Source organism: Eulemur rufifrons, chromosome 8 (genome assembly GCF_041146395.1).
Source record: "Eulemur rufifrons isolate Redbay chromosome 8, OSU_ERuf_1, whole genome shotgun sequence".
NCBI lineage: Eukaryota > Metazoa > Chordata > Mammalia > Primates > Lemuridae > Eulemur > Eulemur rufifrons.
The window spans coordinates 107221045-107365223 of NC_090990.1; the positions used below are offsets into that span (position 1 = coordinate 107221045).

General features: G+C 39.2%; 1 protein-coding gene across 3 annotated transcripts; it reads left to right on the forward strand.

Annotated features, from left to right (window-relative positions):
• Positions 1-33781: 33781 nt before the first annotated feature.
• Positions 33782-120605, forward strand: WARS2 (tryptophanyl tRNA synthetase 2, mitochondrial). 3 transcript variants are annotated; one of them, XM_069478897.1, is made up of 6 exons: positions 33782-33871; positions 78807-79064; positions 106339-106419; positions 109635-109720; positions 117254-117372; positions 118246-120605. In XM_069478897.1, the coding sequence occupies exons 1-6, from the start codon at positions 33782-33784 to the stop codon at positions 118692-118694; spliced, it is 1083 nt and encodes a 360-aa protein (XP_069334998.1). In that variant the 3' UTR covers positions 118695-120605. The 3 variants fall into 3 exon arrangements, with proteins under 3 accessions (XP_069334998.1, XP_069334999.1, XP_069335000.1); XM_069478898.1 differs by having other exon boundaries at positions 78807-78893; XM_069478899.1 differs by lacking the exon at positions 78807-79064.
• The last annotated feature ends 23574 nt before the right edge of the window (positions 120606-144179 follow it).

A 144179-nucleotide genomic window follows, 5' to 3' on the forward strand; every position in this document is an offset into this window, starting at 1 on the left:
GATGTAGTCCTATTTGATTATTATATTTTTGCTTTTCTTGCTCGTGTTTTGAGGTATTATTTTAAAAATCTTTGCCCAGCCCAATGTCATGAAATTTTCCCCTATGTTTTCTTCTAGTAGTTTCATATTATGGTTTCAGGTTTTATGTTTAATTCTTTAATCCATTTTGAATTTATTTTTGTATCTGGTGAGAGGTAGGGGTCTAGTCTCATTCTACTGCATATGGCTATCCAATTTTGCCATCACCACTTATTGAAGAGATTGTCTTTTTCCCCAATCTGTGTTCTGGACACCTTTGTCAAAAATCATCTGGCTATAGGTGCATAAACTCATTTCTGGGCTCTCTCTTCTGTTCCACTGGCCTTTGTGTCTGTTTTAATGCCAGTGTTGCGCTGTTTTGGTTACTATGGCTTTGTTATATATTTTGAAGTCTTTGTGTGATAGTTCCAGCTTTGTTGTTTTTACTCAGGATTGCCTTAGCTACTCAGGGTCTTTTGTGGTTCCAAATGAATTTTAGGATTATTCTTTCTATTTCTGTGTAGAATGTCATTGGTATTTTGATAGGTATTACATTGAATTTATAGATTGCTTTGGGTAGTATGGCCATTTTAACAATATTAATTCTTTCAATCCATGAACATGAGATATATTTCTATTTATTTGTGTTCTCTTCAATTCTTTCATGAATGTCTTATAGTTTTCAGTGTAGAGATTTTTCATCTCCTTTGTTAGGTTTATTCCTAGGTATCTTATTTTGGGGGGAGGCACGTAACTATTGTAAATGAAATTGTTTTCCTGATTTCTTTCTTAGTTACTTCACTATCAGTGTATAGAAATGCTACTGATTTTTGTGTGTTGATTTTGTATGCTGCAACTTTACTGAATTTGTTTACTAGTTCTAACATATTTTTGGTTGAGTCTTTAGGGTTTCCTATGTATAAGATCCTGTCAATTGCAAATAGAGACAATTTGACTCCCTCCTTTTCAATTTGGATGCCTTTTCTTTCTGTCTTTTGTCTAATTGCTCTGGCTAGGATTCCAGTACTATGTTGAATAGCAGTGGTAAAAGTGGGCATCCTTGTCACCTTATTCCTGATCTTAGTGGAAAAACTTTCAGCTTTTTCCCATTCACTGTGATGTTAGCTGTGGGTTCCTCATATATGGTCTTTATTGTGCTGAGGTACATTTCTTTTATACATAATTTATACAGAGTTTTTTTTATCATAAAGGATGTTGAATTTTGTCAAATGCTTTTTCTGCATCTGTTGAAATGACCGTATGGTTTTTGTCTTTCTGTTAATGTTGTGCATCATACTTATTGATTTGCATACATTTACCCATTCTTGCATCCCTATGATGAATTCCACTTGATCTTTTTAAGGTGCTGTAGAATTTAGTTTACTAGTATCTTTTTGAGAATTTTTGTATCTATGTTCATCAAGGATATAGGCTGGTAGTTTTCTTTTTTCTTTTTTTTTGTTGTGTCCTTGTCTGGTTTTGAAATCAGGGTAATGCTGGCCTCCTAAAATGAGTTTGGAAGTATTTCCTCCTTTTCAGTTTTCTGGATGAGTTTGAGGAAGACTGGTATTAGTTCTTCTTTAAATGTTTGGTAGAATTCATCAGTGAAGCTATCAGGTCCTGGACTTTTCTTTGATGGAAGACTCTTTAATACCGATTCAATTTCCTCACTTGTTATTGTTCTGTTCAGATTTTCTATTTTTTCATTATATAATCTGAATAGGTTGTATGTGTCCAGGAATTTGCCCATTTATTCTATGTTATGAAATTTCTTCATGTATAGTTGTTCATAATACTCTCTTATACTCTTTTGTTTTTCTGTAGTATGAATTATAATATCTCCTTTTTAATCTCTTGATTTTATTTATTTGAATTTTCTCTCTTTTTTTCTTAGCTAGTCTAGCCAAAGGTTTCTTAATTTTATCTTTTATAAAAAACAACTCTTCATTTTGGTAATTTTTTTAAGTCTCTGTTTCATTTATTTCTGCTCTGAGCTTCATTATTTCTTTCCTTCTAACACTTTTTGGTTTAGTTTGTTGTTGTTTTTCTAGTTCTTTGAGGTGTATCATTAGGTTGTTTATTAAAAAACTTTCTTCTTTTTTGATATAGGCGTTTATTGCTATAAACTTCCCTCTTAGAACTGCTTTTTCTGTGTCCCATAGGTTTTGGTATGATATATTTCCATTCTCATTTATCTCATTAAATTTTTAAATTTCTCTTTTAATTTCTTCATTGGCCCTTTGGTTATTTAGGGGTGTGTTGTTTAATTTCCATGTATTTATAAAGTTTCTGAAGTTTTTCTTGTTGTTGACTTAAAGTTTTTTATGAAAGCTACCTCTATTGCTGAAATTAAAGCAGGAAAAAAAATATTACTGAAAATCTCTAGCATTTTGTTTTCTTTTGAAACAATGGGAATTGGGGGTCACAGGAAGTTCCTTAAGAAGTTAACACTGCATTACAATAGAGCTGCCTGCGATTGGGAACTTTGACTACTGTAGCACATCATAGTTAGCAGCAGAAGATGTGATTCCTTAAAGAGAAACAGCGGGATAGGATTCAGGCTGCTTCTGGAAAGACATGAGTAATTTCCTTAAGACAGAGTCTGCGCCAACCCTGTGAGAAGCACGGCCCTTCACAGAAAAGATGGGAATCGCTGCTGAATTGAAAAGTTGCAAGTGACTTTCCAAGGTCACCGTGTTCATTCCCTTCAGGCAGAAACCCTTAGAACCCATAGTGCTTCAGTGATAAGGCAGCCTGTGGTAAAGACCCCCAAAGGGGGTGCATACATTCCAGAATCACTCGCTCCAGCAAGAACAACTTTTCCTTTCAAGAAATTCTTCTTGGGTTAGATATAATTCCTCATGCTATGGCCAGTTTGCTTTTGTTTTTGTTTTCTATGACCCCTTTTCCCCTGAGAGACAAACAAGCAGGTCAAGTAAGACTACGGAACCAAAAGAGCACAGCTTGCCCAGAGCTAGTGAACTCCAAACTAGAGAACTCATTTCGTACCACTCTTGTCCCCAGCTCTGAAGAACTGCAAATGCCTTTCTGGGCAGGTGGAAGGCACTGGCAGGAGCCAGCTGGTCTACCTGCTTGCAAGTAACTAAAATTCTTTAAAGCTCAAGGTACAACTCACCAGGAATCATTTGCCAGTGCCAAAAAAAAAAAGAAAGAAAAGAAAAGAAAGAAAAGAAAAGAAAAGAAATAAAGGGGAGGAGAGCATCAATTTAAAAGTCTAATAAAAATGTTGAGCTGCCTGGGTCTGAGGCTGGTGCTTGAGAGTGAGGGGGAGCAGCAGGTCTCTTTCATCCAGGTAATGATTGCATGAGCCCCGTAAGGAGATGGTTAAATCAAACACCAAGATGACTGCTCTTAAGAGGGGAAAAATATGTCAATCACACTTTGCCTTTGACACAAGGAAATTCCTTGAAACTGAGAATGGAGAGTGGAAGGGAGGGAGAATGTCTCCTGATGTGGGTGGCCAGGAAACCAGGGGCCAGAAAAGCATGAGAGGAGAGAGGGAGAAAGAGACAGACAAGGAAAAAAATACAAGATTGAATTCTAATCAAAATGCTATGAGGCGTTCACACCAGGCCTTGAGAGAATATTAACAAGGTTACCCTAGGGGGGGCCTTTAGCCCCAGGAATTATTAGTGAATATGGAATTATATTTGCACAAACACTACCAGATGCAAGGAGCTAAATGTCCTGCAGATGTGGAAGGAGCCAGCGTACGTTCCAAATCGGCGGCAGCTTTATTTGTTTTACCTTCTTCCAAGAGCCTGGGCAGCACGTTTTGGAGGGGTTACATTTCTGGGATGACCACCACACCATTAGGCCCCTGCTTCCCAACTGCTGCTTGCACCAGCCTCAAAACATCTCTGCCCAGGACCTTGTGGAGTGGCCCTGAGGTAGGTTTGACAAACCAGCTGACCTCTATCATCTCTTTCGTGGTAAGGGGATCGTGGTGCTCCTAAAAGGGATGTTCTGAAGGATGAAAGAATTCAGAGCCAGGTAAATCACAGCAATTTCAAAGATAGTTTTGAACTTAAACATATCCAGTCGGTGTTGGGGAAAGACTATAGCAAAACATAAAAGGTACGAAGAGTTTCTTTCTGATAAGAACCATAAGATCCTCACAAGTCAATTTAATTTAGATTCACCACTGCTGAGGGAGACACACCTCATCCCTGTGGTTGGACAAGATGCTGCTTTCAGGGCATCTCCTGAGTGCATGACCCCAAATCCCCACCACCATCCTGCTCACTTTGGGCAACAGCTGCCAGTATGGACAGAGAGAGCTGTTTGGCACATGGGTATGGTAGGTAGAGGCACCTGGCCATGAAGCTAATGGCATGAACCCCTTCCAAGTCCCTGGTAGGGGCTCTCTCAATGTGTGGGCATGACTGTATGTTTTTGTAAAGTTTACAAAATTAAAGTATTTAACACCAATTAGTTAATACTGCCCTGACTTCTCCTTTGTCATATTTCCCTTTGTGTAGGGTGGCATTGGAGTTGGGTTGAAGATACATTTAGCTTGAGTGGAGTAGAGTGTATAATGTGTTTCACATTACTTCTGTATAGAGTTGATTGCTAACCATTTGGTTGTATGAATGTATTCTAGAAACACTGCTATTATCAGCTGCTCACCCAGTGAGTTGGGTGACCAAGGTATATGGTGCTGGGATGTGAATGCATGGTATGACACCCAGCCCTGAAATTAGGAGGATAGTGGAGGAGGAACAAGATTTGAAATGTACAAAACCATAAGCTAGTCGTGGAAGAGTTATCTAAATCTTACAGCTCTTCTACATAAAACCTCAATACAGGTCTTCCCAAATTTGACAACAATCATAAAATTTTGCATGACATTGCAAGGAACAAGTTGTAGTGTTGAAAAATTTTTTCTGAATTATCAACAATAAAAACAAATTCTGATGAACCACACTAAAGGAAAGTTGAAATATGTTTCTATTCTTTTTATACAATATGGTTTTATAAAATTATTGTCATATGAAGAGGCAATCAGCATATACAGCATACACATATCTCTGTGTGTATATATGTGTATACACACATACACACACATATAAAATAGAAGTATTTCAGGCAGGTAGTAAATAAAAGCATCATGTTGTTTTTGTGATTTTTGTGGTATTTGTCAGATTTTTTTTTTAAATTAGTGATTCGTTATGATTTCTTACTCTAAAAAGTATTCACTTTGCTACCTAATTTTGTATTCAGAATTGTGTACTCTTTTTCTTAAAGAAGACCTCCAATATTGACAAGATGCAAACCCCCTGTAACCTGGATTTGCCCTTGGTGCCATGTGCCTACTAAGCGTTTTTCAGACTTTCATTTCAACCCATTAGCTTATAAGGTAGGCCTTGTTTATACCATTTTACAAATGAAAAGCCTGGGATTTTTTAGTCACATGGCTTCTGACTAGATTTGAATCTGAGGTCTGTCTTATGCCAAAGGAAATGAATTGGCCCAAGCCCTAATTGTATTCTTTGCCCCCAACAGAGGGCATGCTGATTCAGGACCTTTCTCTGCCTTAGCTAGTCTGACTCACATGGCTTCCACTGATACCATTCCCCCTACCACTCCATCCCATCTGCCCCCTCAACTACCTCATTATGAATAGATATGAAAGATCTCACCGTCAGAAAACTTTTCTTCATTTCCTCTCTATTACTCTGCAATATGCCCTTGCAGACCCCTCCAATAATTCCTCCTCCTTGTGATATTTACCATTTTTTTTTGTGGTGTTTACACTTCATAGGAAGAGACAGGACAAATATTTCAAAGTATCTGGGCTGAAGGATCTTTGAAATCTTTTTTTTTTTTTGTAATTGAAATTCAAAACACTCCCCCTCCAGGAAGCCCACCAGATGAATTCCAGGCAGTAAAATCCCCATGCTGTCCTTTCAGAGCCCCTTTGTAACTTACTATAGGCTATTCACAGCCACACTGGATGTGTTTGCTTATACAGCAGTCTCTTTCTTATTAGAAAACTCAAGAGCAGCAATGCCTTACAATCTTTCCTACTTAAACTTAAATGCATATTTGGATTCCAAAAACTTTGCGGTAACTCAACACAATTTTCAGGCTATACAATGTAAGGAGGTGAGGTCTGTGTTTTTCTTCAGTACACCTCAGTATCTATCATGTTGCTTTGAAAATGAAAAATAAACAAGTCCATTTTATGTAAAAACAAAAAAGCTAACTTCTGTGGTGGAACGAAAACTCGTCAAACTCATGGCCTGGTTCCCCCAAATTCTAATGTGTGGCTTTAAGCTCTTTCGGTTGTAGGACAGCAGCAAACAACATGGCTTCTATGTCTCTATCTGTAAAATAAGAGTTGTGTTATTTCTTTCCCATTTCCTTTACCGAAGTCTCATGGGAACAAGAGTTAGATGATTAATGACTAAAGCTCTTGCACAAACACAAAATGCTTAATAAAAATAATCCCTCATTGCCACAGTGATGGGCACCAATGACCTGATGCTAGACCTTGACTGAGATTGAAAGCAATTCAGATAAACTTTGGGCCCTGGCCATGAATCCAGGCTTCTTTTCCCCTTGTGAGGACAATCTGGGCTCATGTTCCTTGCTTGCTTCACTGACAGGCCCCCTGTTCATGGCCCTCCTGGGCTCCATCCCAACCCCTAAGTATATGAAATCTGGCTTACTGCTTGTGGGGGAGCAACACGTGGGAAATTGTAAAATGTCCTGCCATTGTAAGTTCAATATAATTTTATCCTCTCTTTTTCAGGGAGCATGCCTGCTCAGCCTATACCACAATACTATTAAGAAAACTATCTGAGATCAAAACTCAGCATTTCATCCAGCGTAGGTCCTTCCAAAGAGAAGCCTCTTGCAGAGCTCTGCAGAGTCTCCAAGTCAAACACGTTTCCTGTCATGACTGAAGAGCTGGGTCTACCTGACGAGCAAATGCGTCTCTAAAGGTTATTTTAAAGGAAACAAAGGATTCTGGAGTATTTTTAGTCCATTGTGCCTATTGAACATAATCTATTTCTGGTCTTCAGGGATAATACAGCCGTGTGAAATCACCCTGGACTTGAATCTGATTCTGAGTAAATTCAGAAAACTCAAGATTCATAATTACTCTACCAACTCTGATGCCTACTGAAATGTCTCATCCTCAAACAACTTTCTTTTTATTCCCTTCTCTTAGAGAATGAAAGGCTAAATAAGAGAGTTCCTGTTAGAGAGAAGAGGCTTCATTGTGTTTCATGGTAATAGAGGACAAAGGAATACAACGAGCTTGGGCTTTGGAATCAGACGGACCTAGGTTTGGATTCCCAATAGTACCAGTTACTAGCTGTGGAATTGTGAGCATGATATGTAATTTCCCGGAACCCATTTCCTTGCTATAAAGAGGGCCTGAAATTTTAAAGATAGAGAAATGGAAACAATATTTCCCACTGTTACACACTGAAAGAGCTAAAGCCATACATTAAAATTTAGGGGAACCAGGGCAGGAGTTTGATGAGTTTTTGTTCTACCACAGAAGCAATAGAGAATCTTGAATTAGATATTGTATATAAAGTGCCTGGCAGAGTACCTAACTTACAGTAGACAATCAATACGTAATAGCTATAATAATCATGATGAAAATAACAACGTATTCCTGGACCACCAATAAGTTTATTATAGCAAAACAAGAAATAGTTTTTGAGGATCTCTGTGCTGGGCACTATGGGAAAGGGAAATACAATGACTTATATAAAATGAAACCCACCTTCAAAGATCTGACTATCTGGTTTCACTTTTTAAAATGTTAGTAAAGGTCTTATCTTTACATATTCTTTGATTTTGACTAAAGTATATGCCAATCATATACAACAATTGTACAGTTTCTTTAATTATACAAGCTATAACTGCTATATCACAATATATGCATTCTCTAAAAACACTACCTACTATGAAATTGCATGTTAAAATAAAAGAGAACGGGGCTTTGTAACCAGAGCACTGATAAAGACAGTCATTATTATGTGGGAGATAAGTTGAACAGATCAGCTGGAGTTTGCCACAGGGATTTTAAAAATGCATAAAAAGTCGGCTTGATGGCACATGCCTATAATCCCAGCACTTTGGGAGGCCAAGGTAGGAGGATCGTTGAGGCCAGGCATTTGAGGTTGCAGTGAACTATGAAGACAACACTGTACTCTAGCCTGGGCAACAGAGCAAGACCCTATCTTTTAAAAAATGCACAAAACCAATAGTGTGGGACTTTTGCTTCTGGCCAAGATGGGGTAACAAGACTGGATTTACCCTCTCAGTGGATATACTATAGTTTACCAGTCTCCTAGGGAAGGGAGTTTGTTTTCATTTTTGTTTGTTTGTTTTTTTGCTATCATAAAAATTACCACACTGAATAATTTAAATTTATGTTGTTTTGTCTATGTGCCGGTATATCTCCAGAGCTGTGTGTCCACAAGTGTATGAGTTTGCTAGGGCTACCATAATAAAATACCACAGACTGGATGGCTTAAACAACAGAAATTTATTTTTTCATAGTTCTGAAGGATGGAGTCCAGGATCAAAGTGCCAGCAGGGCTGGTTTCTTCTAAGACTTCCCTCCTTGGCTTGCAGATGGCTGACTTCTCCCTGTGTCCTCACATGGTGTCTGTGTATTTATTGTCTGTGTCATAATCCTCTCTTTTTATAAGGACACCAGTATTATTGGATTAGGATCCATCCAAAGGATCTCATTTTACCTTAGTTACCGCTTTAAAGGCCCTATCTCCAAATACAATCATATTCTGAGGTACTAGGGGTAAGAATTTCAACATGTTATTTTTTCCCTCAAAACTTTTTTTATTTCAGCATATTATGGGGGTACAAATGTTTAGGTTACGTATATTGCCCTTGCTCCACCCAAGTCAGAGCTTCAAGTATGTCCATCCCCCAGACAGTGCGCACCGCACCCGTTAGGTATGAATATACCCATCCCTTCCTCCCGCCTGCCCGACCTCGATGAATGTTACTACTATAAGTGCACATAAGTGTTGATCAGTTAAAACCAATTTGATGATGAGTACATGTGGTGCCTGTTTTTCCACTGTTGTGATACTTCACTTAGTAGAATGGGCTCCAGCTCTATCAAGGATAATTCAAGAGGTGCTAGATCACCATTGTTTTTTGTGGCTGAGTAGAACTCCATGGTATACATATACCACATTTTATTAATCCACTCATGTATTGATGAGCACTTGGATTGTTTCGACATCTTTGCAATTGTAAATTGTGCTGCTATAAACATTCGAGTGCAGATGTCTTTTTTATAGAATCTCTTTTGTTCTTTTGGGTAGATGCCCAGTAATGGGACTGCTGGATCAAATGGTAGTTCTACTTACAGCTCTTTGAGGTATCCCCATATTACTTTCCACAAAGGTTGTACTAGTTTGCAGTCCCACCAGAAGTGTGTGAGTGTTCCTAACTCTCTGCATCCATGCCAACATTTATTGTTTTGGGACTTTTTGATAAAAGCCATTCTCACTGGAGTTAAGTGATATCTCATTGTGGTTTTGATTTGCATTTCCCTGATGATTAGAGATGTTAAACATTTTCTTATATGTTTGTTGGCCATTAGTTTGTCTTCTTTTGAAAAGTTTCTGTTCATGTCCTTTGCCCACTTTTTAATGGGGTTGTTTGAATTTTTCTTGCTGATTTTCCTGAGCTCTGTATAGATTCTAGTTATCAGCCCTTTATCTGATGTGTAGCATGTGGATATTTTCTCCCATCCTGTAGGTTGTCTGTCTGCTCTCGTGATAGTTTCCTTGGCTGTGCAGAAGCTTTTTAATTTGATCAGGTCCCATTTATTTATTTTTGTTCTTACTGTGATTGCCTTTGGGGTCTTCTTCATAAATTCTTGTCCTAGGCCAATGTCTATAAGAGTTTTTCCAACATTTTCTTCTAGAATTCTTATGATTTCATGCCATAGGTTTAAGTCTGCTATCCACTGTTAGTTGATTTTTTTTGAGAGGTGAGAGGTGCAGATCCTGTTTCAGTCTTCCACATATGGCTATCCAATTTTCCCAGCACCATTTATTAAATAAGGATTCTTTTCTCCAGTGTATGTCTTTGTCTGCTTTGTCAAAGATCAGACAGCTATATGAGGATGGTTTTATGACTGGATTCTCAGTTCTGTCCTATTGGTCTGGATTCTCAGTTCTGTTTTTGTGCCAGCACCATGTTGTTTTAGTTACTATAGCCTTGTAGTATAGCTTGATGTCTGGTAAATTGATGCCTCCCAATTTGTTCTTTTTGCTTAAGGTTGCTTTTGCTATACGGGGTCTTCTCTGGTTCCATACAAAGTATAGAATTATTTTTTTTAGATCTGTGAGAAATGATGTTGGTATTTTAATAGGGATTGCAATGAATATGTAGATCACTTTGGGTTGTATACACATTTTAACAATGGGTATGGTATGGTTTTCTACCTGTTTACATCCTCTGCTATTTCCTTCCTCAGTGTCTCATAATTTTCCCTATAGAGATCTTTCACCTCCTTAAATATATTCCTAGGTATTTTATTTTCTTTGTTGCTATTGTGAAGGGTATTGAGTCTTTGATATGGTTCTCAGTTTGTTGTTGGTGTATAGGATTGCTACTGATTTCTGTACTTTGCTTTTGTAACCTGAGACTTTGGTGAACTTGTTTATCAATTCCAGTAGTCTCATGGCAGAATCTTTGGGGTTTTCTAGATATAAGATCATATCATCAGCAAAGAGCAATAGTTTGACCTCTTTTGCCCCCATTTGGATGCCTTGATTTCCTTCTCTTGTTTGATTGCTCTGGCTAGGACTTCCAGCACTATGTTGAATAGAAGTGGTGATAAAAGGCAACCTTGTCTGGTTCCAGTTCTAAATAGGAATGCTTTCAATGTTTCCCCGTTCAGTATGATGTTGGCTGTGGGTTAAGCATATACGGTTTTTGTCATTTTTAGGTGGGTCCCTTCTATACCTATGAAGCATTCTTATCATAAAAGGGTGTTGAATTTTGTCGAATGCTTTTGCTGTGTTTATTGAGAGCATCATATGGTCTTTGTTTTTACTCTATTTATGTGTTGAATTACATTTTTAGATTTGTGTATGTTGAACCATCCCTGCATCTCTGGGATGAAGCCCAGTTCGTTGTGATGTATTATTTTTTTGATAAGTGCCTGAATTCAGTTTGCTAGGATTTTGTTGAAAAATTTTGCATCTATATTCATAAGGGACATTGGTCTGTGGGTTTTTTTTTTTTTTTTCCTGCATCCTTTCCTGGTTTTGGTATTAGGGTGATGTTGGCTTCATAAAGCATGTTGGGGAGGATTTCTTCCTTCTTGATGTTCTGGAATAATTTCTGCAGGATAAGCAACAGTTCTTCTTTGTAGGTCTGATAAAATTTGGGTTTGAAACCATCGGGTCCAGGTCTTTTCTTTTTAGGAAGCTCTTTTATTGCTGCTTCAATTTTGGTACTTGATATTGGTCTGTTCAAGAATTCTATTTCTTCCTGATTGAGCCTAGGGAGACTGTGTGTTTCTAAGAATTTGTCCATATCTTCCATGTTTTCTAGTTTATGTGCATAGAGGTTTTTATAGTATTCATAGATGATATTTTGTATTTCCATGGTGTCAGTTGTAATTACTCCTTTTTCATTCCTGATTGATCCTATTAGAGTCTTTTCTTTTCTGATTCTCGTTAAATCTAGCAAGAGGTGTATCAATTTTGTTTATTTTTTCAAAGAACCAACATTTTGTTTTATTAATCTTCCATATAGTTTTTTGTTATCAATTTCATTTAGTTCTGCTCTGATCTTTGTTATTTTTTTCTTCTGCTGGGTTTGGGGTTGGTTTCTTCACCCTTTTCTAGTTCTTTGAGATGATTCATTAAATTGTTGATTTGTGATCTTTCTGTCTTTTGGATGTAGGCATTTATGGATATAAATTTTCCTCTCAGGACTCCTTTAGCTGTGTCTCACAGATTTTGATAACTTTTGTCTCTTTTATCATCTAGTTCAAAGAATTTTTTGATTTCCATCTTAATTTCCTCCTTAACCCAATAACTGTTCAGTAGACAGTTGTTTAGTTTCCATGACTTTGTGTAGAGATGAGAGTTTCTGTTGGAGTTGATTTCTAATTTTATTTCACTGTGGTTTGAGAAGATGCATGGTATAATTTCTGTTTTTTAAAATTTGTTGAGACATGCTTTGTGGCCTAGGATATGGTCAATCTTAGAGAATGGCCCATGAACTGATAAGAAAAATGTATATTCAGTAGTTTCTGGATAGAATGTTCTGTAAATGTCAGTCAGCCTCATTTGTTCTAGAGTTCTGTTTAAGTCCATTGTTTCTTTCTTTATTTTCTGTTTGGAGGATCTGTCCTGTTCTGTCAGAGGGGTGTGAAAGTCCCCGGCTATTACAGTGCTGCGGTTTACCATTTTGTTCAGATCAAGTAGGATTTGCTTTATGAATCTGGGTGCACCTGAGTTAGTTGCATAAATATTTAGAATTGTTATGTCTTCTTGTTGAATTGTATCCTTCACCATTATATAGTGACCATCTTTGTTTTCATTACTTTTGTTGCTTTGAAGACTAAGTTATCTGAAATCAGAATTGCTATGCCAGCTTTCTTTTGGCTTCCATTTTCATGGAATATTGTTTTCCATCCCTTCACCTTGAGTCTGAATGCATCCTTGTGGGTTAGATGTATTTCCTGAAGACAGAAGATACTTGGCTTGTGTATAGTTATCCATTTGGCCAGCCTATGTCTCTTTAGCGAGCAGTTCAAGCCATTCACATTTATTGAAAGAATTGATAAGCGGGGTAGATTTCTGTTCATCCGGTTGAGTTGAACTTTGTGCTTTGTTTTCTCCCTTGAGCCATTGTGTTGTCTGGCATTTTATCTTTAGCTTTTGGATAATTTTACACTGGTGGGTGTTTATCACGTTGATCCATGTGTAACACTGTTCTGAGTACTTCCTGGAGGGCCGGTCTTGTCTTGATGAATTCCCTCAGTCTTTGCTTGTCTGAGAGGGTCTTTATTTCTCCTTCATATAGGAAACTTAGTTATGCAGGATACAAGATTCTAGGCTGGGGATTATTCTGTTTTAGAAAAGTGAGAATGGGGCCCCAGTCTCTTCTGGCTTGTAAGGTCTCAGTTGAGAAGTCTGCAGTTAGTCTGATGGGTTTTCTGTTGTAGCTTACCTGCTTTTTTCACCTTACAGCTTGTAGGAGGCCCTTTTCATATTCATTTTGGCCAGTCTGATGACTATGTGTTGTGGTGTCTTCCTATTTGCATTGAATCGCCCCAGAGTCCTTTGAGCTTCTTGTACCTGGATATCTAGATTTCTAGCAAGGTCAGAGAAATTTTCCTCCATTATATCCTCAAATAGTTTATCCAACTCTTGTGTATTTTTGTCTTCACCCTCAGGATGCCTATGATTCTCATGTTAGGCCTCTTCACATAATCCCACATTTCTTGTAGGCTTTGCTCTTTTCTCATATTTCTCTGCTCTATCTCTGTAACTGACTTGTTTAATTGAAAAGAGTTATCTTCAACGCTTAAGATTATTTCTTGTGTTTGATCTACCCTATTCTTGAGGTCTTCAACTGCGTTTTGTAATTCCTTATTTCCAGAAGTCCTGTTTGATTTTTCTTTAATATTTCAATTTCTTTATTTTTTATTTTATTTATTTTTCATTTTATTTTTTATTTCAGCTTATTAAGGGGGTACAAAAGTTCAGGTTATATATATGTTGCCCATGTACCGTCCATCCCCCTGAGTCAGAGCTTCAAGCGTGTCCATTCCCCAGACAGTGCGCATTGCACTCATCATGTAGTTATACCCCCATCCCCTCCCCCAACCCTCCATCCCCCCAAGTCAGCATATTCAAGCATGACCATTCCCCAGACGGTGCATAATGCACTCATCATGTACGTATACACCCATTCCCTCCCCCCACCCCACCCCCATCCGATACCCAATTGGTGTCATTCCCAAATGTGCATTTAGGTGATGATCAGGGAAACCAATTTGCTGGTGAGTACATGTGGTGCTTGTTTTTCCATTCTTGGGATACTTCACTTAATAGAATGGGTTCCAACTCTCTCCAGGAAAACAAAAGGGATTCTATATCACCGTTATTTCTTATAGCTGAGTAATATTCCATGGTATACATATACCACAATTTACTAATCCATTCATGAATTGATGGGCATTTGGGTTGTTTCCACATCTTTGCAATTGTGAATTGTGCTGCTATAAACATTCGGGTACAGGTGTCTTTGTCATAGAATGACTTTTGTTTCTTTGGGTATATGCCCAATAATGGGATTGTTGGATCCAATGGTAGGTCTACTTGAATCTGTTTAAGGAATCTCCATAATGCTTTCCACAGGGGTTGCACTAGTTTGCAGTCCCACCAGCAGTGTATGAGTGTTCCTGTCTCTCTGCATCCACGCCAACATGTGTTGTTTTGGGACTTTTTGATAAAGGCCATTCTCACTGGAGTTAAGTGATATCTCACTGTGGTTTTGATTTGCATTTCCCTGATGGTTAGGGATGTTGAGCATTTTTTCATATGTTTGTCAGCCATTCTTATAATTCATATATGCCAATAACAGTCAATCGGAGAACCAAATTAAGGACTCAGTACCATTCAAAATAGCAACAAAGAAAATAAAATACCTAGGAATATATTTAACTAAAGAGGTAAAGGATTTCTATAGGGAGAACTATAAAACACTGAGGAAGGAAATTGCAGAGCATGTAAATAGGTGGAAAACCATACTATGCTCGTGGACTGGAAGAATCAACATTGTTAAAATGTCTATACTACCCAAAGTGATCTACAGATTCAATGCAATCCCTATTAAATTACCAACATCATTTTTCACAGATATAGAAAAAATAATTATACACTTTGTATGGAATCAGAGAAGACCCCGTATAGCAAAAGCAATTTTAAGCAATAAAAACAAAATGAGAGGTATTAATTTGCCAGACTTCAAACTATACTACAAGGCTGTGGTTCTTAAAACTGCTTGATATTGGCACAAGTGCAGGGACATAGACCAGTGGAACAGAACAGAAAATCCAAATATAAAACCATCCTCATATAGCCATCTAATCTTTGACAAGCAGACAAAAACATACTCTGGGGACAAGAATCCTTATTCAATAAATGGTGCTGGGAAAATTGGATAGCCCCATGTAGAAGACTGAAACAGGACCCACAGCTTTCACCTCTCACAAAAATCGAATCATGGTGGATAACAGACTTAAACCTTAGGTGTGAAACGATTAGAATTCTAGAAGAAAATGTAGGAAAAACTCTTACAGACATTGGCCTAGGCAAAGAATTTATCAAGAAGACCCCTAAGGCAATTACAACAACAACAAAAATAAATGAATGGGACTTGATTAAATTAAAAAGCTTCTGCACAGTCAAGAGAATAAACAGACAACCTACAGAATGGGAAAAAATTTTCGCATACTACACATCAGATAAAGGACTGATAACAAGAATCTATTTAGAATTCAGGAAAATCAGCAAGAAAAAAATCAAACAACCCTATCAAAAAGTGGGCAAACGACATGTATATTTCAATTTCTTTAGTGAATTTTTCTTCCAAGTGCTGAATTTTTTTTTTTTTTTTTTTTGTGGTTTCTTTGTGTTGGGTATCCATTTTCTCTTGAAAATCATTGAGTTTTCTTACAATCCATGTTCAAAACTCTTCTTCTGTATTTTCATGTTCTGAATTTGGTTGATATCCATTGCTAGAGACCTGGTGTTCCCCTTCGGGGATCTCCTTTCAGTTTGAGTCTTCATACTTCTGGAGTTCTTTTGCTGATTCCTTCCCATCTGGAGCAACTGTTTCTTCTTACCTTTGGATTTTCATTTAGATAATGACACGCCCACTTTAGTCTCTGAGTCACTAGGTGGTGCTTGTGGGTGAGATTCAACCACACCCTGTGTTACGAATCAGTAAATGCAGTAAAAGGGGATGCAAATTGTCCTCCCTGTCAGTAGGAGGCACTTGCTGGTATGAGCTAGCTGCAATGCTGTTTTTGGGTCCTGTAACCAGTTCTCATTGCTCTGGAGAGGAACCCTAGTTCCTCAGGTGGTGGGTAGGGCCTTGGGACTTCCAGGTGTGTCCTATTCTCCACCTCTGCGGGGGCAAGTGTGGGAGTGAGGCTGGGCAGAGCTGGGTTGGGTGAACCTGCTCTCAATCTCCACAAATGCTGTTAGCAGGGATCAAAGGTTTGTTCTCTGCTTCTGGGCAATGCTCCCAGGGAGGGGCTGACATGGCCCCACTAAGCAAAAAAGTCTGTGTGTGGAGGTGGGGCTGTGTGAGACCTGCAGTCTGGCAGTCTGAAGCAGCCCTCACTCCTTTCCACCCTCCCTTATTCCGTGATTTCTCCTGGACCTCTGCTGGAAGGCAGCACCTCAAGCTAGTGGAGCTCCCCTGACTGATGAGAGCCAGGAAGTTAACTGCCCAGGATCACGGCCTGAGCTGGGAGTGTGGTCCTCCCAAGGGAGGAGGGTTGCCCCTTGAGCACGATGCAGCTAGGACCCACTCTGATCTGCCCCTGATGGCACATACACCTCAGTAGTCTAGTTCACAAATATCCTTTCTGTGCCTCCAGGCAATGTGATCGAGACCTGGTATAGCAGATCTGACCTGCAGACCTGGTATAGCAGATCTGACCTGCATGCCTGTGCCCTGGCCCCGGAGATCAATCCCTGACCCTGCCAGGGAGAAGAATGTTGGTCTCAAGTCACCCACAAGCTGGATCAATGTCTCTCTGTCTCAGGGTTTGCCCCACTCTGCTGCAGTCCACCAGGCAAGCAGCACCAGGGAGGGCTGGTGGGTAGGGAGCTCACAGTCTGAGTACCCCTCAGTCTAGTGCAGGGCCCCAAATGGAAAGGTCCTGTTCCCTGTGGATGCCTCCAGGTGGTGGCTAAATTGTCTCTCTCTGGCAGCTGTGGATAGGGGAGGAGAAAGGGAGACTGAAACAATATGGCGCCTACTGATCAGCTTGGCTCTGTGGGGTGGAATGTATCTTGAGGGAGCTAGGAGCCCAGTGCCCTGTATGCAGGAGGCTCACCACTCACTGGCAGTAGCCATCTCTGGGCTGGTGTCAGCAGGTCTCTTCAGCAGCTCAGGAGGCCACCAGCAGTCTGAGATGCAAGGGAGTGGAAATTTAACTGCCCCACCTACCCTTGTCACTGGTCTCCAAGCCTCTCAGGCTTTAGACCCTACTGCTACCTTTCAGCTTCTAGTTCTGCTCTGCAACCTCTTCCCATGGACTCTCCTATGGGTTCAGGCACCCTTCCTTCCAACCCTCATCCAATATATGTCTGTCTGCCTGTTTGTTTTTTTCACTTTCATCTAAAATTTTTCCGCTGGCTGGAGGTGTTTCTTGTCTGCCATCTTGCCTCTCTCCCAATATATTAGCTTGATGGGGAGACAATTCAGTCTGTACCAAAGAATAAATGTGGATACTGTCAAATTCCACTTCATTGGGTTTATACAAGTTTGTACCACCACCGGAAATCAAGCAATCAAGCACTTCTTTTTGATTTTCTGAAAGTACAGCTGAAAGAACTACTGCTAAGCAGCAGCCACACCAAAGGTTTTTCCTTTCATACTGGAGGGTATAATTTTATTTCTGCTATTTCAGCTCTCCTTAACTAGAAAATCATGTTTGAGTTTTACAAATTCCATATTATATTGACATAATTTTCCTTTTCACCAATTGCATATGAGATACTTAATGTTACAGAAACATGTTTTGTAGTAGACCAGACTGGACTTCAAGTTGCAATGACACAGATGTTTTCCCTTGAATCTGGATATTGTTTTACAAAGAATTCTTGCTCTGAATATCTCCCAGTGATGATTCTGAGAGTGGGGCACGTGGGTTTTCTAAACTAAAGAAAATGTGTAAACCTGGAGATGGATCCTAAAGTAGCCACACTTTCAAGTGTACCTGAGGAAAAGAGGAATTAAGCACACTCCATTCTGAAAGAACTTAAAATGAGAAATAGAGATTTCCTCTTTAGGGTTCAAGAAAGAAAAACTAAATGCAATATGACCATTGTCCCTTGCAATATAGGTGTATCCTGTAAAATAAGTTCTTATTCTGGGGATTATGACCTCCTGGGGAGGTGGGAACATTGCAAGAGGCTTACACCTATCTCTGGGCTCCTGCATCTTGATACCACTGGGTTACCATCTCCAGTGCTCACAGGTGAGTAGCCTTCAAGACCTACTCCTGTCCCCACCATCAGCCCACCCTTGGTCAACAGAGCTTTGTCTCTAACTGCTCCCTTCCATGCTCTTCTTTTGATGGATGGTCTCATTCTAGACTTTTATTTTACAAGTGGAATTTTGTTCCAAAAACAGTTACAAACAAGTGTTCTGAATCTCATTAATTTCTTTTCATTACAAAAGAAAACATCCTCACTATATCAAGTTTACATAGTATAGATTTCTATGAAAGGAAAAAGTAAAAGTCCTTCGGTGATCTCCAGAGGTAAATTATGATAGTGTATATACATTTTTATTTAAAAAAAAACAAAAAGTCACAGTGATGGGAGCAGTTGCTAAATATGCTGTTATACATTGTTGCTGAGAGTGTACATTGGTTAACATCTTTGCAGATACATTAAGGGATAATTATTAAGACATAAATTCATCTAATCTCAGCATTAGTCATTCTACTTTTAGAAATTTACTCTACATATATAAGATTTATTCTCTTGTGTGTACAAATATATGTTTACAAGAGTTCACTGAAGCATTGTTTGCAATAGTAACCATCTAAAAACAGCAGTCCCAATGTTTATCAAAAAGAGGTTGTATAAACAAAATATTACTCTTAATGGAATGCTATGAAGCTTTTGAATTTTTTTAAACAGAGGTATGTATGTTTATTGATATGTAGAGATGTGCAGGATATAATAAGGGAAAAAATCAAGTTGTAAAGCTTGTAGGAGAAGAAAGCACGTGGGCATTTGTGACATCTTTGTAATATGCATAGAATACTTCTGGAAAGGTACACAACAAATGGCTATCAGTGTTTCTCTTGGCAGTGGGATTCAGGAGTTGGGGTAGTATGTTGGAAAGTAGAAGTTTTCCTTTTTTTTTTTTTTATAATTTGATTTTTTTTAACCATGTGTATATATTCCTTTTAAAATTGAAAAAATATTTTAAATAAGCAATTTCCACTTTAGAGCTTGACTCCTACTTATAGTGCCCTCTTAAGTAGATCATTATGCATTAGTTTCCTACTATTCCCTAAAATTTTTTATCTGTATTCTTTCTTTTTAATAGTAATTCTACATAATGGAGAAAAGTAGTCTAGTTGAGTTTTGTCTATGTTATAGTAGGACTGCTAGGGAAAAGAAAGCATTTTGGGATTTGTTTTACATAATTCTTTGTTCTGTTATAATACCACACATAAACTCCCAGGCAACACATCAAGATATGCTTAAGTAAAAGGGAAAAGAACAAGAAATATGTAGTACAGAGCTTAGGACAGAGATATCTGTGCAGAATATCTGACTCCCCAAACACGATCCTAACATATCTAATTGTGTGTTATATGTTTACTGTCTAGATCCTGGAGACCAGGAAATAGTTTTCTCATACCAAAATTATATTACAATTGTAAAATGTGGATGCTTAGTTACTTTGTTACTGGGGAAGATTTGACCTGTATTTACTTGAGAAAGATAAAAAAATTTTTAGAACTTACTAGACTAAGGCTTTATGAAATAATATCTTACCATCCTACACAAATTGTTACAGTTACAGAGAGAGATAAACATAGGCTAACCGTCACAGCTGGCCATGGGGAAAATCAGACAGCAGTGGACTTCAGGACAACCAGCATCTCCTGAGAATTTACAGCTGGATCTCAGAGTTGCAACATATTCTTGTCGGCCACATCATTCCACAGTGCTGACACCTTCTAAAACACTGAATGGCATATGTAAATTAAAATAAAATGAATGTTTCATTTTAGAATATTTAGCAATATTTTGCAATTCCCCGGAAGCTCCTCGGACCATTGCAAAGCCAGGACTAGCAATCCCTGCCAGAGAAGACAAATAGCATCGACTGTTTCTAAGAAGTCAGGAGTGGTATGAAATGGTGCCAGAACATGCCACTGTCACTTGTTTGATTTGAATTTTTTTAAAAACCAAGAATTTATCTCTTCAAGTAAGTATCTGAACAGTGAAACCCTTCATCGTAGATGAAAGGAAAGGAAAGCCTGGGCACTTGCCCCACAGTCCTTGACCAATTCCAGTGATGGAAAACCATCTGCGTCCTGGCTAAGCCCAGCACAACTGAATGCTCTGTGCAACAAGTGACAGTTCTTCCCACCATTCCTCTGTCCCATCCAAACACGGATATTTGCTTCAGTCTGCCAGTGACTGAATGCATGGACAGTTTCTGTGGCAGTTGTGTGAAAACAAACCAGCATCTGCAACCCACTTTATAACTTTCAAAGTATTTTTCCCTCTGCTGTATCCTGCGCTCCTTTTTCAGACGCAACCACAAGTCAGAGGGTCATGAAAATGAAGTTTTTATGATGTATACAACCTGTCCTCCTCCTCCGTTTGTCAAATTAGGCTGAAAATGTCATTGGTGAATATTTATTTGAGAGTTGTGGGAACATTTCTATGTTGTCTTAGAAATAATCAATTAAAATGGAATTTAAATCATATTGCAGTTTTCCAAAATGAGAGTTGAACTTTAGATGTTTCAAAATTTGCCCAAACTAATACCTACACTGTTTTATTCTGTTCAATTCAATTAAGCAACCATTTATAGAACATTGGCTGTGTACAGGGCATAGGGGTGCCTGGAGAACACAAGCAGTCGGGAGACGGGATGGCAGGTGAGAGATCCTATGGAATATGGGAGCACAGGGCACTGAGGAGGGGCCACTTCCAGGTGCCAGAAGGGGCGCCACTTCCACCTTGGGAAGGTGGCTCACATCTTTGCAGTGTGTTAAGAAGAAAAATACTGTTTGGATTATAGAAAGTGGTGTGAAAGCATCCTGTTTGGAGAAAGCAAATGAAAACAAGCATATTTTCCCCCTTGGCTTTGTCCGTGTTCATCGTGTTTTCTTCCAAGTTCCTCCTCTTATCTCATCATGGGCTTGTGACTCCTCATGAGCTGCACAGGATGCTGGCTCTAAATAGAGTCCTGGGAACGGGTCTGAAAATGCCTGTGTCTGCCAGGGCGTGGGAGGCAGAGAGTGAAGGGCCCAGGCGGGGACACAGGCGCAGGGGAGAAGACACTCATGACACAGCTGGCTCTGGTTAGCAAAACAACTGAGGACGGGGTGGGCAAGGCCAAAAGGCCCAAATCTTGATAATGATCGGACCACTCTTGCTTTTGATGGGGCAATCCTCTGTTCACTTGTCACCCCTATTAAGCTGTAAGTGCGTGTAGTTCAGGACTGCTCTTTTATCCTCAGTGTCTACTACTGTGGTGCCTGACGCAGAGTAGCTCTCAGAAAGTATGTTTCTTTTTTTAAAATTAAAAACAAACCACTGGAAATCCCAAAATTAAAGAAATACACACCACACACACAATCCTATGGCTTTTTAAAAAATTACATAAAGATGTAAAAGTTCCCGTCTCATATCCTCCCTCACTTTTTCCTTTGCTAAGACAGATATATCAACATGTACAGTAAATGTTGGTTGAGTCAATTAAGAAATGAGGGAATAAACAAATCTAACAGAGTTGAAGAAGCCAAGGAAAAGAATGTCAGAAGTTAGGTCAACCACCAAAAGGCACGCACAGAATCCAGGAATGATGGCCAGATCTGGGTACTAACATAGCACACCAGCTCAGGCTCAGTTTTAAAATCCCTCCTTTGGGTGAGAAGCATTCTTGAGTAAACCTTTCTTGGAGCCTTATTGAAAATATGTGACTGCAGGGTGACAGATAGGGGCAAAACACATCCTTGTCTGTTGGAATCATATCCCTAGACGGGGCTCCCAGGTTCTGCATCTGGGGGCCTGAGCATCAGTCTGGAGTCGGGCACAAATTCCTGTCCCCTGGATTCAGGGTTTGCCATCCCCTAGCCATAGCCATAGCTGCTAGCTTGTAAGCTTCTGGAGACCAGGAATTATGTCCTTTACACTGTATTGTTACAAGCAGTAACTGGAGCAGTGTTCCACCAGGAAGTGTGTGTGGTGGGGGGGAGGGGGGCTCAATAGCTATTTATAAAATAACAAATTAATGAACTGTCTCTGCCTTACCTGCCCAGCATTTTCTCTTACAGTGCAGTGAATAGAACTTACTACTTTCCTATTGCTGCTCTAACAAATATGACAAACCTCATGGCTTAAAGCAATACAAATTTATTATGTTTTATTTCTGGGGGTAAGAAATCCTAAAATCAAGGTGTTGGCAGGGCTGTGTTCTATCTGGAGGTTCTAAGGGAGAATCTATCCTTTACATTTCTTCTGTATTCCTCGGCTCGTGGCCCCCTTCCACCTTCCAACCTCTGTTTCCATCACTGCATTTCCTTTCCTCTGACTCTGCTACCTTCCTCTGAGAAGAACCTCTGTAATTATACTGGGCCCATCAGCATAAACCGGGACAATCTTTCCATCTCAAGAGTCTTAACTTAATCACATCTGCAAAGTTCTCTTTGCCATGTTTTGGGGATTAAGATGTAGACATCTTTGGGTCCCATTATTCTGTCTATCATAGAGCCCCTGGGACACAGAGAGAGAATATCTGTGTACTTACTAACCCAGATAGACTCCTTTTAAGAACCAGTGTGGCCTCATTCCCTTTCCCTCTTTGGTCTTAGTTTCCTTATCTCTAAAATGAGGAAATTCATTCAACAAATATGTTACTAGATGTGCACATTGTAAACTTTGGGGATACAGAATAAAGCAAACAAAAGTCCCGGTCTTATGCTGCTTACATTATAGAGGAAAATAAAATAATGTAAAATATGTTAGGTGGTAAATACAGAGGATTGGAGAGAAGACCACTGTGTCCAGAGTAGAGCAAGGCAGAGGGAGAAGATGGGAAAGGATCAGAAAGGGAGGCTGGGATGGAGAATGCAGGTCATCTTATGGGTCTTGATAAGACTTCAGATTTTTTCCAAATGACATGGGAAGCCACTGGAGGGTTTTGAGCAGAGGGAGTGACTATGATCTGGTTTACATTTTAATGGGTCACTGTGGTGGCTGATTGAAAATATACTGAAGGGGGGACTATGGCGGAAGCAGGGAGATGCGTCAATTCCTTACTCTCTTTACCTTCGCCTTTCTCTGTGCCTTATTCATCTACACATCCACGCTGTGTTCAAGCAGTTATCCCTCCTGAGGGCACCCTGCTCCTCTTTCCAATTCAAAATTCTATTCAGTACCTCCTTCGAGATCCAACCCAGTGCTCATGATAGAGCTGTAAGGAAACTCGGGGAACTTATTACCCTTTGTCCCCATCTTCAGATGAGGAAACTGGGGTCCAGAACCCTTAGGAAGCCTGTTGTTCAAGGTTATACAAATGGCAAGTAGTGAGGCCAGGACTTCCCATAAAATGTGATTCAAAGGACATTGAAAGGTCTTCATAATACAAAGACATTTCTCTTGAAATTCTGTTTGCAGTCTCCCTCATTAAACTGAGATCTTGAAGAGCAAGGATAGTACCTTACTGTGTACTTGGCATAGTGTCTGGCACAACAGACACCCCATAAGTATTTGTTAGGGGAGTAAATAACAGAATGTCAAACTCTCAAGAATCTGTGTTTGTGTGTTACAGCATCATGTCCCCCCACTCCACTGCCTCCTGGTGTTAAAAGTCAGACAATTGGAAAGACCTAAAAATCTATGAGTGCTAAACTGGGTGTTCTAGGAAAGGCGACCTTATTACTTACTGTCTTAACAAAAGGAGTGGCAACAGGATTGAAGTGGGATCTTCCTGACATTAGTAAAGGTCAGAGCTGGAGACCCTCTTTTTTCCCTTTTCTCCTTGATTCCTAAGCAGTTCTGGGAAAAGAAGGATCAAATGAGTTCTGAAGGTATGCTACTCTTTGAGGAGAAACCAAAGTCCCATGTCCTGTGACCTTCTGTGCCCTAGGCATGGTGGGTCTTGTTCTTACTGAGGTGATAACTAGCAGTGACAATATAAGTGATAAGTGTAGCCAGGGCTAGTGTGGGGTTGTGTGTGTTGGTCATGTCAACTGAAGAATGATGAGGTTCATGATTTGGAAAGAAGAGCTTTATTACTCATAAAGGGTTACAGCCTGCAGGGTGGCCATTATGACAGGCTGGGAAGCAGAGCCTCCAGCCAGAAGCTAGAAACACATACTTTGAAGGAACAGGACAGTACAGGGAACAGGAATTTATGCTCAGCGAAGTGGCCAAATACACATATTTAATAAGCTATAGGAAGAGAATGAATACTTATGAAAGAAGAAACATGTGCATGCGCAGTTGAACTTCATGCCTCTTCATAAGTTGTACGTACAAAAAATGGCAGCGTTAGCATGATCCAACAGTGGAGTTTTAGGTCCCCTGATGTCAAAAGGTGAAGCAGAGGACACAAAACCCCTCCCTGCGCATCCTCCATAGACTGGCCAGAACCACTCCATAGTTGGTGGCCTCTTATCTGGAAGGAATGCCGCTCAGTTGTAGGGCAGAAACCATAAAAAGGGAGGAGAAGCATTAGGCAGTTGATTGAAATCAGAGATGGAGAAATGCTGGTTCTGTTCAACCCTTAGGGAAGAAAGCCCAAAGGTGGTTAATAACGGAGGGGGTATGACGAGGTGTGTCTGACCTCCCATCCCGTCATGGTCAAGAACTCAGTTTTAAAGTTTCTCTGGGGTCACCCTGGCCAACAGGTGGCCCATTCAGTTGTTTGGGGGCTTAGGATTTTATTTTTCAACCAGGAGAGAGGCCCCAAGAAGTGCGTTCTCATTCTTACTATCAGTGGCTTTGTGGACTCATACAAAGCTATCTGGTTGCTAATATTTTAAACACTGGGGGACTTGGGTCTACACTACCATGTTTATGCTCTAGAATGGTCCCTGTCCTATGGTATTTTAATAAGCTTACAAGAAATCTTCCCTGAAATACTGGGATTCTCCATGGTGGGATCCATGTCCCAATCCTCCATGGAGCAGCGCAACTTAGGACCATGTTAAGAGGAGGTGGTCAATAAATGTGGGAAGGATGGCAGCAAGGGAGGGAAGAAGACTGGCTTGCCGATTCCGTTTGTCTCTGAGGTTTCAGAGTGTGAAATAGGAAACTAGAGCCAAGAAAAAGTGATACATGTGATAACATGTAAGAAGTATCATATGTGGTACTTAGAATGACACAAAGATTACCTTTTCAGTCCTTTAGTTTTAAGGGCATGCAGTAAGTATGCATTAAATGATTTCTGAATGAGTGAACAGTATGAATGAATAAAAGTATTGGCACCTTTGTCCAACAAGTTTTAGAGATAAATGGTTCTCCTATCTCCTCCAGCTCTTACTCTGTCTCCAGGCTCTCTCCCCCAGCACTAGTTCCCAAACTGCCACCCTCCCTCCCTAGGAGATACAAGTGATAATGTTAGAAGACTCTATTTCTTCTATTGAATTTTATCTAATGATTTTCTCAGTAACAACACTCTCTTCAAGTTAGTCACAACTCAGTTCAATTCCTTCAACACTAGACTACCCAAGACATAGTTTCTGGGTCTTCCAGAGTCACAAAATAAAAAATCATTCAGGTCTCAGTGGGACCATCTGGAAAAATGGGAGGATAGTTAAGCTTGTTAGTCTATACGTGTATTTCTAAAGTACTGGGTGATCCTTGGGTTAAAAATGCAGCACCTACATGAGCATAAGCTTATATGTTAAGGGCTGGAAGGAGCGTTGTGAGCTGTCTGGTTCAAATGCTCTCATTTTTTTTTTTTTTTCTTTTTGGTTAAAAAAAGAGGCTCAGAAGTTAAGAACTTTCCAATGTCACTTTCCTGGTTATAGCAGAGACGGGACTGGGAATAAAGTCTAATGCACCCATCACCTCCTGGAACACAATCTCTTCTTTTACTTCCCATTGTCTCAACCCTCCTAGTGGAAGTTCACCCTCTTAGATTACAACTGATATGGACAGATCCTTAAAAAGAGATGCTGGCACACAGAGAACTTGCTGATAAATTGGAAGATGATGCAAGCACAAGGGCTGATTCCAGAAATAAATCATATCTTCACATAGTGTTTACAGAAATTGCATTTTGAAAAGTTTCCATAGAAATTATTTTACCCACCACAGGAATGCTACTTTCTCCCATAGGGATTTGACCCAACTGAAAGGGAAGCAGAATGTAGAAGAGTAGTAATTTAGATTTATATATAAAACATTAGTTGGAACCTAGTAACCCTTAACTAATCAGAATATTTTCTGCATTCTGCTTTTTAGCAGAAAGAGCAAACCACAAAAAAGCAATCATATATCAGAGAATTAAAAAATGCTTCCAGGGTTTATCTTAGGCTCAGAAAAATTTTTCCCCAATTCCCTGTACTGCCTATCTTTAAAATATCCCACTGAAACCTTCCTGCTCCCCTTCACATGTACTGATTTTTTCATTTAATCAATCTGACAATATTTATTGAGCTCCTCTTTGATGTGCCAAGTTCTCCAAGTCAGAGATGAAGATCAAGGTCTTGCCTTCAAAATATTTAATGCCCAGTTAGAAAGTTATCCTAAGATTTAGACTTTAATCACATTGGTACAGGTATATTTCTAGTTTTGTAAATAGATAGTAGCTCTATACTGAACATTTCCATTAGGCCTTCCAAATCCACTGTTTACCATTTTGTATCCTGTTCTGTGCATCCAGAGGTGCAGGAAGGCCTGACCTTATGGAACAGATCAGACTCCTTTGCCCTGAGGTTCATCGAACAGGAGGGAACAAAAGATAAGATCAGAGGGTGAGAGAAGAGAGAGGCAGGGGTATTTATTTCCTACTCCCCCCACACATACCTTGTTCCCCACACATGTCAAGCTGTGGGTGGATAGTGGCTCCATTCCTCTCCTAAAGGCCACAGCACCTGTTAGGTAGCCTCTCCTAGAACTTTCTCTTGGGCTAGCAGCTGTCATATAAATCATTGTGATTGCCCATTACAATATAATGAGCATGTTTCTGAGAAAAAAAGAATAATACAGTTGGGAACTAAGGGAGCTGCTACTTAAAGTAGCTAAACAGAATGAAAACAGGTCAAGATATTTTTCCTACTTACCATTTGAAAAACAATCTATCACTTCATATCCACAGGTGGCTGAGAAGCTCCATATTTTCTGTCTTTCATAAACTTAAACCTGCCATGCCAGGATGACAAGTAGGGCCAATTTTATTTGGTTGAGCATAGCATAGCCTTGAGAAAAGTTTTGAGGCTCATTCTCAATATCTGTATCTCAGTATCTTCCATGGACATGGGGTCAGCAGATATGCTCTGAAATGTTGATCCTGACTATAACACCTATTTCTGTATCTTTAAATGATTCTTATTTGGGATAAGTCAAAACTAGTGGAAGCTCAACTATATTACAAAGGCTGTGGTTCTTAAAACTGCCTGGTATTGGCACAAGTGCAGGGACACAGACCAGTGGAACAGAACAGAAAATCCAAATATAAAACCATCCTCATATGGCCATCTAATCTTTGACAAAGCAGACAAAAACATACTCTGGGGAAAAGATTCCTTATTTAATAAATGGTGCTGGGAAAACTGGATAGCCACATGTAGAAGACTGAAACAGGACACACAGCTTTCACCTCTCACAAAAATCAAATCACGGTGGATAACAGACTTAAACCTTAGGTCAGAAACTATTAGAATTCTAGAAGAAAATGTAGGAAAGACTCTTACAGACATTGGCCTAGGCAAAGAATTTATGAAGAAGACCCCTAAGGCAATCACAGCAACAACAAAAATAAATAAATGAGACCTGATCAAATTAAAAAGCTTCTGTACAGCCAAAGAAACAGTCACGAGAGTAAACAGACAACCTACAGAATGGGAAAAAATTTTCGCATACTATACATCAGATAAAGGACTGATAACAAGAATCTATTTAGAACTCAGGAAAATCAGTAAGAAAAAATTGAACAACCCTATCAAAAAGTGGGCAAAGGACATGAACAGAAATTTTTCAAAAGAAGATATAAAAATGGCTAACAAACATATGAAAAAGTGTTCAACATCTCTAATCATCAGGGAAATGCAAATCAAAACCACAATGAGATATCACTTAACTCCAGTGAGAATGGCCTTTATCAAAAAGTCCCAAAACAACACATGTTGGCATGGATGCGGAGAGACAGGTACACTCATACACTGCTGGTGGGACTGTAAACTAGTGCAACCCCTGTGGAAAGCAATGTGGAGATACCTTAAACAGATTCAAGTAGACCTACCATTCGATCCAGCAATCCCACTATTGGGCATCTACCCAGAAGAACAAAAGTCATTCTATAAAAAAGACACCTGCACTCAAATGTTTATAGCAGCACAATTCACAATTGCAAAGATGTGGAAACAACCCAAATGCCCATCAATTCATGAATGGATTAGAAAAATGTGGGATATGTATACCATGGAATATTACTCAGCTATTAGAAATAATGGTGATATGGCATCTCTTTGGTTCTCCCGGAGAGAGTTGGAACCCATTCTATTAAGTATCCCAAGAATGGAAAAATAAGCAACACATGTATTCACCAGCAAACTGGTTTCCCTGAGTGCACATTTGGGAATAACACCAATTGGGTATCGGACTGAGGTCGGGGCTGGGGGAAGGGATGGGTGTATACCTACTTGATGAATGAGATGTGCATTGCCTGGGGAATGGACAGGCTTGAAGTTCTGACTCCGCGGGTATGGGGGTGGGGGGACGGGATGGGTGCATACCTACATGATGAGTGCGATGTGCACTGTCTAGGGAATGGACACACTTGAAGCTCAGACTCGGGGGGATGGGGAGGCATGGGCAATATATATAACCTGAACTTTTGTACACCCATAATGAGCTGAAAAAAAATAAATAAATAAAAATAAAGGAAGGTTAACACATGTCAAAAAAAAAAAAAAAAAAAAAAGAGTTACAATGGTGTAATCTAGCCCTCCTCTTTTTTCACTTACATAAGGAAAAAGAGGAACATGAAGTTCAAATGGTTTACTGAGATCAAAAATACATAAGCATGCAGATTTTCTCCAAGTTCATGCTCAGTTCTATTTATTAATGAGAAAAAGTAAAGAAAAACATAGCTGATTGCGATTGTCAGGGGTTTGAAGCAATCCAGTGGAATCTGGCTTGGTGAAATGGAATTTGAGAGAGTGAGGTTAAGACCCTATTTTTAGAAAGATGAAGATATCTTTTGATCTTGTTTTCAGAAAGGTCAAGATCTAAGCATTGCTTTACTTTCAGTAGCCACAGCTAGGAGCCTAGAATCACCAGACAGGATGTCAGAAGGTATCTAATATAGTCTGATTACAAAGACAAAACAGAAAAGAGCTTATCTAAAAGCCACTTCTAGGAAGCTTTCTGGAGATCTTGCTAGAGTTCTTTTTGTAAAAGAGAAACTTTGAAGTGGGAAGCCTGTTTGTCCCAGTTATAAAGTAGCTGGGAGCAAAGAACGGTGATTTTAAAATAGAATAGGTGTGCAGATAGCATATAGATCTTGTCTTTAGGGCTACACCACTTGGAAAAGATACCTTATGCAAAGAGAGATAACAAAGTAAAATGTACTTTCAAAAGTTTAATTGGTCTAATTTTTTTTAAGATCCATTTCCTCCATGGAACATGTCAGAGTACTAAAGATCAATACATGCAAATTATTCACTTGTGTCTGTTTGGTTCTACTCACCCTCCCCACCTTCTCTTAACCCCAATCAAAATAGCTTCATTGTTGTGGAGTAGGAAACACAGTCCTTACGGCAAGATGTTGAATCTGGCAACACAAAAATTGTGGCCTGGCCCTCAATTTTAAGAAAAACATACGCTGACAAAAATCCCATTTTGCTATTCATATCACTTAGTCTCTCCCTTGATTTTGCTGGAAGGCATCTTCCAGAAAGAAAGTGATAGCGATGGCTCCCTTAAAACCCTAAAAAATCTTCCCCCAAATACGATAAACCTCTGATTATTGTCCTTACAGTAAGATGCTATAATTCGCTTTCTCCTAAAAACTACTAGGAAAAGACAGCATCTTTTTACATTAGGGGTGGTGAAATGAGAGCATCAGCCTTTTAAAAGTCGGACATTTGCTTGTTCTGACTTTGAAGACTAACACAAGGATGTGGCTTTATGCAAAACCTGTGTCCACTTGGACCAGGCCAGCACTAGCCTCTTCAGCTTTACAGTTGTATCATTTAAAGTAGAGCACTCATCTAGAGACTGAGGTTCTTCCTCTTCCTGTTCTTATTTGTTCTGTCATTTTGGTTAAGATACTTAATATCTGTGGACCAGTTTCATCAGCTACAAAATGAGGCGTTAAGCCAAAACTGAAAAAAAGAACAATCTACAAAGCATTATTACAGTTTCACATATACTTTAATGGCTCTTGGAATTTATCTCACTCAAGGGCAGAATATGGCTGACTGATTTGTGTCCTTATAATGGGTCCAGCATAAGATGGAATGGCCAGAATCCTGTGGCTGTACCCCCATAATTACAAAGAGAAAGGTTTGCTTCTATTACGAAATCTCCTTCTTTATATTTGAAAAACGCATTCAACATAAACGAAAGTGCAGGGGCGAATGGATTGTGCTTTAAGTTTTGAATACAATTGCCAACTAGTCTTTGCAGTCTGCAAAATTCTTCTTTAAGTGAATAAATGTGTAGGGCAACTCTCCATTACCTTGATCAGCATCTAATACCAACCTGACACTTAGAATTAAATTAGAGAAACAAAATTGGATACTTTGAGACTTGAGGGCTGATTATACTCCTAGAGCTAAGAGTGGATTTAAACTCTTCCCTTATCCCATTTAAATCTAACTAGGTATAAACTCTCCATTACTGAGGAATAGAGGTGTGTCTGCAGAGGTGGAGGTTCCCCTTGATGTTCTTGGACAAGGAAACCTAATCCTTTCTTCTGACACACATGGTTGCAATAGAAACTGTTCCCTAACTGCCAGTCTGGTTTTAATCTGCTGTTTCTAGCAAGAGAGGATTTGCAGGGAATGCTAAGGAGAGAGCAAAATTACCAGAACTTACTATAAAAGTGTTGATGAAAAATCAACTTTTAAACGAGTGTTCAAAATTGTAAGCATGAACGTATGTAGACATATAGCGCATATTGTAAGTACAGGACTATAAAAATTTTTAACCTTAAGTATAAACAAGTCTGCTTTCAATACGACATTTATATCTCATTTTACTAAAGCTCTTCAGCTTACCAAAATGATAGCAGTGGTAAAATGCTGTCATTAAATACAGTGGTGCTTCATTTAAACAACATTGTTGGAGAATGAGGTATTCCATAGGTGAATTTTCCATTTAACCAAACTTAACCACTACATAAAATAAACTTCTAAAATGTTAACCATTTTATATGGAAACATTTCAAAAGTGTATCTCAGAATTTTTCTTTAAAGATATACTGAATAATATATATCCCTGAAGATTCATGGTTACCATTATTAAAAACTTACGCTCCTCTTAGAAGATGGTGAGCTTTTTGGTCATACTTTCCCCAACAACAGAATGCTACTGTGAAAAAGCACAAAAGTAGATAGAACTGGTTCACTTTTAATAGGTCCTGTGTCTTTTCTGTTGTCAATTGTTCCTTCTGGCTGTTAAAAGCATTAACAATCTGAAAGTTAGTTGTGTTATTTGTTCAAATCAAATTTAGATTTAAAAGATGTACCTACTCTGCATAAGCCACTACTCTAAATGATGGGGGATATTTGAGAATTATAAACTATAGCCCTTGTCCAAGAAGCAACTTAGTTGGCTGAGTGACAGCTGAGAGTTACCAGGTCACCACTGAGGTGCGAAACAGTTTATTACTTCTAATACAGTCTTAAAGTTAGTAAATAATTTAGGACATCAGGATATTGAAATTATCAAACTTGGAGTCTGATATACCCTTTGTTGGTGGGAATATATTTTGGAATATCTCCTGTGAAAATATTACCAGTCATATGAGTCAACAGATAAGACTAAGAACTACTCCTTGAGGAAATAATATGAGTGTACCCTTTGACAGCTTTTGGTACACCACAGTCTTATTGGTAGGTTTTATCTTGCAATCTGGATGGCTAAGGATGTCAGAAATCTAATCTTGCTAATTCCTAGGGTCATATAATCTAAATAAAAATATACCTGTAAAAAAGCTGTATTGTAATGTTTTGCTTTGAGTCTAAACATGTAAGACATTTATAAAACTACATTTTAAAAGGGATGCTATATATCCCTTCCCCTGGCCAAGTCTTTTCCCTGGGTTTCAGTAATCCCACATTCTTTAGGTTCTCCAACATCTCTTGGTTACTTTTTTAATTTCCATCATTTGACCACTTTTAATTTCCACAAACTCTATCTGGTGGTCTCAAAGATTTCCTTGGTTTCAGTTACCATTTGTTTTGTAGTTCAAACCTCTCCTGAGCTCCAGACCCATGCTTCTATCTAATGGGCATCACGTTTGCAAGTACTACAAGCACCTCAAATTTAACAGCCCAAAGCAAACAGATCAGTTTTGTTGAAGAATGAAACTTGATTTTCTTAGTTTTTGTTTGCATTCATCCCTATAATTCCTTCCCTGCTCACTTCAAAATTACACAAATTATGCTTGAACTGCATCAGTACTTTGTATACTTTTGAGATTTTACTGTATGATTTTATTAAGTTTTGTTTCACCCTGCCAGATTTCTGCTACTTAATAGTACAGGCATCTCTTATACAACTTATCTCCTACTTCCCCCTGGTAATTTTCAATATTAGCTGAATGGATAAGTACAGCACAGCAAAACACACAATCTCTTCCAGTTATATTTTTACTGAAAGATTCTTAATTTGGGAGATTTTTAGGTGCATTAACAGAAGAAAGAGAACTTCTCATAGTTGAGCCCAAAATAAAACAATTTCTTTCACCAGATACAACCTTCTTCCTTTGCTGGACCAGGTCGAAGCACCACAATCCTAACCATTTCTCCCCGCCAAACCTGGCGTTTGCTTCTTTAACACCAAACACTGTGTATCATTTATTTATTTGCTACCCAACACGGTCATACACTTCTTAAAGGCAAGATATGTCTTTCCTTGCACATTCAATAACTAGCACACGTAGGGTTCAACAAACTTTGCAGACCGAATGAATTAATGAAACCACATAGATCTCAAAAGACCACGTATAGAGCCTCTACTAGAAATGGGAGCCCCCATTCCTGGAGAAACTTCTTAAGAGTTGCCTCTGGATAGCTAGGATCAGAAAGGCCACTTATTTTACTTTCTTCCCAATCTAAACTGTTGCTACAAGTGTGCCCGAAAGGGATTCCACACCAACAAAGCCTACGCAAAGATGAGGAACCCAAGGAAAACACTAAAGCCAAGGCCCACCCAGTTCCTGTCCCACCTGCGCCGCAAAAACACTTCCCCTCAGCTACTGCGCCCGGAGGATATGGGCATGCGCAGCAACAAGGAGGGGCGGGGCTGAGACTGGCTCTCTGAGCTGACGTCATCCAAGACAAGACGGCTCCGCCCTCCTTAAGATGGCGCTGCACTCAACGCGGAAGGCGCGTGGGTGCTGGCGCTTCATCCGGGCACTTCATAAAGGACACGAAGCTGCTCCCGCTCTGCAGGTAACCGAGGCCGGCCCTTCTCACGCCAGCTTTCCATCCCGCGAGGTCTTTCTCACCCTCCCTCCCTCCACTTATTTCTCCCTTCCCGCTTCCTCAGGACCAGCCATTTCTCGTGTAAGGTCGACTCGACTCACCTATCACTGCCCTCCTACTCAGAACGTGGCGACGTTGCAAGAATACGTGATGACGTAGCGCTTCCCTGGTGGAAGGAGCGCGCCGCCTCCTGACCTCGTGGCCGCCGCCTCTCCCCCCAGTAGCGCTGCGCCGCCGCCGTTGCTGGGCAACGCGGAAAGCCAACAGCTGGTGTCACGTTTTCAGAGCCCCCAGTCATTCTGGGGCTGCTCTCTTTCTCAAGGTCCCATTTCTCTCTTTACCCCTCTTTCCCTAACATCAAGCCAACGGGCCAGCGGAGAAATTAGAGAAGACGTCTTGTTAGTAATTGGGCAGTTTAGGTCGGTGCAGCCGCTTGACGTCCTCCCTCTGGCAGTGTGGTACTTGACCAAGTGTCCGTGCATCTTCCATTCTAGTTCCTCTTCGTTGCCCCGAGTTTGTCCCGTTATCTAGCAGGCTCTGTGAAAGAATGACAAGAAGCTGCCAAAGTGCGCCGTCCAGTCCTGCGCTTGACAGCACTGCTGTTACTGTGGTGTACTGAGAGCCAGACGCGGCCTTCGTCCCGTCACTTTTTGGAGTTTTACCCTCATGGCAAAAATGGGGAGGCGGAATACCCTTTTACTTATTGACACATTTACCAAACGTCTTCCAAATGCAATCTCAGTGTTAAACACTTTGATGTTCCTTATCTATGGAGATACTTTCTGGGAGCTAGAGAGAAAGGAGATTCTGTGATTACTAGATAATTTCCTGGCGTCTTTGCGTATTCTTTGTCATAATGAGTAGGTGCGAGGATGTCATATTGTATCTGGTGTATTGGAAGCAGCCCTAGACTGAAAGTTACTAAACCAGAGGTCAAGGGCTTTGATTGTCACTTGCAAGCTGTGTGACATGACAAGTCACAGTCTCTGGGCTTATTTTCTTTTAGCAAATTGAGTGGAGGAAGAGTTGAATGGATTGACATGTTAATGTTCCTTCAAGCTTTGTAAAATCTATGGCGCCATGATTATGAAGCCAAAGTAAAGCCAATGAGAGTAATTATGAAAACCAAGATTTAATTTCAACTTATTTTTCTGATCTCATAAATTTTCTGAACTTCTGCATTCTTTATTGATGTGAGCCTCACAAGATTCTTGTACAGAACATAATATGACAGAAAGCTCTTTGACAATAAACAACTATTTAAATGTTATTTTACATTTCAGCAGCAATGTTAGGTAAGAATTGATTCAAAGTCAGACAAATCCATCAAATATTTCTCTCCTTTAAGTTTGAGGGTTTGATTCTGCAAAACCAGAATTAGTTGATTATTTATAGTTAATAGCATATTGAAACCTATACTATCAAAGTAAATAAGCCTTAGACCCAAACTCCCCCTCATTCCAGACTAAAGGATTGAGAATGTCATGAGAATAGAGAATCAAAGAGAAAAGAAAAACAAACTAGAGCCCACTAATGACTGCCCAGGGAAGTTTGGGACACTAAATCATTATAAATGCTAAAGAAAAAATTTCTTAAACCTCTACTATTATTTCAGTGACATTTACGAATAGGGTTGTTCTTAAAGTGAATTGTTAATCTGCATTGTTCAAGATGTAGAATTTCCAGGGCAGATTAATGTTTCCAAACCTTTTATTTAGCTTTGATTAGAGTAAGAATTAAATGTATTTTTTAAAGCATAAATCCTCAGAGAATTTCAGTCATTAAACATGATTTGAAAGACTAAAGCAGTCTTTTGAAAGACTAATTGAGAAAAGATACAAAATTGCATTTAGAGTGTCATTACAATATTATGCTTACATATAAATATTTGTGTAAATATATACACAGAAAAAAAGACTGGAAGGATACAACCATTTTTAACTTTTGTTTTGGTTGGGCCTTCCTAAATAATGGGTTAAAAGTGATTTAAGTTTTCTTTAAGCATTCTGTGTTTTTCATATGTTCCAAATTGAAGATATATTCCTTTTATAACCAGAAAAAAGTTTTGAAAGCATAAATCTCCATACAAATCTGTAGTCATTAATAGTGTTTGAGAAAGATACTTGTCCCACAGTGCCGTTATTAAAATGGCCTTAGAAAAGGACTACTAAAAATTTATGGCCACTTTTCCTGTATGTATCTTCTTTTTCTCTTGAAAAGCTTTCTTTGAAGTCTAAGGGATTTTGTGAACAGATGCAGAAATATGTGAAGGAAGAATTGGATTCTTAAACCAGATGCATTAGACATTTTTATGATATCTCATAACCTTTGTAGAAAACAAAAATTATTTTGCAAGAGTATAGTATAATAGAAAGAAGTGTATATTTATCATATGAATGGTTCTATCAAAAACCAAGAAATAGCCAAGTTACTTTTTATTAGTTTTGGCTGTGCATTTAATCCCTGAGGTGAGAAGCCGAAGTGGATGAGCTATAGCAGTGCTTTTATTAGAAACTGTAACTGATAGAGTATTGTGATTCCTAAGTTATTTTAATGTTTTGGGGATTTGTTGTTGTTGTTAAACAAAATCTGGGGTAAAAAGCTTGGCATTGGGGATCTTTAGTTATCTCAAATTCAGGCTTTTTGCCCCTCAAGGCTAGATGTAAACTCGAGTTTAAAACAAAAAAGAGAAGTAGGAATAACTGCATGTAGTGCCATACTTGTTATGGGATGTCTACAATTTATATGAAAATGGTTTATTTTGCCAGGTGTTGCCTGACCGAAAACTGTTGAAATCTGACGAGATGAGAGTAGTCACAGAGTCAGAGGAATGAAGATCTGACATGTTATGTTTAAATGCTCAAGGAATTAGGAAAATTTAAGCCTGTCATCATTGCCCAAACACAGAATCCATACTTCTTTAAGCACTAACTCACGATTGTATTAGGCAAAGAGTGAAATATTGATGGTTAGTAGATTTTTGCACAAATATTTATAATCATTTAGTTGAAGTATAAAGTAGGCACATTTTATTGTGGTTGAACAACATGCTTCATTATTCGTGATGCCCAGCCTGGGTTTGGCCAATATTAACATAGCGTTCCTGTTGTCAATGATCACTAAATGTAGTCATTAGATGAAGGAATCATGCCTCCAAAAAATAGATGTGGCTTTAAATTTTTTATCTTGTATTTAGTTCTCACAACAAGGCTTTTTAAAAAAAATTGTTTAAAAGTAATTTTAGATTTACAAAGTCACAAAATTAGTACAGAGAATTTCTGTATACCTTTCACTAAGCTTTGTCTATAATAATCATAATTATCAAAACCAGGAAATTAACATTGATACAATACTAGGAATTTAGCTACAGACCTAATTCAAATTTTACCAGTTTTTTCACTAGCCCTTTTCCTGGTCTAGGATCAAATCCAGGATCCACATTGCATTTAATTGTCATGTCTCCTCTAATCTATGACATTTCTTCAATCTTTCATGACCTTTCTACTTTTGAAAAGTAGTGGTGAGTTATTTTGTACAATGTCTCACAATTTAGGTTTGTCTGAGGCTTTCTCATGATTAAGCTGAGGTTATGGATTTTGGCAAGAATATCAGAGAAGAGGTGCTATTCATAACAAGGCCAAGGCATGTATTAGCACCTTATTTCAAACATGAGTTAAGTAACTTGCCCAATGTCACACAGTTCTTTAACGGTGGAATTAGGATGGTAAAGTTTACTGTGGGCACTTCGTTCTATATTTTGCAGTTAGTATTTGTTATTTGTAGGTTTCTGTGATCTTAATGACATTAAATTGGGGTAGTATTCCCTGTGACTTTTAGCTTTTCTCTGCCACACATTGTACATGCAACATAAGCTAATCAGTGTGGAAAGTGTTCAGAAGTTGCTATAGCTATCTGGGAATTTTGCTAGTTGATGACTGTCAGTTTGGTCAGGCTACTTCATCTCTTTGTGCTTTTGTTCAATGGTAAATAAGGGTGTTTTTTTGGATCCACTCTAAAGCTCCTTTTAATGTTAATCAGTCAGTGAATCTGTTTGTTTAAAATGCTCTTTAGGTTGGTTGCTCTTGTGAACTGACTTAGTGTATTATAAATGATAATATTGCAGTTCTTTGAAAAATATCTTTGAGCTGCTAATGAAAACTACTGATAGATAGAAATTGCTGAAAATATAGAGGTGGAATAGTAGATAAATGCTGAGGATTTATGCTAGCAACTATTGTGGCAGCCACAGCCTGGAAACATGAAAGACAGTGATGCTGCTGACCCCAAATTCTTTCTCAATGTATCTTTTGCATGACTGCAAGTTATCGAGATGTCTACAGAAGCTTATACAAACATATATGTGTGTGTGTATATATATATATAAAAGCATATATAAACATATTTAATCTATATTAGACATATATATTTAAACATAGAAAAGGAGCTAACAGCTAGTATCTGCTATATGCTAAAGCCTTATGCTATGTGCTGTACATACTTTATCTTATTTACTTCATATAACAAGCTTGTTAATATTATTCTATCCATTTTATAAAAGAGGAAACAAAGGCTCAGAGAGATAAGGTAATTTTCCTAAGTTACAGAACTAGTAAATAGCAGTGACAAGATTCAAATAGCAGTAACCAGTATTGCCTGTGCTTTTCCCGCTTGCCCAGTGTAGTTTCTTATCAAATGAAACCTTACGTGAATCCTACTTAGATAACACAGATAAAAGCAGAGCTTTTCTGATTTAAGAAGCAGAGGAGTATCTTCAGCCCCGCTTGCTTGGTTGCCTGCTCCTCCCTTACCTCCCTCCACACCACCCAGTGGCCCCCTGAGATGGTGCCACACAATCTTGAATTTCTTCAGATATAGTTTGAAAAATACTGCAGCTTCCTTAAATATCCAATTGAATTTACTGATCAGAACTGCATATGATGGGTGGATTATTTTTGAGGAGCTGCAGCTCTAAATGAGTGGTTTGAGAGTGTTTACTTTGATATGTATGTATTATACAACTAAAATACATCTATTTATCTTAAGCTACATGAGCAAGCACATGAGGTAATAGCAGTCAAACAACTTTCTTTTTCTTTCCTTCCTTCTTTCTTTTTCACAGCTTATTTCTGCATAGTATGCTGATCTTTGTGCACAAAGATGGTGCTATGGATTAACCTCAGTCACTCTTGTAACTAAATTAATCTGGCCTCTAGCCTCGTCACAAAGCACACTTACACCAGTTCTGCTTTTGATTCTATTCTACAACCAGCACTCAGGAGTTCAGGAGTTTCTCTTCTATAGACTATGACATGAGGCCTACATCTTGCTCCTAAATTTCCGCAGGAGAAATTTACTTATTTAGAGTAGAAGCTGCTCTGCCACAGTGTGAGATACTAGATGCAAAGAGGTAATTTATAGGCACAGAGATGATACACTGACCCCAGCTTGACTTAATTTAACTCTGCTCAGGCATTTACAATTTCTCTCTAAATCATTTCTTAACAATACTGGGGATATCTTTTATCCCCAGGCAGGGGCTTCATAAGCTCCCTGCTTACTGAGTGAAGCAAGGTCATATCTAGGTCTTTGCACTGTCCCATCCCTTGAGTTCTATTGTACCTCTAATCATTTACCAAAATTCATCTATCGCTTTCTTTTTTATTGGCATGTATTCTTTCTTGAGCTACCCTTCCATTTCTAATTGATCCTACTTCTGCTTAGCTAAGGGACTGCCTCTTTGACTGTACCTTTGCTTCCAAAAAGCAGAGTGGAATCTGATTTCTAAGCCATGGATATTCTCACAACTTCCACTTCTACATCTCTTGCTCTTTTTGTCAGAACACCAACCAGCATGTGGGCATGTCAGTTTCTCCTTCACATTCCTGTCCTCATGTTTTGACTGTGACTCATGACAGTGTCAGGCATATCTACTGAGGATGGAGCCTTGAATGACCTTAGTTAGATTGCTTGTTGTCCCATTTTCTTGTAATGATAGTTGTAGATTTTTCAGTAAAGTAGTTGAAAGTATAAAATAAAATAACAAATCTCACCTTGTAAAATATTTTGAAGTGGAATCTATTCTCTTCATTAATAATATCCTATTCTAAAATAACACTTTGTAGTTTCCAAAATGCTTTACATATTCTCCTTTAATCTTGAGGACAACATACAAAGTTTCACTATTTAGCTATCAAAAATTTTTACTCACTGGTTAAACTTTTATTGTGCCTTTCCCCCGCCTTTTTTTTTTTTTAACCAGTTTTGAAATGATGATGAATCTAAGTATCAGTGTTCTTTCTAGTTTTATTTCAGTGGCTATTATCCTATTTGTACTAATATTAATTTAATATTTAATTCATTTAGGGCCCTGGTCTGATAGGACTATGATAATTTCAGTTATTACTAAACATAATGATAATGGGAGTGTGTGTTAATAATGGCAAACATTCATTGGATGCTTATCATGTGCCAAGCATGGTTTTAAGCATTTAATATTGATTAGCTCATTTAATCTTCACAACTCAATGAGGTAGGTCCAATTAGCTCCATTTTATAGATGAGGATGCTAGAAGGCTAAGTAACTCACCCAAGGTCACATAGCTAGCAAGTGTCACAGCCAAGATGTAAACCCAGCTAGCCTGATTCTCTGTGCACTAACTATGGTACATTCAGAAACAAATTACATGTTAATTTGCTGTAACTGCCTTGCAACTTTTAAATCTGTTCCATGAAAGCCACTTATATATCTTACCATGGTGACATGCAGAGTAGAAATTATAAATCATCCTTTGTTGTTGCTGTTCTTACAGTCTTGTTTGGCTTGATAAATTATGAGAAGGGAGCAAAGCTGTCTTGTAAATTTATCTCCATGTCTCTATTTGGCTACTGTCACTAGGATTACCTTGTATAAAATAAGGGCTTTTAACACATGAGTCCCAAGGTACATGTAGGAAGTACTGTTTATACACATTCTATAGCCAAAAGGTCAACCTGCACAGAGCCCTGCAGGCAGAGGGGAGGTGGTGAGTGCTAAAGCTGATGGATGACCAGGGGACCACTATCTAGGGTCTAGTTGGGATTTATGGCTAGAGTACTTTCTTCAAGAAGTAGCAGAAGTGCAAAGCAGGAAGGTGGGAGAAATGAAAGGAATTAGTGTTGGCCATTACTGCAGGGGAAAAGGAAGAGTTTTATTCTGAAGGACTGTCATTTGAAGGAGTTCTTAAAAGAGGTCTGTAGTTTGGTAATTATAGAGTATTAAGTGGAATTATTACCCATTACTACATTAATTAGGATACTGATGAAGCATTAAAATTAAGCAATATTGAACAGAGCTGATTTTATACACCAAAGGGCTTCTCATGAACTTTTCCTTATTCTCTTCATGAACAGAGACTTTGTGTGGATCATTCTACTTTGTATTCATTCAGCCCCACTGTTTACCTGCTGTGCTACTTTGGACCCCTTTTGGGAAGCAGGAGAATGTAATAGTGAAGGGAGATGGAGCTGTTTACTCAAATCCCTGATTTGGATTCCTGTCCTCCCATGGGGAAAGAGGTCTAAGCAGCTAGTTCATAAATTTGCTAGAAAAGAGAAAAGGGGTCTCTTGGGCTAGAGGTAAGTGTGCAGTATGAAGGTGTAGTCCCAAGGGAGATGTTAAGGACCAGACTAAGTGGAACCCTTGCCAGTTCTGGGGACAGAGCCAGGTTGACCTCCCTCCATGGATATTAGTTTATATACCCATCCTGATTATAGAGAAAAATCTCCTTCTGCAGGCAACTTTGGCTTCTCCAATGGCTGGCAATTTTCCAGCCACCCTCATGCCACTAAACTGTGAAATATCCAGACTCAGTAACTTAGAGAAGCAAGTTTATAGAGGTTAAACATTCACATGAATATTATACTTGTCATCCTATGGTGGACTGGCTGTTCCTTAGGAGGAAGTGTGGTAAAGTGGAAGGTGCATGACTATTTGGATCAGTCAGGCCTCGCTCTACCACATATTAACTGTGTGATGCCAGGCAAGTTATTTGACCTCACTAAAGCTCAGTTTTCTCATCTGCGAAGTGTTAATAATAATGCCCACGTTGTAGGAATTTTATGTGGATTTGAGATTCTGCCATATGTATGAAGTCACTTGACCAGTACACAGCACCTGATGGGTCTTCTCTGCTTGATAATGACTATTTCTTTAGTAATACATAATTCTGCTTAGCAGATTTTCTCCCCTCTACCCTTATCAATCAATCTTAATAGGATTCCCCTCATCTCTACACTATTCTTCCTCTCCCTCTACCTCCACAAAAAATCAGTCTGACCAGATTAATCTTCCCAAAGCAGAGCTCTAATTATGTTTTTCCCTTGCTCAGAAAACTTTGGGGGCTTCTCATAAAGTCCAGACTCCCTGTAGCCCAACATTCAAGACCTTCTACAGTCTGGATCCAAAATACCTCTTTAGGCCATTGCTATCTCATATGGATCCTTTGCTCTGGAGTTCATAAAATTTTCAAGTTTAGTCAGAGCTGTTCCCTTTTACTTCTTTATTAATGCCATTACCTCTTCTTGTAAAGGCCTTCCTATCTTCATCTGTCTATATTACATCATTCTTTAAAAACAAAACAAATGTGTAAAGCTTTTTGCATGTCAATCATACCTTAATAAAGTGGTTTAAAACAAACAGCAACATGCCTGATACTTGAATGATGGAGGAAAAAAAAAAAAGAAAAAAAGAAAAAAAGAAACAGCAACAGTAAAACTTGGATTTAGGTTCCAGAAAACTTTGTTCTGAAGCTAGAAATGATTGCTCCTATTTTGAAATTTTATAGGACTTTGTACCTTTCTTATAGAAATGAATACATCCTTCCCGTCTGTGTTTATAGGCATTTGCCTTAAGACAGATAGAAGAGCACGTCCTTTTTCATTTAGCCCTTTTGTGCAGGCTTCAGCAGGAAGTGGTTCAGCGTACCTTATGGCATAGGTTCAGCCATAGGCTACCACTCAGTGGGCAGACCTCACCAGGAGGTATATTCCTGGAGGCCACTACCAGTCATGAAAGACAGGAAGCATTCTTCCTGTTGATCCTTGGCTATGATAATGAGTTATTACTTAAATTTTTGGTGTAATAACTCCCCTCACAGAAGGAGCTCAGTAAGTATTTAATGAGTGAATGAATTCAGTGAACAACAAAATCAATGATATAACACATGAAAGAGTGCATAGCATTGTCATCAGGAAGATTGTTAAATTTAAACCATTTTTGTTTATTTTTATGTATTTAAATACAAAGTGTTTGCTGCAGTTAATGAGTGATCTTATTATTGCCCACAGTACCCAGATGTTTAGAAGTGATTAAAAGATAATACCAATTTTATTTCAATTATTTTCCAAGTAGGCTATGGATTTCCAACTTATTCTGGAACTGACTTTTATTGCCACTCTAGCACTAATTTTAGTTTTCACAGGTATGGCTAAATATACTGGGGTTTGCTACCTCTTTATATTATACTGAAGTTTGCTACCTATAAAGAAGAATTTATATTTTCTTCTTTTAAAGTAGCTAGTAGCATTTTGATGCTGGTCAGGGAAGCTTTATTGCCATACTTGCTTACTAATTTGTCATTTACATGTTTAATAAAACCTAAATCAATCTAGCATAATTATAGAACTGTCATGGAATATTATGTCTGTTAGAGAAAAGGGGTTTGATTGCAGCATCTTCCTGATAAATCTATGTCTTAGTCTATTTGGGTTGCTATAACAAAATAGAATAGACTGGGTAGCTTAAACAACAGACCTTTATTTCTTATGGTTTTGGAGGCTGGGACATCCAGGATCAAGGTGCTAGCAGATTCAGTGTCGGTGTGGGCCTCCTTTCTGGTTCACAGATGGCCGTCTTCTGTCTCACTGTAAACTTACATGGTGGAAGGGGTGAGAAAATTCTTTGGGATCTCTTTATCAGGGCACTAATCTCATCCTTAGTGGAACCCTCATGACCTAATCACCTCTCAAATGCCTCACCTGCTAATATCATTATATTCGGAATTAGGTTACAACATATGAATTTTGGGAGGACATAAACGTTGTCTATTATAGTCTGTGACTACAGTGGCCAGATATCTTATAAAATCCAGAACCAATTATGCCCATAAATTTTTTAAATATCTTGGAAATTCCAACATTTTAGCATCCACATGATATCTCCCACACTGTTTTTCACATTCTAAAATTCACATTTTAGAGCAGAAATTCTTTAGCAGACCACATATCCTTAGTTTTGACTGGGAATATATTAATATGTCTGTGACTCAAATAGAGGTATAGCTTGTATAGCTTGTCCTCTAGTCTTATTTTTCTGTCTAAATAGCAGACTTTTTGATCAGGCTTCCATGATTCCTGTCTTCTTGAAAATCGAATGCCCACCTTTAGACTAACTGTATGGATATGGGGTCAGCCAGCTTCCATTCGGACCATAAGTTAGAAGGAATGGGGAACAAGAGGGGAGTGGCTTTTCAAAAAGGAGCAACAAAGCCATGGCCACTGATGGGATTGCTGTCAGCTGACTACCACTTAAATTTGTGTCTTCTACAGAGAGATCATCAAAAAAAAAAGCATGTAAAGTAGGGGAAAATTTTTTTTTCTAAATCAAGTCTTTTTAAATCTCTGTATGTTTAACCTCAAACCCTGGGGGAGAGGCCAGAGTTGAGGAATCCAAAATGGAGACAGAAATGGGAGAAGAGTCATTAGAGTGTAGATCTAAGAATTCCAAGGGAGTAGAGAATTTTCAAAGAAGAAGAAATGAAGAGCAAAATAGTGGTGTATGGTAAGGTATGGACTAAAAATTATCCATTGGAGTTTATAATTGGTATACCATTAATAATACTAGCAACAACAGCTTTAGAACAGTTATTAGTATTGACAATTAAAGTGAGATAAGAGGTAAGAAAGTGATTATTGCCCTTTTGCACATCCTGACTGAGAAGGAAGTGTTGGAGAGGGTGAAGGGAGGTATAAAGAACAGCCTCATCAAGCACAGTTTTTGGAGGTGAGATCTTTTAGGATGGAAGAAACTTGAGCATGATCATAAGAGCCATTAAAAATAGAGAGGTTGAGGATACAGGAGAGAGAGAAAAAAATAGAAGAAATGCAATCCAGATGAAATGATTGAACACTAAGAGAGACAAATCAATTCTGAGACTGGGAGAAAGGTAGAGATGGGTGTGGGTCTAGATGAGTTTGCTGAGAATGGCATGGGAAATAGAGGAACTCCAAAACCTGTTGGGCTTAATTCTCTCAGAGGGCTTCAGTGCTAAGGAAATGATATAGATTAGTGGGTTAATGTATGGGCTCTAAAGTCAGACTCTCTGCATTCTAATCAAAGTTCTTCCACTTGATAACTGGGTGTCCTTGAGCAAGTTACTGAACCTCTCTGTACCTCATTTTTTTCATCTGTATGATGAAGAAGAACAGAGTTAAAAGCTTGAACTCTATAGCCAGACTGCCAGGGTTTGGAGCCTAGTAGGCTCTACCACTTACTAGCAGCATGACCTCATGAAGTCACTTAACTTTTCTGTGCATTAATTATTCCATCTGTAAAACAGAGACAATAATAATATCTACCTCAGGGGGCTACTGTGAGGATTAAATGAGTTAATGTTGTAACTGTCTAGAACAGTACCAGGCACGTTGTAAATATTATATAAGTTTTTTAAAAGGGTTTGATAAGCAGTGTTAAGAGCCTAATTGAAATTATAAACCATAAATTAGATTTTTAAAGAAGATTCTGTATTATTTTGAGACTTTTTGTCCAAACCCCTCAGCTAGTAAGGTGTATAAGTGAAGAGTGAGCTCCCTCCCCTTGATCCAGGATTGGAGTTTTGCTTGGCTGTTGGGACACATGGCAAGGGGACCTGAGGTTGTTCTGCAGGGCATAGTCCAAGTGTTTGGCCTTGAGATCAATCACTTTACCCAGGCTGGGTAAAGAAGAAAAGAGGTCAGATAGGGATTGCTGCATAAGGAAAAAATGGAAAAATCAGAGGCTATGATTTCTAAATGAGCTTAAAGAGTGTAGTGGGAATGAAAGGATGAAAGAGTTGAAAGGTAGAAGCTTGTAGACTGAGTAGAATATATTGACATTTATGATTTTAAAAATGGAGTAATTCTGTGTGATGACAAGTTCTAAGGTATGATGTGGGAATAAATGGTTCAAGTTGACGTGATCAAACAAATGTATGGAATGCTAGTGTATTGTATGGGTAGTCCACCTGATAATTGAACTGTCTTGGATAATGGAATTTGGGGTAGAAAGCAAACGAGCTTCCTAATCCTTTAATCAGTTTAGAAGAGTATTCAAGAGGTGGGAAAATAACAAAGGACTGAATAAGTAGAAACATCTACTCTTCTCCCATTTATATAGTCATGTAGAATATTTTGGACCATTTGTACCCACTGTCTCCTGAACTATTAAAAGACCCTGTACACTGAAGTATTATTTGGCTGTGTCACTTGTTCTTTATCTCTTGTTCATTACTGAGCACTTGCTATATGGTAAATATTGGAAATAGAGTAGTGAAATAAACAGGCAAAAATGCTACATTCCAGTAGAAGAGACAAATGATAAATAAGTAATTAAAATATACAGTGTGTTAGATGATCGTAAGTGATAATGGAGAAAAAACAAAGCAGGGACAGGAGATGGGGACTGCTGAGGGGCATTATAGTTTTAAATTGGGTAGTCAGCAAAGGTCTCCAAGAAGGTGACTTTCAACAAAAGACCTGAGGTGGTGAGTACATGTACAAGGTGGATACCCAGGGGGAAAGCATGTCAAGAAGAGGAAAGAAGAATGAATGTTTGGAGACCAGCAAGGAGGCCAATGTGGCTGAAGGAGAGTGAGCATTTTCTTTACTTAACAAATACCATATAGCACTTACTATGTGTTGGATGCTTTTCTAAATACTTGCAAGTATTAACTCATTTCATTCTAAGAACAATTCTATAAGACATTTCAGATGAGCATCTATAAAACAGATGTTAACTAACTTGTCCATGAGTAACAAAATGTACATAGCTAACAAGGGTGGAGAGCCAGTGCCCTAACTTTGGGTTGGTTTTGCATTATGCTGCCCATTATAGTAATAGGATATGAACTTAAATGGATAATAGGAGGGTGGAAGTGGGGAGGTCAATTGTATAGAACCTTAGAAGCAATTGTAAAAACTTTGTCTTTTACTGGGATTGAGTTGGGAAGTCATTGGAATGACTTTGTGTGGAGGAATGACGTGATGTGACAAGTTTTAAAGCCTCACTCTGGCTTATATGTTAAAAACAGAATATAGGCTGGGCATGGTGTCTCATGCCTGTAATCCTAGTGCTTTGGGAGGCTGAGGCTGGAAGATCACTTGAGGCCAGGAGTCCAAGACCAGCCTGAGCATGAGTGAGACCCTGTCTCTGCAAAAAAATAGAAAAAATTAGCCAGGCGTGGTGGTGAGCCCCTGTAGTCCCAGCTACTTAGAAGGCTGAGGTGGGAAGATTGTTTGAGCCCCAGAGTTTGAGGCTGCTTTGAGCTGTGATGATGCCATGCACTGTAGCCCCAGCAACAGAGCAAGACCCTGTCTCACAAAAAAAAAAAAAAAGAAAAGAAAAGAAAAAGAATATAGAGAAGTGAGAGTAGAAGTAAGGAGACCACCTGGGAGGCTAGTACAAGATCCAAGCAAGAGATGATGGTAGCTTGGACTAGGGTGAGTGATCAGATTCTAGATATTTATGTTAAAGGCAGTAGAGCCACCAAGATTTTCTGACTAATTAAATGAAAGAAAGAAAAGAGTCAGCAATGATTCCAAGATTTCTGGGCGAAGGAACTGGAAGAATGAATTTGCCATTTATTGAGATGGTAAAGACTGCAACAGGAACAAGACTTTGGGGAGAATCCAGAGTTGAGTTTTAGACATGTTGAGTTTAGATGCTTGGTGAACATCTATTAATAACTAAGTGGAGATGTCAGGTAGGAAGTCAGATATATGAGACCAAAGCTCAGGAGAGAGGTAAGGATGGAGATATACATTTAGGAGTCCTCTGTATAGACTGTGCTTAAAGCCTTGAGATTGGGTGTGATTATCTAGGCAGGAGGTTTAGAAAGAGAATAGAAGAGGTTCAGATATTGAGCCTGTGAACATTCCAACATTAAGAGGCTAGGATGATGAGAAAAACCAGACAAGATAGTATGATCCAGATAGGTGTAAGAAAAAGTAGGAGGTAGTGACATCCTAGAAGCCAAGTTAGGAAAATGTTTTATAGATAAACACGTACATGTTTATGCGCACACACACACAAGCACTTGCTCATACATATACCCACACACCTGCATATCCCATATGAAGACAGAATGATCAAGAGTACCAGCTATTTTTCTTCACTGATTACCATAGTATCTACTTACAGGCAAATTTAATTGGGAAGCCAAACAATTATTTTTTATTTTAATAGATTTAGGGGGTACAAGTTGAATTCTGTTACATGTATCTATTGTATAGTGGTGAAATCTGGGTTTTTGGTGTATCCATCACCTGAATGGGAAACCAAGTTTTTAAATAAGATAGCTTGACGGGTATGGAATCAGAGCAAGGGAGTTCATTGAATCACCTCATTGGCTAGGCCTGCCCACACAGGTAATCAAGCTATAATAACCCAAAGATCCGTCTCCAGTATGGGGCATACCTGCTTCTTGGGCAACATGTTGCTGGCCCATGTCACAGCACCATTTCTCTTGGATAGTTTTTTTTTTTTTTTTTTGAGACAGAGTCTCACTCTGTTGCCCGGGCTAGAGTGCTGTGGCGTCAGGCTAGCTCACAACAACCTCAAAGTCCTGGGCTTAAGCAATCCTTCTGCCTCAGCCTCCCGAGCAGCTGGGACTACAGGCTTCTATTTTTAGTAGAGACTGGGTCTCACTCTTGCTCAGGCCGGTCTCGAACTCCTGACCTCAAGAGATCCGACCCCCTGGGCCTCCCAGAGTGCTAGGATTACAGGCGTGAGCCACTGTGCCCAGCCTTGGATAGTTCTTTAAAACACAAGGCCCAGTTTTCCCAGTAGAGCTTCTTTTTCTAAGCTTCTGCCCTTCAATGGGACATGTTGTTTCTTTAGATATGTTAATGTGCCTAATCTTGTTTCTATTAAATCTTGTCCTCAGAGTTCTTATACTTTTAAAGGAGGGAGAGGGTCACTATTTCCTTTGATTAAAATGTGTACCTTGAAAAATGTGTATATGCGTTCTCAAAACTATGTGTGCAATTTCACAAATCCATAAACTCAAGTTAGAACTCCTACTTCAAGTTGAACAATCTCTGTTTTATGGAATGACTCGAAGGTAAACTTATTTCTCCCTTTGAAATATTGGTCCCTCCTCCTCATTGTTGCCTCCACTACCATTTACAAACTGCAAAGCTGGTCTTATGACCTACACCATAGGAGTTTTTTGTGAATAATGAGGTATTTCTGGCACTTCAGTAAGTAAAACCTCTTGTCTGGAGAGTGAGGCAGACCCTCATACCATATTCCTTCCTGTACGAAGATATTTATAGTGAAGTTCTAGTATATGCTTACACAGTAACACAAATGTGTAAGGCTCGTGCTAGCCAATTCTGAAATTCAGGCTTTAGCGAGGGTGTGAGAATCTTTCTATACGGTGACACTGGCTAAACATTTAGGAATACACACACACATATATTTGGTTAAAGGTTCAAAGGAAATAGAGGAAGAATAAAAATATTTGCCTGAAGAGGGAGAAAAAAGCTTTCTAGAATATTAAGAGTAACACTTATCTGAACTTCACAGAAAGTGTCATGAAAGTGTCAGTGATTAGAACTGCTCAGATATTTGACTGTCATTTTCAATCAGAAGATCGATTTGAACCAGATTACCACATCCATGGTTTAGTTTTGAAGAGACGGGTTGAGGGGGTGGGGGAGCCAATTATTTGTCTCTTTGTTCAAAGGCATTTTTTTTGTATTGTAGCTCCCTGAAAAGCTAGTAGAGGAGCCAGCCTTTCACACCCATTAATGTTAGCCCTGAAACAGTTGAATTTGATCTCTTCCATTTGCCATCTGGATACAGTAGAGAAAAAGCTATTCTGCACCGGGTTGCTGGACACCATCCAGAAAATAATATGTCAGGGCATCAAAGGCTTGAGGCACTTGGTCCAGTCTGTCTAACGATCACAGGCAGGGTCTGCTCTCCAGTTTTGTAGTATGTTTTATTCTTGCAGTGACAATATATATCCCAGTAAAACAGATCACAAGGATTACTGCCAACTTGTCAAAGCTGGGATTTTTCCATCACAGACTTCAAAAAAGGATGATATTTTAATTGGGCAAAGCTTGATTTCCAAAATTGAGGAAGCTCTATCTTTCCTCATCCCAGTTGATCCACTTTCTTATAGAGAGCACCTACTACAAGGAGGATTTTAATTCATAGATTGTTTCATTCCACATCCAAGTCCCAAATTTAAAATCTCCTTAATATTGACCTCCTTTAAAATTGTGTTCATTATCCTCTTTGCACGTGGGCCTAGTATCTGGCCAGTTAATGACCACACTGGCAGCTTTCCAGGAATCTGACAACCACATCTCATTATTCACAACAACTGGAGCCAATTGAAGCTGGATTTTATTATTATTATTATTCTGTTATTTTAAAATGTGGCTAGGAAGCAACAGCAGTGGCATGTTCTCTAGTCTCTGAGATTGGAGAGGAAGCCTGCATAATAGGACCTGTAGTATAAGGGAGCGTATGGCTTCATTTTAAAGTAGCTGGAGGCCATCTAGTCTCCGATAAAGCTGGCCTTGGCTTGAGTCTTTGCAGGGTATACTTAGGAATGAATTTCTAACTTCTGCAGTAGGTAAAATTGTAGGGAATTGCTGTTTTGTCTCTTACCTAAGGATGGGATGGCAAGAAGAGCTGCCCAACCCTAACGATGAAAATTACTTTTCTTGAGGACAGGAATGGTCCCCAAGCTTCCTTGGGCAACTCCCATTTCTCCCAACGGCCTTACCTAGGAAGCTGAAGAAGCCCTTGCTGGGTTCTGGCTGGTTACTATCTTGTTCAGGTTATTTGCTAGGCCCACAGTTATTATTTATTCTGTTCCAAACTGGTAATATCATCACTCCCATCTTCTCATCATTCAGGGACTTTACTCCAGAATCTTACTGTTCTTCTTTTCTTCCTTTAGATCTCCTGGTATTGAGAAAACAAGTAGTTCTCCTAATTAAGAAAACAAACAGATCTCCTCCAAACCATAAATCAAACAAAGCTCTGTTGATGGTTCTTTGCAGTACTATCCCTGCCAAGCTTTGTGCATACTCAGTCTCTTATTTGGCCACTTTCAGACCAGCCTATCCGTTTCTGTAGGTTGGTGACTTGCTTTTCGTCTAGTGCTTACCTACTCTCAGATCCCCTCTCTGGCTTAAAAAATAAGGAAAGACCGTTATTACTAGAATACCCTTCCTGGCCCCTAAATTTCTTAACCCCTCTGTGCCTAAGTCACCTTATCTGTGAAATATGAATAATAATAGTGCCTGTGTTCTGGCTTTGTTGTGATAGTTAAGTAATGTGTGTGAAGAAGAGGGCATGGCAGTACTCCATACTGTGTATGTTTGCTGTTGCTGTTCTTATTTGTTATACTTTAGAATAAATAGATTTACTTAGTTTTACCTCAACCAAGTATTTAACATCTTATGCCCTTTATTATTTATTGTAAATGAGAAGATTTTGAGTTCTGCTGAAAGAATTTTGGGGATTAGCAAGCAAGAAAGATGGGAGCAAAGGAGATCCTCAAAGTCACATTATTATCTTGCTGGCTTTGAAGTAGTCACAGGAGCATAGTGTGTTGGAAACGGCCAATAGGCTTAATTCTTTACTAGAAAGTGAACTCCAGTGGAAAAAGATCGAAGATTTGATCTTTTTTTTCGCTATTGTCTTACTGGTATTTAGAACAGTGCCTGGCCTCTCGAGATGTTGACCTTCTCATCTTCAGTCATCTCCTTGATCTCAGTTCAGTCCCTCACAAACTCCCATGATTGAAAAAAAAAAAAAAAGACATTTATCTTTTACCTTTATGCTGCTTTAAAAAAAAAAATTACTACCATTATCTGTCTGGATCCCTTCCTAGTTTTAAAGAATCCCCTTCCTGTGTGAGCTTTGGTGTGAGGCAAGACCCCATTCTGCTACTATGGAAGCCAGATGAGGGGTATCTTTCCTTTCTCTGCCCTCAGATAGAAATGAAGAAGGAAAGGCACATGGCCTGGGCTCAAGCAATAGGACTTCCCTGCCCAGGAAGCTAAGAGAGGAAGGTGTGGAAGATGAAGTTCATGGTAGCAGTGGTCTAGTCCCCAGCACTAGAGAGTAGCCATGGCAGCATCCTGACTGTGATGTGTCTGCTACACCTGGCCTTTTCTGCTTTGGTTAGGCAAAGTCAGTTTGTTGCTTACAATAAAAACTTCTGAATGGTATAATGGCTTCAACTCTGGATTTTGTCTTCACTAGCCATAGCATAACTTCACCAATGTTACCTTTTAGCATTCCAGTCTCTAGACCCCACCTGCTGACCTCTAGCTCACTTAGTCAGGGACTCACACTCCAACTCTGTTTCAACTTCAGCATGTACCCTAATCTATTGAACTGACTCCTTACTCATGATCCATCACCCCATCCTCATGATCAGTCATTAAAGTCACTCCCTTGCAAATACTTTCAATCCGTTTGCATCTCTCCCTCTGTTGTGTACATTCAGCAAAACCCAACTTACTCTTCACTTTCTTCTCACTTATACACAAGCAGTCAGCCAAAGATGGCTTCAGAATATTACATATTACAATTAGCTAACTGCTGTAACTGTAAATTTTAGACCAAAATTTTGAAATGAGTATTTACAATTGCCTGGCAACTATTTTTCTCTAGTAAGTTGGTTTGCCTCACTCTCTGATGCTCTGTGATATTTCTACTATTGAAACTGTCCTTACCTCCCTAACAGATAATGTTCTCACTTATACTTCATTGAGAAAATAGAACGAGACACGAGCCCCCATGTTTGTTTTAGCATCCATGCCTGTGTTCTCTGTCATTGCAAGTCATAATGGAAGACATGTTCCTGCTCCTCACATTGGTTGATCGATCGTTCTGTGATCTAGATTCCCTCTCTACTGATCATCTTAAGGATTTAACACCCATTACCTTCTCTCTCTTTCCTCTTGCATCATAAATGTCTACCTTTCTTCTGGTTAATTTTCATCACCACATAAACTATTCTGATATTTCCCAGTTAAAAAAACATTTCTTGGTGCTAAAACTCCTTTTAACAGCTTCCCTACTTCTCTGCCACCTTTCATGGTAAACCTTTCTAAAAATTTGTCAGAGTTGGATATGTAAGGAGCTTAGAAGTCTCCACTCCATCCTAACAACAACTAAAAAGCTAAGCAAACTGAAAAATCAACTCTTCTGAGATCTGTCAAGAAATGAGGTCAGAGGGAAGACTTCTATCCCCACAAATTGGAAAGACAGGCATTTGGACAATTTACTGGAGTAGAAACCCATGAGCAGAAACCTCCCCAGAAACCAGTCAGTGGTGGGATGGGGAAACCCGAACTGTAATAGATAAATTGTTAGAGGCGCAGTGTGGACAACTTTAACAGTTAAAAATTCTAGTCATGAGGCACCTCCCTCACATTTTTGTGAGCTTTACCTTTACCAGGTTCCCACAGCACAGATTAGAGAAAAAGCCCCTAGTGCCTCTAGCAGAGAGACGGGGGAAAGGAGCTTTTTAATAAGAGCTGCCCTGGGGAGGAAACTATTTTACCAAAAACTAACCTAGTGGGTTTTATCAGAGCTGAACCTTCTTGGAGGAAGAGAAATACTGAACTCCAGCCTCCTCTAGCCATCCTGCCCCACCTAAGAGTGGAGGAGGGATAAAAAACTAAACTGAGAAGCACTTGTGAATTTCACAGTTCAGGGGGCACAGACTCACTGAATAACTGAGACCTAGTCATAGGACTTAGAACACTTTCTGTCCACCCATACCTTACCACTATACTACTAAAGTCCTGTGTACCAAATTTCTTTTTACCTAGTGTATCATATCCACCCTTGAACAAAAAATTGCAAGGCATACTAAAACTCAAAAAACACAGTTTAGAGACTAAACAAGCATCAGATACAGAGTCAGATATGGCAGGAATGTTAGAATTATCAGACTAGGTGTTTAAAAAAACTCTGATTAATATATTAATGATTTTAATAGAAAAAGTAGACAACACAAAAGAACAGATAGGTGATATAAGTAGAGAGAAATTTTAGGAAAGAATTTAAAAAAATGCTAGAGATCAAAAACACTGTAGCAAGTGAAGAATACCTTCACTTCATTAGTAGACTGAACATGGCTTATGAGGAAATCCCTGAGTCTGAGGATATGATAATAGAAACTTCCAAAATTGAAAAGCAAAGAGAAAAAAAGATTTTTTTAAAAAAGAAAGAATATCCAAGAACTGGGGGACAACCATAAAAGGTATAAATACATGTAATGGGAGTACTATAAGGAGAAGAAAACTAGAAAGGAACAGAATCAATACTTGAAGTGATAATGACTGAGAATTTCCCCTATATTGGTGTCAGACACCAAACAGATCCAGAAAGCTCAGAGAACACCAAGCAAGATAAATGAAAACAAAACAAAACAAAAACGAAACAACAACAAAAAAACAAAACTCCAAAAACTATACCTGGGCATATCATAGTCAAACTTCAGAAAATTAAAGATAGAAAAAGTCGTCAAAGAAGTCAGAGGTAATAAACATCTTCCCTATAGAGGAGCAAAGATAAGAATTACAACTGACTTCTCCTCAGAAACTATGCAAGCAGGAAGAAAGTGGAGTAAAGTATTTAAAGTCTAGACAGAAAAAAAAAAAAAAAATCAACCTAGAATTGTGTACCCTGTGAAATTATCCTTCAAAAGTGACGGGGAAATAAATACTTTCTCAGCCAAACAAAAATTGAGGGAATTTGTTGCTGGGAAAGCTACTTTGCAAGAAATGTTAAAAAGAAGTTCTTCTAAGAGAAGGAAAATGATATAGGTTTGAAACTTGGATCTACATAAAGAAAGGAAGAGCAGCAGAGAATGAATAAATGAAGGTAAAATGGATACTTTTATTTTTCTTATTCTTAATTGATCTAACAGGTAACAGTTTGTTCAAAATAATAGCAATAATATATTTGATTATACATATATATACTTCTTTAAGCATATGTATAAGTGAAATGGAAGCAGTGATATACAGGGGATAGGAAGACAGAATTAGGAATATTTTATTACTATTACTAGGTAGGTGCACTACCTGTGAAGTGGTTATAGCAAGGTTGCAGAATATAAGGTTAGTATACAAAAGTCAGTCACATTGCTATATTCTATCAGTGAGCAAGTAGAATTTGAAATTAAAAGCACATTGCCATTTACATTGGCACCTGCCCAATGAAATACCTAGGTATAAAAATAACAAAATATGTAGATGATCTGTATGAGGAAAACTACAAAATTATAATAGAAGATATCAAAGAAAAACTAAATGGACAAATATTCCATATTCATGGATAGGGAAACTCAGTATTTTCAAGATATCAGTTCTCCCCAACCTGATTTATAGATGCAACACAATCCCAATCAAAATCCCAGCAAGTTATCTTGTGGATATCAATGAATTGATTCTAAAATAAATATGAAGAGGCAAAAGAACCAAAATAGCTAACTCAATGGAAAGAGAAGAACAGAGTCAGAGGACTGACACTCTCAACTTTAAGACTTACTATAAAGCTACAGTAGTCAAGACAGTGTGGTATTGGTGAAAAACTAGGCAAATAGATCAATGGAACAGTACAGAGAGCCCAGAAATAGAACACACACACACACACACACACACACACAGTCAACTGATCTTTGACAAAGGAGCAAAGGCTATAGAATGGAGGAAAGAGTTTTTTCAACAAATGGTGCTCGAACAACTAGACATCTACTTGCAAAACAGGAATCTAGACAAAGACATTACACCTTTCACAAGAATTATCTCAAAATGGATCCTAATCCTAAATGTAAAATGCAAAACTATAAAACATCTAGAAGATAGCATAGGATAAAATTTAGGTGACCTTGGGTATGGCAGTGAGTTTAGATATAACACCAAAGGCATGATCTCTAAATAGAATAATTGCTAAGCTGGACTTCATTAAAATTATAAACTTCTGTTCTGCAAAAGACAATGCCAAAAGATTGAGAAGACGAACCACAGATTGAGCGAAAATATTTGCAAAAGACACATCTAATAAAGGACTGTTACCCAAAATATACAAAGAACTCTTAAAACTCAACACTATGAAAATGAACAACTGATTCAAAAATGGGCAAAAGGACTAAATGGACACCTCAACAAAGAAGATATACAGATGGCAAGTAAGCATATCAAAAGATGTTTAACATGACATCATTAGGGAATTTTAAATCAAAACAACAATGAGATACCACTCCACACCTGTTAGATGGCCTAAATCCAAAACACTAACAACACAAAATGCTGGCAAGGTTATAGAGCAACAGGAAGGCTCATTCACTAATGATGCGAATGCAAAATGGTATAGCCATTTTGGAAGACATCAATCTGACAATCATTCTCCTTGGTATTTATGCAAATCAATTGAAAACTGTACCCTACAAAAACCTGCACATGGATATTTATGGCAGCATTATTCATAATTGCCAAAACTTGGAAGCACCCAAAATGTCCTTCAGTAGGTAAATGGATAAATACACTGTGGTACCTCCAGATGATGGAATGTTATTCAGTGCTAAAGAGAAATGAGATATCAAGCCATGAAAAGACATGGAGGAAACTTAACTGCATATTACTAAGTAAAAGAAGCCAACCTGAAAAGGCTGTATACTTTATGACTCTGACTATACGACATGCTGGAAAAGGCAAAACTATGGAGATGGTAAAAGGCTTAGTGGTTGCTATAGTTTGGGGAAAGGGAGGGATGAATAGGCACAGCACACAGGATTTTTAGGGCAGTGAAACAATTCTTTATGATACTACAATGGTGGATATCTGTCATTATACATTTGACCAAACTCATAGAATATACAACTCTGAGAGTGAACCCTAATGTAAACTATGGACTTTTGAGTGATAATGATGTGTCAGCATAGATTCATTCTTTGTAACAAATGTACCATTGTGGTGGTACAGTTTGTCCATAGCTGAAGAGGCCGTGCATATATGGGAACGGAGGATATATGGGAACTCCCTGTACTTTGGATTCAAATTTCCTATGAACCTAAAACATCTCTTCATACTAAAGTTTATGAATTAAAAAAAAAAAACCTGTCAATTTCAAGCTGGTTTCTATTCCTATCTTTCTCCTCCTATTTCTTACCTACTACCTTTCTTGTCAAAGTCGTCAGTAACCTTCACATTGCCAAATCCAGTGGTCAACATTTAGTACTCATGTTGCTTTATTAGTCACTAGCATTTGACACAGTTGACCGCATCTTCCTTCCTAAAACATGTTTTTTGTGTGTTGGTTTCCAGGACACCACACGTTCCTGATTTCACTCCTTCCCTGGCTGTACTTTGTCAGTCACATATCCTGGCTCCCCCAATGCTGACCTCCATGTGTGGAAGGACCCTGGGCTCCCCCTTGGGTTCTCTGCCACCCCGTTTCCCTCAGTGGGCTCCTCTGGTTTCATGGCTTTGAATACCATGGATATGCTGATGATCTCTAAAATTACAGCTCCAGCTCTCCCATTTGTATCATGTTTGTTTCCACCTACCTTCTTAGTATTCCCATGTAGAAGGTTAGTAAGCATCTTAAACTTAACTTGTCCAAAACAGAACTTTTGATGATAATTTTCAGTGTTTTGTTCCACCACAGAAAATGGCCTCACGTACCAGTTTTACCAGTTAATACTTAGCATTCATCCTGGGTACCACCCTTTTCTTCAGCCCCACACCCCTTTCACCAGGAAGTCTTATTGAAATTCCCTTCCAAGTATTTGTCAAATCTGTTCACATCTCTCTATTTGCTTGCCAATACCCTAATCAAAGCCACTGTCATTGCTTACCTCTGCTCCTGCAATGATTTCCCTGCTTCCATTCTTGACTGCCTTCTACCCTCTCTTGATTGAGAGGCCAGAATAATCCTTGTAAAATGTAAACCTGATTACATCACTCCTTACTTTAAATCCTTGAATCAATTCCCAGTCCGAGCTCCTTGCCATAGCCTATAAGGCTTTATGTGATCTGCTCTGTCTGCTTTTCTAGCCTCATTTCCTGCCACTCTTCTCTCCCTGTGATCACTGCACACCAGGAATGCTGGTTTCCTCTCTCTTCTTGCAGTTTTGTTTTTTCCCCTTAGAATATTTTTGCCTTGGCTCTTCTTACAATTTATTCTTTTCCTTATTCCTCAGGTAAGACAATAAGGTTATTTGTTTCCTTATTCAAATGTCATGTACTGCAAGAAACATTTCGTGCACATCCTATCTAAAGGAGGCCCTTCTCCATTACTCTGTTATTTCACCCTGTTTTTCTTTCATGGCACTAATCACATTCTGTATTTATCATGGTTATTTGTTTCCTTGTTTTTTACATGTCTCTCTTCCGAGAATTTAACCTCGCCAATACCAGGGCCACATATTAGATGCAGAACAAATATTTGTTGAATGAATGATTGAATAACTATCTCTCCTACTAATTTAGTATTCTTGGGCAATTCAGTTTTCTCTGGAGTTTTTCATTAGAAATGTGTTGCTGTTTGACTTAATTGTTTTTAATATTCCTAAGTCCTATGAGTCTCAGAAGGAAGAGAATGGAGGCAAGGAAACCAGATAGAAAGGTTATTGTAAAATTATAGGCATGAGGGAAGTGGATCTTATTATTATGGGTATTCGGTAATTAAAAAGAATTTGTTGCATATTCATATATTGACCTTGAAGGATGTCCATGGCATATTGTAAGATGAAAATAAAGGCAGAATAATCTATGGAAATATGGAAAGTGGAAATAAAGTGAAAAATAATATATGATGCCAATTTTGTTTGAAAATTTATCCTACATATGTAAATTTTAAAGTATTTTTTGATAAGGTACAGATGTACACACTCTTGTGTATGGGATGGCTTTAGTTAGGTATAGTATGAAAAAGAGAAGAAAGAATTTTTACTTTTTTCTTTATATGATTCTGTATTATTTGACTTGTTATAAGAAGCAAATATTATTTGAGAATGTTTTTAAATCTAGGAGAGTGAAGAGGAGAAAAAAGATGGGATTATGGCCCGATGTTTCAGGTGTGTACAAATTCTCCATCAAACCACAGATTTCCTTCTCTAGGAGGTTATAAGGAGATATCTGTATGGGGAAAGTTTATTATCAGCTCGGCATGGGCCTGATACTCCAGTGTGTATCTCGGGTAAACTTGATTAGTCCCAAGGCTCTTTACCCAAACCCAGACCCAAATGTTGGGATATGAATTACTAGTTGCCTGAGACAGCAGGTGCAAGAGAGCTCCTGAATGAGGGAAGAGAGAGTCAGGGAGGCAGGCCTGGCTCTAGGGTAGGTTTATAGGGATGATAGGGCAAGACTCCTCTAGTAAAAAACATGGGCTAGTCACCGTCCTTGAAGTCAATCAATTTGATGATCAATTTAATGCAAGTGATGAACAAGAATAGATAAAGAAAGGAGGCTCTCTTTTCAGTGAATGTTACCTGTCACAGCAGAAAAAAAGTTGAAAACTGCTGCTTTACGTCCCCATTTAGTGAGTGAGAAGAAAAAGGGAACTAACAAAGACAAAATTGGAGAAGTCAGAGTCTGAAATACAAACAAGTGCAGCTTCTTAAAAATGAGAATGTTTTTATAAATAATATTGTCAGTTGATAGATTCAAAGAGATCATTGAAGAGCAACAAGACAGAAAAGCTCATTGGATTAAAGAATTAGGGATCATTTTTGGTTTTAGAAAAGCTTTAGTAATTCTGTGGGTAAGAAGCCAGGTTGTAGGGGAAGTTAAGGTAGCAGATAGATTATGGGGAGTTAAAGTAGTGGTGGGAGGTATATGGTTCTCATAGGAATATTTGGGAGGAGTAGGAAAGAGAGAAATAACTCAAGATAGGGGTAAACCTCTTTATGTTTCTGCACAGTAGGAAAGACTTGGAGGACATGGTAAAGAGGTAAAGATTAAAGATAGAAGAAGGAAAAAGAAAACTTGATGGAGAAATATTCTGAAGAACACAGGAAAGGATGGAATGAGTAGCTGGGGGAAAGGTTAATCTTAAAGGGATACCTTCTGTGAAACAAAAGTGAGAGAGGATGATTATCTACATGGAAATATTTGGAGGTCCAAAGTAGAAAAGATGGTACTGCATACTGAACTTAGGAAAGCAAGAACTGAGGTTGCCTGATAAACAGAGGGAAGCTCCTGGGAGCTTACGTAGACTAGAGATTTAAAATTAGCTCTTTAAGTAGTACAATGGGCCAATGAATTAGCCACTCATGGCACAATACTCACTGGATTATAGGCTTCTCAAAGGGAGCAACTGTGTTTCATTGCTATTATTAATATATCCCCACTGCCCAACACAGTGTTTGCCACGTGGCTAGTGCTCAATAAACGTAGAAATAGATGGATGGATGAAGGATCTGGTATCTAGTATATGCTCATTGAAAATTTGTTTTTATTGAATTAAACTACTATTGACCTCTAACCAGGGCCTGGGTGAAATTAAATGTAATCATTAAACTAAGTCCATGATGGTTTGTAGTTTGCAAATAGGACTTGATAAAGTAGATGGTATCTTTTTTATAAGTCCCAATTTGCATGTGTTGGCTTTCCTTAGGATGAGAGACAGCAGTAGTATTTTGTTTAGGCAGTGCTAGATAAGAAGAGTTGTTAGACCTAGCACACATCATTCTGCTGCTTGTTCCAACTCTGGGATCTGGCCCAAATTCAGAAATGTCATATTTGGGCCCTTATTTGTGGCTTCAATAGCCCCTGAGGAGCCTGTACCTTCCTGCGCTTGCCTCGTCATGAGAATGTTCCTGTCATTTTGAGATAATTCAGATCTCTCTGTTTAAAACTGAACAAATGACTAGCATGTGTGTTAGAGAGGCTTAGGAGCTCATGTTCAGGAATTCTATGTTAGGCGTGGTAAGTGAACACCAGCATTCCATACTTAAAGGTGTGTGCCTTTGCTTTAGAGAAAAAAACTTTGAAGAGAAAGATAGGGACAGTCACTGCTTGAAAAGAGAAAAGACAAAGGCTTTTAGACTTTTATTCTTCTGTGAGAATAAATAGGAAAGTGATGATGAAACTGTCTCATTTACTCATTCATTTAATAATTATATATTGAGCACCTGTACTTTGCAGAGGAAGTCTGCTTAAGGTGATATTAGTAAAATGTGACTTATTCACTGGGAAAAAATCTTGATTATCTTTCATAAAAAATAGCATGGGTCTTGTTTTGATTTTAAATCAGTGAACTAATATTCCAAATTTGTTATTTCCTAATAAAGGAAAGTTGAAATGATTCTCTTCTACTTACCAGTTACCATTAGGAGTTTGCTGTTTCTTCATTACTGCTGAGGACATTGATAGGACCAATGCATTTTCCTCCATGTTGCTTTTGGTTGTTAGGAACCTTCACAGTGGAAACTCTGACCCCTTGAACCACAGCAGCAGCAGGTGAGCAAAGAAGGAACTAGATTTCAAAATATTTTGCTTTAAGATGTTATTTGTCATGTTGAAGTCATCATATAACATCTGATATTGATTTTGAGATTCTTAATTTGTTCTTTTTTAAAGATTCAGATTAAAAAAAAACATAAACACATTTCCACTCAGTTTTCTCATAAATCACATCCTTTAACTCAACTGAAAACATCCTGATACCGCTGTTCTGCTGTTTCCGCCCTTACTGGATTAGGAGTGCTCATGGGTACCTAGTGGGGTGCCCACAGTCTTGTCTTCCAGAGAAGAGGAAATGGTGCTCATACACTCTACCTAAGGGCAGAACTCCTCAAAAGTCAAGCTGACTTTATACTATGAGTTCCCTGTATACTTGTGAATGCCTCTTCAGCAGCACATTGTTAAAATATCAGGAAATTATCACATAAAATCCACTCTGAACTTTAAGATGAGATTGCTTGAACTCTAAGGAGAGTTGAGCAACTTTATAAGGGGTTTTATATATTTTTTTAATTTCAGCATATGGGGATACAAATGTTTAGGTTGCATAGATTTATAAAATAATAGTTTTTTAAGCTCATTCTAAGAATATTTTATTAAATTAATTACAAAAAAATCAGGAATTTGGAAAAGTGTTCTGATAGTTGTAGGTACTGTTAACTAAAAGGTGGCTAGCATTTGCAACCAAATGCCCATCAATACATGATTGGATTAGTAAGCTGTGGTATATGTATACCATGGAATATTACTCAGCTATAAGAAATAACGAAGATACGACATCTCTATGGTTCTCCTGGAGAGAGTTGGAACCCATTATATTAAATGAAGTATCCCAAGAATGGAAAAACAAGCATCACATGTACTCACCAGAAAATTGGTTTCCCTGATCATCACCTAAATACACATCTGGGAACGATACCAATCGGATATCAGACTGAGGTGGGGGGTGGGGGGAGGGGATGGGTGTATGCCTACACAATGAGTGCATTGCGCACCGTTTAGGGAATGGTCATGCTTGAAGGTGCTGACTCAGGGAGGGGAGGGATATATACCTACATGATGGGTGCAATGCACACTGTCTGGGGAACGGACACGCCTGGAGCTTTGACTTGGGGGGACAGGTGGTACATGGGCAACGTATCTAACCTGAAATTCTGTATCCCCCATAATAAGATGAAATTAAAAAAAAAGGGGGGGGTAATTTGAAAATGCCCCTTGCTCTTCTTGGTAAATGGCCTTCCCTCATCCTCCTCTTCCTTGGGGCCACTGAGTGCCATGGAACTGAAGCCACGACTTCCAGCTCCTGCTCACAGGAGCAAGTGACTCATCTTGTCCTGGGGATTTGGAGAACACTGCAAATATGGTGACAGCTGCACTGGGACTTAAAAGATAAATTGAAATTTGTTAGATCAAGAAAGGGATGATAGTAATATCAAAACAAAAGTCTGTTATTTTTCACAAAAATGTCCAAAAGTTTATTAATTGAAGTAAGCAGTGATGCCACTTGTGGTACCAAGTATTTTATTATTAATAATTGTTCAATGTACAGGAAATTGTCATCTAAGTAGATGAAAAAAATGTACTTTCAAGATATACTTTCAAACCACGTGTTTGAAATTATCAAAAACAGGAGCAATGTTCTTTTCTAAATTGACACATTGTAATTGCACATATTTATGGGGTACAATTTGATGTTTTGATATATATGTGTTGTATAACGAGCATTCTATTATTTATGCTAATTATTTCACCTACTAAAATTTAGTCATACAGGAGAACTATGCACAACATAAAAAATATCCAGTTGGGGAGGGGTGTAGTCTGAAAAACTCATAAACAAACTGTGTTTAAAATCATTACAGTTTGAGTGTGAGTGCTGATTTTGTGGCGAAGCTGCTGAGAAATTATAATTTCTTGACTCAAAGCAAACAAAAAATTCTTTCTAGGGGAGGAAATGGGGAGATGCAGGTCAGAGGATATAAAGTAGCAGATATATAGGATGAACAAAGTCTAGAGATCTCACATGCAACATGAGGACTCTTGTTAACAAAATTGCACTATGTTTGGGATTCATGCTAATTGAGATTTTAGCTGCTCTTGCCACAAAAACAAAAACAAGTAGTAATTATGTGAGGTGATGGATATGTTAATTTGCTTCACTATAGTAACTTTTTTCCTATATATATGTATCCCATAACATCATGTTGTATACCTTAAATATACATGAAAAACTTTCTAATTTAAAACAATTTCTGAAGAGCTTCAAAGAAAATTTGTAGACATGTACACTTGATTTTTAAAAGGAAAAGAAATAGTTCACTGTTTATTTTCTGTGAAAACCTGTGTCTCGAACCATTGTGGCTGGGGTAATTATGCCAAAAAGCAATCTCAAGCTTTCAAAGAAAAAAAGAAGCCCTTTCAGAGAGCAAGAATAGATTACGGAAGTTCAAATAGTACATGACATACTACTTCATCTGGAAAATAGTATACAATCAATATTTTTTACCAAAGGAAATATTAATAGTTCTTGCCAAATTTAAATTTATATTTTTCTGAGTGATTGATTACAGGATAGTGAAAATTTTAGAGCTACTATTTAAATGGAAGAAATAAATGGAGCAAAGCCAATGATGTGCAGTAATTTTATGGAATCAATACAAATACGGTCCTAGAACTTTAAATTGATCCCAGAACAAAGTAACAGCAACTTCATCTATGATTACATCCCCTTAGTTGATCTTGGCTGTTTGTTTATTTGATGTAGTCTACCCAATAATGTAGTCGGCACTATTGCCTGCATACAGGTGTGGTTGTGGTTTGTCAGTCCTGATAGCCAATGCAGAATGCTTTTATTCTACTTTTATTATCCAGCTGCTCTGCATTGCCCCAGGGCTTGCACAGCCTTGGAAGAGAAGCTCAGTGTCTCAGATGATGACTTCCTAGCCAGCGGTGGTAACCAGATTACAGATCCTGAACTACTCACCCTATCAGTTTAAAGCATTAGTCAAATGTATTAGTTTTCTAAGGCTGCTGTAACAAAGTACCATACTGGATGGCTTAAAACAACAGAAATTTATTCTCTCACAGTTCTGGAGGCATCTGACATAGAGGTGTTGGCAGGGCATGCTTCCTCTGAAGGCTCTAAGGAAGATTCCTTCCTTGTTTCTTTCTAGCTTCTGTTGGCTCTTAGCAGTCCTCGGTGTTCTTTGACTTGTAGATGCGTCCCTCCAATCTCTGCCTCCACTGCCATGTGGCTGTCTTCTTTCTGTCTCTATGTGTTTTCTCTTTTTGTAAGGACACTAGTTATTGAATTTAGGGTCCACTCTAATCCAGTATGACCTCATATTAACTGATTACATCTGCAAAGACCCTGTTTCCCAATAAGGTCACATTCTGAAGTTCCAGGTAGACATGAATTTTGGGGGGACATAGTCAACCCATACACCAAACAATGGGGGTACTATAAATTTAATCTTATTTAGAATAATATCAGTTGGCATATAAATATTTTTTGCATTTTGAGCTTTAAATTATAGAACCTGAAAATTATTCTTATGGTTTTAGATTAATACGATACTAACTCTAGTGCTAGGATGATTAATGAAAAATAGCATGTTATAAAATGTTAAATGTATAATGAAACTTTAACCCAAAATTTTTCGTAAGACTTCTCATTTAATTAAGATTCATTCATGGGGATAATTGCCCCTACAATGTCTAAGTAATCTGTATGTGTATGAAGTCAGATTTTCAAGGATTTTACACTAAATTAAGGAGTTTGGACTTGACTTTGTAAGAAAGGAAGAATCAATGGAGATTATTTTTAAAAAATAGTTCAGGTGATGGTATGGAAGATACAAAAGTCAAATAGAAACTACTGAAACAGCACAGATGAGATAATTGGGGTTTAGACTACATTGATGGAGATGGAAAAGTGAAATTGTATTGAGTAACATCCCTGATGATTTAGTAATTAGATGATCATGATGATGATAGCTAATCTTGATTACGCACTTTCTATGTGCCAGGCACCGTATAAACACTTTTATATATTGGTATAAACACTTTTTTATACTAATTTGTTTAATTCTTGCAATAATCCTATGAAGTCGTACTATTAAAATTTTTATTTTAAGCGAAGAAAGTGAGGCACAAATACTTGCCAAAGATCATATAGCTAGTAATTGGAAGGGGCAGGTTTTGAATCCACAGAATTTGGTGCGGGAAAGGAAGGAGTCACGGATGACTCTTAAGATTGGGAGACTGAATGGATGGTTGTGTCATTAGCCGGGACTGAGAATACAGAAATAGAACAGAGTTTGGGGGAGTTGACCTGAAGTTCATGAGTCAGTAGATTTAGTTTTGGATATAGTATTAATATCTATCCAAATGTGCTTGTGGGAAATCAAAATGGATATGTCCAATAGATCATTGATAGAAAGTATTGAAAATAACATTTGGTGTTAAACTTTGTCTTTTCTCAATAAAGACAATACCATTTTAATGTATACATTATGCAGCTGTGGTAAAACATGAAGAGTTAGTATTACTATCTACTAGTCCTAAAAGGCAAAAGTGCTTTAACAGGGTACAATTCTTTGTGATAGCATGTTCTCATGTCCTTTCTACATTGTGTTAGACAGACAAGTAACTGTATTACATGGAGCTTTGTGAAATTTTTGGGCCAATCAGATAGAGGAGAGGAATTCATGATAAGTTTGTACCCAGCTGGTCATGAGTGAATTTACTTCATTACAAACTCCCCTCACACTCTCACCCTTCACTCCACTCGTCCCCTGAAATATACCCCTGCGTCGCTCTAACCATGGGGTATTCCAGTTCAAACCTGGTGGTTTATGGGAACTGCTTTTGTTGAAATCATTAAAGAAAGAAATGCCTGTGAATTCTCCTTGCGAAGCACCGCCTGTTTTCTGTGTCATTCTGGTCTCATTAATCAGCATTGCAGCAAGGCAGACACTGTGCTGTGTATTTTACTGTCCCCAGCACAGCGGCTCCTAGTCTCTGCCCCCAGGCCGACACGTTGGGGAAAAAGAGAGAGGGAAACCATCAATCTTCCCAGTTGCACATGTCAGCAGCGATTCCTTCCCCCTTCCTGTTGGCTGTCTCTCTCACCACCTGTGTTTAGAATTAGCACTGAAGCTGCTGCCCAGATGAATAAGAACCACTGTCCTTGTCACCTGCCCTGGCACGGGCCACCACTTCTCAGTGAAACAAGTACATCAAGCAATTATCTGTAGTGTGAGCAGTGTGAGAGAGAGAATCATACATCCCCTTAGAAGATTACTGTAACGTAAATTAGATTTTAGGTCATAGGTTCTAGAAGGTAGCATTATTTAGTGGATCAAAGGGGTAAAAGCAAATACTTTCTTGAGTTCTTTGCTATCTTCTCATAATCCGCCTCTAAAGTATATATGGCTGAAGTTGATCTGCCTGGGTTCAAGTCCTGTCTGCACTACTTACTAGCTATGCACTACTCAGCCACTGTGTGCCTCAGTTTCCTCATATGTAAAACAGGATGATAGTACCACCTACCTGAGAGTGTTTATGAGGATTAAATGAGATAATACATTTATAGCTCTTGCTGCAGTGTTTTCCACATAATAAGCCCTTAATAAATGTTAGTTCTTATCATCATTAACCTTGTTTTTCAAATAAGAAAACTGAGGTTCTGAGAGATTTGATAATTTGTGAAAGGTACTAGTAGGCATAGAAGGAATTTGAATTAGCACTGTCTGATCCTCAAAACTCATGTCCTGTAGATTACACTATACTGTTTCCATTCTAGTTCCATTTTACAAATAACTTAATATGTGCGCTTAATAAATCACTTAACTTTATTAATGTGTTTATATCCCATTATGTAGAATGAAAATGGTAGTAACTGACATTCCTGTTAGTATGCTCTTATAGTTACACATCAACTAATTTAATCGGGCCATATGCTAAGAAACTAGACATATTTTTAAAATTTGGTGACAGAAAAAGTATATGCCCTTAAAAAAAAGTTAATACGAAAGTGTTGAAAAGGAAGTCATTACTCCCATTCCTGGTGTAACCACTAGCAAGTTAGGTGTGTATCCTTCCTTCCTTGTCAGCATTTATCTATTTAACAAATGTTTGTATAGAACCACTGTGGGTGAAGCACTGTTCTTGGCCTCTCAGGGGATACTGTCATTCTTCCCATTTTATAGATGAGGACATTCTGTGATTTGCACAGGGAAACACAGCTAGTGCACAGCAGAGCGGTTATTGGACTCGTGTTCTGGCTCCAGAGCTGGGCTGCTCACCTCCACCCTGTGCTGACTCTCAGTGCTCAACAGTCCCTACAATCTTCTTATCTGTTCCATAGTATTTCATTATATAAAAAGAAAACTCTAGTTTATTTAATATTTCCTCCACTGATGGACAGTAGTGGCTTGTAATTCTTTTGGAATTAATCATGTGGAGAACACTAGATATCCTTACATTCTTGTGTATTTCTGTAGGACAGATTTCCATACATTGAATGGTTGGATCAAAAATAAAACAAAATTTTGACCTCTGTAAATGGTCAGATAGATTATTGAGAGCCTAGTGCATGCAGGTGCTAAGTATTTTATACTAATAAACTCATCACAATCCTCCTAATCACCCTATGAGGTAGGTGCTATTGTTATCCCCATTTTGTAGATGTTCAAGGCCACATAAATAATAGAGCAAGGACTTGAATCCAGGTAATCTGGCACTAGATTCTGCTTCTTAACCATGCTTAATAAACAAACTAGCTATCATATTTTACTGCTTGACTTTGTCATCTTTCTAACTTACTGTAAATTTGAGTTAACAGTCTGAGCTGACCGGATGCTCTGAACTGATGCAGATGTGGTTGGAGCAGCCCTCTGTATTGTATCAGTCTACTGGTTGGATGAGAAAGGGAGCTATGATTGTCTGGAAAATGAAACTCACTTCACCTAGTAGAGGTCAAATAACAACCAAGAGATTCCTTTTTTTTTTTTTTTGTAAACTGTCTTTATTCCAGGAAAATAACTTCAGAAATGTTTTTCTCTGCTTGTAGTATGGGTACCTTGTAAAAAATTCACACTGTCTCTCAAAGATTCAGAACATTTGAGATAGTCATGGAATTAATATTTCATACATTGTACATATATAAGTATTTCTGGCATCTCAGCTTCACTTAGCCAAGGCCACCAGTTGTTAGGCCACGTTTTGTCAACCAGCTGAGCTAACCATGAGCCCCACCTATGGCTGCTTGACTGTTGAATCCAGACTTTCTGGTAGGAGAGAATTTTAGGAGTTAAGGAGATTGCCAAGTAGAGAAATGGATAGAAAAAAGCATTCTAGGCAGAGATAATGTTATGTTAAAAACTTCTTAGTGGGATTATTTTCTTGGTGATAACCAGGCTTGTATGTTTTTTGACTCCTCGAGCCATAAGGATTTATGGGACTGGACATTGCCAAGTAAACCTATCTAGCCACTGAAGTTGGTGTGCTTACTTGTCACAGGTGTCTTCTCTCACTAGTGTATTGACTAGAACCACACCTTCATAATCTGCTGACCTCTGTGGCTGCCAAATGTAATATCTGAACTGCCTGGAGCCAAAGGGGCCTCTGACCATACATTAATAAATCATTGTCTCAGGGATTTTTATTACCTTGAAATGTAAATTACAAGCAAGTGAACTTACTCTTCACAGTTTTAGTCTTGTGTGTGTGTGTGCGTGTGTGTTTCTGTGTTTCCTAGCAGGTTGGCAGCTTTGGAAAATAATTATGTAGTAGTTGGCTTAGAATGGTGGTTTCTCAATCTTGGCCTTACATTAGAATCACCTGGGGAGCTTTTAAAACTTCTGATGCCCACGCCAAATCCCAGACTGATTAAATCAGAATCTCTGGGGTTGGGGCCCAGGAATCAGTATTTTTTAAAGCTCCCAGGTGATTACTGTGCAGCCAAGACTGAGAACTGTTGGATTAGAAGGTACTTTTTCTTTTTAATTCATACTGTTTTCATCTGTGCCTTATTTTATGCATTTGAAGTCAATTTTATGAATAGATTATTGGTGCCCAAAAGCCCCTCTCAAATGTTAGTATGCATCAGAATCACCTGGAAGGCATGTTAAACCATGGATTGTAAAACTTTTCTCATTTTTTCTTCTGGGATAAGCCCTACTCTTAGAATTCCTAACTTAGTATTTCTGGAGTGGGACCCAAGAATTTGCATTTCTAATAAGTTCCCAAGTCATATTGCTGGTGCCTGGAACACACTTTGAGAATCTCTGCTATAATCCATTCCTGTCAACTTCTTTCTGCTCTTTTCTTTTCCACCAGTGGTGGCCAGGGCAACTGCCTTGGGTGGTCCATACTCACAGTGTCAGTGTTAGGAAAGGTAATAGATACCTGAGGAGGCTTTAGCATGTTGCCCCACCTCCGAGTACATTAAAAGAATTTAGCTAGCACAATGGCTCATGCCTGTAATCCCAGCACTTTGGGAGGCCAAGGCAGAAGAATTGCTTTAGGCAGTCTGGGCAACATAGTGAGACCCCATTGTTACAAAAATGTATTAAAAATTAGCTGGGCATGGTGGCTCTTGCTGATAGTCACTGCTACTTGGGAGGCTGAGGCAGGAGGATCACTTAAGCCCAGGAATTTGAGGTTGCAGTGAGCTATGATCACACCACTGCACTATAGTCTGGGTGACAGAGTGAGACTACATCTCTAAAAAAACCCCAAAATAAATGGTAGTTTTAGTTTTCTACCCAAATGCAAATGCAACCTCCTCTTCATACAAAATTTCTCCCCCTAAGTCTCTTCTACTTCAAAACTGGAGCAACCACTGGATAGATTTCTGGTGTCCAAAAATGGAACTTGGATTTCATTTTCCCACAGAAACAATTTTATGAATAGTGTTTAGGTACAACGGAAATCATGCTGGTAAAACAATTCTTCAGAAATATTGTGGGCTCAAAGGGCTTTGATGGGCTCTCTCCCAGGAGCTTAACCATCATTTAAAGAATTTGATTTCTGAGTTTCAGAAAACCAGTTTTTAAACAAACTCCTAGAACATAACTTGTTTGGCAACTACCTATAACTGGAACATTTGACTCATTTTGTTTATCATTATTGTACAATTTATATTTGGAGCCAAAGTGGGGAAGAAAAGATTTGTCATTCGTTCAGTTAACATTTATTAGGTTCCCATGATGTACCTGGCACTGTGCTATTTACTGGGGATATAAAGATAAAAAAGGGAGCTCATATTCTAGGTGGAGAAATGTTTACTAAGCAAATAAGAAAATATTTACCAAGTTACCGATGTGATACGTGCAATTTTGAACTGATGAGAAGGGATCTGTTCTGCCTGGGCAAAGAAAGAAAGAAAGACTGACGGTGAGGGGTATATGTGTGTGTGTTTGGAAGGGGGAAAGGATGCATTTAAGAGGTTTAGAATCAGGGGGAGATTGTAGGGCTTTGAAGACCAAGGGGAGTTCCCCAGGCAGAAAAGGGGGTGAAGGGCATTCTAGGATGATGGAGCAGTATGAATGCAGAGGGGAATGAGCTATTCAAGAAAGGCAGGTGAGCTCCCCATGCAGTGTGACCGGAGAATGACTGGGAAAGGCATTAACTAGCCCACAAAGCTGGAGGCTTATCCCAGAGGAAGAAATGAGAAGAGTTATGCTAAGTCAGTGTATGTGGTATTCACACATCTATCCCAGACTTTCTTTAAGAACTTTTTTCTCTTGTATATTTCCACTGCCCCGAGGAAGATGGTTTTAATTTCCACAAAATATTAATATTTTGAAAATGTCTTATATCAAATGGTTTTTAAATGGTGCTCTGGGAAGCCCCCTTTGAGTGAGGTCAAAAGAGCAGGCGAAGGCCTACTGGAGGTGCCCTCACGGACTCTCCCATTATCCGTCCACCTGCCAAGCTTTTCTTTGGACCATTCTACACATTGGGCACAACTAATAGGAATATTACATTAGTTATGCATAACTAAAAAAAAGTTTTAAAACCAGCGTCATCTAATCATCACGTGTTTAGTGACACTCTGAGGCCTTGGTGTGGTGGATAGCCAGGTCCCCCAGATGCTGCAAAGGATAAGTGTTCTTAGATAACCAGCTGAAGAAGGGGCATCAGGCATGCGTTGATGTGTGTGTGCGAACAGTGGTAATGGTTGGTAGGATGAGTCTTTAGTTGGCCACAGAGGTAATGATAAAACCATATCTTCCCAGAATGAACACTTTAAGATCAATGTTAGAATTTTCTTATGAGGAAAAATTAATCATTTATTAAACATTTTAGATCATTCTTTATACTTTTACAATTTTAGTACTTCTTGATCTATTGCCTATATTTACTGTCCCACTCAATATAAAAATAAATTATGAAGTGGTAGTCAGATGTTTGTGGCAAAAATATGACTCTGCTGATTTGGTTTAGCAAGCAGTGTTATTAGAAATTAAAAATATATTGTACTACATATCATGTTATAATTATTTATGTCATGTTTAGATAATATGTTAATTTGGTTTGAATCATCTTCTGATAGAAACTAAAGAGACTTACCAGTTTATTCTGTACTTGTATATAACCTTTGCATTTAAATGTAGCTTAACTGCCCAAAGTTATGATGTAATCTTTCCTGGGAGCCAAAGTCCCCTAAGTTTGTATTTATCATTTCTGTCTGTGGGGAGACACTGGGGTGCTGTTTGACAGGAGAAAAAAAAAATACCTAAAGAAAATAGCCCAAAGAGATGTTTAGGTACAAAAGAAGTAGCTACAGAAGAAAATAACGTTATAAATGTACAAACCTGGTGTCTTAGTTCATTTGTGCTGCTATAACAAAATACCACAGACTAGGTAATTTATGAAGAACAGAAATTTATTTCTTATAGTTATGGAGGGTGAGAAGTTCAAGATCAAGGTGCTGGCATTGGTGTATGGTAAGGGCTGCCCTCTGCTTTCAGGATGGAGCCTTGTAGCTGCAGCCTCCACAGGGGAGGAGCACTGTGTCCTTACATGGCAGAAGGGATGGATGGACAGAAGAGTGCAAACTTTCTCTGAAGCATTTTTTTTTTATTAGAGCATTAATATATTCATAAGGGTAGAGCCCTCATGACTTAATTACTTCCCAAAAGGCCACACTTCTTAATACCACCACAATGGGGCTTAAGTTCCAACATGAATTTTTGAGGGGACACATGTTCAAACCATAGTACCTGGGGAAGAACATTGTGTGGTCTGGTGGGGCAGAGCACTGGAGTTTTGAATTCTGGTCCTACCTGTGCCACTAGTTGGTGCCCTTGGCCTTTTTTGATTAACATCGCCATAGTACACTTTCCTCTTCTGAGAAGTGTGTTGGGGAGGGAGGTTTGGTCAGAGTGTGAGCACTTAAAGGCCAGGCTCATCTTTAAGTCAAGATGTAGCTCAATAAGATGAAAGAAAGACGGAACTTGGAATCCAGTGGGGAGAGCTCAGATATAGATCTGACTCATCTGCCTGTGACCTTGTGCGGGTTATTTAACCTTGCAGTATCCTTCCCTGGAAAGTGATGCCAATGATTCCTACCACCAATAAACGAGATGAGGGACATGAAAGGGCCAGGGCATGTTTCTGATAGCGAAATTTCACTATAAGAAGGAAAATACATTTGCAAAAGCATTCCATCACATGATGGAAGTATAGCACAGTGCATGTGAGGAATATAGATGCATAGCTCTTGAAATTTGGAAGTGGGCCAGGCACAGTGGCTCATACCTGTAATCTAGGCACTTTGGGAGGCCTTAGGTGGGAGGATCGCTTGAGGCCAGGAGTTTGAGACCAGCTTGAGCGACATAGTGAGACCCTGTCTATCTACGAGCAAAATAAATAAATAACTAAATAATAACAACAACAAAAAAGAAATTTGGAAGTGGCTTAAATAAGCCTATAGGAAACTTTTTAAAAATTAATTTTTTTCCCTTTAAATTCTTTTACCAGACTAACAATATATAGTAAGTGCTTGTCATAAATACTCTTAAAGAACTTACAGTCTAATTGGTTAGTCACTCTGTTTTTTTTTCTTTTTTATTTATTTATTTATTTATTTATTTATTTTGTTGAGACAGAGTCTCACTTTGTTGCCCAGGCTAGAGTCAGTGCCGTGGCGTCAGCTTAGCTCACAGCAACCTCAAACTCCTGGGCTTAAGCGATCCTACTGCCTCAGCCTCCCGAGTAGCTGGGACTACAGGCATGCGCCACTATGCCCGGCTAATTTTTTTTTTTTCTGTATAGATTTTTAGTTGTCCATATAATGTCTTTCTATTTTTAGTAGAGACGGGGTCTCGCTCTTGCTCAGGTTGGTCTTGAACTCCTGACCTCGAGCGATCCACCCGCCTTGGCCTCCCAGAGTGCTAGGATTATAGGCGTGAGCCACCGCGCCCGGCCTTTTTTTTTTTCTTTTTAAAATAATTTCTCCTTCAATTTTAATTGTTGGCCTACATGTTGCTTCTCCTTTGGGGGTGATATAAGACTTACCTTCTCTTATACTAGATTAATATTTACTGTATTGATTCCCAGGTCTGAGCATCTGGTTTCATTTCTAAGCAGAAATGAGCCCATTTTTCTTGGTGCTGAATGCGCGTTTCTCTGTCTTTTCTGGAGGAAAGAGCTGAATGTGGCAGAGCCAGGGCTGAGCCATGGCCAGCACCTTCCGAGGGGCACCTGGCTCTCCCAGGCAGGGCTTGTAAGCCCTTCGTTGGTAATAGAGGCGTTTTCAAGAAAATGTTGATATATTTCAGGAGACCAGGATTGAAATAGGGTGACGTAAAATGGTAGACTTAAGATATACGAAAGAGAGGTAAGGAGTAAGAATTTTAGAAAGTATCTCTAATTTATACACAATAAGAAAAATAGACTCACAGAAAGAGATTTCTATCCCAATTATCTGGTAATGTTATTTTGAATACTTTTTTTATTACAATCTGTGGTAACATGCCATTCATGTAACCAATAAGACATAGCAGCTATTCAGCCAAGTTTTTGGTTTACCTTTGACTGTAGTTAAAATAAGTGTGATGAATGAACAATTGATCTTACAGCTGGATACAAGCTTTGTAAGAAAAGTCTTGAAATCTTTAGCTGAAGTCTTCGTTTCCCACCACCATACTGAAGTTGAAAGTGTTTCAAAGCTAGTAGGCAGCTTTCTTTTGATGTATTTTATTCACTTGGGATTAAAGAACGCAGCTCTCTTTAGTTAATTACAAAAATTGTCTTTTGCCAAAATTAATATGCTGGGATTTTTCAGTTGCTTTTGAGTGCAGTAATTAAAATTAAGAAACTTATAAGTTTTGGATAAGTTCAGCTTTACTCCTGAGTGCCTGGATCAAATGCAATTCTGGACCATAGAACTATGATGTAGCATTCTTTTTTTTTTTTTTTTTTGTTGAGACAGAGTCTCACTTTGTTGCCCAGGCTAGAGTGAGTGCCGTGGCGTCAGCTTAGCTCACAGCAACCTCAGACTCCTCGGCTTAAGCGATCCTACTGCCTCAGCCTCCCAAGTAGCTGGGACTACAGGCATGCGCCACTATGCCCGGCTAATTTTTTTTTTTTTTTTATATAGATTTTTAGTTGTCCATATAATGTCTTTCTATTTTTTAGTAGAGACGGGGTCTCGCTCAGGCTGGTCTCGAACTCCTGACCTTGAGCAATCCACCCGCCTCGGCCTCCCAGAGTGCTAGGATTACAGGCGTGAGCCACCGCGCCCGGCCTGATGTAGCATTCTATTTTAGGGCTATCATCTTAGGAGTAGAGAAGGAAATAGACTGTATTTGTAGGAATTAGAATTCTTGGGAAAAGCAAGGGACAAAATTTTAAGCAGGAATAGTTTTAACTATGTCTGTCAAATTAATAAGTATTTTCTACCTTTGATTCAAACACCCACTCTTTCTTCTGTTATATATCAAATCCCAGGGCTGAAGCCTCCCATTGGTAGTGTTGGTTCTGTTATAAAATTAGCCAATAACTGCATTGGTTGGAAGTGGCATTTGTTAGGGAAATATACGTGAAATAAAAATGAAGACCTATTTTGTAAAATGCTCGGGTTTTTTATCCTGTGTACTCTGTGATGGAATTGTAGGTTGATGCTCCAGCCTTCCCCATGAACGAATGCCTGTGGGCTAGCCCTGAAGCTGTTTTCTTTGTGGTTTGTCTCCTGTCCAAATCCGTGGGAAGCCCATTCTCCTTTCATTTGCATTCTTTTCCAGCTCTAGTGCTTTTGAACACAGAACCCCCATCCTCCCACCACCCAAACTTCACATTCCAACCCCGTGACTTCATGGTACCAGACGTGTCTCCCCTGCCATGCCGTCAGGCCACCTGCTGACTCTTGCAGGGGGAACAGACGGGAACATAAACTCAACACAGAAGAGCAGGAGGCTCTCTGTATATTTTTAAGACCAGGAATCCAGTTCCCATTTAGAGACTGTATTTTTTTAATAGCTCCTTGAAAATTGAACAAAACATTTCTTGTTGCTCTTATTTCTTGATAACATCATTCCCTCTGCACTGATGTATAGAATCTCAGAAACTAGAGAATGGAAAAGATGTATTAGATCATGTCTAACCCATTCCCACCGGTCGCAATACTTTTTCCCACAGTCTCTCCTCTACTGCTTTTCTCTTCTCGTTTTCTCAAGAATTTGTTTTTTCCGTTCTCCTGGGGAATAATTTCTGAGTGTGACCATGGAGGAATTTATGTGGAAATACTCATATTCTTTTTTTCAGCTTAATATTCCTAGTCTTCATAACCCTTTACATTACCATAAACAGTCCCTCTTCTTCCTAGTTCAAATATTTCTGGATAGTATTTTTTTCCTTTCCATTTATTAAGTTCAGAATTTGTTTTTCTGCTTTGCTTTCTCTCTTCATCAATCAGTCCCTAAAGCCCATTAATCATTTTTTTACTGCACTGAAAACTTCTTTGCTTATTCCCATATCAGGAGCCCAGGGCTGGTTAGGATCCCTAGGTACTGGGGGAAGCCTCACTGATACGTACTCATTCTGTGCTCCCTTCTCTCTCTTTCTCTCAGTTCTCAACTAGAAACTATTTTTAAAATATTATTTCTAAATCAGGATTTGGGAATTTAGTCATTTGATGGCCTATTTTGTATATGGGTGTGTATATGTATGTTATGATTTTGAGTGGTAAGATTATATTCTCAGTTGCCTAAAAGGTATTTTTTATATCCTCAGGGCCACAAATCTTTCAGATTTCCTCCTGAGTGCTTAGATCAAATGCAATTCTGGACCATAGAACTATGATGTAACATTCTATTTTAGGGCTGTCATCTTAGGAGAAGAGAAGGAAACAGACTGTATTTGTAAGATTTAGAATTCTTGGAAAAAGCAAACAGCAAAATTTAAGTAGCCTTGGCACTCACATATCTAAAGTAGATTAGCTCTTGGGAGCTAGGTGTTAGGTATAAAGATAAAGACTTAATATGCTTTATGGTTTCCTAGATTGGAGGACCCAATATTATGAAGATGTCAGTTCTCCCCCAAACAATCTATAGACTCAGTGTAATCCTAGTCAATGCCACCCCCCCCACACAGATTTTTTTTCTCTTGGAACTTGACAAGACAATTCTAAGATGTATTGAGAAGTGTAAAGGGCTAAGGATAGGTAAGATACCCTTGAAGAAAAAGGACGGGGAAAGACTCGCTCCACCAGGTCCCAAGACTGATTTAAAAAGCAATGCAATACTGGCACAGATATAGACAAATAGACTAATGGGTCAGAATTGAAAGACCAGATTCTTCATACAGGGATCCTAGATTTATGACAGAGATGGCATTTCAAAGACAGTCTTTAATAAATGGTGCTGGAAAACTCAGGTATCCATATAGGGGAAAATAAATAAATTAGATGGTGACCTCACATCATATGCAAAAAACTCCAAATGGATACAGACCTAAATGTGAAAGATAAAACCTTAAAGCACACACACACACACACAAACACGTGAGTGCCTACTTTATATATGTGTGTGTATATATGTACACATATTTTCATGACCTCAACATATTGAAAGTTTTCTTCTATGATACCACAATCTGTAGTCAAAAATTACATCCAGTAAATTACAGCTGCTATTGTTAACATTTTGTTGTAGTGATGGCTAAAAAAGATAATGATGCATTTTATTTTTGCAGAACTTCTTAGTTACAGCACATTTACTGATACTCAATTTTGGTTTTTCAGTATACAATATAAAATAATTCAGAGGAAAAATAGCATTCTTTAACCCTGTATTGCATTTTTTCTTCTCATTATTGTATTATAATTTCAATATTAGAAGTATAAACCCAAGGGAAAAGATGAACATGACAAAAATGCTTTTATAATTTAAATAATTATACTGATTTAAAATCTCCTTTTTAAGAAGTGAAAACCCAAATATGATTTTATCAAAAGTAAAGAGAAACCAAGGTACGGAAAAGTTATTTAACTTTATCACAAAGTAATATTAGAAATAGACTATATGTTTCCTAATTTCTAGCCCAAGGTCCTGCACACTAAATTATAATATGAGCAATTATTTTTTTTAAAGTAAATAGCAGTAGCCTTGAGCACTAATGCTAAGACTTTCATTTCCTTAACTGTAAAATAAATGAAATCACATGACAAAACCCTGAGGCCCCTTTATTCTTCAGTGAAATTTGACTCTATGTCTGAAGCCTTTCTCACTGACCACCAGACCCACAGTCATCTTTTCCTCTTGGGAACTCCTGCCCATACCCTACTATTTATCTTTACAAACTGGTCGTGATCATGTTGCCACATTGTACCTTTACTTTTCATAAACTTATCCTCTAACTCCAATTAGATTATATTCTCTTTGAGGTGCAGACCTTTTTATGTGTCTTATTTGATAAGCTTTTGAGTGCAAAAAACATTTTTTATATCATTTCCTGTCCCTAATGGCACCTAGCATAATGATTTGCACAGAGTAGGCATAAAATAAATGCATGATGATGATGTCTGTCAGGTTGCAGTTTACAAAAATAGGATTAGCTATCATAGCTATGGTAACATGGGCACAGGGTTTGTGGATTCTGCCTCAAAAGCAAATGTATTTGTTTTCCTTTGTTCCAGGAAGACAGCATGAAGCGAGTCTTTTCTGGCATTCAGCCTACAGGAATCCCCCACCTGGGCAATTACCTGGGAGCCATTGAGAGCTGGGTGAGGTTGCAGGATGAGTATCGCTCTGTGCTGTACAGTATCGTTGACCTCCACTCCCTCACTGTGCCCCAAGACCCCACCATCCTTCGGCAGAGCATCCTGGACATGACTGCTGCTCTTCTTGCCTGTGGCATAAACCCAGAGAAGAGCATCCTTTTCCAACAATCTCAGGTCAGCTTCTCAGATTAGAACTGAGAAAACTTTCACTTTCAGATTATTTGCGGAAAAATGTTTGAATGATGCATAACAGCTCCTGTTTGTGATCTTTAAAAATTGAGGGCGAATTAATCACATGTGATTATTTCAGTTTAATGTTTTACCTATATTCATATCACCAAGTATCATTATACTGCAATAGTATTTTTCAACTTTTCCTCCAGTATGCTTGGTAAGTTTATAATTCTTCATATACCAAAAAGTTTTATCTCATTAGTACTTCTAATTCTGAAATTGTTTTTCTGTGCTGGTTAACATTCAAATTGATGACTTCATGCTGTTGACTACTCTCCTTGTGATCAAGGATAGAATTTAGTGACTGGTGGTTTTACATAATTCCAATGTTGCTTATTGGGTATTGCATTTGGAAGGCCTATTGGACAATTCCCGTTGTTCTTTCTGTAACTAATAGCTTTTGAGAAGATTTGATAGAACAAACTGGGAAATTGGAAGACAAAAATCCCAGTGTTTTGTGTTCAAGCCAAGAAAGGCTTCAGAGCAAAGCCAAAATACTTGACTCATATCTTTACTATGGATGAATCAGTTTATTCTTGGACAGGCAGATAGCCTGGCCCAGAGACAAGGCAATTAAGATACACCCTAGAAAAAGAAGATGAAAATTTTAACTGGATCATGCCCTCAATACATATCTGCTTTAACCTCATGACAATGCCTAGCCAAGTAATAATAATATGTTATACATGTTACAGTACTTGTTAACATATATGCACATACGACTTTTTTGGATCATAAACTTCTATCATTATTTTTATATATGTTTTCTTACCCATGGAACTCAATGGATTCACACAAAACAACCAGTTAAAAAATATGTAATAAATGAAAAGAGTACAGTGGTCCCCTGGATATTGGTTCCAGGATACCAAAATCCACAGATGCTCAAGTTCCTTCTATAAAATGGTGTAATATTTGCATATATCCTATGCACATCTTACCATATACTTTAAAGCACCTCTAGATGACTTATAATAGCTAATACAATGTAAATGCTATATAAATAATTGTTATACTGTATTTCTTTTTTATTTGTATTATTTTTAATTGTTGTATTTTTTTCTTTCCCTTGAATATTTTCAATCTGCAGTTAGATATAGAACCCACAGATACAGAGGGCCAACTGTACCTTAAAAAAATAAATGCAGTTATCATCTTAAGCTTGTTGCCAGCTTGACGACAATTTGATAAAATAATGGAATCTCTGGCCGGGCGTGGTGGCTCACGCCTGTAATCCTAGCACTCTGGGAGGCCGAGGCGGGTGGATCGCTCGAGGTCAGGAGTTCGAGACCAGCCTGAGCAAGAGCGAGACCCCGTCTCTACTAAAAATAGAAAGAAATTATATGGACAACTAAAATATATATATACAAAAAATTAGCCGGGCATGGTGGCGCATGCCTGTAGTCCCAGCTACTCGGGAGGCTGAGGCAGTAGGATCGCTTAAGCCCAGGAGTTTGAGGTTGCTGTGAGCTAGAGTGACGCCACGGCACTCACTCTAGCCCGGGCAACAAAGTGAGACTCTGTCTCAAAAAAAAAAAAAAAAAAAAAAAAAAAAAAAAAAATAATGGAATCTAATCATTAAAGGGATCATAAAAGCAATTTACCTCAAATTCCTTATAATTTTTCAGGAAGGCTTTACTTATACATGACTTTTCAAATTCAATGTTGGGGAGATCTAATTTTTATAAAATACTTGTTTTGTTGAACAAACATCTGCTTCCCTATAATTTCCATACATTCATTTAACTTTTGTTCTCTAAGAAACACAATAAATCAACTCTGTCTTCCACACAATTGCTCTTGAAATACTTGGAGACATTTATTATGTACCATCCTTACCTTACAGAGGTCTTTATCCTAGCGATCCTTACCTGATAGGTCTTACCTTCTTCAAACTGGTTGTCTTCAGATCTCTCACCCTCTTGGTCATCCTACCCAGAAGCACTCTCATGTTCTCTTTGAAAGGAATGTGCCTCTCACGTTTCATGAAATAATGTTTATTCGAACTCTTCACATCCATTGACATTGGAGAGAGGTGGTCATCGTTAGAGCCACTTTTTGACTTAACTAATGCATGTTGCAAAGCACAGCATCTTCACTCCAGCTAAGCTCTTTTTTTATCCTTATTTGATAGTGTTTCTAAAAATTGTATTCCCAACCACAAGTACCTATTTCCGTACTCCTTGTAGGTGAATATGTCTAATCTCCACTAACTAACCAATTGTGAGGGGCCAGATTGCTTTTACAAGTGATCTTTAAAATTAAAGGTTTTTTTTACAACCACATCCTATACTTACACGTTGAGCTTGTTCCCTCAGGAATGATTACCATATTATAGATTTTTTTCTCCTTTGAAAAGGATTTTTGGCAGTGGCCTCTATAAGCATCTAAAATTTACAATTATTGAGGTATCTTCTTTCACATAGTACTTAGTTGTTGAAAATAGTAATGGAAAGAGTAACTCACAGTATGAGAGATTTTATAAGGACTTCTTCATAAAGAGGGATAATAAAATTCATCTTCTCTTTGAATGGAACCTAATGAGCTCATTGGCTCCAAGATGGTGTGGGTCCAGCCCAGAGAGTAAAGGTGACCAGTGTTCACTCTCTCCTCAGTACCTTAGTGCAGTTCTAAAGCTGTCTCACCGTCTCCACCTGTCATCTCTGACATCAGCTCCCTTGTGAGGAATTTCAGTAGTTTGCCAATAAAATTTGAGAAAAGTACTCATCTTATCTACTTTTCATAATTTGTCCCACAAAGGCAGTATGAAAGACTTCCTTAGTCTTTCTAACCTTAAGACTAACTTGGGCTGGGTGTGGTGGCTCACACTTGTAATCCCAGCACTATGGGAGGCCAAGGTGGGAGAATTGCTTGAGCTCAGGAGTTCAAGACCAGCCTGAGCAAGAGTGAGACCCCATATGTACTAAAAATAGAAAAATTAGCCAGGTCTGGTGGCACATGCCTTCTAGTCCCAGCTACTTGGGAGGCTGAGGGAAGAGGTTCACTTGAGCCTAGGAGTTTGAGGTTTCAGTGAGCTATGAGGACGCCACTGCACTCTACCGAGGGCAATGAAATGAAACTCTTGTCTCACACACACACAAACAAAACAAAACAAAACAAAACACAACCAACACAAAAAAACCTTGGTCTTGGCCATTTCCTTTTTCTTCGACTCAGGCAACTAAGCATATTACAACTTTGTGGATGGACTGGATATTTTATTAGGCTTTCTTTCCTTTTTTTTAAGTAAAGAAAAATTTTTAAATATTTATAACAATAGAATAGTACCCTCATCAATCAATTATTAACATTTTGTGATTTGTCACATTGATGTGATTTTCTTTATTGAAATATTTTAAGTGTAATAGATCCCACATGTCATGGCATTTTACTCCCTTACTATTTTAGTGTGCCTCTCTATAGATTTGCAAAATTTCCTTATATAACCACAATACTGTCAGCACACTTAACAAAGTTAATGACAATTCCATATTATCATCTAATACCTAGACTACCCTGATTCTCCCAAAAATGTCTTTTATATTTGGCTTGTTTGAGTGAAGATCTACCAAAGTCCACACATTACATTTGATTATGGACCTAAAGTCTCTTTTTTTTGTATGTGCCTTTTGATTTGTTAATTTATTTCCTGTAAGGTTAGTCCTTCCGCACTTAGAAAAAATTTTAAATTTTGATTTTTATGCTTCTACCTTTTTTCATATGTTTGATTATTGATCAGATTTTCTTTTATTTGCCATGAAGTTAATTCTTTTGAACTTAAAAATAAACCTTAATTTTTTTATTGTTTTCTCTTTGTTCCAATCTGTGTTAGCTGATATTTAGTGACTACAAACTACTGTCCCACAAAGTTGCTCATCACCATTTTCATTATTTTGAATAGAAATTGTGCTTGCCAACTGTCCATGGCATACAATGATCTCTTGAACTTATTTCTTCTGTCTAACAGAAATTTTGTATCCTTTGACCATCCTCTTCCCATTTCCTTCACCATCTTGCTCCTGATAACCACCATTCTACTCTGCTTCTATTAGTATCACTTTTTTGTATTCCACATATAAGTGAGGTCATACAGCATTTGTCTTTCTGTGCCTAGCTTATTTCACTTAATATAATATCCACCAGTTTCATCCATGTTGTTGCCAATGGCAGGATTTCCTTTTTAAGGTTAAATACTATTCCATTGTCTTTATCCATTCATCTGTTGATGGATACTTACGTTGATTTTAATAGACACTTAGGTTGATTCCCTATCTTGGCTATTGTGACTAGTGCTACAGCAAACATGGGAGTGCGGATATCTCTTCAACATACTGATTTCATTACCTTTGGATATATATACCCAGTAGTGGGATTGCTGGATCATATGGTAGTTCTATTTTTACTTTTTTGAGGAAACGCTATACTATTTTCTATAACGGCTATATCAATTTATATTCCCACCAACAGTGTGCAAGAGTTCCCTTTTCTCCACATCCTTGACAACATTTGGTTTTTTTGTTTGTTTGCTTGTTTTGAGACAGGGTCTTGTTCTGTTGCCCCAGCTAGAGTGCAGTGGTGTCACGATAACTCACAGCAACCTCAAACTCCTGAGCTCAAGCAATCCTCCTGCCTCAGCCTCCTGAGTAGCTAGAACTACAGGTGCATGCCACCACGCCTGGCTAATTTTTCTATTTTTTGTGGAGATGAGGTCTCACTCTTGCTCAGGCTTGCTCTTGAACTCCTGGCCTCAAGCAATCCTCCTGCCTCGGCCTCCCAAAGTGCTAGGATTACAGGCGTGAGCCACCATACCCAGCCACAACACTTGTTATCTTTCATCTTTTTGATAATAGTCACTCTAACAGGCATAAGGTGATCAACCTGTGAAGTCTCCAATAGATGGGGGCTGAAAAGAAAATAATCATAGCATTTTTAGATCTATTAAAAAAAGTTAAAACTCATGTTTATTAGAAAACTATTATTTTTAAATAAGTAAGGTTTACCAAGTTATTTCATGTATACGACTTCTCTTTGAATCATCAAAACAGCCACAGGAATTAGATATTACTGTTATCTTTCTTTCACTAATGAATAAATTAAGGTATGAAGAGATTAAGTAAATGAGAAAATGTACTTAAAACCATCTTCAAGAGGTGCCCTGTACTTAGTAAATGCTCAACATATATAACTTCTTAATTAGTTGCCTGAGTTCATGCAGCTTGTAAGTGGCAAAGCCAGGACTCTATTTTTTCCCCCACTAAAGCACCACTTTTGGAAGATGTACTCATGGAGTGGAACCTTATTCTGCCCTCTGCCTGCTGGCCCTTCCCCAGCTCCCTTGTCTTTGCCTCAGGAGCTGCCGACAGAGCCGCAAAAGGGAGCAGAAGCTGATCTCAAGGCCCTCAGTATTTCTTGCCTAAACAATTAAATTACCCTTTCACTCCTGCTCTAGTCTCACAGGCTGGCCTCCCATTCCCTACATGGCAGCCACAGTCATCTTTCCACTAAAAATACATCAGCACCTCTCTCCTGCCCTCAGGTAACAATCTAAACTCAGTTTATTAATAGCTAGAAAGCCCTTCAAGAGTGAGGTCCCAGAGAACATAAGGCCAGTGTTTCTTCCACTGTACCACTAAGTTATGTGGACTTTTTATCATTAGTTTATTTTGTTTTCAGATGACCTGATTAACTTTCAGTCTTTAAAGCAGAAGCTGAAATACTTTTTTGTGGTTTCATTTTGAGAAAATTGATAACCAATTCTTAATTTGTAAAATACTTAGAGATCATTTATCTACATTTTCAAAAAGTTTTTTGTCAGTTCCTTTATATTGGGAGTCTCGTAGTACATTTAAGCATTTACTTGATCATTAAATATGTAATAGAGAGGATAGGAATTTAGAAAATAATTTTCCTCAAAGTTTTGGGAGCCAATGCCAGTTAAAATTAATTATACTCATATCTCCCCAACATAATTATTTATAAGTAAAATTAAGAATTTTTGAAATTGTGAGTTATAGAAAAATATTTTTTGTGTTATATAATGTGCTTTTTTTTAGGTATATCCATTGTGTTAAGCAGAGTACTTAGAGCTAAATTATAAAGACTACTTTCCCATGTGCTATTGTTGTACATCAGATAAAATTCTAGTAATGATTTGAAATAGGGAAAAAATTTAGCTCTGTTATAATGCTGATTTTTACCATTAATTTTTATCTCCAATACTTTGCATTCTTTCTCAGCAGTCTGACTGGAACAATTTTAGACTTATCGAAGATTTTTCTCATTATTTTCTTTTTCTTTGTCTCCCACTGGCCTCTAGTCATGTACTTCCCCTAAAATATGTTTGCCATATGTGGGGAATTTTACAGACCCTCTCCTCTGAAAGGAGGGTGTGTGTGTGTGTGTGTGTGTGTGTGTTTGTGTGTATGTGTGTGTGAAAGAGAGAGAGTGAGAGAGAGAACACCTATGTGTGTGTTTGGCAGAGGTTTCCATCCCAATGCCAAAGTCAATGGTCTTTTATTTCTAATAGGCCAGCAGGCCTGGGTGCAGATCCAATCTGAGTCCCACAGATGTCTCTGAGGTACAGGTCTCCACATCTTCCATTGCTACTTTCCCTGCAGTCTGATCCCTCTGCAGATGGGAGATAAAAAAGGTGGAGGACTTAGCTTTAGATACTGGCTTTCTGCCGAGGCTAGGAGGAAAGGACGGTTTGGACCATCAGACTTCATGTTACAAAGGGTCCAGAACAGTACAGGGAAAAGTCACGGGAGAAGAATGGAATCTGCAGCTTTGGAATGTGACCTCATTCTCTAATTAGAGTTATGTTTTGTTTCCTAGGAAACTAAAATCAATAATAATAACAGTAGTAGTAATAAAGGCAAGGGACTTTGGAGGAATCAGTTTCTGAATGAAGGCCAAAGGAACTGACTGCGTGAATCTTGGCTCACTGTACACAAACAAAAGTGATACCTAACCCATCGTCCTTATCTTAGAGGTGTAAAACAAAGGCCTAAAATTGGACAGAGTCTCTGGTGTTTTCATTTATGCTGGCATTTTCAAAGCATAATTGAGTATGTATTTATATTTGTTGAACTCCCAAGTTGTTAGCTATCAACAGCAGGTGCACTTTCAGCTCCTAGTAGAAAGGGAACAAACATCTGTATAGATTAATGGACTTGAGGAACTTATTTGTAAAATTGGTATCACCTCCAAAGTTCCCAGGGGGAGATAAGGTTCTCAGTGGCCCATGAGGTAAATAATAAAGAGAAGTTAGAGCAATTTTTATGTAATTAAACTCTTCATGTGTTTCATTCTCTACAAAGTTTCCACTAGTACCACTTCCTTGCCTAGGTCTATACCCCTGTGTGACTTGATGAATAAGTTGCAGTATTTGTGTTACCTCCAATCTAGACATAGGAACGGGGCCATAGCTTAATTATAACTTAGAGAAGAGTTCTTTTCTTACTATCAGAGCAACAGTGGGGAAAGTACAGGCTTTAGAGCAAGACATACTTGGCTTGAATCTCACTATCACCTCTTCTTGGTTGTCACACAATGGGCAAGTTACTCAAGCTCTGTGAACTCCCTTTTTAATGTCTATTATAGGGATTTAAAGATGATGTACAATGCCTGGAAAATGTTAACTTTGTATCACCCGGATCCACTGTACACACACTGCCCCCACCCTAGGCTCTCTGATATTGTGAAGGATTTGTATAAAGTTACGCTAGGATTGGAAGATGGAGATCAAATTAATGACAATGCCTCTCTTTATCCTCAATAGTAAAATATTTTCGGAATAGTTTGTTGTAGAAGGTTTTGAGGGGACTTTTAAAGAAATATTTCAAACATTTAGAAAAGTGTGAAGTTAGCCTTTTGAAATGCTAACCTTTAGCATACTTGCTTCATGTAGCTTTTGCTTTTTAAGAAATAAAACATTACACATATAATAGAAACTTTCTGCTTAGCTCTCTCTAATCCTATTCCCCTCTTGACCTCTCCAGAGGTAACCACGATATTGATTTGATATTCATTATCCCCACATTTGTGTTTATATTTTTATTGTGTATTATGTGGCCCTAACAATCCATATTATTTATTTTACAAGTTTTAAAACTTTATGTAAATGGAATCATGCTGCATATATCTTCCTGCATCTTTTGTGTGTGTGTGTGTGTGTGTACAGTGTTACACAGTTGGGATTTATTTATCTTGACTGTTGTACAGTATTCCATTATCTGGCTCTTTCATAATTTATCTATTTGCCTGGCAAAGAATATTTAGGTTTTCCCAACATTTTGGTAGTACAAACAATATTACAGTGGGAAAACTTGTATATGCCTTTTGTGTACCTGTGAAAGACTTTCTCTAGGTATATATACCTAAGAGTGGAATCATGAGGATATATCGTATACACATCAGCAACCCTACTGGTTGTTGCCAGATTGATCTTCAAAATGGTATTCCAGTTTGCATTCCCACCATCAGGGCAGTTCTTATAGGTCTAAGTACTCGGCAATATTTGGTGTTATTAGACATTTTATTTTTGCCATTACAATGGATGAAATATGCCATCTTGTTATTGTTTAAATTTGTATTTCCTTGAATACTATTGATGAGTTTAAGCATTTTTTTCTTATGTTTTAACTGCTTTATTTTCTTCTGTGAACTGTTGTTAATTCATATCTTTTGCCCGTTTTTTAATCATTTATATTTTCTTTTTTTATTTCAAAGTATTTTGGGAAAAAAAGGGTTTTGGTTACATGGGTTGCTTTTGTAAGGCTTGAGTCAGGGTTAAAAGTGTGCCTGTCACCCAGATAGTGTTCATTGTACCCATTAGGTAGGTTTTTGCCCATCCCCTCCTCCCCCTCCCCCTGCTTGATATCCTTTGAGATTTACTTCCTTCTATGCACATGTGTGCTTATCAGTTAGTTCCAATTTAGTGGTAAGTTCAAGTGGTGTTTGTTTTTCCATTCTTGAGACACTTCACTTAGGAAAATGGTCTCCAGTTCCATCCAAATTGTTCCAAAAGTCATTAATTCATCCTTTTTTATGGCTGAATAGTATTCCATGGTATGCATATACCACATTTTGTTAATCCTCTCATGAATTAGTGGGCATTTGGGTTGATTCCACATCTTTGCAGTTGTGAATTGTATTGCAGTAAACATTCGAGTGCAGGGGTCTTTTTGATAAAGACTTCTTTACCTTTGGGTAATTACCCAGCAGTGGGATTGCTGGATCAAATGGTAGGTCAACTTTTAGTTCTTTGAGGAATCTCCATATTGTTTTCCATAGAGATTGTATTAATTTGCAGTCCCACCAACAATGTATAAGCATTCCTTTTTCTCTGCATCCACGCCAGCATCTATTGTTTTTGGACTTTTTAATAAAAGCCATTCTGACTGGGGTAAGATGATATCTCATTGTGGTTTTGATTTACATTTCTCTGATGATTAGTGACATTGAGCATTTTTTATATGTTTATTGGACATTTGTCTATCTTCTTTTGAGAAGCTTCTGTTCATGTCTTTTGCCCACTTTTTAATGGAGTCATTTGATTTTTTCTTGCTGATTTGCTCGAGTTCTTTGTAGGTTCTGAGTATTAGTCCTTTATCGGATGTATAGCTTGCAAATATTTTCTCCCATTCTGTAGGTTGTCTATTTGCTCTGTTGATTATTTCCTTGGCTGTGCAGAAGCTTTTTAACTTAATCAAGTCCCATTTATTTATTTTTATTGTTGTTGTGATTCCCGTTGGAGTCTTCATAAATTCTTTGCCTCAGCTGGTATCTAGAAGAGTTTTTTCAATATTTTCTTCTAGAATTCTTATGGTTTCATGCCTTACATTTAAGTCCTTTATCCATCTTGAATTAATTTTTGTGAGTGGTGAGAGTTATGAATCTTGTTTCATTCTTCTACATGTGGCTATCCAATTTTTCTAGCACCATTTATTAAATAGGGATTCTTTTCCCCAGTAGATATTGTTGTCTGCTTTGTCAAAGATCAGTTGACTGTATGTGGATGGTTTTATACCTGGGTTTTCTGTTCCATTGGTTTATGTCTCTATTTTTGTGCCAAGACCATGCTGTTTTGGTTACTGTAGCCTTATAGTATAGTTTGAAGTCTGATAATGTGATGCCTCCCAATTTGTTCCTATTGCTTCAGATTGCTTTGGCTATTCAGGCCCTTTTGTGGTTCCACACAAATCATAAGAATTATTTTTTCTAGTTCTGCGAGATATGTTTTTGATATCAGAGATGATATAAACAAGTGGAAAACCATATCATGCTCACGGATCAGTAGACTCAGCATTGTATTTTATTATTGATTTGTAGAGATTCTTTATATATTCTGAATACTTTGTATACATTATCTTTTTTCAGTCTGTGGCTTATCTTTTGAATTTTTAAATACTGTCTTTTGTTGTACAGAAGGTTTCATTTTAATGCAGTCAGTTCAGTCTTTTATGGTCGTGTGCTTCTGGGGTATGCTTTTAAGTAATTCATTTCTGGCCTAATGTCATAAAGCTATTCTTCTTTATTATCTCCTTTAACTTTTACTTTTCACATTTAAGACAGAGTTATGTAAATATTACAAATTTTGACACATTTTATCTACAGTCTTTAAAAAAATCACATGGGTTAATTTCACCACAGATCTCTTCAAGAAAGTCTTTTAAGTACTGGAAAGCTATCTAACATAACAATGGATACATATTTTCTAAAATTCTCATTTTCACTAGAAAGCTGAAATTTTGTCATTATCAATACTTTCTGTGGGTTGTTTTCCTTGAAATGACCTTCTTCCTTTGTTTCCCCTTGAGTTTTGCTAGAGGCTACTCTGTTCATCTTTTTCCAGAATATACTTTTGGTTTTGTGAGGCTCTCTATTGTATCTTTTTTTTCTATTTCATTACTTTTATTATCTCCTCTCTTCTTTCTATTTTCTTTGACATTACTTGATTGTTCTTTTGCTAACATCTTGAGTAGACCTTGTTAATTTTCAGCCATTCTTTTTTTCTAATATACACATTCAGGAGTACAGCGTAAATTTCCTTCTAAGTTCTGTTTTGTCAGCATCCACAAAGTTGTGATATGTAGTATTTTCATTATAACTCAGTTCTAAATAATTTCTAATTTTCTCTATTATTTTTTCTTTGATCTATGATTTATTTAGAAGTGTATTATAATTTCCAAATATATGGCTCTTTTTTAAAAGTTAGCTTTTAGTAAAGATTGATTTCAATTTTATTGCATTTTAGTCAAAGAATATGGTATCTCAGCTTTCAGTTCTTTTGTAATTTTAAAGCTTGAATTTAGCAAATGGTCAATTTTTATAGATGTTCTATTTTTGCTTGAGAATAATTTCTATTTTCTAATTCAATGCTTTTCAAATTTTTTTGGTTGTTCATGCCTATCAATAAAAAGTTTTTGAGACTAACCCTTAAGATATGTACATACTGTACATTGTACAACTTACATATAAAATAAAAATTTTATAGATGGGATAAAAAATGAATATAGAGTACAAGTTCTAATATTTTATTACCATGTTCCAGGAATTATTTATCCTCTGAGAATCATAAATTCCATTTTGGAAAGCAGTGTTTTAATTGTTCATCTTCAATGGCCACCATCTTCTTCAGATCAAGTAAACATTCAGAATCATGAGACCACCACAGGCTGTGTTTGGCACCAGTCTACTTAAGAGGGCACAGAACAAGAACTTCAGCCTGCCAGCACGGTAGCTTCTCCAAGCAGGAGTCCTTGCTGCAGCAGTCCATGTAGCAGTCCATGTAACAGGACCATATAGGTCCAGGAACTATTTTCTCTCTGGGTATACACATAAATGTCTAGGTGATATTTTTTTCTCCAGGTCAAGTGCAAGAAGATGAGATCCACATCAGTGAGTGTACAGTCCACTTTGATATAGAGGCCTCATTTCCCCATAAGAGCCAATATCCATTTTTATATTGCAGGGTTCCTGAAAGAGAGATGCCAGTTACAAGTGTCACTATACTCAGGAAAGCCTACTATGACTATCCATCAGGTATTTATAGTTTTCTCAGTCTAGATGCAGTTTACCAACTGGGATTTATTTTTATCATAAGCAATGTTGCCTAGCAATGTCCTTAATACATACTATTTTATCTGGTAGATATAGAACTAGGTTGTTAATCCAGGGTCAGATTCTCATGCAGCAGGTGAAAGTGTTTTGTTAAACTGTTCACTCAGCTACTAGACTCCTTTAACTAATGGAGTCCATTAGATCAGTCATGTTGCTACTGGGTTTTCATCCTCCAGTACCATTTCTGTACTTGCAAACAGAGCAATAGCCTGTGAACACTTTAATGCTGTAAAAATAACTGTGAGGAAGTAGTTTCTCCTTAAGACAGAATATAACACCCAACTTCCTGATCCTACAAAATACAGTTTCATGAGACTACTTCCTTTATTTTCTTACTTTCCCTTCCTTCCCTTCCTTCCTTCTCTCTCACTCTCTTCTTCTTTTTCTTTTCTTTTCCTTTTCCTTTCCCCTCCTCCTTCCCCTTCCTCTCTTCCTCCTTCCCTCCTTCTTTTGCTTTCTTTTCCTTCCCTTTCCCTTTCCTTTTTTTTTTTTTGAGATGGGGTCTCACTAAGTTGCCCAGGCTGGACTTGAGCTCCTAGGCTCAAGTGATCCTCCTGCCTTAGCTGCCTGAGTAGTCAGGACTACAGGCGTGTGCCACCATGCCTGGCTCTTTATTTTTTTTTTTCAAAATTTTTTCTCTGTCTTCTTTAAGATGGTTAATTTCATTGATCTATCTTTTCATTCAGCAGCTCTTTCTTCTGTCTTTCCAATCTGTGGTTAAGTCCTTATAGTGATATTATTTCAGATGTTGTATATTTTCATTCTAGAATTTTTACTTAGTGTCTTTTACAGTTTTTAAAAATTTCTCTGCTGAGATTTCCTATCTGCTCATTCATTTTAAGATTATTTTAACTTTATCTTTGAACATATTTGTAATAGTTGCTTCAACATTTTCATCCACTAAATACAACATCTGGAACATCTCAGAGTTGATCTCCATTAATTGCTTTTGTTGTTAAAAATGGGTTATGTTTACCTATTTATTTCTTATGTCTAGTAATTTTGGCTAGTATCTTGAGTATTTTAAATGACAAAGAAATTCTGAATTCACTGGATTCCTCTGAAGAATATCTTTAAAAAAAAAAAGTTGTTGTTTTAGCAGGCAATTAACTTGGCTAGACTCAAATTCCAAACTGTTTTTCCAGTGGTGAGCAACATCTGAACTCTTTCACCAGTTGTTTTAGCATAATTGGGCAGCTTGGAGTCTGCCCTGTGCATGTGGAATTCAGGAGTTGGGCCGACATTTGGGTAGAGCTTATGCATAGAATGTAAGGCTGCCACTCTCTGGCTCTTCATTTAGGAATCTCTCTGCTTATTTTCCAGCCATTATAGTCACCCAGACTTTGTCCTCTGATTCTTCCAGCCAGGAAGAATGCAGGTTTCTATTATATTTAGATGCTTTTTATGCCTTCACCTGAGGACTGTGAGGACTGTCCTCAGACAGAAAGCCATAAAAAAGGACACTTATTCAGGGTTGTCCCTTTTATAAGGGACACACCCCTCTAGATTCTGTCTGCTTTTGATTGCTCTCCAATGCCTTCAGGCAGCTGATTTTTCCATTTTGCTAGAGTTTATAGCTGCTATCTGTGGTAGGGTTCATTCAATAGGAACTTGCTGTTGACTGAGTTGTGTCCCCCCAAATTCCTATGTTGAACCCTTAACCCCCAATGTGACTGTATCTGGAGATAGGGTCTTTAGGAAATAATTAAGGTTAAATGAAGTCATATGGGTGAGTTCTAATCTGATAGGTCTGTGGCCTTAGAAGAAGAGGGAAAGAGATTCATATATTTTCTGTCCCTTTCTCTCTCTCTTTCTTTCTCTCTCTCTCTCTCTCTCTCTCTCTCTCCCCCTCTGTCATATGAGGACACAGCATGAAGGTAGTCATTTGAAAGCCAGAAAGAGAACCGCCACCCCAGAACCCAGCCATGGAGGCACTTTGATCATGGACTTTCAGCCATCAGGACTGTTAAAAATTTAATTCCTATTGTTTAAGCAATCGCAATCCAGTCGATGTTATTTTTTTATGGCAGCCCAAGAAGACTGATACAGAGCTACTCAGCCTTTACTAGAAGTGGAAGACTTGTTCTTGGACTGGAAAACTCAGTATTATTAATATGTCAGTTCTTTTTATATTGATCTATAGACTCCTCACAATCTCAATTAAAATCTCAAGGTGTGTTTTTATAGACACTGACAAACTGAACCTGAAATGTAGAAGACAATGCAAAGTATTTAGAATACTCAAAACAAGTTTGAAAAAGAAAACACAATTTGAGGACTTATACTACCTTATTTCTAAGCTTACTGCAGAGCTGTAATAATTGAGAGAGTGTGGTATGGACGCAAGAATAGACTTACAGGTCAGTGGAAAAGAATAGGGAATCCAGAAGTAGACCCACATGTGTATGGTCAGATGTTTCCAACAAAAGTTCAGTGGAGAGTGGATGGTCTTCTCAGCAAATAGTGTTAGGTCTTTAACTGGCTATCCATATGGGGGGGCCTGGAATGAACCTTGACTCTTACAATATTCATTTTTAAAAAACTTAAAACCATCATAGGCTTAAATGCAAAAACTAAAACTATAAAACTTCTAGAAGAAAACATGGGGAAAGTTTTCCAGACCTTGGGATAGGCAAATATTTTTTAAATAGTACATGAAAAGCACTTAACATAAAAGAAACTATTAATACATTTGACTTCATCAAAAGATAAAGCTTCTGTTCTTCAAAAAAACACTATTAAGAAAATAAAAAGGTAACCTGTAAAGTGGGAGCAAATATTCATAATGCATACATCTAACATGGCTTTGTATCCAGATGTATAAAGAACTCTTATCTCAGTATTAAGAAGACAAAGAACCTAATTTTTTAAATGGGCACTATGTTTGAGCAGACATTTCATGAACAAAGATAACAAATGGCTAATAGGCACATGAAGAGTTCAACATCATAGTCATGAGAAGAATGCAAAATTAAACCACAGTGAGATACTATTGTGTTTGATTGACTAAACTTAAAAATACGTATAATACTATGTTTTGGTAAGGATGTGGAGCAACTGGAATTCTTGTAAGTGCTGGTAAAAGTATAAAATAGTAAATGCACCTTGGAGAACAGTTTGTCAAAGTTAAACGTATACTTACCACATGATCTAGCAATTCTACTCCTAGATATTTACCCAAGAGAAATGAAAACACAGTCTACAAAAAGACATGTATTTGTATTCATAATAGAGGAAAACTAAAAACAACCCAAATGTTCATCAGTGGGTAAATAGATAAACAGTTGTGGCATATTCAGTCAGTGGAATACCATTCAACAATAAACAGAAGTATGTAACGGCATGGAGAAATCTCAGAAACGTGCTGAGTGATAGAAGCCAAACATGAAAGGGTTCACATTATATAATTCCATTTGTATGATATTCTAGAATAAGCAGAACTAATTCCATAGCAATAAAACAGATCAGCTGTTTGCAGGAGCAGGGGGTTCAGGGATTGCCTGCAAAGGGGCATGAGAGAACTTTTGCGGGGGTCAGGAGGGATATTGAAATGTTCTGTATCTTGATTGGTGTCCTGGTTATCTGTGTGTATAGATTGGTCAAAATTCATTGGACTGAACAGCTAAAATGGGTATGTCTTATTGTTTGTAAATTATGTCTCACTAGAGTTGATTTAATACATATATTTTTAAATGGATAGGCTCCTAGGATGTTGTTATATAAACCAAAAGAAAGAAGAAAAGCCCACGGAATTATGTAGCATAAGGAACACTGCAGGTAATTTAGTGTGGCTCTCAAACATTTACATCGTCAAAGGCAAAATAGATATGGCATGAAAATCTCATCTGATCTTTGAATCACTCACTTTCAATACAATGAAGAAACAACCTGCTCACAAGTTTAGTCAGGAAAATAATTATTTGATTTGTCGATATATTGTGTTCCCTGTACTACTTCAAATATTGTAGACTGTAAATCATCCAGAAGCACCACGAAACCATGTGTTTCAACTGTTGACCCCAGTCCTAGGAAAGTATTAAAGAGGATGGCTTTGTCTCAGATAGTGCTTTGAATTAGACTGAAGGCGTTTTTACTGCCAGGAATTTTAGGCAAGAGTTAAATAGAGCTTAAAATAAAAATATGAAAACCATCTTATGACTTGAAACTTTCATTTTTTTTCATTTTCAAAGTGTTTTTTTAATCGACGTTTTTCCTCATCTAAGCATTATTTATCTGAATAAAAACAAACAAATTTAGATGTTCTTAGCGCGCGCACACACACACACACACACACACAAAAGATACTATGTGAGATGGTGGATATGTTAAATGTGGTAATCATTTCACTATGTATATGTATATCAAAACATCATGTTGTACACCTTAAATTTGTACAATAAAAGATAAAAACTATGTAAAGAGATATCTTATACAAATATGTTTTATATTTTTTACTTTATATTACAGGATATAGCATACAACTCAGTGTTTGTTTTTTTAATGAAGCATAATAATTACCTCCAAATTACCTGCACTTAGAAGTTTTTCTATTCTTATATTTCTTTACTTCTCTGATTCATTGACCACTTGTTCCTTTCACAACTTTATCCTAATTCCAGTGATACTGCAGTAACTTACTTTTCACCTACTCCTCTGACAGTTCATTTGTTTCTTTTATTGACTTCTCTTTAATCCCTAGAAGTGTTCTGCTGTGAGATAAAAAGCTCTGTATGTAGTCTGCCCTCCTAGAGTCTCATTTACTTTCATAACTTTTAGCTATTTTCTCTCAGATTTTGTTTCTAGCTGTTACCTTTCTCTCTAATTCCAGATTTGTACTTCTGGCTACTTTCTAAACATCGCTAACTGGATATCTTTTCACAATCTCAATTTGAACACATCTGAAACCAAATCTTTCCTTTTTGCCTCAAACTAGCCCCTCCATCTGATATTTAAAAACAATTCATTGAAGCAAAATTACATAACATTAACTTAACCATTTTTCCCACCTGAAAAATATTTCATCTATATTTTTCTTTACATAGCCTTTTAAAAAAAATCGTGATAAAATACACTTAACATTAAATTTACCATCTCGACCATTTATAAATATACAGTTCAGTGGTGTTAAGTATATTCACATTGTGGTACAACCAATCTCCAGGACTTTTTCATCTTGCAAAATTGAAATTTCTATACACGTTAAAAAATAACTCATTCTCCTCTCTGCCCAGCCACTGGCATCTACCATTTTATTATATATTTTGGTTTCTGTGAGTTTGACTACTCTAATGTGTACCTCATACAGGTAAAATGATGCAGTATTTGTATTTTTGTGGCTGGTCTATTTCACTTAGTATAATGTCTTCCAGTTTCATCCATATTGTAGCATGTGTCAGAATCTTCTTCCTTTTTAAGGCTGAATAATATTCCATTGTATGTATATAACACATTGTGTTTATTCGTTCATCCATCAATGGACATTTGGGCTGCTTCCACATTTTGGCTCTTATGAATGGTGCTGCTATGAGCATGAGTATACAAATATCTCTTTGAGACCCTCCTTTCAATTCTTACATATATATACTGAGAAGTGGAATTGTTGTATCATGTGGGAATTCTATTTTTAACTTTCTGAGGAATCACTGTACTATTTTCCATTGCAGCTGCACCACTATACATTTTTACCAGCAGTGTACAAGAGTTCCAATTTCTACATATCCTCATCAACACTTACTATTTTCTGGAGGGTTTTTTGTTAGCAGCCATGCTAATGGATCTGAGGTGATACCACATTGTGGTTTTGATTTGCATTTCCCTAATGATTAGTGATATTGTATATCTTTTCATATGCTTGTTAGCCATTTGCATATGTCTTTGAAGGAATATCTATTCAAGTCCTTTGCCCATTTTTTAATTGAGTTATTGGGTTTTTCTGCTGTTGAGATATAGGAATTCTTTATATATTCTGAATTTTAACTGCTTATCACACCTGATTTGCGAATATTTTTCTCCTATTTTGTAGGTTGCCTTTTCACTCTGTTAACTGTATCTTTTGAGCAGAGAAGTTTTTAATTTTGATGTAGTACAAAAAGCCTACTTTATTTTGTTGGACCTGAGTTCCTGGAGCTATCAAATATATCCACCTGGAAATTTAAAATAAAAACACACTGAAATGATAGGGTTGGTTAAAAAATCAGCTGTCTGCCATCAGGTTCTTTATAGATCAGCTCCCTTATCCTTCCTCAAGGCAGCTAATTTTGGGGATGCACTTGTGGTAGATTATTATTGTTTCCAGTTATTCACTTTCATTTCTTGTAAGAGCAGAGATCATCGAACTTTCCGTAAAGGGGTAGTTAGTAAACATTTTAGGCTTGACAGGCCACATGTGGTCTCTGTCACTGCTACCATTGCCGCCACCACCTCTTCTTCATCTTCTTCTCTTTCTTCTTCTCTTCCTCCTTCTCTTCTTTCTCCTCCTTTTTCTTCTTCTCCTCTTTTTAAAATTTGGCTACCCTTATAAAATGTAAAAAACATTCTTAGCCCATGAGTGAGACAGAAACAGTCCACAGCCAGATTTGGATGAAGAGCAGTAGTTTGCCAACTCCTGTTTAGAAGTAGTATAAGGCCCGGCGCGGTGGCTCACGCCTGTAATCCTAGCACTCTGGGAGGCCGAGGCGGGCGGATCGTTTCAGCTCAGGAGTTCGAGACCAGCCTGAGCAAGAGCGAGACCCTGTCTCTACTAAAAATAGAAAGAAATTATATAGACATCTAAAAATATATATAGAAAAAATTAGCTGGGCATGGTGGCGCATGCCTGTAGTCCCAGCTACTTGGGAGGCTGAGGCAGGAGGATCGCTTGAGCCCAGGAGTTTGAGGTTGCTGTGAGCTAGGCTGACGCCAGGGCACTGTAGCCTGGGCAACAAAGTGAGACTCTGTCTTAAAAAAAAAAAAAAAAAAAAAAAAAAAAAGAAGTAGTATATGTCTCCACGCACCGCTGTGTAACTGAGAGTGCATCCTGTGGGAGAAGCATCTCTTCCTACCCCACTGATGTTGGGCTTGTCCATGTGACTTACATTAGCCAATGGAAAGTGAGGGGCCATGATATATACCATGTCCAGGAAGAATCTTTAAAAGCCATTCCATGTTTGCTCTAGCTCTCTTGCTGTTTTTCCTTCTGACATGAGAATAATGGAGTATTCCATATAGAGGCCATTTGTTCAGTTTGGGTCCTAGAATGAGAAGATATGTAAAACAGAGTTATAGCCAATCTGTAGGTACCAATATGTAATGTGAATAAGAAAGATAATTTCTGTAAGCCACCTAAACTTGGGGGTTGTTTCTTACCCAGCTTGGCCTAGCAAAAGCTGATGAATGTATTGCTACAGATAAAGACACGCACACACACACACACACACACACAATAAGTGATAGAATTTAGATTGGGTGCGACTTTTAAGGCAGAAAAGGCTGACAGAAGCTATTTATTTAGCTTTAGAAGTTTTAAACTAAGAAAAAGTATAGGGAACTTCAAATATATACAGATGTTCATTGGCAAACACAAGTACTGACAGGAGGCAGACCAGCTGAAGAGAGTGGGCGTTTATCATTGATACAGAGTTCTTTTAATTAAAATCAGAACTCCAAACAAGGTTTCTGTTAAGGAGATTTGTCATGGGGATGATAAGAGTCTAATAAAAATAACAGCATGAAATTGCTCGTTTCCGAGAGGAAGCAATAAATGGGAATTTGTGAGTCTGAATAGTCTTCCAAGCATCCTAACTAAAACTTACAGGACCTGATTCCTGGGAAGATAACATTTATATGGGAAAAAGTAAAATCCTAAGGGACACAGAGATTTGATCCTGGATTTACTGAACCAGCTAATTGCTTGAATGGCTTTGATTGATACCTAGCAGCTATGCTTTTGGGGATCATGCTATCCTGTATTTGTTTTGTTAATTAAATATTTTTTGAAATTTTTTAATAATACAGAATACAGAGAATGATATAACAAACATTCATATTCCCAGCACCAAGGATGAATACTGTTAACATTTTGTCATATTTCTTTGGCTTCTTTATATTAAAAAAAAATTATAGGTGAAGTTGAGGTTCCCTTTAATTCTTTCCCTTGCCTGTTCCCTTTACCCCTCCTCCTGTGTCCCTTTCCTGTATCCCCAGGAAACCAAAATTTTGGATTTAGTGTATATCAATCTAGCCCATTTTTAATACTGGTTGTCATGTATAATTCCATGAACAGTATATAATATTTTTGTTTGTATAGTTTTAAGAATTTTCCATAAGTGGATAATATTATAGTACTGTTCCGCAATTTGCTTTTTTGCCCCCACACAACAGTATATTTTTGTGATCTACCCATGTTTATACATATAAATCTCACTAATTTATGTGTTGTATAATATGTCATTAAATAATTATGCCACATTTTATTTAGATATTTCCCTATTAATGAAACTTCAATTTCATGTATGCATTCATTTAACAAATATTTATTGAGTACTTACTATGTCCTAGGTACTGTGGTAGGTACTCATATTATATCAGTGAATAAATCAGACAAAAATCTTTGCTACCATGGTACTTAGATTCTGTTGGGGTAACATAAAATGTATAATAATCATAATTATTAGGCCAAACATCAAGTATATTAGAAAATGATAAGTGATATGGAAAAAGATTAAGGAGAATTGGGAGTGAGGTTGAGGGGAACAGATTGCATTTCAAATAGTGTGGTCTGGGTAAGCCCCCTTGATAAGATAACATGTAAGCAAGGACCTGAGGTGAGGGAGCTAAGTAGGTGAATATCCAGGGGATGAGAATTCCTATCAGAGAAAAGAGCAGGTACAAAGCCCCTAAAGTATGCGTGTACCTGGTGTGTTCGGGGAATACCAGAAAGCCAGAATGGCTGGAGAAGAACGACAAAGGGGGAGAGGGGTAGGGTTTGAATCACAAAGGTTACAGCATTGAAAGGGAGAAGACAACAATGCCTGGTCTGATAAGCCATTATGAAGACTTGGGCTTTTACTCTGAGGAAATGGAAATTAAGTGAAGGATTTTGAACAGAGAACTGACATGATCTATAATGGCCAACAAACACATGAAAAAATGCTCAAAATCTCAAATCATCAGGAAAATGCAAATCAAAACCACAATGAGATAGCACCTCACTCCAGTGAGAATGGCTCTTATCAAAAAGTCCCAAACAACAGATACTGATGTGGATGAGGAGAGGAAGAAACTCTTACACACTGTTGGCAGGACTGCAAACTAGTACAACCTCTATGGAAAGTAGTATGGAGATACCTCAAAGAACAAAAAGTAGACCTACCGTTTGATCCAGCAATCCCATTACTAGGTATTTACTCAAAGGAAAAAAAGACATTTTATAAAAAAGACACTTGCATCCGAATATTTATAGCAGCACAATTCACAATTGCAAAGATGTGGAAACAGCCCAAGTGCCCATCAATACATGAGTGGATTAATAAAATGTGGTATGTGTATACCATGGAGTACTGCTCAGCCATTGAAAAAAACAGTGATCTAGTATCTTTTGTAACAACCTATGTGGAACTGGAGACCATTCTTCTAAGTGAAGTATCAGAAGAATGGAAAAACAACCACCACATGTACTCAATACTAAATTGGAGCTAATTGAACAACACTTATGTGCATATATGGAAGTAAAACTCAAGGGAAATCAAGCAAGTGGGAGGGGGAAGGAGGGGATGGGTAAATGCACACCTAATGGGTACAATGCACACTATCTGAGTGAAAGGCATGCTTATAACTTTGACTGAAACTGTACAAAAGCAAATTATGTAACCAAAACATGTGTACCCCTCTAATATTCTGAAATAAATAAATGTAAATAAAAGATATTGTAGATTTAAAAAAAAAAACTGGCCACTTAGGCTGCTATGTTAAGAATAGACTGTAGGGGAGCTAAGATTGAAGCAGGAAGACCAGTTAAGTTGTTCTTACAGTGCCACAGTGTAGTCTATTACATGAATATACCATAATTTATTTATCCATTCTACTGTAGTTGGACATTTGGATTGTTTAGAATTTGGGGCTGTTACAATATGTTCTTGCACATATATTTTGTGGAACATATGCACACATTTCTGTTGGATATATACCTAAAAAGGGGATAACCTGGGTCATAGGACATGTAAATGTTGAATGTTAGTAGATACTGTCAGTTTTCCGAAGTTGGTCAACCAATTTACATTCCCATAGCAGTGTGTGAGAATAAATGTTTTATTTGCTCAGCATCTTTTCCATACTTGATACTGTTGAATTTTTCATTTTAATCATTCTGATGAATGTGTAGTGGTATCATATGGTGGCTTTAGTTTACTTTTAATGCATATAATTTGCATTGCTCTGATGATGAATAAAGTTGAGCATGTTCTAATACATTAATTTGTCATTTGGATATCTTATTTTGTGTGAATTACTTATTCATATTTTGCCTAATTTTAAAGTATTATCTTCTTTTTTGTTATAAATTTGTAGGAGTCCTTTAATATATTCTATATACCAATATATTCCGTATAGGTAGTGCAAATGTCTTCTCCCAGTCTGTGGCTTCTTATCACTCTTTAAGTGGTGGTGTTTGATAAAGAAATGTTCTTAATTTTAATGTAGTTTATCAAGGTTTTTTTCTTTATGTTTAGTGCTTTGGGGATCCTATTAAAAACCTTTAATAATTAAGGGTTAATAATTAATGACTAAAGGAAATTAAAAATGCAGTCAACTGATTTAATTTTTTCTGGAAATTGTAAAAAAATGCCTATTATTGCCGAGGGAGACGTTTTAGTATACTGTGAAGAATCTCGGTTTCCCCAAGAGTATAGTTTATGTATCATTCGTCCTCTTTCATTCAGAAAAATATCTGCAAAACATCAGGCTTATATAACTCCATTCCAGAAGATCTTTTGTTCCTTCCTGTCAAACCCAGTAATTCTGATGAGCATGTTTCTTACTCCATCTATTTCTAATCGCCTTGTCATCTATTTTGAGAGGTAAGAGAGCCCATTAGATATGAATTCCTGTAAAACTTTCTGTCCTTCACACTTGGCTCACAAGATACATCCTCATCTGCATTTACTTCCCCCCTCCTGTTTCAGTGGAAGATGTTTTAATCATCCATTCTTTTACCCAGTTGGATATCATTCCTTTTCTTCAGGAATATTGTTCTTTGAATTATCCTGTTTCCAGAATCTTCAGTGGTTCTTTTTTGTCTGCTCGGTACATAGACAGAGGAGACAGTACATAGACAGTAGTTCTATCCCAGCCTAAAAACCAAAACAAAATTTTTGCTCTCTATCGGCTACCAGTTATCCCATCTCTATCCTTCCTTAAAAAATAAATGTCTTACACATGTGATAAAAGTGCACAGCACTAAATACACAATTAGTACGTGTAAAACTAATGAAAACTAAATAGGGTGGATGGATCGTATCAAATTCGGTTTCCTGGTTGTGATAATTAAACTATAGTTATGTAAGATGTTGTCATTGAGGGAAACTGGATGAAGGATGTATAGGATTTCTCTGTATTATTTCTTATAATTATATGTGCATATACAATTATCTTAAAAAGTATTTCTAAAAATTATCTATTAATATAATAATAATAACCACCATATATTGAGTACTTATTATGTGCAAGGTACTGTTTTAAGCACTGTTGGGTGGGTGCTATTGTTAACTTCCTTTTATAGATGACAAAATTGAGGCACTGAGAGAGGTAAAGTCACTTACTCAGGGTCCCCCAGGTAATAAGTGGTGGCACTAGCATTCAGACCCAGGCAACCTCTCTCCAAAGATAGAGCTCTTCATTACTCTGCTATGCTTCCTGCATATCTGTCTTCATATCCTGCCTCCTAGTTTCCCTCTTCAGCCCACTGTAATTTAGCTTCCATCCCAATCACTCTTCTGAAACTGCTTTTGCCTGGATTTCTAACAAGTCAGTTGCCAAATCTAATGGTCCTATTCTTTCTGAAGGCTTTAGTATTGTTCATACATTCAACAAATATGTATTGAGCACATACAATGTACCAGGCTATGTTTTACAGCAGTGAACAAGGTAGGCCAAAGTGTTGTAACTGAAGAGTGCACACGTCTTTACCTGTTACACTTAGAGAGTCAGAAATCTTTGGTTCTTTTCTGCTCATCACCGCTGACTTGTTTGTAGATAGTCAATATGCCACTTTATTGTTCCATGCCTTTGTTTTTCTGTGGCTAAAACAGGTTACAGTTTGTAGTTTCACTACATAAGTCAGAAAATATATTTAAGATACCATTTTTGCTTTTTTCCCCAAGTAGAAATCTGCAACTGTCCAAGCAGTTGTCATGAATATGAATGAAGACAGAGAACCAAATCCTGAATATACCACCCTTTTTATATAATTATTAAAGAAGAATTATGAAAATATAATTGTCATTGACCTTTTACCTACTTTTTCTGTATGAGGATAATTTGAATTAATTATATGCTCCCTATTTTGGAAACACCAGGAAGATCTCTGCAGAATATTAAGTAAGTTTCATTCCATATGTCCAAATAAAAAGCCACTCCAAGGAAAATACTTGATTTCATGGAGACATGGTGGTAGCTTTTTGCATATCACCAAAGCTAAGCAGTTGAGCCAGAGTTAAAGAGGCGTCATCTTGTCTCTCTCCACATGTCCACGGTTATTTTCTGTTTTCATTCCTTTCCCCCAATTCAGTAAAGAAGAAGAAGAAAAAAAAATTCTCTCCTACTTATTCATGCCAAAAAACAGTTCTTGTTTTATTAGTTCTAATGGGAATGTGTTTTTCTTGATGACTGGAAGTAACTCTAATCCTCTTGCTTACATCCAGGGTTGCTGGTTTTGTCTGATGGCTGTTTACAGCAGCAGTTAGCAATTTGCATGGACAGTGCTGTCAGAGTCACTGCCCTCAATGAAACCCAAATGCTTCTTGGAAGAAAGATGACAGATTCAGCCCAGGGACTTGCAAAACTTTAAAAGTGATTCCTTGTCAAACACGTGAAAAACAACTCTTCCCTCTCTATAACTTCAGGGAAAAAATAAGAAACTATCTTACACCAGATGACAATTCCTTGCTAGTAAAATAGGCCTCGGCTGATTCAGCTCCATTCCTTTATGTTCCTTTTGCAAAACCCACAGAGAACACACTTGGGGCCACTTTTCAGAGTTGGCAACAGGCTTTGCTTTTTAAGGAAATCATATGGACACAAAAAAGCCACGATCAATGAAGAGTTAGGAATGCCCAGGGTACAGAAATGAGATGCAGAGGACTTAAATTCTAGGTCATCAGACCATGGCCTGGGCCCATGAATCATCCCGGTTGTTGCCAGGTTTGTTTATTTGATTAAATTTTGTTAAAACAAAAACAAATTTGGGAAAGTTTCTATTTTTTTTGTTGACTAGACCTCTTCTTAAAAGGAAGAAAAGAAAAGAAGAGGAGGAACTAGAAACTATAAACATACTCTTTTGGATGATGAGATGATCAAGTGATTCCTAACTTTCAAATCACTCTAGATCTAAAGAGCTCAACCTTTAAGTCCAGTACTTTTCTCTGCCATTTACATGTAAGGTATTATAGCTGCTTTTATATATTTAGAAGTTATGTAGAGAGGACTTAGAACCAGTGTGTGTATGTTTGTGTATGTGTGTATATGTCTCCTTAATAAGCTTGGCTTTTAAAAAATATATCACTTAACTCCAGTGAGAATGACCTTTATCAAAAAGTCCCAAAACAACATATGTTGGCATGGATGCGGAGAGACAGGAACACTCATACACTGCTGATGGGACTGCAAACCAGTGCGGAAAGCATTATGGAGATACCTTAAACAGATTCAAGTCGACCTACCATTCGATCCAGCAATCCCATTATTGGGCATCTACCCAGAGGAACAAAAGTCATTCTATAAAAAAGACACCTGTACCCGAATGTTTATAGCAGCACAATTCACAATTGCAAAGATGTGGAAACAACCCAAATGCCCATCAATTCATGAGTGGATTAGTAAATTGTGGTATATGTATACCATGGAGTATTACTCAGCTATAAGAAATAACGGTGATATGGAGTCCTTTTTGTTCTCCTGGATAGAGTTGGAACCCATTCTATTAAGTGAAGTATCCCAAGAATGGGAAAACAAGCACCACATGTACTCACCAGCAAATTGGTTTCCCTGATCATCACCTAAGTGCACATTTGGGAATAACACCAATTGGGTATCGGACTGAGGTAGGGGGTGGAGAGAGGGGATGGGTGTATAACTACATGATGAGTGCATTGTGCACCGTCTGGGGAATGGTCACGCTTGAATGTTCTGACTCGGGGGGATGAGGGTGGGGGGAGGGGATGGGTGTATAACTACTTACTTTTAAATTTTCATTTATTTAATGTTTTTAGAGACAGGGTCTCTTGCTCTGTTGCTCAGGCTGGAGTGCAGTGGTGCCATCATAGCTCACTGCAACCTTGCACTCCTGGGCTTAAGTGATTCTCCCACCTCAGCCTCCCAAGTCACTGATACTACTGGTGTGTGTCATCACATCTGGCTAATTTTTAAAAATTTTTGTAGAGACGGCATCTCACTATGTTGCCCAGGCTGATCTCAAACTCCTGGCCTCAAGCAATGCTCCTACCTTGGCCTCCCAAAGCACTAGGATTACAGGCATGAGCCACAGTGCCTGGCCAAGGTTGGCTTTTTAAAGACAGAATAGATGCCTGAGGACATAATGAAACTCTTTTGTGTGAAGATGTTGAAGCAGAGTCTGGTCACCCACTTGCTAGGGATGTTTTGGAGAGGATTGAAACACTAGATTAGTAATCATATCATTGGCTTTTATGATTTCTTCTTCTCCTTAGAGTCTATGCATCATGAATCAGAGCTAAGCCCCCTTTACCTGTCTTTCTTTTAATAACCTTGATTTTGGGGGGTATTTTCAGCCATTTAAGGTAATGTAATACTTGTCTGTTTAGTTTTTTCTTATATGCGAAAAAACATTCACCACCTTTGTTAATGTTCTGTTTTATTTCTTTAGGTATCTGAACACACACAATTAAGTTGGATCCTTTCCTGCATGGTCAGATTACCTCGATTACAACATTTACACCAGTGGAAGGTAAATGCCAGTGATCTGACTGATAAACAGAAAGGAAACTAGTTTTCCCGTCCTGTTTATTTTTGTGTTAGGCTCTGGGAATCCTGAGTCTACTCTCCTCCCTGGGCTGCTGCTCACTGATGGCTGGAACAGCATCTTGAACCTCTCTGCTTCAGGGGGGGTATTCAACGGAACACAAAGGGATTTTCCAAGATTGCTTCCAACTTAAAAAACTTCAGTAATTATTTGCTTTTATCTGCGTATGGTTTAATCAGAGTTACCTTTGGATAGATTTGGTAATGATTTTGAACCTATTATATTGTATTAATAATTAACACACAATCACAAATTCTGGATTACTGAACCCATAAGTTGTCTCCTACCCCACTGGAATTAACTGGCAGTAAGTTAAGAACGTTTTCATTGTGAGGAGAAGAGACAACATATTTTATTTAACATTTAAACAAGTTGAGTCCAGGCAACAGTTCAAACTCACAAAAAAATGAAAGCTGTGCTTTTTCTAAGAAGTTCAACCAAGAAAGATAAATTGGATAATTCGTAGTACTTTACTTGCATTTATTTTTGCAGTTGGATAACCCCAGGGTAGGTAGTCCCCAGCTACGGCAACACTAATTCCAATTTCAAGCTTTTTTCAAGCATATTTTCAGCACCAGTGGTTTCCTCAAGAGCTGGTCTTTAGCAGCCATCACTTATGCTACAGAAAGAAGCAGGCAGAGCTTTAAAGTGACAGTGCCTAAATGCTGTGCTCTGAATGTTGGTGTCCCCCCTCTCCACCCCAGATTCGTATGTTAAAACCTAACCTCCGAGATGATGGTATTAGGAGGTGGGGCCTTTAGGGAGTGATTCGATCGTGCAAATGGAGCCCTCACGAAGGTGATTAGTGCCCTTATATAATAAAAGAAGCCCAAGAGAGCCCCTTCCGCCATGTGTGGACACAGCTAGAAAGCACCATCCATTGACCAGGAAGGGGTCCCTCACCAGACATTGACTTTGCCTTAGTCTTGGACTTCCCAGCCTTCGGAACTGTGAGAAATAAGTTTCTGTTCTTTATAAGCCACCCAGTCTGTGGTATTTTGTTATTCCAGCCGCAAGGGAGGAAGACTCTAAATAAATAAGACAGTATTGGTAATGCTGCAGATTCATTATTGCCAAGAATTAGAAACTAAATTTCATAATGTTCTCTATCATGTTTTGGGTTTTAGGCAAGACTTCCCCATTTATCATAATACTCTACCACTAAGTTTAATGCTGAAATCCTTTTTGCAAGAACTGAATACTAATTTAGTAGGAACTATTCCCACTTTAAAATAGTATCTAAGGAACCCCTACCACATTACTAGTGAAGACACTGATATTCTGGAAAACCCTTTCCACTAGTTCATGATTTCTTATTTGTAGGAAAAACACGGCTATCCTAGGGCATGTCACTGCCTACTCTGGTCATTTCTTTTTGTGATTCCTTCTGAGTCTTATGTCATGCTAGGTGCTGGAGTTACAGCAGTCAACAAGAGGCTTCCTGAGGTGTGTAATGTATTGGGAAAAGACAATTAAACAAGTAATAAGAGAGTGTGAAAAGTGCTCTGAGGGCAGCATTCCAGGGCTGTGAGAGGATCTGATAAGAGTAGCTTGGTTTTGATCAGGACAGTGAGGAGTGGAACAGTGATGTGGAAGAGAGGTCAGGGTTGCTCAGGCCAGGGTTATATGGAGGATTGAGTAACATATATGCAAGGCATTTGGGGCATGTAATAGACATTCAATAAATATTAATGTTTTCCACATCTCCCCCCTTCCCTTATAATTTCAAGGTCCAGTATGCTGATATAAAGAGACTATAAACTTAATGCAGTAGCAACTTTTAAAAATTGAGTTCTTTTCCCATTTTCTCATTTCCAAATTAAACTTTCATTATCTTTACCTGGTGTTAATTGTGAAGTAGCCCTTATTATGGACATTGTATTTGAGGGATGTACTGACGGAATCGTATGTTCAAACTTTCAAATTTCCTTTGCATGGCTTGTAGCATTGGTTGCTGTAAGCTGGAAACTACTTGAAGTATAACCAGAAAAGTAAAGTTTGTTACTAAAGTATGAAACAGTGAAATTAAGATGGCTAAAGAGAAAAGTTGTTGTTGGCTAAAGACTGGGCCTTAAAGGCTATGTCTGCACCTTGGTGGGAGAAGTCTGAGTTGTGAACTCATGAGCTTGGTCCCTGGAATCGTGCAAGTTTATAAATTGAATTGTTCAGTTCATTCAGAAATAATCAGACTTGAGGTAAGTGATTCATATTAGCTAATCGAATAAGATTTCTCTATACACCAAAATATCCACTTGTTTTATAAGAGATGGTATACCTAGGCCTTGGAACAGCACACAATATTTGCTTTTAATAAATAGCTCTGCTCAGAGAAACAAATTACATGTCAGCAATGTTCAACTGCAGCAAGAGAATTAGTGTGGCTGGGGCACATGGTTAGTGGGTACATGCTGGTAGTTTATAACTGGCACCTATTGCTCACCAGTTATTAAATATTTCTCCTGTCATTTCTGGTGTTTCCATCGACTTCTCCAGTAAGGAAATATTTTGGTCTATAGAACCTGTACTGATCATTGAAGTCACTTTGCCCTCACCGCCTCACCGTGCTTAATCACCCAAAGGTCAAGACAGACCATTAAGATTGGTTAGATTAAAATTTCTCTTACTTAGCTTCATTTTTTTAAGTGTCATGACTTTTTTTTTTTTTTTTTTGAGTGTGATATTAAGAGAACATTCCAGTTTTGTCAGTAGCATGGTGTAAGACTTTCTGGGAGGTTTCTACTGATATATAGTAGGGCTTTTGATGTTAACTCATGTTAATTTGTAAAAATTTAATTTCATAAGAACGTATTGCCTTGTCTGTGAAATCTGGAATGGATCCGATTCAGAGCCTAGGAAACTCCTATGTCCTTACTTTAATAAAATGAATAAGAGATAGTGACAGTGCAGGATCCTTCAAAGTGGCAGTGGTGAGGTGGACTCACCTTACTTCTACCTAATCCCGGAGCACGAAGGCAAGCCAGCCAGAAGAAGATGGCTAGAGTTGCTAAAAGGAACTAAGTTAGAATGTTATTACAGGTGGATTTCGATCATACTTTGCTTACTTTAAAATTTTCTTAATTTAGCAATTTAATTAGGTTTAAGTCAGGTTTCTTCCCCTCATCTCTTTTCACCCCCTCCAGGCCAAGACTGCCAAGCAGAAGCACGATGGAATGGTGGGCCTGCTCACGTACCCCGTACTCCAGGCAGCTGACATTCTGTTGTACAAGTAAGAAGAGAGTCCACCCCGGTCTTATCCATACTTACGATGACAAGACAGCGTTTTAACCTATCCAACAAAGGCATGGGTGAGGGGGCTGGGGTGCAGGAAGGATCAAACATAAATCAGTTTGCATCTATTCCCCAGTAATAGGTGCTAGATTATAAAAGTATGCTTGAATGAGAAACTATTAATATTAAGAGATAACATTTAAATAGTACTTAGTATGTGTTGAAAACCATTATAAGTGCTTTACATAGATTAACCTTCACAAAAACTTTCTAAAGTTTGCACTATTATCATCCCCATTTTACAGATGAGGAAACTGAGGTATGGAGTGGTTAGCGTGCCCAAAATCGTGCAGCTAGCAAGGCTTGGAGCCAGGATTTGAGTCCAGGAAGTTTGGGTACAGAGCCTGTGCTCTTAACCACTATGCCATAGATATTTCTCCAGTACTAATTGAGCTTCAACTCTTTTAAATGTTGATTTCTTAGATAATCTAGACTCTAAAGCAATACTGTCCAATAGAACTTGCTGTGATTATGGAAATGTTCTATATCTGTGTTTTCTAATACTATACCCACTAGCCTTGGGTGTCTATTAGGCACTTGAAATGTTGTGTTGCTAGTGTCACAGAGGAACTGAATTTTAAATTTTATTTAATTTTAATTAATTAATTAATTCAATTAATTCAATTAATTTAAGTTTAAATAGCCACCTCTGGCTAGTGGTTACTGTATTGAGAGCAAGTTTTTTTTAACATAATACCCTTATTCTTCCTGGACCCATAATCCATACAGTCAGCTACTGTTGCCACTTAAAGGCCTCAAAAATATACAAGCAAGGATGCCAGGGCTTCCCATCTCATGCCCCTCGCAATTCTTCCCTGCTAGCCCCTCATCAGCCTCCCTTGTCCTCCATTTGGCTTTCTAGAGATAAAACCTCCCAACTGACATGAGTTTATAGTCTTGGCCATGCTGCTGTGAAAGCTTCTGGGGGAAAAGAAACTCCATCAGTGTTTTTTTACCCCCTTCCCCTAAAGCCCTAATTCTTCCCTGGGAGAACTAGAATTCTTTGCATGTAAGTCTGATAACAGCTTAGAGATAACAGTATGCAGTTAGGATGGAAACAGCCAGAAGAGTAGCTGTTTAATGCTACAAATAGGGACTGTCCATGGGAACATGCAGCCTATCTTCAATTCCGATTAAAACTTAAAAGGATTATTTGTCTGTTTGTTGTATTAACTTGAATGCTGGACTTTTGATAACATTTATTATTTGTAATAAGTGACTTTTGACTTATTTGGGGAAGTCTAGAACACTTTTTTCTAATAGGTAGCATATCAAAGTCTAATGAAAGTCTTAATAATACATTTCCTAAAGGAGTAGGTTATTTACTTTAAAAGGGTCTATGAAGAATCTTGATTTTCTCACCCATAAAATGGGAATAATTATTAGAGGATTACTAGAGGATTAAAATGAAATATGGCCCAGGCAGTGCTGTGAGTGGGAGTTGTTATTTGGGCACGATTGCTGATAATTATGTCTTTGATGATTACAATCTTATGTTTAATTTTGTTTTCAAGGCCTACTTTATAGAACCACAGGCTAGCCGGGTGTCGTGGCATGCACCTGCAGTCTCAATTACTAGGGAGATTGAGGTGGGAGGATTGCTTGAGCCCAGGAGTTCAAGTCTATTAATAGCAACCTAGTGAGACCCCCTCTCTAAAAACAAACAAGCAAAACAAAACAAAACAAAACAAGCAAACAACAACCAAAGGCTGAGACTTCTCAGCACCAGAATAGGAAAGCACATGAGCATGGTAGATTTCCCTAACAGTTCAACAGCTATAGTGGGAGAGTTCTCTGAGCTCAGGTCTGTGAAAAGAGTAAACTTTAACAAGAATGAATGCCTTCTTTATGATACCGTGGGGCGTAGAGTGGGAAGGAGCTGTAAGGAGCTTCTTTTTTAATGTCCTTGGATTACAAGTGCAGGCCAGTAGGTTAAGCAACTTGCCCAGAGTTATGTAGCCGGTCAGTGGGCAATGGGACTTCAGGACATGATTATGAGTCTACGGCACTTTTTCTGCTACGGTGCACTTCTCATCTGTCTCATGTTTCCTGTCAAGTTTAGAAATTCCTAATTGCTTGACAGTAAGTAGCAGAGGCAGAATTGAAACCCAGGTCTGATTTTTAGCCTATATAATTGTTTTCCCTGTAACAGAGATCAAGCACTTGGGGGTATTTTTTATGTGTTCTTGTTTTGCTTTGTTTCAGATATTTCTGGATTTTGAAAAAGGTCATAGCCAGAATGTCTATGAATATTTGCTTTATAAATATAGATAGGTTGGATGATAGATTGAAGGTTGGATGAAACATTTGTGTTTTTTTTCTATCAGCAAATCTGTGTGTGACCTCTTCATAAAGTATTGATGCAAGTCAAATATAAATTTAGTGTTTGGTTTTGTCAAAATCAGCATTAGATGATTAGATGGTTGGCCAGAAAACAAACATAAGGCAAAGGAATAGAAGAGGGGTCTTCCAGATAAGTTTATAAATGATTTATGGAACTGTTTTGGCAGAACTTGGTATGGAACCCAGGAATGGAGAGCTGAGACCATTTTTAGTTTGAGAGTATGATAAGTAGTAGATATTTGAAGAAAGACAAAATACTCAAATAGCAAGTGTTCATAGTTTTTATTTTGCATCTGTATTATTTTTCTGAATGCCAAATTTCAAATTGCTGGCTATATAATAAATATGTGTGTATATGTACTCATGTGTATCTTTCTTTATGTATATGTATACATACACATATATATAAAGGCACACACATACATATGTAGTTTTTATTAATATACAGTAAATACTTGTTAAGTACCTGTAATGACACTGATCCAGAAAAAGGAACTATGCATGGCCTTGAGGGAAAAGAAAGGAAAGAATTGACATGTCTGCCAGGCGTCATAGTAGCTGCTGTGCACAAGTTATTCAGTTGTCACAATAGCTCTATAAAATGGGTAGGCAATATTCTCATTTTACAGAAACAAAATTTCAGACAGGTACCACTAAGTCCACTCAAATAGAGATGAGAGTGAACACCTGGGCCGATCAGATTATCAAGAATTTTAGAAATATGGAAAGAACATAAGAAGAAAGTGAAAGCAAAAGCTAAAATGACATAGAAAAGTGAGGCAACAGAGGCCTCAAGAAACTGAGTAAGCAGAAACCAAACCAAAGCAAAACCCAAAAAGTATTGAGTAAAATGATTAGCCACAAGCTTCAGGCGGTCGAATCAGAGAAGAGGTGAGTCATCATAATATCTGAGGATCAGACTACTGCTGCTGAAGACTGTTTAAAATAAGTTTTTTGAGAACTTTTTCTAAAAATTTTAGAGTTCCTAAAGCTGCTTTGAAGACTTACAGTTCTTGAACCACATTCATTCTTTGTGAGGCCAGCCTGGCCTGGATTTTTGTAAGATCCTGGAAGCTGCTCATTTCAGCAATCTGCTCATATCCACATATTTGCCCACATTACCTGAGCCATGATTTTTTTCTCTTTCTCTTTCCACTTTCCCTCCATCAGAAAGTGCCTACACTAAACCAGAATGCTACCGAAAGGTCATCTGAGAAATGTAGTTTCCAGGCTGCCAGCCCCTGAAAACCAAGAGATGGCACAGAAGGGAGAGAATGGTGCTGAGATGTCCACAGACAGTCCAGTACCCTCCCCCAAAAGTAGCGGGAAGCTACTTGTACATTTTAAGAACACAGTAAATTTGATATGACTTATACTTTTAGAAGATAATTGATTAAAATACATAAAATGAATTTTAGAAGAACAAAAGGAGCTAGGGCAATCTATTTAGAGGCTATTTTGCTAGTCTAGACCATAACGGTGACAGTGATGATGAAGAGAAGTAGATAGATGTAAGAGATATTCAGGAGGTAGAACTGATAGGACTTTCTAATGGGTTGGATGTGTATGAGAATGAGGTGTCATTTCTGACCTATGCAGCTGATTGATAGTGTGCTGTTCACTGAGATGGAGAATATTGGCAGGGGATTAGCCAGAAGAATTTATGGTTTCACTCAGGGTTATCTTTCCTCCTGAAGGCCTTAAGTCTCTAGAAGGTGAAACCTTTATTATTTCCCCCAGTACCCAGCACCAGGCCTTTCACATCATGGCTCCTCAATAAGTAATTGCGGAATTAGAGTCATTATAGCATATCCAGCAAGCAACCAGTGATGAGGAATTAACACTTTATGACAGGAAAGCAGCACCAAACTCCTGGTTAAAGGCAGCAGCACTGAAAACTCACAAACACAGCCCCAAAAAGTTAAAAAAAAAAAAAAAAAAGAGAACAAGTCTCTGTGAGCAGATATATGTAGGCAATGATTATTCATCTGGACACTAATTCTGCCAGAGGGCTAGGGTGGATCCCAAGTAAACGTAGATGCAAAAAGGAACTAAGAAAAAAAAAAAAAAGGTTTCATCACCAAAGAAGATCAGAGGCATTATTATGTGACAGAAGTTATAACAATCAAAATTTTGAAAGACTTTTGTTTTATGTTGTGTCTAAGAAAGCACAGTCAGGGTAAGTACAAAAAAGAAAGAAAAGTAGGGAAAAAGAGAAGACATTAATATGGATATCATTATGTAGGGTATAAATTTTAAAAGAACAGCACTAAATTATTTGAAGTGAAAGGAAAACTATGGGGAAAGTGGTTGAAAATGTGAAGAGAATAAGCCCCATAAGTGAGTAAAATCAAAGACAGGCTGAATTAATGTAAAGTGTAAACTCAGTGGAAGAGAAGTAAAGGCCAGGATAAATTATGGGAGGTGAAAGGAGCAGCAGGAGCACAGGGAGGGAAGACTAGAAACAAACAAACTAAAATCAGATGAAAAAGCCAAGTGGAGCAATAGGCCAGGTGAAAAAAATTAAAATTTTTTAAATCCTTTTTTTAAAAAAGCAAAACCCCACAGAATTGTTAGAAAAGAGGCAAGGATCCGACATGAGGCAAAGATGCACGCAGAGACATTATGAAAACTAAATGTGTTTTCTGTTTAGTTTGGTTGCTTTCTGAATCTGGAACCATTTTGACATATGGAAATATTCATTTTGATGTGCTTAAAGTGTATTGATTATGGTAATTGTTTTTTCTGTGTTATTTGCAGTCCACTGTGATTTCCTATGGGCTACTGTAATTGCTTTTTAACCTGCTCTGCTGGCTAATTTGGTTTGGGGGAGTCAAGGTGACCTCTGCATGTCAGCCTCACTATAATGACAAGGCAGGAGCGGGAAAGTCCACGCAAAGATGAGACATTTACGAAGGTGGGGCATATGCATGTCCATCTCAGGAGCACCATGCAGGGTTGCGGATACTGAGGGAAACATAAAAAGGAGCATTTTTGTTTTTATCACTCACTGAGCCAGGGGCTTTCTGCTCCAGGCTGTGTGGAAGAGAGCAATGGACATGGTCCTAATGATCATTATGTAGAATTTCGTATATTCATTTACTGACCTTAGACGAAGAGAAACCACTTCCGGATCCACTGTCATCGTCCTTGCATTTTGCCTTTCCATTCACTGTTCTGTCCCTGTTTTGCTTAAATTAAAAGAACTCTCAGAATTCCTATAACATACCATTTATATTGTTGAATTACCTAATCAGGTATGTGAACCATTAGTTTCAAGTATGGGGAGGAGCTTCCAGTATTTTTTATACTTATTATTATAGATATATGCATCTGTAAATAATATAATAATAATAAAACCCATACCAGGATTGCTGTGACTATCTCTAGGATTATGCGTTGATATTTGTGTTTATGGTGTGACAACTATTAATTAAAAAGGAAATTGATACTGTTTGAAGCAAGTGACAGTGTACCTTAAGTCAAGGTCCCTTAAAGTATCTTTCTTCTACCATTTTGTCCTTCATCATGTCAGATATTAACGAATATTTGTATCAAAGTTAGCATTTATGGAGCTTTTACTGTCAAGTACTATGCTTGGTAATCCTCAAAGCAGCCATATGAGGTAAGCACCATTACAGTCCCCATTTTAAAGAGGAAATGAAGGCTTAGAAAGGGTACTTGCCTGTAAAAACTAGCTCCTTCTTTCACAGGACATTATTAGCACATTAACTGCCATGTGAGTTGTAGTTAACTCCGCTAGTTTTGAGCCCTCGGCCTCGTGAAGCATATGTAACTCACACGTCTCTTTACCTTGGAAGCAGTGTGAACCATTTTTCAAGTTGCGTATAACTCATACACAGGAAACAATAAAAGATAACAAAATTTTCATTAAATTAAAAAAGGATCATTTTGGTTTTGAAGTTTTTATTCTATTTTTGTAATAAAACACCATGGCCCCAAGGAAAAGAAAAAAATTTTTTTTTTCTAGTGTGGCAGTCAATGTGTTAAACTTCCTTGATCAAGAAACCTCAGTACTTTGTTATCTATATTATCAAATATTGAACAGTCAAGCATTAAATACTTAAAATCACCTGATTTGTCCCACAATAACACTTCAGTATAGTTTTCCCCATCAAGACTTCTCTAAAATGGTCTTTCCTTATTTGACGTACCACATCATGATCTAACACTGCAAACTTTATATATGGGGTTAAATCATTATAAATAGAGTCCCTATATTCTGATTTTTTTGTTCACATCTTCATTTTTAATAAAATAAAGTATTACAGATAAAGTTCAGGTCTCCTCTGTTCCTTTCCTCAGATCTATTTCCTTCCTTTGTTCTCTAGAAGCAGCTACGGTTATGAATTTGGGGAGGAGCTTTCAGTATTTTTTATGCTTATTATTACAGATATGTGCATCTGTAAATAATATGTTACATTTTCATATGTACTTTTAAAATTTACATCAATGTCTGTGTACTCTTCATGTTTTCTGCAATTTGCCTTTTTTCATTCCACATTGTTTTTGAGATACATCTACATTATACCTAAAGGTTTTGTTAAAGTTCCCTGTGGCATATTAACTGTCCAGTGATTGCAATTTACTTGAAAATGAAGAAGCATATTCCAAAAAATCTTGAATTACTCCCTGTTTGTCAGGGAGGAAAAACTCTCGCCTCAAGAGCTTTCTGCCACCTTTGATTTGAAGAGTGGGGTAGGGCGCCTTTCAAGTGTGAGCCACAGCATCTGAGGTAAAAAGCATCTGGCCAAGGCTGGGATAATGTGTGCTGACTGGGTGAGGGAACATGGAATGGTTTTAAAATACAATTATGCTTAGAGCATCTGCTATGTAAGATCCCGTTCCTCCCTCCCAGCAAGATCCTGTCATGCTGGTGTTGATGGCTGTATTTCTCTGCTGTGGAAGAAACACAACTAGACTAGACAAACATCTCTTTGGCATTTGTCTGATACATGGATAAAGACTTGGGTCTCAACATTCTCTCTGTAGTTGGTGAACATTTGTTGAACACCACCAATGAAATAGGCACAGGAATTGCAGCTGCTTGTGATATCACTTCTGTCTAAGAAGGAGCCTTTCTGCATTTTTTTGTCTTTTATTAAAGATCCACACACGTTCCCGTCGGTGAGGATCAAGTCCAGCACATGGAACTAGCTCAAGATCTAGCACAAGGTTTCAACAAGAAGTATGGGGAGTTCTTTCCAGTGCCCAAGTCCATTCTGAGTAAGTAGCCAACTTATGATTGTAAATCGTATGTCCTAACTACTGTCCATATTTATTAAGCTGACAGCATTGTAAAGGAGTGTAACATGTGCCTAGTATCACTTTAGAAATGTAAGGCAGGTGTAAATTTCTAAGTTATTCCAACAGTTCACACACATAAATTCAGGGCACCCCATGCATTGAAATCAACCTTCTTTTAGCAATAAGTAATATTTTAATGTATTACCCTATTACTGTTTTACCTATTTCCCCCTGCCCGCATTTCAATTTTATATGCCTCTGTAATAGCCATAAAATAGGTAATTATTAATAACATTGGTTTGAAGCACAGCTTAACATCTTGATTCTGTCAGAGCAATAAACAGGTTGTGTGTGTGTGCGCGAGTGTGTTGGTATATTACTTATATAATTCTGGGTAAAGAATGGAAGGGTTGCCACAGATTCTTAAAATCAGGTGGGGGGCAGGAAGGGCAGGGGTTGTGAGCAGGGAGTGATTAACTAGTAGGGAAGAAAAGAGAGGAAAGAGAGGACGAGGAAAGAAATAAACAGTACTTTCTAAAAAGGTGCACACAGCAGAAACGTATGATGATACGATTTTAGTTGTGTAAGATTATACATTTTTATATGGATATATGTATTAAAAGATGCTGAAAATATCAACAATGTTAACCATATTTGAAATGACCTTTACTTCCATGCTCATGTAAATTACTCGAAATTTTCACAATATTTGCTATCTGTGTAATCAGAGAAAAATAATAGTCATTGGGCATTCTTGGGCATTTTTAAGATCTAGACAGTAACATTCCTGGCGATTTGTTTGTTTTGTTTTGTTTTTGCTTTTGGTATGTGTGTGTTGGTGTTTTTACCTAGCACCGATGAAGAAGGTGAAATCCCTCCGTGACCCATCTGCCAAAATGTCCAAATCAGACCCTGACAAACTGGCCACCATCGGAATAACAGACAGCCCCGAGGAGATAGTGCAGAAATTCCGCAAGGCGGTGACCGACTTCACCTCGGAGGTCACCTACGACCCGGCCAGCCGAGGGGGCGTCTCCAACATGGTCGCCGTCCACGCCGCAGTGACGGGGCTGTCGGTGGAGGAGGTGGTCCGCCGCAGCGCCGGTCTGGACACTGCTCGCTACAAGCTGGTGGTGGCAGATGCTGTGATTGAGAAATTTGCTCCAATTAGGAGCGAAATTGAAAAACTGAAGATGGACCAGGACTATTTAGAGAAGGTTTTACAAGTTGGGTCTGCAAAAGCCAGAGAATTAGCATACCCCGTGTGCCAGGAGGTGAAGAAATTGGTGGGGTTTTTATAGGAAGTTTCAACTGATCTCCAAAAGGCTTTCAGGTCTCACAGTCTGTGCACTTCGATGAAGGCAACTTTCTCCAGAAGCAAAAAATTATAGTTTGGGGACATTTAATTTGGTGTAGCTGATTATTGGCCTCATGTGATGAATGTTTTATAGCTTTCAAATAGTATAATGTTCTAAATCTCATCAACAAAATGCTGCGATGAGAAAAAAAAAATCAAGGCATAGCTGTCTGAATCTCTGATTATTTGAGGCACACTCGTTGGCCTGAATATGTCTACACAAATGTGATTGAGGTGAGCAGTAATTTGGGAAATAGTGTATCATTTGTGCTCTCTGGCGTACCTACTGTAACAGGTGCTCACTTATCTATCCCAACCCTTTTAAAAAGCAATATGTAAAGGTCTTAGACTTATAATCCTTGAGATGCCATTTGATCCAGTTTGTATTCAGAGCTTATAAAAATAAGTTCATTTTTACAGTTCATTTATCACTGAGATGGTGCCTGCTTTAATGTATTTAAGCTGCTTAACTTGTTTTCCAAGAGACCACACTGACTCTTGTGACAAGTACTTGTTTTTTTAATTTAGAGGTTTGGGATATGATCTTCTAAGGAGGTTGCATTATTTCAACTTGATTTATTTATTGTACAAGAGCCCAAGTCCCTGAATTATGTTCTTAATAAGCACTCCTTACATTCATTTCAGTTTAGTCTCATCAACTCTCTGTGAAATATATAGGAGAATTATTGCCAATTTACACATGAGGAAAGTGAGGCTCAGAGAGTACAATTAGCTTGTAGAATATCACTCAATAAGTAAGAAGCAAATCCAAGAGTAAAACCTTTACTCCTTATTCCTAAGAGTGATGCTTTCTTCTTCAGCACAAAACCTTGAAAGGCAGCATTCTCAAGCCTCCAAACATCCTGATTTTGAAAGTGGGTATTGGAAATACACGACTGGAACTACTGATTTTGTTTATATCAACAACTCAGCCAATAGCTGCCTGCTTTAAATCTGGATTCATCCAACCTTGGTCACATTTTCCTATCAAAAATCCCCAAGGCAGGTCCAAAGTTCTCTCTTCCACTTGTTGCAGAGACAGTTCAAAATATATCCTACCAGACTACAATAGTAGTGAGGGCTAACCAATGAAATATTCCCAATGAGTGGTAGCTTCTCATCTCGCCTTTACCTCTCTCTAAGTAATAACAAGTCACCCTAAAATCTAGCTTTTTTGCACTTCCATTTCTCACACCTGCAAATGATAATCCAGACTTACACACCAGGACCTGTTAGTAAGATTGATGTTGTGACGGAAAAGCTTGTAAATTTTTTGCCAGTAAGTACCATGATGAGCAAAGAATTTTAAGTTATGTTTTTTTTCTTTTTGTTTTAAGAGACAGGGTCTCACTCTGTCACCTAGGCTGGAGTTCAGTAACCCAGTCATAGCTCACTGTAACCTTGAATGCTTGAACTCAAGCAGTCTTCCCACCTTAGCCTCCTGAGTAGCCGGGACTACAGGAGTGTGCCACCACACCCAGCTGATTTTTTTTATTTTTTGTAGAGATGGAGTCTTGCTGTGTTGCCCAGGTTAGTCTTGAACTCCTGGCCTCAAGCAATCCTCCCACCTCATTCTCCCAAAGGGCTGGAATTACAGGTGTGAGTCACTATGCCTGGCTCATGTTTCTTTAAGGGAAGGAAGTAGCATGGTACTTGTATCAGAACAGATATAAATCCACAAAACCACAAAACATTGCATCTCAGAATCCAAATTAAAAGACCCTTTTTAGGATTTTTGAAGCTAACCTGGATGGTGGGAAAAGGAAACATTTTGCCTTTTGGATCTTATCTTGGAATGGGATGTCTATAGTCCTAGAGCCTCTTTGAGCATATTTCTTACAAGACTCTTTTTTTGTCCCCCTTTCAAAAGAAACTTTGAAAGGATTATGAATACTGGAAAGTGACAAAATTAAAGGTGGATCAAACCAATTGTCTGTGTATCTGTCTGTGTGGTTTTTACTCCCTTGCAACACCTTTCCTCCAAAGAACTAAAGGTACTATGGAAAGAATCTTAGAGGAGAAAAACAGATAACTTGTGATAACTTCTAAGGAGCAAAGACTGCACTGGCGAGGTTGGATTTGCGTGCATCCTGTTGTTATTCTTTGAAAGTGACCTGAGTGCACAACTCCAAAATTGGCCCATAATATTAGTCATGACTCTCCAGAACCAATAGGATATAGATAGAGGTATAAGAGCGGATTTCTTAGGGGAATTGGCTCGCAGTTGTGGAGGCTGAGAAATCCCATGATATGCTGTCTTAAGCTGAAGACCCAGGAAAGCTGATAGTGTAAATTCAGTCCAAGCCCAAATGCTGAAGAACCAGGGGAGTCAATAATGTAACTCTCAGTCCGAGGCCAAAAGCCTAAGAACCTGAGTAAGTCCCAGAGTCTGAAGGCCAAAGAACCAGGAGCTCATAAATTCCAGGGCAGGAGAAGGTGAGTGTCCCAGCTCAAGAAAGGAGCAAATCTGCCCTTTCATTTTCTTCTATTTGGGCCCTCAACTGATTGGATGACAGCCACCCACATTGATGAGGTGGATCTTCTTTACTCAGTCTACTAATTCAAATGCTAGTCTGTTCCAGAAACACCCTCACAGACACACCCAGAGTAATGTTTTACCAGCTATCTGGGTATCCCTTAACCCAGTCAAGTTGACACATAAAATTACCATCACACCCAGTGATCTGAGGAAGCTGATAAAAGAACCAGGCTGGAACCTAGATCTATTTTCACATCCCTTCCATTTATCATTTACAGGCCACTCACAATATTTCCAGTAGAGGTGAAGGATCAGAGAGAAATCTGTGGTTCACGTCAAAAGGTGATTTCAATTGTTCTTTTCCGTACGCTTTGCGGAGAGTTGAAATGGTGACAAATACTCCAGATGGTAGTAGTGATGGTCAGGTAGTTTGGTGCTGTGTAGCTCCACCTACTGACTAACGCTACTTCAGACCTACTTTGACCACTGGTCATTCAGAACACAGTGGGGGTATCTTGCCCTTTCTAGGTGCCTCATAAACATTTATCAAAGAAATATCAGAAACTGGGCTAGAGATTTCTAATAAATGTGATTTTCTTCCAGAAACCCTCCTGATGTATACCATAAAGATGCTTATCATAAAACAATAATTAACACTATTGAGTTCTCACTATGTATCAGGCCCCATACTAAAGTCTCATAACAGTGTTTTTCCAAGTGTGGTTCCCACACCAGCAACATGAGTATCACCTGGGTACTCACTGAGAATGCAGATTCTCTAGCTCTACCTCAGACCTACAGAATTAAAAATTTGGGGGATGAAGCTATCAATCAGTGTCTTAGCCTTCCAGGTGATTCTGATGCATGCTAAACTTTGAGAACCACTTTTTTATGAATCCTCTCATTTAATCCTCATAAGCCAGTAAAATAGATACTGTTGCCAACTTTGCATTAGTAAGGTTGAAACTGAGGCATAGGAGGTTGAGTTACTTGCCCAACATAATTTAGCTTCTAAAAGGTAGTCAGGATTCAGACCCAGGTCATCTGACCCAGAGCCCCACTAGGCCACAATGACTTTCTACACAATGTCTTTTGGTGTGTATGGGGGTGATGTAAGGCAACACTGTCCAATATGGTATGTGTCCATTTAAGTTTAAATTAATTAAATTAATAAAATTTGCTTCCTTAGCAGCACTTTCAAATGCCCAATAGCTTCACGTGGCTAGCGGTTGCTGTGTTGAATGGTGCAGATGGAGAATGTTTCCATCATCACAGAACTGTCTGTGGATACTGTTGCCTTAAGGCATTCAGCTTCCTGATTTTGCTTGTAATAGGTCAAGTACTTTATTCAGGACTCCTTCTGAGGGGTTTTTCAACTGGCGAGCTCATGAAGATAGTAAAAGGATTACTTGAGCACGACTAACCATATATAGTTTCCCAAACAATATTAAATAATAAGAGCTAGTGTGTATTATATACTTCCTATATGCTGAGAACTTTGTAAGTGTATTTATGTTCAATATCTCATTTAATATCTATATCAGCTCTATAATATAGGAACTATTAGTACCAGTTTTTTGAAGTAAGATTTAGAAACTTGCCAGAAGTTGCACATTTATTATTAGTCTCTAGTTTCCCCTTATTAGGAACCAAGAAATATCCCTTAACTAGTGTGCCGAAGGGAGTGATCTGCCCCATCTCATCTAGTCTAGAATCTTCTCTCAGTACTTACGATCCTCTCTCATGTGTCCCGTGCTATTCTTAGCCCTCACATCAGCCTCCTTGCTTCCATCCATACCTCCTCCCCTCTCCTTGCTTCAATGCTCTTTTAATCATTCCCCCAAAAGTTTCTCGTTTGTGCACACAGTACAGTCTTTTTTTTTTTTTTTAGCACAGTCTTTAGGTTGCTTTCAAATGCAGCCTTTGTTTTCTTTCAGTGCACTCTGTCAAGTGCTGTGTGCCTGTGTTACTAGTCAAAGGGAATGGCTGTGCCATGTGGCAGTTCTCGGTCTCTCTTTAACATGAGGACTCTGTGTCTGTGTTCTCACTGACTATGGGTTCTCCCTGTGTGATCAACATTCTCTTTTCATTCTGTCAACTGCATGAGGCTTTTGAAATTTTCTGTCTGGGAAGAGTCAATTTCTCCTTGAGACTGAGCTGAAAACAAATTGCCTATCACTAGCACTTAACATTTTCAAACATCCCCATAGGAAGAACAACCTGGAGGCTTTACTATTAATCATTTTAAGCCCTCATATGTTAACTCTTAACAATTCTGTTATGTTGGCTAGGCAGGGATTATCTTCTTTCTCTAGGAAGGAAACTGGGGTTCAGAGCATTAGTGACTTATCCTCAGATAAGTAATTCAACATTATGATAAATATTTATGTAGGCACAGGGGAAATACATGATGCCTATAATTCAGAGGAAGACACACTGAGATACTAGCTAGCAAATGCTGGGTGAGCATGGGAATGAGTGATTAACAAGGCCATTCAGGAAAGGAATATGGTAGATATGGGATAGGAGCAAGGGCTTTCCAATCAAAAAGTAGGACAAAGAAACATGAGAGCATTTAGGGAAAAGCAAATCCACACAGTATATGGGCAAAATGAGAGTGGAAACATTAGGTTGAACCCTATTAAATTGTAATATTAGATCACTATTTTTTTTACCAAAAATCTGTGGAAATGTGGATCAACATAATATATTCAATGAACAAGCATTTGTGGAGTGCCTGTGTTGTAGGCACTCTCTGAGCAGCAATAATTAGAAATGAGACAGTTCTCTACCCTCAGGCTCTTGTTGGTGTGGAGATGGACACAGAAAGCCAGTGAGAGGTAGAATAGGAACTCACACCAAAGTCTTCTGAGTACATCGGTAATGGCATTAACTCTTAATTATTTGGAATATGGCTTCTAGATGTCACACTCTGAATCAATAGTCAACATTTGATATAACCGGGTTGGCTCTATGGAATGCAAACTCATTTTCTTGTATACCCTCCCCTCCCCTGCCCACATAAGCACACAGTATGCACATCGTAAAGCAGGCCTACAGTTGTCATTTTCTAGAAGTATTTCTGAAAAGCATCAGATGATGTGACTTTGGAATAAACTGGTCTAAGTTTACAGATTTCTCTTTTTTGAGTAATATATAAAAATACCGGCTCATCGTGGGAAGAAAGCTATGTCCCATTTCCTATCTGTAAATGCAGTGATGAAGAAGTGCTGTGTGCCTGGCCCTTACCACCCGATCTCCCCCCAGCAGCCTGTCCCACAGGGAAGCGCAGTGAGAGCAATCGCCAATTCAAATACGCAGGTTATCTGGAGAGTTCCCTGAGTTTGCAGTAGCCTCCCCCCAAAAAGAGGAGATTCTGTGATGATTTTTTTTTAAAAAATGAATGACTGTGTGTCTTATCATCCAGACATGACCATGGGAGTCAGCCCTGGGAAGAGATGTGTCCCCACCATGAACCAGACAGCCAGGGAGCAAGAAGGCTGTTGTTCCTCAGCAATATTCTGAAACAAAGTTTTTGCACTAAAAGGGGAGGTACATACTGATGAGAATGCAAGGCCACAAAGTTCTTTTATTATGGTTTCTTCTGCTGGGCCTCTTATAGAAAAATTAACAAATAGTGGAATTTCTGAGGTTGCTGGTTCCTCAGTGAATTGTTGCTCTTTGTTTTTATGCCTGCCTTTTCTACTTGCTGTCTTCTAGTCATTTAAGCTCCCTCAAGCTCAGTACAAAGACAAGGAATTCCCTGATGAGCAGTGTGTGCATCCACATTTGTGCATAACAGTCGTGTGCTTCTGCCTCTGGGGCATCCCGAACTCAGCTTTCTTCCCCTTCTCTGTATCTAGGTTGATGCCCAATTCCGCCACTGTTGCTGCTTCTCTTACCTATTGCTTTTTCTGATTAGTTGCTACAGAAATAAACAAAACAAACCTTTTCCTGAGACCTTTTCAACTTTGGCACTCTTCTAGCCCAATGTTTCATAACTCCCACCCATGCTGTTTGTTGCTGTTTGTCATGGTATAAGATGCTCCCATCAATATCTTCCTCGCCTCCTGTGTAGGTTTTATTACTCTCTCCCACAGTCTGCCAAGCTTGATGTCTAGTGCCGCCAAGGCAGGCCACCTCCACGTGCTCAGACTGTGTCTGAGCGTCTGTGTACCCCCATTCTGCACTAGCTACTACTGTGGGCCTCCCCCCGCCCACTCTCAGTCCCATGGCCCTTTCTGCCCCAGCCACTGTCATGACTTCCATGCCATTCCTTACACGTCCCACAAGTTCGTATTCCCCAAACCATCTGTTCCTCCATGTTCCTCGATTGAGAAGAGCACATTCTGATGCACCTTTGATGCACTGGCATATTGACATGTCCAGGTAAACGGAGCCGTTTTTGCCTTTTGATCCATATTAATACCAAATTAACAACCTCTGTATCCAGCATAATTTCTCCCCCACCTCACTCCATCATCCCTCTCCAAAAAAAAAAAAAAAAAAAACCAAATGTAAAAATACACAGAGACAACTTACTTCATTTATTGCTCAGATTTTTGTCACTTTATACATAGATTTTCCATAAAGTTTTTGTGACGGAGGCTGCTAACTATCCCCCAGTCTTCATTCTCTTCTTTCTCCTTTTCCATTATGGGACCTTCACGTAGAGACTTCATTTCCCGCCTCCCCTACAGCAAGGTATGGCCCTATGAATTAGTTCTAGCCAATGGGATATGACCAAAAGTGATGTATGTAATGTCCAAGTCACATCTTTTTAAAACAAGATTGTTCCTCCTTGACCCCACATCCTGGGGCATGTTCCACCCATTGAGAGAAGTCACAAGGGAAAGGGGCAGAGTGGACCCCTCAGCCTGGGTGTCTGGATTTGGCAAGCAAGACTGCCTTTCTGTCCCAGACTGCCTCCCTACTCTGGTCTGTTAAGTGATAAATAACTTTTTATCATATTTAAGTGACTTTATCTTGCGGTCTCTGTGTTGCAGTACTGTAGGTACTACCCCAATTAATACACTAATCTCACTAGCCTCTTTGTCTAATGTCTTCCCTCCAACCAGGTTGCTCCAATCCAATGCAACCAACATTTGTGGAAGCCTTCTACAGGCTGAGGCAGTGGTTCTCCAGGTATGGTTCCCAGACCAGCAACATCAGAGTCACTGTTAGAACTTGTTAGATCTGCATATCCACAGACTCCACCCCACACCTACCGGATGAGAAACTCTGGGAGTGGGGCTCAGCGATCAGTTTTAACAAAACCCTCCAGGTGATCTGGATGTTCAGACGTTGTGCTGGGGTGAGGTCAGGAACAGGGTGGGGTGGGGATAAAAATATCAATAAAAACCAGCCTCTGTCCTCAAGGAGTTTACATTGAAGAGAGAGAGGTACAAATAGAGAATCAGTCATAAAAACATAACTATTGTCTTTCCTTTCTGCTATTTCCTGTCTGCTTCCCCTTTTCATCAGATTAACTCAAAATAATTTAAGTTAGATTGTTTTTGTTTATATATGTTATTATTTATAGGCAGCCTAAAAATTTAGGTCATTTGGGTCTATGCAAATCATAAAAGAGGAAATAAATGAAGTTATTTGAAGATAGAGTGAACAGAGATTTGATCACAAATATTAGAATTAATGAGGATTTCCTGAAGTCCAGAGAGACAAATAAGAAAAGGGAGTTATTTTACACAGTAGGTAGTAAAATTACAGTACTTATTACCCTGTAAAGTGTTATATGGCCTAGAAATAAAAATAGTTGAGCATGGATTAGATTTATGAGTGAGAAAGTCATAAAATTGCATTAAGCATGAGTTAGGAATGTTCATATTATTTCTGAAAGTGTCTGACATCACTATCTTAGAAGGAAACTACCATCTTTGCTGTCACCACCCTTATTATCATAATCTTTAGTGTTTAGAACACTGGGCGAGACCAGGTTAGACTACTGGGGTATTGGTGGTGGGCTAATAAGTAGATTGCCTGAGAATAAAGACTCTTGTGTGCTTTGTATAAAACTTGTGCACACTTCAGATTTCATGGATGATAAAGGCAGAGGAAATAAAGGAGACAGTGGATGAAATTCATAAAAGAATTATGATTTGAGGGTAAAGACAGTTTGCCATTATTCTTACTAACAAGAGACAGTCCAGATAATTGAAATCTGCAGATAATCTAAAACCTAAATAAAATATTGTTATTATTTAATTCTACACACAGCAAACTGATCTTACGTCTTTGGCATAGGAGCTAAATACTTTGAATAGTGTTAACATATAGAAGAAGGATTAGTATATCCAAAATCTAGCCAAACTTGAGACTTCAGTGAATCTAGATTCTTTGCAATAATGACAAAGTAGCAGTTAGTGTGGCCCAACTTCCCCAAAACTACGTGAAACTTCAGAAGAAAGGGTTTAATTTTACCACCTACTGTTAAGAACACAAAAGTCATTCTGCATGTCCACCATGTGCTGCTAAAAATTATTTTAGCACTGCCTCATATGTTTTTAAAATCTTGCAACATCTGTAAACTACCATCTGTTTTGTTAAGATATAGGCACTTGAACTCCTTTTTTCCCTTCTTTTTTTTTTCCTTTAAGGATACTTCATTCATGTTTTTTCCAAAATTACTGTCAGTCAGGATTTCTATTCCAAATAATATGAAATCAAAAGTATTCCATAGTCTGGAGGCAAGTGAGATTTTTATTGCATTTTTATTGAGAGTAAATTGAATTGCGTGGGCAGGCTAGAGAGAGGCTCCTCTGTAAGACTCCAGCATGCCCCACTGTTTCACCCCAGCAAGGATTCATGTTACAAGAATTACAGCTGTGACCTGCTTCTATTGGCCCACCAGGTCCAACAGGCCCCTGGGCACTGCCAGGGAGGTTAACTCCTTCTTGATCTTCAGGAACCTTCCACAGAAAGGCTTATATGGCTCCCAAGGGTCTCTGTCTTTCTTCTCGTAATTTTCAAATATTTTCCTAATATGAAGAAGTGTTTGGTAAACTATAACAATATTTCATCTTTGCAAACCTGTGTCTACATAAGAGTTGTTATTCCCATTTTACAGATGTTTTCCCAGAGTACTCTCTTACCAATTAATGTGTTTATTGCAGTTGCAGTTTGTACTATAAATTACTATCCCTTTTTTTTAAATCTTACATGTACTTGTTCATGTCTGTGAAAACAAATTGTTGTGAACAAAAAGATTGAGGATATTTTTTATTGTTTTTGCTTTTGTAAATTGCCCCAGTATGAAGCCAACACTGGACACAGAGTATGTGCTAAATAAATGCTCATTGATTGACAATAACCCTGAGAAGAGAGAAGTAAGAAGTTGCAAACTTAAATGGCTGCAGGGGACAGATAAGTATATAAATCCATTAAGTCATTTTACAAATATTTATTCAGTGCTTACTACGTGCCAGGCAATGTTCTAGGCACTGGGTGTACAGCAATGAACAAAAGAGACAAAAATCCCTGCTGTCTTTGAATTGACACTGTAGTGGAGAGAGACAGACAATAAACCAACAAGGAAAGTAAATGTTAGGTTACCAAGTGATGAGTGCTATACAGAAATATAAAAAAAAAAAAAAAACAGGAATGGAGTGTTATGGACTGAATTGTGTTCTCTCAAAATTTATATATTGAAGTCCTAATACCCAGCACCTCAGAATATGACTGTTTTGGAAGATAAACCCTTTAAAGAGATAATTAAGTTAAAATGAGGCTATTAGTCTGTACCCTAACTCAGTCTGGTTGGTGTCTTAATAAGAAGAGGAGATTATAACACACAGAGAAACACCCAGAATGTGAGCACAGAGAAAAGACCATGTGAGGACATAGAGAGAAGGTGGCCATCTGCAAAGCCAAGGAGAGAGACCTCAGAAGAAACCAAACCTGCTGACACCTTAATCTCAGAATTCCAGTCTCCACAACTGTGAGGAAATAAATTTCTGTTGCTTAAGCCACCCAGTTTGTGGTATTTTGTTATGGCAGTCTTAGCAAACTAATACGGAGTAACTCATTTTAATGGAGTTGCAAAGGATAGTTTCATTTAAGCAGAAAACTGAATGAGGTGAAGGAGATGGCAATGTAATATCTGGAGGAAAACCAGTCCAGACTGAGGGAACATCAGATGCTTGGGACTTGAAGCAGGAGAATGCTCGATTTGTTTACAGAGTAGCAAGGAGACCAGTGTGGCTAGAGTGGGGTAAATGGCAGAGTGGTAGGAGATGAATTTGGAACTTTAGTGGGGTCAAGGTCTTATAGGCTGTTGTAAGGATTTTGGCTGCTACTTTAGGGCAATGAGATTGGGAAGCCATTGTAGGTTTAAGTTATAAAAGGTTTATGCTGGTTATTATGTTGGGAGACAGACTATAGGAGTCAGAGACAAAGTGGGAAGACCAGTTAGGTGGCTATTTTATTTTATTTTATTTATTTATTTTTTTTTTTTGAGACAGAGTCTCACTCTGTTGCCCAGGCTAGAGTGAGTGCCGTGGCGTCAGCCTAGCTCACAGCAACCTCAAACTCCTGAGCTCAAGCGATCCTCCTGTCTCAGCCTCCCGAGTAGCTGGGACTACAGGCATGCACCACCATGCCCGGCTAATTTTTTTTTTTCTATATATATTTTTTAGCTGTCCATATAATTTCTTTCTATTTTTAGTAGAGATGGGGTCTCGCTCTTGCTCAGGCTGGTCTCGAACTCCTGAGCTCAAACGATCCGCCCACCTCGGCCTCCCAGAGTGCTAGGATTACAGGCGTGAGCCACCGCGCCCGGCCTAGGTGGCTATTTTAATCATCCGTGTAGGAGGGTAGGCTTGGAGTAGAATAATGATAATGGAAGTGGTAAGGCATGGTAAGATTTGGGATACCTCTGTGAAGGTAGAGCTAACAGGATTTACTGATATATTGGTTACAATATTTGAGAGGAAAAAAAAAAGGAAGTCAAGGATAATTTAAAGGTATTTGACCTGAGAAGTTAGAAGGGTGGATTGGCCATTTACTGCAGTTTCGGGAGAGGCTACATAGGAAGAACAGATTTGGAAAGACTGGAAGTTTAGTTTTAGACATTGGGAGATGTGGACAGTTGAGTGGACAGTTGGATATTTAAAACTAGAAGTCAGGGAGAGGTCCAGGCTAGAGATGTTAATTACAAAGTCATCAATATATAGACAGCATTTAAAGCCAGAAACCATGATGAAATCTATAAATAAGTGAGTATGGACCAAGAAAAGGGAAGGTCTAAAACTGATTCTGTCTAGAGGTAGAGGGAAATGAGAAAATATACAGCAAAGAGCCTAAGAAAGGCCAATGTAACAAAAGTAAAAGCAGAGGAGAGTGTTTCCCTGGAAGGCAAGTGGAAAAGCCGTTTTTAGGAAAACGACCAGTCTTTATGGAGTAAGGCAAGGACTGGAAAAGGACCATTGGATTTAGCAATGTGTAGGTAGCTGATGACCTTGATCAAAACAGTTTGGGTGGATGGTGGGGTCAAAGTCTAATTGAATATATTTAAGAGGGAATGGAAGGAGAGAAATTGGAGACAATGTCCTTGACAGCCCATTCGTGGAGTGTTGCTGTAAAAGGAAGCAGAGAAATGGAATAGGATGACATTAAAATGGAGTCAAGGGAGGATTTTGCTACTGTTGTAGTCTGGTTTTTGTTGCTAGAACAGAATACTTGAGACTGGGTAATTTATGAAGAAAAGAGGTTTACTTAGCTCACAATTCTACAGGCTGAGAACTTCCAAGATTGGTTGACTACTTATGGAAGTTTCTGATCATCATCAGATATGCTGCATCAAAGTGGTAGAAAAATGGAAGGTGCATCGGGTGTATGGAATAAAGGGCAAAACAGGAGAGGCACCTTCCTTTATAACAACCTGCTGTCATGCAAACGAATCCATTCCCAAAAGAACTAACCTAGTCTTTCCAGAAAGACATTAATCCATCTTAATGACCTAATTACCTCTTAAAGAGCCCCCCCCAACACCATTATGTTGGCAATTAAATTTTAACATGAGTTTTGGCAGGGAAAAACCACATTGAAACCATAGCAGTTACTTTTTAGAATGGGGAAAATAATTGCATGTTTGCATGCCAATGGGAAAGATCCAGGAGAGAGGGAAAATCTGATGATACAGGACTGAGAGAGGACATACTGAAGCAATGTCCTTGAGTAAGTGTGATGAGATGGGATCCAGAGCACATGTGACCAGGTTGGATTTAGATGGGACACCAGAGAAGAGAGAACAAAGAATATATGGACACAGAGGCAGATGGATTTTTACATGTGGTTAAAAAAGCAAGTAGAAGTTCTATTTGTTGCTTCAGTTTTTTTAGTGGAAGGAATCAAGAGAGAATTAGGAATCAGCAGAGAATTAGAGTGAGGGAGGATGTGTTGGAGGTTAGAGGAGAGAGGAGGCGGAAGTGTGAAATAGTCATCTAGGGAAGAGGGAAAGGGAATAGACGAAGCAAATGTAGCAGAACTGCCAGGCAGCATTAAGGGCTCTCTTGAGGCTAGGGAACATGAATTTACAATGAGAACAGTCAGCGAAGTTGATTGTTTTGCTCCAGCCACATTCTGGTGTGTGGGTGTCTGAAGGCAGTGTATAGGCAAAGTAGGATTTAACCCAGAGCTGGGCCCTGCCAGGTGACTGCAACAAAGGACAAACAGGTCAAGGACCTGAGTACATATGCCAGGGTGTGAGTTTAATAACAAGTCATAATATCCAAACAGGGCAAGGGAATAAATAAGGATGTGAGGTGTGTGAACAGTGGAAAGATGGTAAAAAGCAGTTGATCAAAGATCCTGGTAGTGTCAAAAATTGAGGGAGTGGACTGGAAAGACAGGCAATGTTGGTCATAGCTTGAAATCAAGATTATGGGGGTGGAACTGTTTGGTAATGACAAAGTTTGGGGTATGTCCCAGGGAATGATTGTTGATATTGGGTAGAAAAACATGATCTCTGGAAGAGAGGTCCAAGAGGCTATAATATTGTAAAGATCATTTACTCCAATGTGAAATCACAAAAACTATGCCAGAGTAGCACTGGAGGCAGTGAGAGTGAGCCAGTAATAAAGTCTTCAAGACATGATGGGGGGGGGTGGGGTGGTCTTGGGAGTCTATAGGCTGATAGCATCAGGAGGAGAGAGGGATAATGATCTGGAAGTATCAATAAGGAGCAACGGGGACACTCCTTTTCCTCCAGCTGCCAGCACTGTGCACAGGCTGGAGCACGAGATCTCCCACATCTCCAGCACCATGTAGGTTGCCTGAGTGGGTTCCTGGGTCTTGAGCATGAAGTCTTTTCTTGGTCTGCGCTTTGGAAGAGTATGTTGGGGGCATTCAGATACCTGTGGTTTGCGATTGTGCTGTGATTTCTTAAACTATAGATGCTCTATCATTATGTAAGTCATCAGCAACTTTTGTAATTCCACTGTTTGGCCCTGTTTGGCTCTACTAGTCTATAGCTTTGTTTGTTTATTTGTTTGTTTAGTTTTTTATGTGGAAGGGATGGGAAGGGAAAGGATTTACAGCTAATATAATTCTTCTTAGATTTTCCTAGAATATCTCAGAAACATCCAGATAGCAGTGATGTCCTTGAACAAGCTCTCTCTCAAATAAGGAGACCCAGGATACTCACTTTAGGAGTCTGCTCTGATGTCCGGGGACTGCTATGTTGCCAAGGTCTGGAGCCACTGGATGTGGCTGGGACTGGCCCATGGTTGCTTTACGTCACCATTTTGCTTGCTGTGAGTTCCATCACAGGGATGCCACTGAAATGACACCTTTTCTCCAGGTGAAGATGCTATTCTACACCTGACACTCCTAGCCTCTAGAGTTAGTTCCTCAGCATGGGCAGCTTTGATTTCCTGGTGTGTACCCACATTAGCTGGCAAGAGGGAAAAGAGCATTGTAGTAAGTGAGGATCCATAGCCTCTATGTGGCTGGTAAACAATTCTGGAAGTCATTTCCAAACGAGGCATTCCAAAAATATTTTGAGCAATCATTTGAATAAGATATAGAATCCCAGGGTAACTTCTTTAAGGGACAGTTCTCATTTGTATAAATAAATTCTGACGTTTAAAAAAAAAAAATCAGCTCCATTACTTTCTACTCAGTTTTCTCTCTCTCTCTTTCTTTCTTTCTTTCTTTCTTTCTTTTTTTGAGACAGGATCTCGCTCTGTTGCCCAGGCTACAGTGCAGTTGCATGATCATAGTTCACTACAACCTCAAACTCCTGGGCTCAAGCAATTCTCCTGCTTCAGCCTCCTGAGTAGCTGAGACTACAGGCACACACCACCATGCCCAGATCTTTTTTCTATTTTTTTGGAGAGTTGGGGTCTTGCTCTTGCTCAGCCTCATCTTGAACTCCTAGCTTCAAGCAATCCTCCCACCTTGGCCTCCCAAAGTGCTAGGATTACAGGCGTTAAGCCACCATGCCAGCCTCTACTCAGTTTTCAATTCTTTAATTCTTTAAAATTTCTTAACTGGCCAAAGGAAAGAGCCTTGCTTTAGTGGCAGTTGCTCTTCACCATTATGAGATAATAGGGTGTGTGGCTGAGATAGTGGAATTAGGATTAAACTCAACATTGTCTGCCTTCTAATTTAGCCAATGTTCAATTCAACTATTTGAGGTTTTCTTTTCACACGCTAAAGCAGAAATGTAATGAGAAATTAAATGATGAACTATTCATTGCTAAGAAGGCCAGCATCTTAAATGTTTGCATGTTGTGCTTTACCTCTAAATGCAGGGTGCTAATGAGATTGCAGGTTGCTAACAAGATGGCAAGTCAAGAAAGCAGAAGTCTTTCTGTTTGGAAAGCCATTAACTTGATCTCCAGCACCTATGTTTGCCATGGGGAGATTTTCAATGAAAACATACAAAAAGAGGAGAAAACAGAATGCTCCTTAAAGTATGTTCTATGTCTTTTTTATCAAATAGTCTGACACAGGCACATAAGCCTGTGCAATGCCTTGGCTCCTATGGGAAAATCTGATTGATTGACACCTTTTTCAAAAACCTAACCTTCTGTGAGGATATATTAAGGATGGCTCTTCCTCAGTTCTCTTTGGCCAAACAGCATGCATTTATAGGAAAAGCTGTCATAGATGTGCTTGGAATAATGCCAAACTATCTGTACCCACATGGGCAGAAACTTTGTAATGATCTCATTAGGACCCACACAAACCCACTACTAACCAGTTGTCACAGCTTACAACACAGTAACTAGAAAAGCTATGAGGGAGAGGGGTAAAGTGGAAGAGTCATCTCAATTCAACTCATCCCCTTCTCCATGCTTTCATATCCTAATGTGGGAAGGTGAGGAGGAAAAGGTGTTAGTTCTGGAGAGAATTTGGGCAGAAGATATGACCCAATCGAAGGAGGAAATCTGAACAGAAATTTCCCTACCCCTGGACCACTGCTGCCCATCTACAGGATATTGGCATCACCCAAAGGGATGCCTGCACATGACATTTCACTTAACATATTCCGTCTTTGAGTCTTCTGTTTCACCACACTCTAAGATGGTTGATCAATATACCCAGCAATATGCAAAATGTTGTATATAATGAAAGTATTAACATTGAGTCTCTGATCTTAATATGTTACATTTTAGTTGGGGAGACAAAACTTAAACTTATTTAACATAGTCCCTCACAATCCAGCAGAAATGGTTTTGCTTTGTAGGACACACTAGCTCAGGAAATTTGTCACGGAGGGGTTTTTAACTGAATGGAGTTAAATATCCGATCTTGTTGTTCTCCTTTGCTTTGCACTTTTCAAATATTCAATCAACAAGTATTTATTGAGTGCTGCCTGTTATGAGCAAGGCACTGTATCCGGCACAGGAAAAAACATGGTAAACATGATAACATTCCAAGGATATTCATATTGATCAGTAAACTGCCCCTCCCAAATAAACCATGATTCAATGTGGAGCATTCTACAGAAATGATTTTTTAAAAATTTGGCTATTTTTCCTTTCCCCTCCTAGTGTGACTTTTCAATCCCAGTATAAAAGTACTGAAAGTATTTTGGAGGAGTGATATACAAAAAACCCCCAAGTTTGTGGTATAAAAGAATAAATGGAATTAGCATTCTGCTCTAACCCTAGAAACATGAGGACTCTGCCTGCTCTGGGGGTTCCTGTTGGTTTGGAAGGCCTCAGCTGGTCTTCAGCAGCAATGATGACATAAAGGAAAATTACATTCTGATGCAGAATTCAGTCCCTTCATCTTTCTCCTTTCTCTACAGCATGATGCTAGGGGCCCATAGAGGATCTAATATCAAAAGGAAGAGGGTAATACCACTACATGGAGAGAAAAAAAAATAATTACCAAATTTCCTGAATAGTAAACAGCTTAAAAAAAGAAGAAAAAGCTGAACCCTTTGATAGCTTGGCCCTTGGTCTGCCCGTGAATGCCTTAAGGATTATATCATCAGACTGACTCCAGCAGCCCGTGCTATTGTTTCAGAAAGAGGAAACTAGGAAGAAGGGGGGTGGGAGGGAAGAAGAAAAGGGGATGGGTGGGAGCATGTCTGCTTCTTGAGGAAGGGAGAGTTTGATTTTGAAAGCGCAGTTATCAAATGTTAATGGCAGTAAAACTAGAAAGACAAATTGAACAAATTCTCAGCGTCTGTGGGCAGGAGGTTTCTCAGGGCCATTTCTCCTTTTCTTGGGGGATTAACATAAACGTTTGGATTCAATAACTTTTCCACCACAGATGACACGAGCTCCAAAGAGAGAAAGTGATCTAAGATTGCTCAGAAATGTTATTGCTGAAAACTATCACCTGGGGGCAGTCTTGTGACTGTTAAATTTCCTCTGCCTCACTCGAGTACAGATTTTACTACTTTCCCCCCCCCCCCCCCAATGTGTTCAGTTTCTTTATCTGAGGTTGAGGGGTGAGAAAAACGGGCAATGGGAAAGAAGGCTTAGAAACTAAGCCTTTCACCCTCCTCAATCAGCCAGGAGGCGATACCTCGTGAATGCGCTGGAGGTTGTTGGTCACAGAAGTCTGGGTCTTTTGAAAGGGAAAGCCTCCGAAGCTGAGGCGGCGGCGCGGGTGGGGCTGTCGATACTAACTGGCCCTGGGACGCCAGCGACCTCCGCGCCTGACGGAGAGATCGAGAGGCTGGGGGGCCGGGGTCCTGGGTCCCGGGTACTTAAGGAGCCCTCCCACCCTGGACCACGGCACACACGCGCGCCGGGCCAGCCCCTGCTGTTCCGAGACCCCTGGCTCTCGCCCACGACCCTGCGGAGCCTTGTCAGCGAAAGGAATACAGGGGCGTGGACCCTCACTCGGGGACATCACGAGGCCGCTAATTCGAGCTGAGGAAACGGAGGCCCCGGCTCCCCGGCCAGCTCCTACAGTCTAGCTGCGGCCACAGTTAGAAGTTCTTGTTCACATCCGAATGCACTCCTCGGTTCGCTCCGGGCGCGTTTCCCCGGCCCGAATGTGGGCATCCCGGCCCGCGGGGCATCCCCGGCCGGCCCCCCACGCCCGCCGCCTCCTAGGGCGCGGCCGCCGGGCTGTGGTGCGCCTGCCGGCCGGGCTGGATCCGGGCTCCCTCAGCACACCCTGCGCCGTCAGGGCCTCTGGCTATCGGAACTCTTCGTGCCGTTTCCGATTCAAAGGGGTCAACAATGTCGTAGCGTTGAGAGCCCCTAAAACCCTCATGTGGCAGGGGATAAAATGTGAGAGGGGAGCAGTGGCCTTTCCCTGGGCGGTGCGTGGGGCGGAGACGGTTTTGCCTCTCGGTGTACACGTGTGTTGGGGCAGCCCCAGAACCGGCTGAGCGCGAGTGAAGTCAGGCATGTGAACTAGAAAGTGCAAAGTAAAACCTGAGAACGCTGAGACCAAACAAAGCCAGACCCTCGCTCCACCAAACAGCGATGGAGATTCGGTCCTGCGCCTGAGTTTATGAGGGAAGGCTTCCTCCTCCCGCCCCCCTCCGCCCCCCGCAGCTCCACCCTGTAAAAGAAGGGAGCACCCTCAAAAGTCAGGAAGGGGGAGCTTCCTGAGGGGGAAAATGTCAGGCAGAGAACTCAGAGCACTTGTAAGGGCTTGGCCTTGGCCTTAACCACGACCGAGTCCTGGAGGCCTCCTTGGGCCCAGCCCCCCACGTGCCGCCGGCGTGTCCTGGGCGATCCGAGCCCGAGGCCCAGCCCGCAGGCTTCACGGAACTCTCCCGCGCCGTCCGTTTCTCCGAAAGTTGTGCCCTGCCCGGCTCTTACAGCAATCTGAAAAAAATGTTTAAGCTCAAAAATGGCATCTTCCCCCCATCCAAAAGACGGAGAAGAGGACAATACTTGGGTTAGTGTGCACGAGGAGACTCGGCCCTTCTTTATCTCCGAGCCCCTAGAAATAAGGCGAGGGCTCCTTTCTGCCCCCTCGCCGGCTGCCAAACCCGCCCTCGAGGCCGGCTCACCCGGGGAGGTAGCGCGGCCAGGGTACAGAGGGGACAAGCCCTCGTTCGGAAACCTCGCGACGGCTCACAGAGCGCCCGGGCGCCGGTCGTCCAAGGCCCCTGAGCGGCCCGGAGCGTGTGAAATTGCGGGAAGTGTCGGGGCCGAAGTCGGTCACGTACCGAGCGGCGCGTGTGGGCGCGGAGCAGGCTTTGTAGAGGGCCCTGGCCGAGAGCCGGCCCCGCCGCTTCCCCGCGCCCCGCGCCCCGCGCTGCGGCTGCTCGCCTGGGACAAAGGCAGGCGCAGCAGCCGGGTCTGCGTCTCGGTATCGCAGACGCACAGGACTAGTGCGCAACGTCCTCCTTTTCGCTAGCTGCGGACGAGCCTGACTCAGAGGCTCTGCGCTCCTCCGAGACCGGTAGGAAGCGCAGAGCTGCGAAGTGAAGTGTGTTTGGCACCGCCCGCTTCCTGCGCTTCAGCGGCGGGCGGCCGGACTCCTTTGCCGCCTAGCTCCAGGGCGCCGACAGCCTCCCTGCCTCCCCGCGCTGGCCCGCACCACTGCGGACCCTGCTGCTGAACTCGGGCGGGGGAAGGACGCTCGTGACCAGGGCTCTTCCTGAGTCGTAGCGGCCGGGTTAGGTCATTTAGCTTTCTGACACCGCAGAGGCATGAGCAGGTCTCATCTGCACAGGTGCAGTGGAAATGATCGTACGCGTTTAAGATTGAAGCTACATTCTCAAAGGCTAGATGGAAAAATAAGAGCGATGTTCAGAAAAGGAAAACCCGTTTGCTTCCCTAATTTAAGGTGAAAATAAAAATACTTTCTGCTTGATAGAGCTGGAAGGTTTTATCTGATGTACTTGACTAGTAGCTAGGACGACCATTAGGGAGGTCGTGTGCAGTTTACAATGACTTCTTAATGGGTAAAAGAGAAGCCTCCAGTTCAGGGTGCGCTCTCCTCGCTGCCTTCGCATTAGGAGAATTGTATCTATCTCGGCCGCGGCTCGGGGTGTGCTTGAACACAGCTGCATCTGAACGAGTTCGGGCGGCATTGAACCCCCACTCTCACCTTTACCCCTAATCCCTCCAGTGGCATTATTTTCCACTGCAGCTTGTGGCTGGCATTTCTATTATTTGAGTCATTTTATCTTCCTCTCCACTCCTTTGTCCCACACACCCTCACCAATTAGACCGAAAAATGCACTCACAGACTGAATCCCCATATTGGTACCTCTCTTTGCTTGTCCTGGATTCAGAGTCATTGCCCAGGGACATGTGTCCACCTGCAGGTGCCTATGCCAAGGCTGCTGACCTCCATCCACTAGCTCTGCTAGGCAGGTCTGAACATTGGATAGCTGGGAGTGTCGAGATGTTACCGACTATTAGATGAAGCCACAGGCAACTGGCTTATTTGCTACTACCAGGCCAGAATGGTGTCTGCTGGTCTGGTTACCTATAGCAGATAAGTTGGTAAAGGGATATGAAAATGACTGTTAAAGCTAGGTGACTAGTCGAAGGATACAAAATTTCAGTTAGATAGGAGGAATCAGTTCAAGAGATCTATTGCACAATGTTGTGACTATAGCTAAAAACAATGGATTGTATTTTTGGAAATTGCTAAGAATAAATTTTAAGTTCTTACCACAAAAAAATTAGTAGGTAATTCATATGTTAATGAGCTCAATTTAGCCATTGTACAATGTATACATACTTCAAAACAACATATACAAGATAAATATTTACAGTTTTTATTTGTCAATGAAATAATCTTTTAAAAAGCCAAGTGGTATTTTGAACCTACTCATGGAGTTTCTGAATTTGGGAAGCAGGAAAAACTAAATCTACTCTCACCCCATTCTGCTTTTTTTTCTAGGTATGATTATAGTCCATGGAAGTACATTTGTATAGTCGTGTGTATTTGGGTATACATTTGCCTGTGTGTGCATGTATACTGGTGAAGTGTATACTTATGGAAATTGCCCTCCATCTCTCCTCAATGGCATTTGCATTGAAAAAAATTTGTTGGTTGCAGGGTTTGTTATTCCCAAACTCCTTGGAACACGTCTGGAAGAGGAACAGACTTTAGGAATGGAAAGCATTGTTTTAAAAGGATTTAACATACTCTGCTTCTCAGCATTACCCCCAAAGGTAGTAGGACTGGAAGTTGGAGGTCAAGGCTGTCCCTCCCCCACTTCCACAACTGGACAGGAGGAAAAGTGTGAACTCCTAGGGCACCAGCAGACTCTGTTACCACCTCTGGCAAAGACCCAAAGTGTGTATGTACTCTCAAGTCTGAGCCCCATCACTCTGAGAGTTCACAGTGTTGCACACATCTGCCATTAAGCCAAATTGGAGCTTGTTGGTTGGATTTGTACTCAGCTACACACACATGCCTACACCTATTTACAAAGAAGAGCCTAGCAAAATACCCTGTTTGTGGTAGATATTCAATGATTATTGAGTGAATGAATGAACTTGTGTGCATATCTATTCTGTTCAAGGTAAGGTTTTTTTTAAAAAAACTTAATAAGCTTATATATGCACATATAATAAATATGTGACAAAGAATTGTGTACCTAGACTATAGGAGGATTTTTGTATCTGTTCTCTTTTGTCTTCCAGTTCTCTTAAGCAGCCCTTCCCCCACAGCCCTGCCAGGGGCTCAGGTCTTTGCAACCAATTGGTAAACTTATCCGACCCCCACCAAAGCCTGTCAGTCAGCCAGTAAAAGCAAATGCATTGCTTTGGTTACGTCCTTCCTTTCCTCACAGATCACATTCATGTTTCTATAAAGGTTCTTTGGCTGATTTCATCCTGCACACCCTTACATTCCTTTACACTCTCTCTAGGAGGTATACTGATTTGGTTTCAGAGGCCTGTAGGCAGGCAGGTCTTCCTTGTTAGCCCACCCCAGCCTCAGTCAGCATTTTCACAGAGTGGTTGAAGTTCTCAGGAAAGCTTTAGGGTCTTAATTTGGGAGAGGATGGCCAGTTCCAGGAAGGACAGAAGCCATTGTTGCCCATGCTAGTTCAGACTAGTCTCATACTCTGTGTTTTAGAAAAGCATGTATTTAATCACAATAGTGTGTGACTTCAGCAATTACAAACCTGTCGCCTCAGAAAAGGGAGTTGTGCCAGAATCTTAGAGCTTAGTGGATCTCACTCTTGCCATCCAGTGGATCCCAAGTCCTCATCCCTCTGATGCAATTGGGGGATCCCCTTCTACACCCCAGCCAGGTCTGCTGCCACCTACAGGATGCTGATACCCTCTTCTTCCCACCTTCCCAGACCCTTTCAGAGGGATAGCAGGCAGGAAGAAGCAGCCAACTAGTGTCCCCCACCCCCACCCCCAACCCTTGTGGCTTCATGGGAGGGAAGGAACTAATTTCTGCTGTCAGAGCAGAACTAGTCTTCTGCAGCCTGAAGACCTGGGAGAACAGGCTAAAGACTCTTCTCTTTCTTCTTTGCCTCTGATCTCCCTTTCCTTATCTGCCGTCTTGCCTCTCATATTTCTCCTAACATTTGGGAGTACCAGAGGTCCATGAAGGAAGTCATCTCTAAATTAGGTTTTATCCCCAGAGCAGCTGCCTGCTTAATCAGGAGGTTGACAGGGGACAGAAAAAGAGTATTTTTAAAGTTTCTCTTAAAGCCCAAACTTCCAGAGAAACAGTGGCAGCTGCTGGGGCAACGTGGGATGTTTCAGACCCCATCCCCAGCCCCTCAGGAGGGACAACATCCCTTCTTTAAATGAGATGGAACAATGGTCCGGACTTAGTAGAGGGGAGGAGAGGTAGGGCAGTGAGGGGAGTCTAACTTGTTTCTAATTCTGCTACAAAAATGTCAAACTGTGGTTGCCTCTGGAGCAGCTCTGTGGTGAGTACCTTCTCTCACCCCCAATACATTCCCGTTTGCCCCCAGGAAGCTGTATATGACGGTCCACACAGGAAACAGGCTCCCAGAGAACAGTTCTCCCAGTGAGACCTCTGATTTGGAGCAGTAAACCTGTGAGCCTCAGTTTCCTCACCTATCTGCCCCGCCCACATCAGAGGCTAAGGCCCAGAGGGGCTTTACAATTTGCTAGCGCTTTACTGTTTATAAAGAATGAGAGTGGTGACAACCCAGAGGCGTCTAATGCAGGGACCTCCACAGCCTGCAGCCTGCTGCCTTCTTGATGTTCTCCGGGGGCTACTTTCTGACTCGCCTTTTAAAAAACGAAACCAAACCCCAAATCAACAGTGTTGAATCAGCTGCTCACTCTACCTGGCCCGCCCCAATGTGATCTACAGCCACGATCGTTAACTGTCACCTGGGGACAAATTAAGGAATTGAAAATGCTGAGCTTGAGAAGTAGAATTCCTTACACTATTTGGGGTCGTTAATCACCCAGCAGAAACAGCAAGCAGGAAAAGTAGCTGGAGGGATGGAAAGACAGTGTAGGTCTGTGCACTGGTGTTAGCCTAGCTCAGGTGGTAAGATTCAAATGTAGATGTGCACATGTGTGAGATGTCCTCGGAATGGGTGCCCAGGCGCACAGCTGACAGGTCCCAAGAACTATTAGGCTGCCCCATTACTCCAATTTTACAAATGAGGAATGTGGTCTAGGTAATCAAGAGACTCACGCAAGTTTAGTTCCACCTCAGAGCCCCAGTGAGTCAGGTCCACACCCACAGGCGACTGTTTCCTGAGAGTAGGCGGTCGGTTTCTCACCCAGGATGGGGAGAAAAATAAAAGAGAGTTCCTGATCCTCTCAGGAATCCACTCCCAAGGCGCTGCCGGAAGTTGCGTATCAGGAAAAGTGGGGATGTGTGAGATTTGCAAAGATAGGAAGGCAAATCTCTCCCCCCCCCCCGCACCCCCCTTTCTCTGATTTCAGGAAGGGGGAAGCTTCACTACAGACCACCCTGTTGGGTAGGGGATCATGAAAAATTCAACCTCCTTAAAATGTCAGGAAACCTGGCACTTCGGGTAGGTCGAATGGCAAGGGTCTTCCAAGTCAGATGCGCTGGCTGCAGGAGTCAGCTGCTGCCTCACTCAGGCCCCTTGCCCATTCGGAACCCGGGAGTCCAGGACTGAACCCGGGTCCTCGCTGGGGAGTCTGGACGTCAAGTGCTCTGCTTCCTGACCGCGGCGCTGGGAGGCACTAAGTCGCTGCGATCTTCCCTCCTCGAGGTGCCCTGATGGTGGAGTGTTTCTGGTCACGCTTCCCGACAGGTAGGCAGGCTCCAGGACACAGGGTTGCACCAAAGCCTGCCCTGGCCCACTCTTCTCAGCCCTATAGTTGTAGGGACAATTTGTTTAGTGAAGCTCCTCAGACAATGGAAAGTTCCAAAGTTTCCTGGACGTTGTGTTCAGGAGGCGGGGCTGGGACTCGCTGACGGCAGTTTCCCTAGCCCTGTTCCCCTCTCCCCTGCCCCTTCAGCCACCCGGCAGCAGCAGGAGGCAGCCTGCCTTCTCCTGCCCCTCGGCCGGATGACCCGCAGCTGACACAGCGGCCACCTCTGCACCTGCCTGGCTGAGGTGAGATGCCCGGCGCGCCCACGGTGAGGGCAGTGCGCACAGCCCGCGCGGAGCTGCTGGGGCTGCCCCCGGGGTCGATGACCTTGAATGACGAATGACGGGCGGGAGAAGGGAGTGTGAGGAGGGCAGAATCACCCATGGAGGAGTGGGAAGAACAAGAATTTTTAGGTGACCTGGGTAAAGGTTCTAGCTTTGCCGCTCAGGAACCTGGGACAGTCAACGAAGTTGTAGGGACTGTGGTTTCCTTATCTAGATGTGGGGATAATAACACCCTGTTGTCCGCTCCCTGCCAAGGGGGTGACAGCTCTCTGGTTGGAGGTGCAGTCTGGTGGGCGGCTGTGGAAACGCTGAACCCAGAGCAGAAAAGAGCGAGCGCTCTCTCAGCTGCTAATCCATCTTGCTTTAGTAGAAAAATCTGAAATTTGAAACAGAAATGGCCACGCAGGGACAATTCAGATCAAGTGCAATCGGGCTGACATTGCGCACTTGGTCTTTCCAGGAAAGACCGCCGCGCTTTGGGACAAGCCGAGTCCTACGGCTTGCCCCTGGGTCCGGCCCAAAGGGAAGAGGGAGCCCGATGGAGACGTGGCGGGCCCCCTGTGCGCCTTGCTCCGGAGGCAGGTTCCCCGGAATACCAGAGAAAGGACCCTCACATCCGCCGCTTGGCTCCAAAATAATCTCCTGGCGAAAGCCAGGAGGCGGCCGGCCCCGCCCGGGTACTCAGCGCACCCTCAATTCAGCTTCTTCTGCCGCAAAATCTCCCAAGCCCTGCGAACTCGCTGCGCATCTCTCGCGGCTTCCGAGCCCTCCACTTGGCCGGCTCCTTCCTACTCGCTCTTCGCTTAAGGAAAGCGCATGGAAAACATCTACTAGGCCTGCGTAATGGTCCAGTTGGCTGGGTCACATAGAGACAAGCCCACGATCAAGAAGAGCCCCGCTAACCTCTGCCTGGAAAACCTGGAATTGACCCGGTTCCCCCGAATAATCCGAATCCTAACTTAGTT

Bases quoted from the DNA above. Each gene is read 5' to 3' on its own strand.
- WARS2 (XM_069478897.1), top strand. From the start codon at position 33,782: ATGGCGCTGCACTCAACGCGGAAGGCGCGTGGGTGCTGGCGCTTCATC. The intron at 33,872-78,806 runs GTAACCGAGGCC...CCTTTGTTCCAG, and splicing joins AAGCTGCTCCCGCTCTGCAG to GAAGACAGCATGAAGCGAGT. The intron at 106,420-109,634 runs GTAAATGCCAGT...CACCCCCTCCAG, and splicing joins AACATTTACACCAGTGGAAG to GCCAAGACTGCCAAGCAGAA.